Source organism: Sander vitreus, chromosome 14, assembly GCF_031162955.1.
Source record: "Sander vitreus isolate 19-12246 chromosome 14, sanVit1, whole genome shotgun sequence".
Classification (NCBI taxonomy): domain Eukaryota; kingdom Metazoa; phylum Chordata; class Actinopteri; order Perciformes; family Percidae; genus Sander; species Sander vitreus.
In genome coordinates, this window is record NC_135868.1 from 26286676 (window position 1) to 26395179 (window position 108504).

Below are 108504 nucleotides of genomic sequence, written 5' to 3' on the forward strand. Positions count from 1 at the left end.
ATGTTAGCACACTAATGCTAGCATTTAGCTCAATACACCACTGTGACCAAGTATAGTCTTACAGAGCTGCTAGCGTGGCTGTAAACTGCTTTATTAATCACTGGCTACAAACTGACACGAAACAGCAGAATTGGTATTGGCGGCTTATGAATTAGGTATTGTTTGCAGGAAATCCAATATAAGCATGGGTCAAGTTATTACATTTACAGGGCACATGGACAACGGCAGCCGGCAGGGGGCCAATTCAAATATTCAGTAACATTCAGAAGCTAAGAGCCACACAGAGACATTCACACACGCAAAGACGAGCTCAAAGCAAAAGTTGTGGAAGTCAGACTCGGAAGAAAAGTGCAATGACAAACAAAGATAGGCTGAGGTTTTGCAGCATCAGCACTCGTCACAGTGGAATACTGATAGGGGACATGTTGCTTTTGCTGCTTTGGCTGTGAGCCTCTGCTGCCCCGGCCAGCTCTGCTTCGACCGTCATCCACCTCTCTCCAGCAGCAACCGAGGGGCCACAGAGACCGGATAGGGGGGGTGGGGGGGCGAGGCGAAGGGCTGCGTAATGCATCTAAATGCAAACCAGGCGAGTCGGCCTGTCAGCCTGGAGAGCCGCCTCTCTTCCCCGGCTGACACCAGAGCAGCCCAGCCAGTTCAACACTCGTCAGCATTTATTTTCATAAGTGGAAAGCGGCGAGCTGTCATAGTCTGGGCGAGAGCACCACTCACATTTCCCCTTCTGTGTGTACAACTCACACACACAGAACCTAGGAAGTTCCTCTGAAAGTATACCACCTTTATTGTCTTGGCAAGCACACACACACACACACCTGTAAGTTTTGGAAAACTTTAACATAAAAGGCTTCAAATGTCAGATGTTCACCTCAATCATCTACAGCTCTGTCTGATTAACAGCTTCAAAGCTCTTTATTCCCAAGGAGATGGCTGACTTTTAGTCCTCCATGAGCCCCGACTAGGCTCAGCAGGAGGAGGTAAGGCCGTAGTCTTTCACCTGCCACGCCGCATCAGGTAGTTTCTAGTTTATTTTCACTGTTTTTTCCATGCACTTCCATGGGTGTAATTGCAATACGAGATGGTACTTTGAGCTGGGGCTGTTCTCATCAGCACTGAGCAATTACATATGCCTCTAGGGGTGCTGATAAAAACACACACTGAGAATGAACTCTGCAGTGCCAGGTGATTGGGGGGGCGGGGGGGGGGGAGGCTACAGCAGGCCCATATTAAACAGAAGCAGACCACAGCACGGTAGAGGTGAATACAGATCACTCCCATACAGGCCCACACAGCCCCAGACAAACCCCGGCAATCAGACAGCTCCCCAGTTCCAGACCAGGACACTGGGCTTTGTCAGTCCGCTGACCTGTGAAAGGAACCAGCCTTCATCTCCCTTGACTCATTATAGTGGCCAGCCAGGTTGATCGAATAGCATTACTAAAAATATCAGTCCCTAGTGGTAACGTGTGTGTGTGTGTGTGTGTGTGTGTTGAGGGTATTTTTATATAACACTAATGTATTCACATTCATTTTTCTTTACCATTGGAAGTCACAGATTTGAATAACTATATAGCTATTCTACTATGTATGTGTTTATATACATACATATATATAAATATACATACATACATATAAATATACATACATATATATATATATATATATATATATATATATATATATATATATATATATATATATATATATATATATAAATATACATACAAGAAAGTCAAAAGTTTAGGATCACTTAGAAATGTCCATTCCACTCCATTATAGACAGAATACCAGCTGAGATCAGTTGCAGTGTTTTTTTAACCAGGGCAGCAGTTTTCAGATTACATTATGTGCTTCCATAATTGCAAAAGGGTTCTCCAATGTTTTCTCAGTTAGCCTTTTAAAATGATATCAGATTAGTAAACAGAATATGCCTTTGGGCCATTGGATGAACGGTTGCTGATAATGGGCAATGTAGATATTGCATTAAAGATCAGCCACTTCTTTCTACGACAGTGGAGAACCCTTTTGCAATTTTCCCATTGTAAAACATTCCCATCAGCATCAGCTGTACTTTGTGTTTAGTGCTAATTAGCAAATATTAGCATGCTAACGCGCTAAACTAAGATGGTGAATAACTGGATGGTAAACATACCAGTTTAACATCTCTCTCCTAGTCTTTTCTGTTCTGTTCTGAACGATTTGCAGTTTCAGTGCACCACTTTTCCCGATAAGAATCAATACTTCACTTCATGTCTTAGAAAAGATATAAAAAAAAGTCATTTGACAAGCTATCCAGTACTCTCTATCTAACACTCACTTTGTTCATGCTGTGAAATGTTTTTTTCTCAAATCGACAGCTACCTACTGTATCCCGTTAGTAATTTAAGGGCATGCTGTGCTTCTGGGCTTCAGCCGTTTCATTTTGATGAAGCACTTCTTGTAAAACACAAAAACAAAACTAACAGTTTAGTTTTAGTAGCTAGCACCTTGCCTTGTCCAATGTGACTTTTTCTCTTCCCCCTTGACCCGCCTTCAGACCCCTTTCTGTGTTCCAGGACCTCCTGATTTACAAATGAAGCTCTGAATGTAACACATGACATTTACTAAACTGCACAGTCATGTAAAAACAATTCCCCAGTCTAGAATTTGTTAGTTCATTTTTTTTCTCCCCAACTATCTGGCGACCACCAGAATTTATCTTGCGACCCCCTTGGGGTTCCCGACCCCCAGGCTGAGAACCACTGCTGTAACTGGCCACAACACCACAACTTGAACATCAACTCTTCTTCTCCCCTTCTATCTCTCCGCTGTTTCAGCTCCTGGGACTCTCTCCTCTCGCTGCTGCTCTCGCCCCCTCAGTCCTTACAGTGTACATCCAGAATAACTGTCCATCACAACAGCACATCCAAACCACCTCTTCATGTCCTCCAGCTTTTTAAAACTCCACTTGCATAGAGTGTGCTTCATTTACTCCTGTGTGCTTCCTTTCTGCTTTATTTGGATTCACTGTAACCTGCCTGTTGTTTTTTGGAGCCTGATGTTCCCCCGCCAAGTGCTCACATTAAAAAGGTGCCGTATAGAATTGCGAAGATTAGCCAAAAAATGTGAACATCGACAACTTCTCAGTCCCTTCCCCCTTTCCACTAAAGCGCAAAACGGTCTCCTAAGCCCCTCCCCCCACAAGGGAGAATGACTGCTGTGCATGAGCAGCACACCTGCCAACATTTGGTTTTCAAAATCCAGGAGATTTGAACGGGGTCATGGCGGCGCGACTGGGGGTACTGTTAAGTGTACAGGTGTTAAGTGAGTTCAGCTTGCATCACGTTTTCTGCCTCTGTCGGTCCTTTCGTGATGAAGGATGAAATCACCTGCGTGCCTTTATGTGCCTCTTCTGCGCAATGGTGCCGCTGTGTTTTAATGTGCTGGGTAATGTCATTTTTCCCGCCGTGCGCTACATTAAAACCAATGCGACACACCTCACAAAAAGCGTGGACGTCGTCGATATGACTAGGTAAGGTGCATGTAGATTGTTGCACCCAACACTGTTGAAATGTATAGCTATATTTCGATTTCTTTGCGGGAACACCACCTTCACCTGCCACATTTAAATCGGCACGCTTTCGGGTCTGAACTTTCCACGAAGCTTGCGCAGAGATCAACTGTGCAACTGGGTTATCGGTTGCCAGGTTGAGGTGACAAACGGGTTGAAAATTGTATATGGTGTGTGGATTGTGGGAATAGGATGCGTTTCATACAAGATCTGGCAACTGGTCAACATCAGACAAACATATTGGTCCGATTATTTATAAAGGAGTTTGGGCCATGCAAATTGCGTGAGTTTCTCTGGAGAAATAACAAACCGGGAGGGGTCCGGGAGATGGGGCTAAAAAAAATGGGAGAAACCCGGGGAAAACGGGAGTGTTGGCAGGTATGATGAGCAGTGATTGACACGCAGTTAGACACCCCCCCTGGCCTTGATTGGTGCATCTGAACAGCGAGCGGTGGATTTTTAGTTATTTAGAAGTTATTCAAGGTGACGGCAGTGTTGGAAAACTATTCAGATCCTTTACTTTAGTAAAAGTAAAATGGACTGTTTTTATATAGATCTTTTCTAGTCTTTACAACTACTCAAAGAACAGGAACCATTCGCCATTCACACACATTCACACACTGTGGCCGAGGCTGCCGTACAAGGTGCCACCTGCTCATCAGATAAACACTCGCACACGATCCGATGGCGCAGCATCGGGGGGAACTCGGGGTTCAGTGTCTTGCCCAAGGGCACTTCAACATGGGACTGCAGGGCCAGGGATCGAACCACCAACCGCTCTACCACTGAGCCACAGCCGCCCCGAAAGTACTAATACCACACTGTAAAAATACTCTGTTGCAATGAAAGTCCTGCATTGAAAATGTTCCTTGAGTAAAGGTATGTTAAGTATCATCAGGAGAATTTACTTAAAGTAAAAGTACTCGATGCAGAATAATCCTCACATTTTAGAAACTGAAACCGATCAATCATTACAGTTGTACTTGTAGGCCGATACATTTTTGGGTGGTTTAATTTATAATAAAAGATTATATTTTATAAACTACATGTGTTGTGTGTGCAAAACTCTTCATTTGTAAATTAAGTAACCAGTAGTCAGATTAATATAGTGGCGTAAAAAGTACAGTATTTCTCTCTGAAATGTAGCGTAGAAGTAGAAAGTGGCATGAAAAGACAGAAAGTAAAGCACCTCAAATTTGTACTTAAGTACAGTACTTGAGTAAATGAGCTAAGATCCATTCCACCACTGGGGGAAAGAAAATGAGTATATATCTGGAGGAGTGTAGGGAAAATATAACATGCAAAGCAAGAATGGTATGGCTGAGGGAAATGATTTATGATGATGTGGCGCTGCAGCGGGTCTCTACGAGAGAGTAGCTGGCAGTCTCGCGGCAAGATAAGGGGGAGGCATATAGGATGTTTCCCTGACAGACAAGGTGACAATCCGGCCTCAGGGTGTGTAAACATGAACGCCACTATCTCTCCCTGCCCGACGATGGGGTGAACACCTCTGTCAAACTGCCGGCCTCGCGTCATCGCTCGCGGGGCCCTCCCCCTCCCTCGTCTGCTTGTCAAGGTCCCGGGAGAAGGGAAGTCGCGCCTTCTGCCGCCGGCGTGCGCCAACATGGCTGGCAGAGGGAGGAGATGGGGTGGCACATGGAGCCACAGGCTGCCAGAGTTGTATTGGTTCCCTTCACAGCCTCAGCTGCCCAAAAAAGTCAGACAAGGTCGACAATCCTCTTTGTCTGTGCTGTAAACACAGCGGTCCTCTAAGCCAGAAATCCCTTCAAGCAAGACTGAGTGGAGTGTTTGGGTTGGATTAACAGCCCACCAACAGCTCCGCTTCTTATGACAGTATAGTTTTCCTGTCAGACGGATACTGTAGGTCCCTGCTCAAACATATATTAGCATTTGATGGGGGGGGGGTACATTATTGAAAAAAGTTTGAGAACCACTGCTCTAGGACAGCCATGATCGCCAGAGGATGATCCTTTTCATTTTTTTGGACTTTGCATGACCTCTTAGGTCTTTCTTTTAATGCCACCTTTGGAACAAACTTAAATAATCTGCTTTAATGGGTATTTTTTTCATATTTGTGGCCATTGTTTGCATGAGTTTTAAGGACATCCTAGTCACTTAAAGTAACTGCTGAAGTCGCATGGCTTTCATGTGCAATGAGGAATTATTAATTTTAGTTTAATGTGGTTGAGATGATGTCGATAAACTGTTCCCGTCTCTGTCCCAGTGGATTTTAATAAAGCGATGTCAGCATGTTCTTGAAGCACAGACATTTTTACGAGTACAATGTCCTCATAACAGATAGAAATAATGGTCAAATGTACAAAGCGAACACCAATGTTGTTATTAACAGGAATTATCCTTTAACACTTACATTTAGATCCACCACTGATAAGGCTCTGAGAATAGTGAAATCTACGGTCCATTTCCTAACTCAAGGGTGTAAGGAACATTTCCCTCTTAGGGCCACTAACCTGGGCTTGTTTTTTTACTCTACAGTGGCAAAGGTTTTTACTTTTTAAATTCCACTGCCACCGGCATCACCCTGACCCTGCCCTACAGCTGCACCTAGCAACCTTGGGATCTGGCAACCCCAAGAGGCAATGAAAAACCCCTGTCGACATTTTTAATTTAATTGTGCAATGTTACATCAGCAAACTATATACTACAGGGAATGAAAGTAGAGGTGAAGATGGTCTATAAAATATTTTGGCAGCAGCCTCAGCCATCACTGCTTAATTGCCACTTCAGACTGGCAAGAAAGATTTACATTCTACTCAGTTAGGCTTTCACTATTAAAAAAAGCCTGGGTTACAATCCACAGCTCTTGTTTCCTATGTTTTAAATTAGCGCTGCAACTTATTATTATAATTCTCCATTTGTTAGAAAATAGGGAGAAATGCAGAAAAAAAACTTCCCAGAGCCCAAGGTGAAGCCTTCCAAATGTTTGTTTTAGCAGACCCACAGTCCAAAAGCCAATGCTATTTAATTAGCATTAGCATTGTCATTGTCTTGGCCACAGCCGTGGCCACACAGTCCTTTAAAAAGTTGTAACCTTGTGCACTCGCACTTTATTTTCTTTGTCTTATGCAGTTCTTTTTTTTCTTAAAGCCCCAGTGTGTAACGTTTGTAGTAGTTCATTATCAGAATCTGTATTGCCCTTCACAAACTTGTCCTTTTTTATGAATATTAACCACCACCATCAATTCCAAGTATTCCTACTAGCTTGGAATTTTACATTTTTGGCCTTTTGTACACCTTCGCTTTTTGAAACGTGAAGGCTACCATAGCTGCAATACTGCGTGGCGAGAGAGAGTTGATTGCGATATACAATCTCAACTCTACATGGGAGTAATTCTTACACAATGTAGCTTTAAGATTGGTTCATTTAATTTCTTGGACACATTATAGGCCCATGCTTTTGTTTCAAGCATTTACTTAGCTTCAAATTTACAGGAACCATGTTTTTTGTTTCAAAGTACCAAAGTATCTTTTGAAGCGCATGTTTAGTTACTTTTGTATTGTCGGTTTCTTTCTTATAACCTAAATTTCTTCGCACTTACCAGTGTTGGAGGTTCCACCTTCTGGGATGGTGCCATGCGGTCTGCTGGGCAAAATGGTGGCACCTGGAGCCAGAGCTGCTTTATAGGGGAGGTGGCCTAATTGGACCCTACCACTGCTCTCAAGTCATGGGGGAGCTTCATTCTTTCTTTAGATGTCTTACTTACTTAATTTACATTATATTAAGTATTAAGGGGTGCGTTGAACACCCTGTTGTAGTGATGGTCAAATGAAGCTTTGCAAACCACTGTCTTTATTTTCTGAGCTCACTAGATGGCGCTCTCTGTTCAACAAAGGGTTGAAAACACACTGAATTGCCATTCCTTTAACCTGTTTCTTTGAACAGAGAGCGGCATCTAGTGAGCTCAGAAAATAAAGATAGTGGTTTGCGATGCTTCATTTGACCATCGCTACCCGGTTGTATGCACAAGTGCTCTGCCTTGTTATTACAACAAGTTTACAACAAGTTTAGCTTTGTAAGACCTTAGGGTAGCTGTGATATAAATGCCGTGACGGAATTCAAACTGTAAATATACTATAGTTATGCCGAAAGTGTACCCGGGGTCTGTGACAGGTTGGGCGAGGTGAATTTAGGAACGAAATAGCAGACGAACAATGTATAACATCCAGCTCATGTAAATATTCATGAGCATACCATATTTGGAAGAAAAGCTCTCGTTCCAAATAGAGCCATTCCACAGGGATGCATTAGGCCCCATAGAACAGCACCTGGGCCATTTTCAGCCCAACCAATACCCTATAAGGAGACCTTAAGGAACAGTGTGAAATACCCTATATAATCATCTATCACCCCTTTAACAATCCCAGTTCATTAGCAGGCAAGCTTAGAGAGCATGTCAAGAATAAATATGCAGATTTATGTTAATGAAAAATGTTCGTGAAAAAAATGTAAAGAACATTATTTCAAACCAGCTCATAACTGCGTGTGTCACTTCATTTTTATTTCAAGCGTATGTGTTGAAGCTGCTGGAGTATGATGACAGAGTTTGTTTATGAGCCTGTTTTCCTCCTGCGATGCTATAGATAGAGCTCCAAGCGGTCCTCCCTGTAAGATACACTGACTATAAGATGTCACACTTGTGTATTTTCAACTAAACCTGCTGTATCTGAGGCGATACTGACAAAATGTCATCCCTGTTGGCCTCTCTTTTAACAGCCTTTCAACCCCACGGGAGTCTTTGAGGCATTTCCAACATATAACAGATGCTTCTGCTGCTCCTGTTTTCTTTGTCTTGTGCACAACGTGAAGAAAACCAATCCACGGCCTATGGAACACCTCTGTAATTTACTTGAACAGCATATCCTCTCCCCCTACACCACACAATGACCCCTGTGGTTTTGGTTTCTTAACCTCTTAGCCCTCACCTGGCCCCAGCAGCTTCACATTTAGCTGCTGATGACGGGATGATTTCCCTTTTGTATCTAGAGCAGTGATTCCCAACCAGGGGTACGTGTACCCCAGGGGGTACTTCTGCAGTTGCTAGGGGGTACGTGGAAAGATTGTAAAGTAGCTTAACTAATTTGGAAAAATTTGAAATTATGATTTGATTAACAATATAAATCCACATTACATCAAGTCGACTGTTAACACTACATGTTGCAGTTATGTTAGAGTATGTGAAAACTAGTTAGCAAGCAAGCACAGAAGTACAGGTAGCTAAAAGTAATGAATAAATGGTAGAAATAAAAAGCTAAAAGCAGTTCAAATAATTAGCTATTGAAATAGTTTGCTAAAAGTAACGTTAATGGATAAATGGTTGTTATAGTTATAGTACGTGTAGCCTGCTCATCGGCCGTAGCCGACAACGGTGAGTTATTTTAAGCGAGGAGAGGAGGTCCTTTAAGAGAGGACCGTGAGTTTGCAGTGTGTTTAGCGATTGTTGCCGTAATTCTAAGCCAACAAATTGTGTTCAGTTAGGTGGAAAGAACGGCAAGGTAGTGTTATTTTTAGGGCTGTCAAAATAACGTGTTAATTTCGATTAATTAATCTGAGAAAAAATAACGCGTTAAAAAATTAACGCAGATTAATCCATTCCATATTGACGTTTGCATACAGACGAAAATCTGGTGCCACTGATATGTCTGCTCTTCTCTCTGATGCTCTGAAACAGACGTTACAGGAAACACAAACCCCGCTGCATGTGACGCTAGTTAACACAATACTCAACAGCAGCTAACGTTAGCCTACCGCTAGCTAGTAGCTGGATTAAACACGGTTACAATGCTGACAGCTAACGCTAAACGGTGTAAAGTTTGACTGTGTTTTACTGTAGAGGATTCAACACCGGGATGTAACAATCTGCAGCTGCCGTCGGAGAAACAACACAGCCGGTGCGTTCAGTGAAACTGGTAAACTACAGCCTCGTGGTGCATTTGAAGTTATTGTAAATGTCCTTTTCCTATCTGGTGGTTGTTTTTGTCGTTCAACAGCAATTTACTAGTGAAATAAGTTATTGTTATTGTTATACATTATTATTAAATCATCTAATTTTGACCATATGGCCTTAGCAATAAACAAGCCGTTCTTTAATGTCACCAACTGTTGTTTAGTACCCTTTTTTTTTCTTTTCTTTATTTTATCCTTCTTAAAAAGTATCGGTTCAGGCACCGTTAATTATGTATGCGATTCATTTCGATTAATTAATCACAGAGTATGTAATTAATTAGATTACATTTTTTAATCGATTGACAGCCCTAGTTATTTTTAAAGGTTCCTACCGTAATTCTAAGCCGAGGAAGTGTGTCTGTCTGTCGGGTGAAGAGGACGGCAAGGTTGTTGTGTTTTAGTGGTTTCTACTGTAATTCTAAGCCGAAAAGTGTGTCTGTCAGTTGGGTACAGAGCTCTGCGTGAGCACAGGCTTTTATGACTGTCAATATAGCCAGAATCTGGCGTTAGCTACTCTGCTGTGCTGTGAAGTCTGGCTATGTGAGACAAGCGCCCAGCAACATTGTTGTGGATGCTGCGGTCTCAGCCTGGCAATCTCCGTGAACTTCGAGTCTGGGGAGGAGGGGGGCGGGGGAGACGACTCTCTCCAGTATTTTGAATTTGTACTGCAGTAACTGTTTAAAACACTAGCTGTCAGTATTACATATTGCACCTTTAAAGGATAAATGGTTGATGTAGTTAGCTAAAAGTAACGTTAATGGATAAATGGTTGATATAGTTAGCTAAAAGTAACGTTAAAGGATAAATGGTTGATATAGTTAACTAAAAGTAACGTTAAAGGATAAATGGTTGATATAGTTAACTAAAAGTAACGTTAATGGATAAATGGTTCATATAGTTAGCTAAAAGTAACGTTAAAGGATAAATGGTTGATATAGTTAGCTAAAAGTAACGTTAATGGATAAATGGTTGAAATAGCTAGCTAAAAGTAACGTTAATGGATAAATGGTTGAAATAGCTAGCTAAAAGTAACGTTAATGGATAAATGGTTGAAATAGCTAGCTAAAAGTAACGTTAATGGATAAATGGTTGAAATAGCTAGCTAAAAGTAACGTTAATAGGTAAATGGTTGATATAGTTAGCTAAAAGAATTGGTAATGGATAAATGGTTGAAACATTCAGCTTCACTCCAGTAGTAGTAGCCTAGTAGTAGTATGATTGCTGACCAACCTTAATATTGACTGTTCCAATTATAACAACATCCACCTTTATATAATAAATTATACATTTGGAACATACATTGGGAATTGATGAAAGGGGTACATGAGTTCATCTGACAGGGCTGTGGGGGGACCCCAGACCAAAAAGGTTTGGAACCACTGATCTAGGCATCCATTTCAGCCCTTTGGTTTGTGCATGTGCCTGTTTTTGTGCTTGTATAACCAAAATATTTTGCCTGTCCCCTCACACACTACAGGCTGTCTGGGAATATTTGGGGCTACAAGAAGAGGGAAATGTAATTACCAGCGAGCCCTGGTGCCCTGTCAGCACGGATCAGCCTCCAGAGAGGCCTGCCCATCACGGACAGCACCCATGACGGTGCAGATTACACTGTATACTGCAATAAGCCTGACACATGGAGGAGTCAGAGATTACAGCAGCAGACTATTTTCCACCGTATATTAATGCAGCTGTAACACTCATCTCCAGTTTCAGCCCCGTGGTGGAGTTAGCACACAGCGCTCTCTGGTGGTAAAACACTGAAACAGCCACTCACGTTTGTTTTGTTTTCTGTTTTAATCTGATATTAAAACACATTACAAAGTAAGTATGCAAATACCCTCATTTGTTAAATTAAATTATTGGAAATGCACAAGTCTTTGTTGATGGAAATTACAGCCGGGAGCATAAATTAATCCATGTTGCAACTTAAACAGAGAGGCCCGACTCTTCAGTTCGGAACCTAATAAATGACACTAAAATACAGGCATACCGAGTTTGACATTTAGGTATACATATGTTTTTTATATATATATATATATATATATATATATATATATATATATATATATATATATATAGATAGATTGACTTAAACAATCAGCCCAGTAGCTCACACTATCTATCATACTGAGAAAAAAAAACTTAGATGAACACAGTGAAAAAAAATGGAGTTTGTGAATGAAAACAGGCAATAAGAAACTACTGAGAGAATAAGTGCATAAGCGATGCAAATCCAGTGAGAGGAGAAGTTGAGTCCGTTTTCCATTTAACTATGCACATAAAAAGTCACTCAAATTCTAAAGAAATGTTTGGAGAGCAGGCATTGTTGCAAACATCTTCCTGTAGTCCTGTGAGGACGCCACACAGTGCAAAAAACATTACAGCTTGGATGCGACACTACGACACAACAGTGCAATTAATCCCAGCCTGAAGTGACAGCAACACTGTTAACTGGTAATACGTCTGATCAACAGTAGAGGGCTGGGACTTGCAGCCCGCTGCTACTGAGTCAGTGTCCATCAGCACCATTAAGACTTTACAGTTGCAGTGCATTCCCTTGTCCTCAGGTTGTTCTTGGAGGTTTGAAGGATGATCCCAGATTATTACAACAAAAGTATTTTTTTATTGTCATTTTGGCCATCGTTTCTGTTGGTTTTGATGACTTTGTACTGGCCGAGGTTATTGCTGAGATCTGGGGACACAGTGACATCTCTTCAACGAAGACACATGGGTCAAGAAACACAAGCAGGCAGAGGATCAGACAGCTTGTAAACAGAGACAGCTCTACAGATCATTTTTATATTGACAAAAGTAGTTGTGAACCACTTTTGTGACCAAAATAAAGGTTGAGAAAACTGTACAGCTCTTTTAAAAATGTTTTCTCTCCTAAATGTTAGCTAGTTTGTAGCTACAGTAATATGAGCACAGCATTCGCAGATCGAGTGATTAGATCGAGCTAAGTCGGTGTTGATCGACATATTTAAGATCAAAAGCTCTCATCAGCTCTTTTTGCCAAATCATTTTGTTTCCTTACGGCTAGGTAGTAAACAGACCTCGTACGGGTCCGGGGACCGTGTTTAGGGAAAGTATGATCCACCCCCGTTTTATTTGTAGGTAAAAGTGAAAGTTAGCACACCCAAAATGTCGGTAATAATCCAGCATTGTACAGGAAAACAGACACTTTAGGTGTGGCTAACCTGATTGTCTGACTACTCAGGTGTCTGGTCCCGTTTGACTTCTGTCAAGAAATATTGACACATTCCCACAAGTCTCAGTGTTTAACTTGGTGAGTACAAAGTTATAATTACAGCTAGAAACCAGAGCTCAAATTACACGCATTTGACCTAAGTTGTAATAAACCTAGAATCATACTTTAAATACAAAACAAACAGAAGCATACTGTAGATTCCGTGTGATGTCTTTTTGTTTCAATGAAAATCAACAAGTTCAGAGGAGCATGTACACACACACACACACACACACACACACACACACACACACACACACACACACACACACACACACCAAAAAAAAGGGAAAATGGCTAACCCTAGAGCTTGGTCTTAGGCCAAGGCAATTTGTGGATTTGGAAATTCTGTGTATTTACAGTTTCACAAGTCTGTGATCGCTCCGTACGAGTCCATACCTGCTCTGCTGGATAAAATAGGAGGTGGGTTTCATTTGACCGTGTTTTCTTCCTGAGTGTTTTCTTCTATCACCACTATCTGTACCCCTGACAACTGTCCGCTGGCGTCCAGCTGCAGCCCCTGAACCCCCCCAGTCTGTGCCTCCTGCATTTGGCACTGCGTCTCCTCCCCCGCTGCAGCCATCGTCACCTCCATCGCGCTCTGGACCATCATGGCAGCCCCGTCTCTCCCCGACTCCTCGCTCAGCTGCAGCTCCATGACCCCCACCGCCTGCTCCATGGGAGCCGGGTTGATCTCGATGACCGTGTGCTCCTGGCCGGCCTCCGCCTCGCTCTGCATCACCTCCTGCTGCACCAGCATGGCGCCGTCCATCACCTGGCCTTCTATGGGCACCATCTCGCCGCCGCCGGCCTGCTGGCTCAGGTGCAGCAGCTCTATGGGGCTCACCATGGTGCTCAGCTGGCTGGAGTCCTGCATGGCGGTGCCCACCAGTGTGAGGCCCGAGGACGGGTGCAAGGTGATGGTGTCTCCTTTTCCGTCTCCGCCGGTCACCATGTAGCGGGTGAAGAGCTGCGAGCCGGCGGGGAGCAGGGTGACCGTGTTAGAGGACTGGGCCAGGGAGGCGATGGGCAGGCCCGCCATGGTAAACGGCTGGCCCACCGAGGACAGCGAGATGGGGGAGAGCACGGTGAACTGCTGGGGCTGCAGGGCGGCCTGCTGGTTGAGGGACGAGGTCACGAGGGTGGTGGTGGAGGCGGGCCTCTGGAGACGCGGTCGCTTGGTCTGGCGCTTGGTGGGAGTTTTGTTTTTGGCGGGCTGCGGGCAGGACAGCAGAGCTCGCACCTGCTGCTGCTTCCTCTGTTCTTCCAGCTGCACCTCCAGGTCTACACAGAGCACACAACACAGGACTCAGGTCAGTTTCTTCTACAAGATTGATATTTGATATCAACATTTATCTACGATGGCGGGCATACTTAAGCCAGCAAATGTCACGTCCGATCTCAAAACATACACAACATTGACTAAATTAAAATGCCGTCCGTCCTTTTTAGTCAGTATTTTCAGTATTTAAACACTGTGGTAACATAACAAACTCACACAAACAGCTGACTACACAGGAGCCGCACACAGCTACTGGTTTAGGCTTGTTTCCCTTATTTGTATAGTGAAGTCCTGTATCGTTATTTCAGGTCATTTGCCTTTTTAATCAAAGAAGCAGATATATATAACTCAATATCGGGGGAACGACTAACTGCTAACATTTTAAAACACCAAATGTAACACAATAACACAAACTAACTAACTGATCGATGCAGATTCTGTTCTGTGAGGTTAAATTACTGTTTTTGTCAAAGGAGTCTGGTGGCTTTGAAGAGAGCATAGACGGCTTCACTTTCCCTGTCGAAAAGGGCTGTCTGACAGCGAGGTAAAGCGGTGAAAATATTCTAAATATAGCCAACACTTAAACTGATATACAGTAGATATTCTTTTGGCGGTCCTTTTTTCAGGTGGCTAAAATGTGTTTAGCTGCTGCCCACATGCACAGCAGTACGTTAGCTTAGCTTCTGTGTCATGACTCCCGCCTGGTTCTCCAAACTGGGAACGTGCCGACAGACATCTACTGTAGCTAATACACTGACTAATGGATAAGTACCTCATACAACCCCCCCCCCCCACACACACACACACACACACACTTTAAAAAATAATCCAAACTATCCCTTTTAAGAGAATCAGTGAGGCGGCTTCTGAAGTGACACCCTGCTTTCGTTCTGTACTCACTGGTGAGTGTGCTGAGGGTGTGCTCCTGGCTGGGATCCATCTGCTGCCTCGTCTTCTCCAGCGTCTTCTTGACCGAGTCGAGCAGGCCGAACACTTGGGCAAGGTTGCTGAGCACCGCCACCTCTACCAGACAGGAATCTGGGATCAGTGCGGCAATCAATCAAAGGGTCACTTGGTCAGTCAGAAAGGAGGAACAAATTCAGCTGTTGTAAACAAGGAATCATTACATTTCCAGTCAATGTTGTTACACAAAACCAACAGGAAGCTTTCTAGTGTTGGTTTTTTCCATCCATCGGCAGCTGAATTTGTTCTTTCTTTCCATTTGTTTCTGGTTCATGCACCTTGGAGCGAGCCCTAACCCCTATATAATGGTCTATTTGGATTAGAGCCGGGCGATATTAGGCATTTTCCAAACTATGGGTATCGGCATTTATAACGGACGAAACCCCCTTCAACCATGTTCTGAGTGTTGGTGTTGCATAGTTTGTCCACCAGAGGGCGCTCTACAACGTCCACTCTTTGATTTTTGTTAAATTACATGTCATGTGACACTTTTATCCAAAGCGTCTTACAATTGCTATATATGTCAGAGGTTGCACACCTCTGGAGCAACTAGGGGTTAAGCATCTTGCTCAGGGACACATTGGTTGATGTATCGCAGTGGGAATCGAACCCGGATCTCCCGCACCAAAGGCATGTGTCACATCCACTGCACCATCATGTTATTGCGTTCTTGTTTGAAGGACTTTAAGTTTCATATCTTAACTTTGTAGTTTTATACATTTTATTAATCAGAACTTTAATATATTCTGATGTTCCTCTTGTTCTGACAATAAAACAAACACGTTTATTTTTAAACTGAATTATCATATTATTTAAGCGAGGACTCATAAATAACTACAAATAACTAATGTTAGGGAAATCTGTTTATGTTTTGTTGCGCGTTTCTGGATTCGTTTTTTAAAGATATATCGGCCGATATATTGGAATATCTGATTTTTAAATCACCAAATATTTGTATGGATATCGGCCTTAAAATCGGCCTTTATCGGTCGGGCTCTAATTTGGGTTATGCTTTCGCAGCAGAAAGTGAACTTTACCTGTGTCCTGTAAGCCAGCCGGCTCCCTGCGCTGCTGCACGCCATTCAGCAGCTCCAGCAGCTCTGTGCTGATGTTGGTCACCACTTCGCCCAGCAAACCCACATCGGCGATACCCTTCCAGAAGTTCAGCGTGTCCTCTGTGGACAGAACAGACAACACACGCAAGTCTCAGTCGCCGCTGTGCCCTGTGTTTACCGGCGTATGATTTCCAGCTAAAGCTATCACTGTGCTGAAATGAACCGTCTGCGACGGGATGCGTGCGCTCTGTGACCTGAGATCTCGTTCGATTCCTTTCTGTCCGCGACCTCCAGCGAGCTTGAAATCCAGTCCATCTTCGCACTCAGAACCTCTGCTCTGTCCTCGCCCGCTGTCCCACCATTACCCAGGACCACCTGAGCTGCAATTTACACAAGAGAGCAGGCATTATGCTAGGAACACAGACCAACAAAAGAACTGTCGTGTGTGCTGGTGTAGAGCTGTAATTGGGCCCGAAAAGCCCGACAGAATTCGGCCCGAGCCCGACAAATACATTTTGATTGACAGCTTTTTAAAAGCCCAAACCCGTTTACAGCCCGACATTATTCAAATGTGCGCACGCACACAGCTCTTTTGCCCTTTTGTCAAGAATGAGTCATTTATACATTTTTTAACATAATTTATTCATGACTACCGTAGGCTATAGGCCACTTGGAAGTTGGAACAAAGAAATAAAATAAGTCCTCCAGAGGCCAGCCTCCGTTTCACCTCCTCAGCATCCATTTTCGCGCTAATCGAAACGCATCACCTGACCGCTCATTTACCGCGCCACCTGGCATCCGTTTTCACGGATGGGATCGCCCCGCTTCCCAGCATTGCACGCTAGTGGGCTCGCCACCAGTTTCTCTCCACTGCCCACAGACAAGCAAAGAAAACAGTCTTCACCCTCTTACAACTGTGATGGCTGCAGCTGATTGGACGAACGCGTCACGTGGGGCTGGCTGCTCCCGAATTTCAAAACCGACCGTAATGGTGACTCGAAAATAGTTCACCAAAACAAAAGAAATAGGCCATGCAGTTGCTGAATCTGTCTTCATTTCGGATCGACAACGGTCAGTTTAAATTAATTTGCGTCAGCTTTTGAGAGGCGGCGAGCCGAGCCGGCCGCTCCTCATTTGCATAAAGTTGAATCCAACTAACTTTATTCAAATGGGGAGAGGGCGACTCGACGCCCCGCTTCTCCAAAGTCCCCGCAGTTCTACCAGAATGCATTGCACGGCTGCTCCCATAGAGATGAACGGGAAGCGGGGAAATGACGCTGACAATGGACACATACAGTACTATTACGGGTAGGGTTGGGTACCGTTTGATTCCGATGCCGAACCGGTACTTTTAAAACGATTCCGATTCCTAAACCGATTCTTGAAAAACTGAAAAATGACATCAAAGAAAGGCTCTTTTATGGAGTTTTTTTTTTTTTTTTTTTTTGAAAATGATTTAAATTTAACAATATATTAACGTTTTAAAGTACTTAAATATATAATAAGTAAACACATAACTACAATAATTAAACAAATAACAGTTACACTATTAACAAGTAACAACAAAATAAATGTTGTTGAGTTGGTATGCCAACCAGCTTCAAACTTTAGCAGTTCTTTTGCAGAAAAATGACCATGTTTGCCTTCTCTGGCAAGATACTACACCTCTCCTGACTTATGGCATGTCCTGCACAGGAGAACCCTCTCTCAGATGGTGTCCAAGAGGCCTGTACACACAGCTTTGAGTTTAAAAGGGCAGACAATTTGGGGAGGCTGTCCCGCCTCCCCCACCACCAGGCTACAGGGTCTTGTCCTGAACGATAGACTAGCAGAGCAAGTGCAATATGTTTACTAGCGATCACGTGCAGTGAATGGTTAATATGCCTTTACGTCCGTTTTGGTGAACCCAGAGGGAAAATATGCCATTTTAAAAGTAGCCTTCATTTACGACAGCTAGCTAACAGTAGACTAATATGTTTACGTCCGTTTCAGAGCGTGTACAAAAAGCCGTCTATCAGCAGTGATTGTAGAGTGCATGTCCGAGAATAGCTTCACGCCGCGAGCGGGCACGCGCACCACTCGGCAGAAAAGGGAGAAGAAAAAAAAAAGAGCCTGCCGCTGTTCGGAGCGACAGAGGGAAAATATTTCAGTCGGAACCGAAATTTTCTTTCTAATCCGGTCCGAATACTACCGTTTGCGTAGGAACCGATCCATAGTGGAACCGGGTTTCGGTACCCAACCCTAATTACGGGGCATTCAGACCCAAAAGAAATTGCGGCAGGTGGAGTGTCAATGAAACTGTAAGTTTGAACCTACTGCACTTCTGTCTACACATCCAATTTTGCTTGCTTATAGTCTTTCTAATTACATATTTCCACAGTCTTATACTTATATAGTTTGACGACAAACTGAGAGTTATCTTTTTTTTTTTATATTTGACTCTTGCCATTCAGTACAATACATCTGCTAAAAAAAAAAACTATTTAGTTTTCTTACTCATACAATATGACATAATCTGACACAAAATTCAAAAAGCCCAAATAATGTGGCATTGGTAAAGCCCCGACTTTGGTGTGTTCTCACCTTGAGAGGATGTGGGCGTGGTCAGCCCGGAGCCGTCAGGAGGGAACCGTGTGTTGTTGATCAACAGGTCGAACTTGGTGCTGCGACATGTGTTGGTGCACAGAGTGCTGTGCTGGTAGAAGTCAAGCTGACCCGAATCCATCATTTTTCTGGTGAGCAGAAATCAAACGTAAAGTCAAAGCAAACACTAAAGCACTTTTCCTCTTCGCCCCCCGGTGTTGCTTTAAAGTTAGTAAATGGAAGAGACAAAGAACGTTTTGATTGGCCACCACTGATCCCACCAGTACTGCCAACACATCTGCATGCTTTATAATCAGGCCCAAACTGAACATAGTAATACAATCAACAATGTGGCTAGTCAAACGCTATCACGTTTCACAACAACAACAAAAAATGTTATCGAGAAAAACTATTATTTTGCACAGTACGTTTCAAGTGAACTCTTATTTTGTCATGTGAATGGAAGAAAAAAAGGGAAATGTCACAGTTCAAGGTATTTTCACTGTTGATTTGTTGAACTGTTTCACTACTTTTTAAGTTCAATGAATGCAACATCTTTCCACAAGTCAATGAGTCATCGTGTTAAATAATCGCAATTTCAATGTTGACCAAAACAAGTGTGATTATGGTTTTTTTCCCCATAATGGAGCGGCCCTATCGAACGCCTGACTAAAAAGCTGCGGCTGTAGTTGCTTTTTAAAACCATCAACAGAGGCTGCCGAAACAAGCAGCAGCAACAGAGAAAGGAGTCTCATCTCGCAGATTCGCCTAATTGATGTGATCATTTCCCCCCCCCAGAATACTCCCTATGTATTAGACACTGAACATTTCCATCAGTCAAAGAGACACGAGAGGTTTGATGAAAATCCCAGAGTCATTACAGCTCAGCAGTGATGGAATTACTCGTATAAAGCTACACACAATATTTGATCTTGTCATCGTTTTGGATATTCATTCATGTTGGACGAGTCACATCATCTCTGCTTGCAGAACATATGTAAGAGTTTGCATGCAGACTGTGATGAATTATAATGTTGTGTAGTACAAGAAAACCAGAACTCAGTTAATTGAAATATGGCCTTTGGGCTCACTAATCCAAACAGAAGTCCCCTCACCTTAGCATGACTCCACCCATTCGGATGGCTCTCTTCCAGTCTTTCAGAGTGGCTTTCCCAGACATGTGCACAAACTGCTTGGGGCTGATCAGCTGGTCTTCGTACTAGTGGAGAGAGAGATAGCATTAGTTAGGAAACCACATTGAGTGCAATGGCCTGTGGGCAGCAGAGAATGCTGATACTTTTGAAAGCAAACTAAAGACCTACCTTTTTAATCTGGCTTTTTAATTGAGCTTTATTTATTTAGCTATGTATGTATGTATGTATCTGTCTATTAATCCATGCATTTTACTTCTTGGTGTATGTGTTGGTATATACCAAGTTGGAGTTTTCATCTATTGCTAATCCTGCCTCTGGTGTTTCCTCACTGTAAAATCAGTGTTTCCTCGATATTGATTTTGTAGTGGCGGCCCGCCATGGCTAAATTTCTGCCGCCACGGTAAATAATAGGGCAGATGCACAATGTAGTCACGGTTGCCTTTTAAATGATCTGCTTGTGTTGGCTGCCGCTCACATTGCAATTTAACAAGGTTACAACTATTCAGAGGTTATTGGGCCCGTCCAGTTTAACTCCACATACTTATTGTCAAAACGTTCGCTTTCTTCCGAGTCGACTATTAAATGAACAGCTCCACCAAAAACGTCCTGTGTAGACCTGTTGTAGATGTTAAGTGCCCTATAGTTCCTCAAAAAATACAGTTCAATCACAGCTGAAAATATGCCTATATCCATCCATCCATCTTCATCCGCTTATCCGGGGTCGGGTCGCGGGGTAGCAGCTCCAGCAGGGGACCCCCAAACTTCCCTTTCCCGGGCCACATTAACCAGCTCCGACTGGGGGATCCCGAGGCGTTCCCAGGCCAGGTTAGAGATATAATCCCTCCACCTAGTCCTGGGTCTCCCCCGAGGCCTCCTCCCAGCTGGACGTGCCTGGAACACCTCCCTAGGGAGGCGCCCAGGGGCATCCTTACCAGATGCCCGAACCACCTCAACTGGCTCCTTTCGACGCAAAGGAGCAGCGGCTCTACTCCGAGCTCCTCACGGATAACTGAGCTTCTCACCCTATCTCTAAGGGAGACGCCAGCTACCCTCCTGAGGAAACCCATTTCGGCCGCTTGTACCCTGGATCTTGTTCTTTCGGTCATGACCCAGCCTTCATGACCATAGGTGAGGGTAGGAACAAAAACTGACCGGTAGATTGAGAGCTTTGCCTTCTGGCTCAGCTCTCTTTTTCAGTCATAACGGTGCGATAAATTGAATGTAATACCGCACCTGCTGTGCCGATTCTCCGACCAATCTCCCGCTCCATTGTCCCCTCACTCGCGAACAAGACCCCAAGGTACTTGAACTCCTTCACTTGGGGGTAAGGACTCATTCCCTACCTGGAGAAGGCACTCCATCGGTTTCCTGCTGAGAACCATGGCCTCCGATTTAGAGGTGCTGATCCTCATCCCAGCCGCTTCACACTCGGCTGCGAACCGATCCAGTGAGTGCTGAAGGTCACAGGCCGATGATGCCATCAGGACCACATCATCTGCAAAAAGCAGCGATGAGATCCCCAGCCCACCGAACTGCAACCCATCTCCACCCCGACTACGCCTCGATATCCTGTCCATAAATACTACAAACAGGATTGGTGACAAAGCGCAGCCCTGGCGGAGGCCAACTCTCACCTGAAACGAGTCCGACTTACTGCCGAGAACCCGGACACAGCTCTCGCTTTGGTCGTACAGAGATTGGATGGCCCTGAGAAGGGACCCCCTCACCCCGTACTCTCGCAGCACCTCCCACAGTATCTCCCGGGGCACCCGGTCATACGCCTTCTCCAGATCCACAAAACACATGTAGACTGGTTGGGCATACTCCCAGGCTCCCTCCAGGATCCTTGCGAGAGTAAAGATCTGGTCCGTTGTTCCACGACCAGGACGGAATCCGCATTGTTCCTCTTCAACCTGAGATTCGACTCATCGACCGAACCCTCCTTTCCAGCACCTTCGAGTAGACTTTACCGGGGAGGCTGAGAAGTGTGATACCCCTGTAATTGGCACACACCCTCTGGTCCCCCCTTTTTAAAAAGGGGAACCACCACCCCGGTCTGCCACTCCTTAGGCACCGTCCCAGACTTCCACGCAATGTTGAAGAGGCGTGTCAACCAAGACAACCCCTCCACACCCAGAGCTTTAAGCATTTCTGGACGATCTCATCAATTCCTGGGGCTTTGCCACTGTGGAGTTGTTTAACTACCTCAGCAACCTCCACCAGGGAAATTGATGCCAATCCCCCCTCATCCTCCAGCTCTGCCTCTACCATAGAGGGCGTATTAGTCGGATTTAGGAGTTCCTCAAAGTGCTCCTTCCACCGCCTCTATTACCTCCTCAGTTGAGGTCAACAGCGTCCCATCCTTACTGTACACAGCTTGGATGGTTCCCCGCTCCCCCTCCTGAGGTGGCGAACGGTTTTCCAGAAGCACCTTGGTGCCGACCGAAAGTCCTTCTCCATGTCTTCTCCGAACTTCTCCCACACACGCTGCTTTGCCTCTTTCACGGCAGAGGCTGCAGCCCTTCGGGCCCTTCGGTACCTTGCAACTGCCTCCGGAGTCGTCTGGGATAACATATCCCGGAAAGACTCCTTCTTCAGTCGGACGGCTTCCCTGACCACCGGTGTCCACCACGGTGTTCGTGGGTTACCGCCCCTTGAGGCACCTAAGACCCTAAGACCACAGCTCCTCACCGCAGCTTCAGCAATGGAAACTTTGAACATTGTCCACTCGGGTTCAATGCCCCCAGCCTCCACAGGGATGCACGAAAAGCTCCGCCAGAGGTGTGAGTTGAAAGTCTGTCGGACAGGGGCCTCCTCCAGACGTTCCCAATTTACCCGCACTACCCGCTTTGGGCTTACCAGGTCTGTCCAGAGTCTTCCCCCACCCCCCTGACCCAACTCACCACCAGATGGTGATCGGTTGACAGCTCCGCCCCTCTCTTCACCCGAGTGTCCAAAACATATGGCCTCAGATCAGATGAAACGATTATAAAATCGATCATTGACCTTTGGCCTAGGGTGCTCTGGTACCAAGTACACTTATGAACATCCCTATGTTCGAACATGGTGTTCGTTATAGACAATCCATGACTAGCACAGAAGTCCAACAACAAACAACCACTCTGGTTTAGATCAGGGAGGCCGTTCCTCCCAATCACGCCTCTCCATGTGTCTCCATCATTACCCACGTGCGCGTTGAAGTCCCCCAGCAGAACTATGGAGTCCCCAACTGGAGCCCCATGCAGGACTCCACTCAAGGTCTCCAAGAAGGCAGAATACTCTGAACTCTTGTTTGGTGCATATGCACAAACAACAGTCAGAGTTTTCCCCCCCACAACCCGCAGGCGTAGGGGAGGCGACCCTCTCGTCCCACCGGGTTAAACTCCAACGTAGCGGCGCTCAGCCGAGGGGCTTGTGAGTATCCCCACACCCGCCCGGCGCCTCACACCCTGGGCAACTCCGGAGAAGAAAAGAGTCCAACCCCTATCCAGGAGTATGGTTCCAGAACCAAGACTGTGCGTAGAGGTAAGCCCCCACCAGATCTAACCGGTAGCGCTCCACCTCCCGCATAAGTTCCGGCTCCTTCCCCCACAGAGAGGTGACATTCCACGTCCCCCAGAGCCAGCCTCTGCTGCCCGGGTCTGGTCCGTCGAGGCCCCTGACCTTCACTGCCACCCATATGGCAGCGCACCCGACCCCAGCGGTTCCTCCCACAGGTGGTGGGCCCATGGGATGGAGGGATGTCCGCCACGTAGCTTTTTTCGGGCTGTGCCCGACCGGGCTCCGTGGCAAACCCGGCCACCAGACGCTCGCTGACGAGCCCTCCATCTGGGCCTGGCTCCAGACGGGGGGCCCCGGGCTTCCTCCGGGCAGGGTCACTTCATCCCTTCCTCGATTTTTTCATAGGATTTTTGAACCATTCTTTGTCTGGCCCCTCACCTGAGACCACTTTGCCTTGGGAGACCCTACCAGGAGCACAAAGCTCCAGACAACACAGCCCCTCAGGTTCATAGGGACACACAAACCTCTCCACCACGATAAGGTGATGGTTCTATATTCCTATAGAGGTGAATAAATATATTTGCGTTGCAGCGAAGTGTCAGTTCCGTTTCATATGTAAAACATTTGGGGGGAGGGGGGGGGGGATTGTTGTTCAGACAGACCTGCCCCCCACTGCTAAAAAAAATCTTAAAGGAAACACTGAAAATGATGAGATTTAGCATAGCGTTTCCTCAGCTCCTGTTTTGAATTTGAGTCAATGCTGTTATTATTATTATTGAGTGTTTTATTCATTTGTGTGGTTCTTGTGAAGCACTTTGTGTTACATTTTATATGTATGAAAAGTCGGATTGATTGATTGACTGAATGTAAAGGCCACAGCAGAGATGATAAAAACAGCATACATAGTGTACTTTATATGTCTGATATTGCTTTGCTGATACTGGCCTAAAGTAACAGGCATGCTTTGGCATTTTCTTTTGAAGAAACAACTCGCTATCTTGTGTTTGAAGTGGATACCATATAAAATGCAAAAATACCACAAAACAAAATCTTAAAAAAACCAAGTGGTTTTAGTGTCTATACCGTCATAACCAACACGCTTATATTTGTCATTTGACCCTTTGTTAATGCCCTAAATACTCTTAATAAGGAAACTACTGCATGTATGCAATTGTGACACCGCCTAATATTTACTGTTGGTACTAGCAGCGCAACAGATACCGAGACCAGAAAAACATGAAAGAAAAAGGTACGGTAATAATCTGGTTTTAGCTGCTTGTTACAGGTTCAGCTTGACCAGCTATGATTTTATAACAGTAACTTGTTAAATTCAACTCATTCATAACACTTTGTTCGAAAACATTAACAAGACAATCTGCAAAAACTTTCAAAACATTAATCCTATTTCATTTTCCAGAACATTCAATTATGTAAGCACATGGCCACTTCTAGTTGCAATCAGCATCATGCTATTTGAAGAAATAAATAGGTGGTTATTCAGGGACCAGAAGTAGAACATGTTTCTTTCCAGCTGAGTGACTGACTATTGAATGACCTAGTTGCCATTTAGCTATGTACAGTAGGGCTGGGTACCGAATCCAATACTTTTTAGGCACCGACCGAATTGCCTCTAAAACAGGGGGAAAAAGTCTAATATTTTGACTGTATTATTGCATGTCTCATAAAGCTTTCTCACCTACAGTTTGGTCCACATAAAGCCCCAAAAAAGTCAGCAAAAAAGTTCCGTTAAAACAGCGGAAAAAATGCCAAAAACGTCGAAAAAAGCGCCTAAAGCATCGGAAAAAGCGATAACAACTGGGTGGGCCAAATTGCATTGTGAACCTAAATTGATATGCGGCCCGGATCAAAATCAGCGAGGGGCTGGATTTGGGCCTCAGACCTTATGTTTGATACGTGTGCTTTAAAGTATTGAAAAATGCCTTGTCATCCAATACCCAATTTAAATACCTACGGAGTAAATCTCATCAGTGTCAGTGAGCCAATGAGCATGCAGCATGCTTCTACCAAGATCTAATAATGTTTGTGATTGGCTGTCTAACGTTACACGTTGTAGAGACACGCAGGCAGAATTCTACATTACGCACACGTAGTAGGAGCTAAACAAATAAATGAAAAGACTTGTGCTGTAATGTGTAATTTCTTTTTGTTTTATAACATTGGTATTAGGAACCGGTATTTAAGTCACGGTCATGTTATCGGTACCAGTATCGAAACATTTGGAACAATTCCCAGCCCTAATGTACAGTAATGTTTAGCAACTACCATTTGTAAAGGTCTTTTTCACCATTCAATATTAGTCTATATGCCTTATACAGTAGCATATGGATGAGCATTTGAAGACCAATAGTGAAACCCTGCTGCAGTTGCCGTTTTGCTTCAATGTAGACTAAAGGGACAGTTCACCCCAAAATCAAAAATATATATTTTTTTTCTGTTAGTGCTATTTATCAATTTAGATTGCTTTGGTGTGAGTTGCCAAGTGTCGGAGATATCGGCTATTGAAATGTCTGCCTTATCTCCATTATAATGGGACTACATAATACTCAGCTTTTAGTGTTTAAAACGCCCAAAAAATAGACAAATTCATCCATGACACAGCTCAGGTTAGCTTGAGTAACCGGTCATGATTTCAGGAAAAAGACATTGCTGTTGAGTTTTTCAAATGTATGCTTTTTAGCCCATTGAGCATCACAAACCGAGATGAATCTCCAACATTGGGCAACTCACACCAAAACTAACGGTCCCTTTAAAAACCATGAAGAATACCAACCTTTACACACTTTACATTGATTCCTGGGCATACAAATTTCTTCACTAGCAACACAGCTTTACTCTCGCCACATGTTATGGGACAGCCAATTTCAACGTCCTCTCCATCAGTTTGTTCTAAAAGATTAAAAAGATACACACAACATTTACACATGAGAACGCCGGAGGAAAACATGTTTTTGTAATGTAGAGCTGCGAAGATTATTGGTTAATCGAGATATATATATATCTCTATCTATCTATCTATATAGATATAATCGTTTGAGTCCTTTATTATGAAAACAATTCTCTGATTGCAACTTCTTAAATCTGAACATTTTCTAGTTTCTTCTCTCCTCTGTGACAGTAAACTGAATATCTTTGAGCTGTGGACAAAACAATACATTTGAGGACGTCATCTTGGGCTTTGGGAAACACTGATCCACATTTTTCAGACCAAACTAGTGATCCATTAATCGAGAAAATAATCAACAGATAAATCGACAATGAAAAGAATCGTTAGTTGCAGCCCTACTGTAATGTGCAAAGTGAAAGCATCGCTAAAAGTTATTATTCTGACAATCTCTTACCTGGATGTGCTTCAACAGTCATGACAGCTGCATCTGTTTCAGCAGATTCATCTCTGTAAAGAAAGCAGTTGGCATTTTATCACATTTCTTCTTGGTAGTATAGATTATATCTATCTCGTATCAAATCTCTGCAAAATAGCCTCTGGAAGGAACTTGTTTTGGTGGAACGTGTGTACGTTTAAAAGTTGTTTTAGTCGTGCAACAGAAAACTCAGATTGGACAGATAGTCTAGCTAGCTGTCTGGATTTACCCTGCAGAGATCTGAGGAGCAGTTAACTAAGGGTGGGGGGAAAAATCGATACAGCATAGTATCGCAATATTTTCCGTGGCAATACTGTATCGATACACAGACGCCAGGTATCGATCTATTAATATATATGTGTTGGTCAGTGTGTCTGCTTGACAATCCCATTTTACAGCAATAAAATTGAAGTGAGATGAACAAACTGAGACATGTATCTTTTTAGATAAAACAGATGTTGACAAACTTTCCTTTTTGGGACATAATTTGAAATTGGGAAAAAATTGAAGTTGGAAATATATCGCAGAATATTGCAATATGTTTAAAATAAAAAAAGATGATGTTGTGCACATCCAGTTAGTTGTTGGTGCAGGACAAAAAAAGTAAATGTTCAAATAAGGTAAAGTATTTCACCTTCACTGTCTTACAATACACCTGAGGGATGCCAAATTGTGGGCTGAAACGTTGTGTGCCTTATTTGCACTATTAAAGTACTTTTTCGGAGCATTTAACTGTTGTGCGGACTTTACCTTATTTGAATATGTTTAAAAACGCAATAATATTGTATTGTGACATAAGTATTGTGATGATATTGTATCGTGAGGCCTCTGGTGATTCCCACCCCTACAGTTAACTATAGTCCTCATAAATCCACCAGTGTTTAGAATGCCAACAAAAAGAAAGTGGAAGGTGAGGGACATCCGGCCGAAATCAGGGAAATCTGGCGGAATTTCCGTCAGCACCTGAACAATCCCAGAAATGAAACATCATCGATATAAACAAGGGTACACCTGGCTTCAGCACATACCCAGTGGGGATGGGCTGGAGCTGGAGGATGACCTGAGTCTTGTTCGGGTCATCAGGGTCTCCTTCATTGTCACCCTTCACCATCACCACCTCCGCCATGGACACCGTGACCTCGTCAGTGGTCGCCATCACACTCAGAGTAGTCTACAGAGGGGTTCTGCTTTCATACAACAGCTATCAAGGAGTTTGTTCATCTGAAAAAGAATGAATACATAAAAAATATACCATGAAAGATGATATGAAGCCCATATATGTCTCAGGTTCTTGTGTGACGGTAGGCACAAGTTGCACCAGGAAATAGCTGGATTTCAGAACCCCAAATCTAGTTTTAATAGCCTAGCATTAGGATAGTTGGTAAACTTTAGCTAGTTAACTTTACGTTAGCTAAAGTTAGGCAAAGTTCTAGTTAACTGACCTTTTTAACCCAAGTGTAGACATACTATAGTTAACGTTACATGTAGCTAAGCATGTAACGGTAAGGGCAGTTGAAATAAAACGTAATACAATCTTCTGTAAGAGCTGTTAGCTAGATTTCGCTTTCCCCAACATGAAGAAAACCATAAACCAAACTTCATTCAGAAATTTGTCACTCTAATGTTATCTTCTGAGAAACAGTAGCAACCACTTGTAGAACATGGTCAATGTAACATAACTTAACGTTATATCCACTAATATGACGTTAAGTTATTTATATACCAAACATTGAGCTAACGTTAGCCTACTTGTTTCAATAACATTTTGTATTTCAGAAATGGTTCGACCCAAAATGTTTTCGCGCCTGTGGCCACTTCACAGACAATATGGGTTAACGTTATTATTATTACTATTAATAATAACATTAACTGTACAGTAAGGTTGTCATTATTAGTATTTAATCAAGTGCTTTGTGGTGTGCTAATGTTGCATTAATCACAAGACCATATCGGCAGGTAAATTATCATAAACCGTGCTCGGTTTAGTTAGCTATGCAAATTGTCAATGCAGTCACACTTTTTTTAAACTGTCAGATTGTTGAGCAAAATGTAACGGTAACGTTAGTGTGTGGTTTCCCCTCGCACATTAGGGACTAGAAACCGCAGTTTGTAGCATTTAGGAAGATGCTAACTGACGTGGCCTTAGTAGACCATTCACAGTTATACTTGAGCTAAATCCATCCGTTTGGCTGCAGATAAAAGACTCCTATGTCCCAAAGTTAAGTGGGTTATCACGACCGCCGTGGGCAGCTGACTGCTTTTCGCTGTTGAGATCCACACAGCCCTCTCAGACTATGCTCGGCGGTAGCCATTATGGCTAACGCAAGGGCGTAACTTAATATGTGGTAATCTGGACAATATTGTGAACTTTACTGTCCGAGGCGGGTAAAGCTTTGCATTTACAGTGTGACGGTTACGTGCCGCTTGTCTCTGAACCGTACGTCCATTCGTAACTCTGCATTTTAACTCTCCGCTCCCCCTCAAAATGACGTCTCCCTGTGCGGCGGCACGTACAGCAAACAACGGCACGGCGGCGGCGTTGCCCCTCCATTCTGTACGAGCCTGGCTGGCTGAACCCCATCCGCAATGTACCCAAAATCCCCGGCTAAAACTACCGCTAGTGTCGTAACATCGGCTGATATTTTACAGCCAAGTATATTTTAAATCACATAGTAAAAAAAATAGCTTGTCCTTACCGTTTTATGAAGAGAAACGCAGCCCTAGATTGAAGAGAGCTGCGGCGCATGCGCACTTCGCTGATATGGCTTGACTTCCTGCTGAATAGCGCTCGCCTTGTTTATCACGCTGTTGTAAACCCTGTCAAAATTCAACTGCAACTCACTTTACTGTGACTGAAGTTACTTTATTATATGTAAGAGAGTGAAGAGTATTTCATATTTGATGACACCATCTGTTTGTACATGCTTTATTTACTAACATATATCTCGCACGTTGTGACTATACTGCTTGTATCCGTGTCAGTGTTATCGTTGGTGAAATTCTGCCATTGTAATGTAGTGTTTGCATCGTATGACATTTTGAATACGGAAGCATAGAGCAGAGTGATTAGAGCTTCAAAGTTCCGCTAATTAAACCATAAACCTTTGGCGAGGTGCGACATTTAGGGTGCTCGTTTAAATGTGAATTATTGATGTTCATTTTCAACATCTTTTCAACAAAAGCTCGGTGGTCGTAACTGCTGAACATGGTAAGAATTAATTTAGCTCGTTTAGGAAGTTATCGTTACAGGCATTACATTACACGTTACATAGTATGTTCTGCTACAAAATTAACATTACGCTCCCTATTATTACATTTAGATACTGTAGTTTTATCTTCAACATATGGAGACGGGGCGCCAGGACCAACGATCACTAGCAGCCCCTGTTTTAAAAATTGTGCTTCCGAAATCTCTTGATAGCGATTCCGCAGGAGGAATGGATTTCCCCACCCCTCCTGTGCAAATCACAGCAGAAGCCCTTTTTAACGAGTTCTTTGAACATCCCACCTCCTAGCCAGTAGCAACATGTTCCTCACTCAGAGGTTTAGGAAATGTAAAATTACCTCCGCGTATGAGTGTTTTATGGTGTGTTGCAAAATAACTATGTTCGAAAACAATTAATAATATTTGAAATAGTCATTAGTATTGACAATTGACAATTGTGTCGTCGGAATTCAAGCACATTTGAATGTGCATGTTTGACCATCGAAGAGCATGATGGGTAAAAAAACGGGCGGGGCTACTTAAAAGTGTTCGCTCTCATTGGTTGCTTTGCGCACTTCAATCTTGTGTTGCATTGAGCTAATGTGGGAAAATCGATGAGCACCTAGAAAAACAAAAGCCTTGGAAATGTTTGCTGTGGGTTGACAGAGATTTGGCTCAAAACGAAAATGAATCCATCATGATAGAAGTTTTCTGTAAATGTGGCTGCTCTCTCTCAATCAGTCTTACATAGTTAATTCAGATAAACGATAATGGAAAAACAGATGCAGGGCTGTAGCCAGGCATTTTAAAATACTGAGGTTGTAAATTTAAATACCAAGGAGTACATTTGTGGGGAGAAATACCAAATTCCGTTATCATATTTCACATTTATTGTCAAATTTAAAGATGTTTTGTGTAAAATAATGTCAGAAATACCCTTCACAGCCCATAGACGATGTGTAATCTGTGTACATAATATACTTGACACAGGCTACACTGTCACCAGAGATATGTAACACATTTAATTTCTATAACATATACTTCTAAACTAGGGCTCCCAGCTAATAAAGACTATTTCATTTGTGTTTGTTTTCTTGTCTTCCCATTGAACCTGATTAGCAATATCTCACTATCAGCAACAATCTAATCATGGCTAATGTAACTCATGTTTTGGATAAAATGTGGCATGGTCGACTTGGCTTGGTCCCCGTAATAACATGGCCACCCATGTCCAAATTTTTATCAGCATGATTATATCAGAATAATCAATCTAGGTCATGATAATCCTGTATCAATCTGTCAGAAGAGGGCGCCAACCCCTAGTTAAAAAGAACAACAAACTTTGAGTCCAAACATTACTCATTGTACATCTATTTATTTTTTTAACCAATCAATAAAATCACATCAAATAAAAGGCATATCCCTTATACATGATGTATAAAATAACTGTATAAGCTGTGTAATGTGACCATGGGGATCAAGAGCTGAACAGTTTGGTGCTCTGTACCATCCTGCAGGTCTTACAGCTGCGGATGTTTTCTGGTACAGAAGCCCTATCAGTGGGTTGGTTTGATCATTCCTGTGGACATACATAAAAAGCACACCACCATTAAAGGCATATTTCAACATTTTGGGAAATTCACTTACCCATTTTCTTTCTGAGATATGAGGAAATGTATATACATAACATGTGTGTTATGTATGCAGCTACATGGAGTCAAGATACAGTTAGCCTAGCTAAGCATAGAGCCAGAAAATACAGTCAAACAGCTATTTGGCTCTGTAAAAAGTGCAGAAATACCAATACCAACACCTCTAAAGCTCACTACTCATTGTATCTTGTCGGTTTAACCTATACACAAACAGAACGCAGACAGAAATTGTGGTTTTACTGGGAGTTACATGCTGGAACTATTTCCTGACGAACAGTTTATCCATCCGCCCAATATTTCTGTCATATTTACTCTTCCGTAAACAAACATGATACATCGTGTTAATTCATGAGTTTTAGGGGTGTTGATGGGCGTATTTTGAAATTTAGACCGACCCAGGCTAGCTGTCCCCCCTTCTTCCAGTTTCTACGCTAAGCTAGGCTAATCGCCTCCTGGCTCCAGTTCTGTACTTACTGAGTGGTTACAATCTTCTCAGCTAATTCTCAGAAAGAAAGCAAATACATGTGTTTCCCAAAATGGTGAACTACTGCTTCAAGATTACATCAAGAGAGAGGCTGGATCTGGACTGAAGGTTGACTGTGGCCACCATTTTTGTCATGGTTGTTACACATGATGGTCACTGTTGTACATTCTATGATTAGCCCATTTTATTCAATATTTTTTAACTATAGGCTTATATCATTGCTGGATAAAGAAATGTCTAGTAACAGTTGATGATAAATAAGCAGTTTCAGTCTTTCAAAAAGCCTTTTCTTCTTGGTGTCTTTCCAGTGTTGTCCTTTAAATGTAACCAGTGCTTTCCAACGCTGGGCGGCGGCCATCTTCACACGGTGCAGTGCAACGGGCCCTTCTGATGTGCAGTACTCAGGAATGGGAATCAGGTTCACTGGAGATCAGTTTGCTAACAGCACAGTATTAACATACACATTCAAACAATATCATACACTTTAACCCTGTTCTGACAAGAGACAAAAGTGAGAAAGGTAGTTGTAGTATTAAACACAGACTGGTTGTCAAATGGTGATTTGAGATGCTGCGAGAACATTTAACCAGATTTCAAGGCATGTGGCATATGGCATGTGATGAAGTCCTCACCTGGGCCGAGCACACGAAATGTTAACATCTGATTGTCAGAAGAACAAAAATAGATACAGTGCACATACTGTAGCATACTGTATTTAAACCGGGCTATAACAGCTATAACAAGGAAGCATACAGTTTGAATCTGTAGAGAGAAGTAAAAATAAAGGGATGGTGCAGATGTATTACTGTAGAATTACTGGCTCACCCATATAGCTTCAACAAGTCATAGATAAAACAAAAAAAAGTCAATTTAGTCACATGAATGCAAAGTAAAAACTCCAGAATGCATAATCTCCTGCAGTTTACAGTGTGGGTGTGAACAGGTGTTTTTACACGATGCTGGTGAAAGATGAAGGGGGGTGTACTGTAGTCTATAGCAGTGGTTCTCCCCCCCCCCTCCCCGAGATTTATTATTACAGAAAGTGTTAACCATGACCAAGATAGTCATACATTGTGTTACTTGTGGATGGAATTATAGTTCAAATAAATGACTCCCCTTTTTGCTGGGGACCCCCTGGAACCCCCTCAAGGACCCCTCAAGGTCCCTGGACCCCACTTTGAGAACCACTGGTCTATAGTACTCTCCAGGCCTGTAAACCACAGATTAATAGCGTCTGCAGTCAAAAGCCTCGGGAGGCTTGTAAGCATACACAATCCTCTGTGTTAAAGGTAACTACTGCTATGTTTGGAAATGGTGTGGGCAGACATGGATTCATCATAAATGCAGCTCACTGACCATCACAGGCTCCATTACAACTGGGATTATTAGTGTCACAAGGCAGTAAATCCAAGTACTCTTACCCATGTAAAATCTTAAGTTATGTATGGTATGTCAACCATTCTTAGCTAACAAAGAATTTCAGCAACTTTAAGTGCAGGTTTAAAATTGAGATTTACATTAGGGTTAAAGGCCGAGTCCATGTGCATTTTTTCCCCGGATTTTTCAAATGGAAACGCCCACAGCAAAAAGCAGTGATGTAGGTTACCACAGTAATCAATTAGGTTATGAATGTGAAAGCTAGCACCAGCTGAGCCAAAGTTAGCTGTGCTAAGTTTGGAAATAACAGACAGTTGCTAAGAAATGTCTTGCTGTGGATTAGGCAGCGTTAGCGGGTGTTCCGCAAGGTTAAATTGCTGTTTTTGTCAAATAAGTCCGGGGAATTTGAAGAGAGCATAGATAACGGCTTCAGTTTCCTGTCGTAAAGCACAGTCTGGTGGCAGCAGTACATTGCTAAGCTTCCTGTCTGCTTCTCCAAAAACATGGGGCCGCCGTGCCAACTGCCACCCAACTTACTGTAATAGACTGTACTTTACTGTAGGCCTACTATACTGTACTGTACGCCTACTATACTGTACTGTACGCCTACTATACTGTACTGTACACCTATACTGTACTGTACTGTAGGCCTACTATACTGTACTGTATGCCTACTATACTGTACTGTAGGCTTACTATACTGTACTGTACGCCTACTATACTGTACTGTACTGTAGGCCTACTATACTGTACTGTAGGCTTACTATACTGTACTGTACACCTATACTGTACTGTACTGTAGGCCTACTATACTGTACTGTAGGCTTACTATACTGTACTGTAGGCTTACTATACTGTACTGTACACCTACTATACTGTACTGTACTGTAGGCCTACTATACTGTACTGAAGCAATGCTATCAGACAGAAACCACAATGGCATACGTTTTTTGAAGGGCTTGGGAAACAGTATTTTGATGCTAAAACATACTTAAAACATACTCGAAAATATGAATGTTGGATTTGAATCCATGAGGAACACTATTCGGAAGCTACAAAATGTTATTAAAACCTAAAAAATAAACAAAAAAGAACAATGGACCCTGCCCTTTAACAAAAACCCTGGCCTTGAAAGTCAATGGATGCAGGCAATCACTTCTGTCAGAGTTTTACGAGTAAGAACAGGCATTTTGATAGCTTTTAAGGACACATTTCAAGATTTTGGGAAATACTCACTTATTTGCTTCCTTTGAGAGAGTAAAATGAGAACATTGATACCCGTCTCTTGTCTAAGATGGATATCAATATTCTGATCTAACTCTCAGAAAGACAGCAAAAACGCTGCTGAACTATTCGTTTAAGGCCAGGAAATGTCCTTTGCCAAAACTCAATCCTAAACTGTAGTGGGTTTGGAGGACTGTAAGAAACATGTAAAACGATATGCTAATTAGCTTTTGCTACTTGGAAGCCTGACTTTTTTCCAGACCTGAACCAAAATGTCCTACTGACCCCACTGGAACACTGCATAAAGTATAGGCTTTTATATTATTTTTGTGAATTAAGCTTTGAACAAATTGAACAGCTGTTTGCATAAGCTACAAACAGCTGCAGATGAAATTCTAACTCCCTTTTGTTATAAGTCAAACACATCTTTGCTACCGTTGAGGACGTCATTAAAGGTCTGATGACTGAGAGGTAACCCACTTGATGTCTTGCTCCTGTTTATGCTATGATACAAATACCTAAATGGGACCACCTACCCTAAATACATTGACCTTTATTTATACACCTTAACTAGAAATAATCTATATTTCTTTACAAAAACGTATTCATCTATTTACAGAGTGATCAAAGGTTTAAGTCAGTTTGGCGCAAGTGCACATACAGCTTACAGTAGCAGGAGGAGCACATTGATTTAACATGGTGACACTTACAGTAGAGTGCACTGTGTCTTTTCACACTAGCAAGTAAAGGCAGGGTTGGTAACTATTTCCGAAATACACTTTTTTTATATATTGCTTGACATGGTCTTTATACCTCGACAGTAATAAATAACTGATGTGCTCTGGAAAAGGAGCAAAAAAGAGCTGTCATCTGTAGCTGCTGTAATCCTGTAAAAACGCCCACCAATCACTGCTTCGCGGTCCGATAGGAAAGAACCAATGAAATGCCTCCTTGCCCCGCTGCTCATACTCTACCCCTCCCGTGTACGAGCCTGAGCTCAATGCGTGTCGCCACATTGCTAACAGCAGTCATGTTTGTTTTAAACATTCGTGTGATAATATTAGCTGTTCGCTTACCGGTGAATGAGACATGAAGTAATATTGTGTTCCTTTCTCCGCTGTGCACACGCACCGCTGCTTCAGTAAGCAGCGGTGCGTGTGCACATCTGTGTGTGGGTCGGAGCCCCGAGGGCACGGGGAGGGGTTAGATGGAGCCCCGAGGGCAGGGGGAGGGGTTAAACAGAGTCCCGAGGGCAGGGGGGGAGGGGTTAGACGGAGCCCCGAGGGCAGGGGGAGGGGTTAGACGGAGCCCCGAGGGCAGGGGGAGGGGTTAGATGGAGTCCCGAGGGCAGGGGGAGGGGTTAGACGGAGTCCCGAGGACATGCTACTTTCAAACCTTGCTAGCTTTTCAACATTACCAACCCTGCCTTTAAATAGCTTACAGTAACATTTTGGCTCTCGTCACCTCGTTCAAATAGATTTCACTATTATTTACTTATATTACAGTCACAAAAGATTCAGGCAAAGCATTGCACAAACGTTGACAGGTAGAAACCCACAATAGTGCTGTATGAAATGTATCTGTATCTTCAGTGGAGTCCATTAACTCGAGGGCTCTAAGCCCCAAGACCTGATCCCCTCTGCACACTTTCTGTGTTTTTACAAACCTACCAAGGCCAAAAACAGCTCAGCTTATGCTATACACCACATGGATTTAGAGATAGGCCTACAACCTTGCCTATAAGATACGCATCAGGATGTACAATGCCCCCACCCTGTTAGAAAAGAACCCTGGTTGTAAGAAGAACCTACACAGAGAGAGGGCATGAAGCACAAGGTGAGGACGTGATGGGATGGCGATATCGCAGGGGGCTGAGCCTGAGTGACTTGGTTTCGATGGACAGCTGTGAGACGAGCGGAGCTCTCGGTGTGACGGGGGGGGGGGCAGCGTTTGGATGTGGAGAATTCACAGTCAGCAGTGGCAGCCCTTTTCAGCGACCGCCGTAGGTAGTTCCTCTTCGTCGTCGGCCGGGTAGAGGACCTTGGCAGTGAGGCCACTCTTCACGCCGTCCCAGCCGTCACGGGTGACAATCTCCCCCATCTTCATCAGCTCGTAGATGTCTCTGGTCAGCAGCTCGAAGGCCCGGTCCACGTTGCTGTTGCACTTGGCCGACGTCTCCACGTATCGGATGCCCATCTCGGCCGCCAGCTGCTCCGCCTCATCCCGGCTCACCTTGCGGTCCTTGTTGAGGTCGCTCTTGTGGCCGATGAGGATGTAGACCATGTGGTGGGGCAGGATGTGCTCACTCACCTCCTTGTGCCACTCCCTCACATGGTCAAAGGTCTTGCGATTGGTGAGATCAAAGACCAGAAGCCCGCCCACGGAGTTACGGTAGTATGATGTCGTGATGGACCTGGTGGGTGGATAGATTAACGACATGTTAGTAATTCAAGGCAAAATTATCGTGATTTAGCAACGTGTTGGGACAGCTCTGAGGAACACACAACTTTGACCTGCAAGCAAAAGGCTTTCCACTATCCCGACTGTACGTAAGATCCAGGGCTGTTTGTAAGCCTTTTGGAGAAAGTCTCAAGTCAGTTGAGACAAGTCCTTTTAAAACGATTCCGATTCCTAAACCGATTCTTGAAAAACTGAAAAATGACATCAAAGATGTAATATGTTTACTAGCGATCACATGCAGTGAATGGTTAATATGCTTTTACGTCCATTTTGGTGAGCCCAGAGGGAAAATATGGCACGGCTCAGCTCGACTAACTGTTTTGGTACAAGTACTCGTTTTGTTTTCAAAGGAGGATAGTATTGTTTGCATTGAGTACTTTTACTTTTAATACTTTAAGTACATTTTACATACATACTTTTACTTAAGTAACATTTTCAATGCAGGACGTTTACTTGTGTGAGTGTATTTTCACAGTGTGTTATTAGTACTCTCACTTAAAGGATCTGAATATTTCTTCCACCACTGCCCTGTCTATCTATTTTTATTGTTCTGGATTTTTACAAGGTCAAAACAGGCTTACATTTTTGTTGAAATCTCAAGTCAAGTCTTTAGGGAGCCAAGTCTTAAGTAAGTCAAGTCTTACAGCCCCAGAGTTTGTCACTCAAGTCCATCCCAAGCCTCCAACTCTTCATCCGTATTCTCCTTCACTGTACTTACATCAGCAAGAATTTACTCGTAATCACACTTGAGAATCATTTCATTTCCCACTGCTTTACAATTGTTAATGTTTGAATGTCCATGTTCCAAAGTAGTTCCACTTTTTGTGCATTATTTTATGCAAGTTTTCTGTGTGTATTCTGCACACTGCAGACGTAAAACAGCAGCCTCATTATATCTTACCTAACCAAAAACCAACTAGTAGGCTACTGCTATGCCGGAATATCAGGTGTGCTGTGTGTCAGTTTGCATGTGCAAATGTAAATGTATTCATGCATTTGCACTATGCATGCACACTATCGATGAAATAATAAAGGTATTGAAAGAAGATTTTGACACAGGGTGTACCTTTACAATACAGGGCCTCGTAATGTAGTAATTGCCCTGCTGGGAATGAATGAGCTAAATGTAACTGCAATTAATTAAATCACCACAAACAAGACAGAAAACATGGGATCCTTGATGCCCCCGGCCTTGCAAAGATCCATTTACACACACACAAGTCCTAATCTGTGCATGTGGTGGTTTAAAAATTGCCGATTGATTTCACAAACACTTCTCATAGTCAGTTAAGACAGAAGAGAAGAGAAGAGTGGTGAAGCCTGAAGGAAAACACCCTCTGAAGATCTGCCTTCAAAGGGGAAAGCAGATCTGAGAGTGGAGCTGCTGTCTCCACACAGAGAATTGCTTTAAAAGGAAATTATCCATGACAGCAAGGACACATTAAACACAGCAAGCAACAGGGCAGATGAATGCAAAAACTAGATTTTTGGTAAAGAGTGGACATCCTTGTGTTGCCCTGGAGATTGGGGAGTCAGTATCTCAGGGAATCCGACTGGGGCCTAAATATGAGGATGCCCATCATCCGTGAATGAATGCTATGATGCGACTCGATTTTCCGTGTTTTTCTGGAGGCCAGGGCATCATAAGATCGAGGCCTATAGCCAAGCCTATATAATCTTCTCCTGACCCTTTTCTACACGGTCTACACTCGCTTCATTACATCACAATGACAGAGGGAATGGCCTTCATTTCATTTAAGGGGTATTTCATGCATTTCACAAAAGCAGCCAAACACGACAGCGAACCAAGGGCCTCTCCGTTATTTAATGACAAGTCTACGCGGTGTAGAATGAGCGTTGCATTCAAGTCAGAGACATTTACGGTTATAGCTACACTTATTCTGTTTCGTACCTGAATCGTTCCTGGCCGGCCGTGTCCCAGAGCTGAAGCTTTATTTTCACCCCGGGCTCGATATCGAGCGAGCGGGCATAGAAATCTACCCCGACCGTGGGATCCGCAACATCACTGTAAATTCCGTCCGTGAAGCGTTTCAGCAACGACGACTTCCCCACTGTCGAATCCCCGAGTAAAATGATTCTGAACTGGTATTGCCACAAAATATCCATGGCATGACTAGATGGGAGATACCAGCGGAGTGTGTGAAACAAAGCCCTACGCGCGGCGTGTTTACATCAAGCCCCGGCGGCTGCTGCTGCTGCTGCTGCTGCTGCTGCTGCCTTGCCTTCTGCTCAGGAAGAGACGCAGCAATCATGTGATAGATTCACCTATGCTCTACTACACGGGGATATTACAACCTAGCCTATAAAAGCTTCTGCAGCCGTGAATTAGGCAACTGTAGCCTACTAGGCTTAGTTATAATGAGAGATAAGCCGTTGTGGGATTTTAAGCCGTAAGAAAATGCAGGTTTTCCCTAGCCCTGTATATTATAAACTCTAATTTAGCCATAGGCTACATCCGTTGCTTATTTTTGTAGTAGGAATTTCAACGTTAACTGACAAGCATTACTTTCAAACAGGCCCATGTGCACCGAGAGCCTTTTGTCTACATGGCGTGGAATTCTGGCAGATTATCTCAGTGTCATTTGAAATATCGCTTTGCCATGTAATATTTCGCAACTGTCCATTTGGAGGGTGACAATGCACTGTTGTTATTTCCAAACCACAAGCGTTAGATCAGTAAAAGGAGGCAGGTTGCTGTCCGTGGTTCTGAAGAAGTGGCTTTGGTTCCAGATATGGTCGGACTGTAAAGTATAAGCTATTGCTGTATTCCACAGTATATTTCCTTTAAGCGTTCTCTGTGGAAAAAAAGTACGTGTGTGAAATATTAAAATCTCTGTTTGGGTTGACATTACTGTGTCTAAGTGGCAATACATCTAAGAAACAAGCAAGGTGTCCCTAAAGTGCTTGTAAAAAAACAAAAAAAAACCAAATAGGCCTACATATCCCGTCATGCAAGGGGGTCCATGTGAGCTTCATCCTGACCAATCAGCGGGCTGCTGCTCGGCGCTAGCGTATATAAGGGCACGAGAGACTCATTTCTATCTCTTCCGCTCACTTCTTCCGCCAGGAGAAAGAAAAGCTAAGGCAGAACTTCGGTAAGGCCTCAACTATTTTTGTTTTCTTTCACCAAACTTGGTTTATAACGTCAATAACCTTGCTACTGTTAGCTTACGTGTCTAGGGCCTACTGAACATTAGGATTTATCAATGTTAAGGCCAACATATTGCCTAACCTGTGCTGTAACGTTAACGCGCCAGCGACTAAACTGTTAGCTTATGTAAATTAGCCAACGTTAAACTACTGTAGTCTCGCGGGGTCAGTAAGGTAGTATGAATGTTTTATTGCAACGTTACATAACAAAGCGGCGTCACAAATACAACGTCACCCCACAATAGGTCTTTTTTGTAATAAACCTGATGGTAGATGTTATTAGGATGTGGCTTAATTGCTTAACAATATGCTAACGTGTGAGCCACGTGGTAAGGTCCTTCACGACCCTGTGTAGAAAACCCTCCCCCCTCAAAAACTTTCCTTTACTATTTAATAACCTTTATTGTAGACAGTGCTCATATCTAGTGCCTTTTTGATTTACAATTAATACCACCAGAAAGTGTAGATACAAAACCCGAACTTCTACAGCACTGTAACGTTAACGCATGCACTGATTTGTGTAATTTGTCTCTAGGATCAACCTGAATCGTTAATAGAAGCTGTAACTTGCCTGGCCTCTCCAACCATGGATATCTGTATCGAATGCAGGTATGTTTCTATCAGAACACTCTTTGTAACGTAGTAGGCTCCTATCGAAGCCGTTCATGCTCTCCTGTAGCAGTGAACGGTCAACAGGATGCCGAGATGAAGACTTTCACCGACGGTCGCTGTTCAGTTTGAAAATAACTGCTCAAGCAACATTAAGGGGAAGGACATTCTGACTTAATCACAGGGTTAATGACTCGGCAAGCATATCGAAAAACCAAATAATCGACTAATTACTTTAAACTCTTTCTGCAGGTATTGGGTAACATTGAAGATAGAAGCAAGAAATCTGAGAATGACCAGATCATTTGCAGGTACGTTTTGAGCCACTTATTTTTTAAATATTAAAATGTAGTTTTGGCTGTGATGACAAACTTGCCCTCACTGACATTCTTGATTGAGACATTATTTTACTGAGCCACACTTGCTAAAAGGACATTTGTTTCTTTAAGTAGTAGATTATTAAGCTGACTAAACTGATCCCTTTAGGTGACCCTCATGGCTGACTCTGAAAGTGACTAGATGAGTACATCAGGTAACAAAATTCTCTTCTCTTGCACATTACAGCATGCTATCCTAAGGACCGGGGCTTGTCTGTAGCTCTAGGTTCTCCAAGTGCATGCAAGATAATGGGGTGGTCTTTGACTGTTGTGGCCCCTCATGCCGCCAGCAGCCACTCAACTATCCTACAGCTTTCCTGTATAAAAGCCCAGTCAGGAGTGATTTAACATGTCTTTCATCCCATCTTGCTTCCATTGTAGGCATCAATCAATGCAGTTCAATCTGGTATCCTTAGGCTGCATGGGCTCTGTACCTTCTTGGCAAGGTATGTAAACGCATCATGCAGTTTTTTTTTTTTTTTCCCTGATCCATGATGATTACTTAATACAAGAGGACTGTTGGATGAAGCTTGCGGATATGGGACTGAGATCAGCTATTTAAAGTTTTCAGAAACTGCTGCTGCATTGCCCTTTCTAAACATTTTTTGTTTATTCAGGTCCAGTGACATGTTGGAGCAGCCTGAAGTGTGGTGTTCAGGACCCACGACCATGTGTTTTGTGAAAGCCGCAGGCAGCCGCTGCAGAGGGATTAAATGGATGTGGCTCCAGAGATGCAGGTTGCCTACCTGTGCCTACCTTGTGGTTGATGTAGAGACTGACTGCACTACTAGGAAGGTGTTTTACATTTCCATGTTGTCAGTTGAATCAATATTGTTGAAATAAAAAGCAAGTTAATCTTTTGGGAATCTCTTTACTTGAGTTTTGCATCACATGGTTAGGAAAACAGTAAATGGTTGTAGTTCCAATAGCAGGACATTTACAATAAGGCCACAATAGTAGAAAAGTAGACAAATGTACTACTTAAGTAGGCTCAATTTCTAAGCCTCAGTGTTCACCAGTTGAGGTGTACGAAAATGTTTCAGGACATGTTGACTTGTCCTAATAGGACAAGCACAGATGTAATCAAAACCACTAATGGCTGCATTCCACTTAAAGGCCCTGGTATTGTGTGTGCTGGCTCACTGGGACATTTGATGGAATTGAGCAATTTAAGGGTAACAATTTCAGCTGACTTTCCTATTGTCAGTCTGGAATAAGGGCCATTGTAGTTTAGGCTCATGTATTAGAGCTTGTTCCTATGACATGATCAGTGACTAGTTTAAGGTGGAAAGTCATACCACTCATTGACAGTGGTCAGCCAACGGCATGTTCAGTGCCATGGTATTGAATCTGTATGAAGTGTCATCAAGACAATGAAACGTGCACTAGTGATAACTATGTAAAATGACTTATTTGACCCATGTTCTGCCCACTAACATGGAGGGGGTGGGGTTTGACATACAACAGCCAGCCAGATGTTTTGGCTTTACTTCCACAGTCTATGCAGATTGAATAATTATTGAAATAAGAACCCCAGCAATAGCAATGGGATCCCAATACCCAAACTGAAGCACCAGTGAACTTAAAATTTTCTGACATCACACAACACTGTTTGCAGGAGTGAAAAACTGGTATCATTCACCCAACTCTGGATCATGTTGGAATTGCATTTGGCTGGTAATGACAATCTGCAAATGAAAACGAACATTTTATTGTATTGTGTACCTAAGTTATTCGTTTGAGATGGAAGGAAATTTCAGTTCGGATATCTCAGAGTCTGGGCTGCTGCTGCCGCTCCGATCGCTGTATGTGTCCCTGTGTCAAAGAGAATTTTACAGTCATTCATCTGGTCTGATGAAACTGAGTCTATACTTGCAGCATATGTATGGGTGGGAACAGGAAATCTGAGGTCGCGTGTTTACCGTGGAGACAGACGGCAGCCCTTCTGTAAGTAGCTTTGCAGCTTTCCGGCTGCAGCCAGCAGCAAACCAAGATATGGGGGTGAAGGCTTCATAGGGCGGGAAGTGAACTCAGGGTGATACTGCACTCCGACAAAATATGGATGATCTGAAAACAGAAATTACATTTTTATTTTTAAGAGTACACAGAAGGTTGTAGTTGAATTGTTGACATTTAAAACCCCTGAAACACCATCAGCTGCATGCTTTAAAGTGATTCAGCGTTTCCTTTCCCGTACCATCCAGCTCTATGACTTCCATTCTTTCCCCTTCAACGTCTTGACCTACGAAGCGGAAGCCCTTCTCTTCAAAGTGACTCTTGAGCTCAGGATTGACCTGTACGAGGACAACGCAGTTAGAAAGGCAGCAGTGGTAGAAGAAGTATTCAGATTCTTTACTTTAGTAAAAGTACTAATACCACACTAAAAAAAAAATACTGTTACAAGTAAAAGTCTTGCATTGATAGGTTACTTACAAAAAAAAGTATGTAGGCATAAAGTTGGGTATTGGGTTTTTTCCAATACCGGTGCTAAAATGATACTTTTAAAAACGGTGCCTGAACCGATACTTTAAAAAAAACAACAGAGAATAGGGTATTTTACAATAACTTTGAATGCACCACAAGCCTTACTAGTTTCAAGTGAACGCAGTGTGTTTTTCCGAAAAAGGCAGCTGCACACTGCTTAACGTCCTGCTGTTGGAATCCTTTACAGTGAAATACAGACACACTTAAACAGTGCTAACGTTACCTGCTGCCAAGTGTATTATGTTAACAAGAGTCACATGCAGCGATGCTTCTGTTGCCTCTAATGTCTGTTTTGGAGCATCCGAGAGCAGCGTAAAAGGCATTATTATTATATGAATCTGCGTTGTGATTCGGTCTGGTAGATACCGGTCATTTAGGCACTGGTGCTGTATTAGCACCGGGTTTCGGTACCCAACCCTATGTAGGTATCATCAAAAAATTGTAGTTAAAGTATTACAAGTAAAAGTACTCAATGCAGAAAAATCCTCACATTTTAGAAACTGGCAACGATCCAAACAGTTATGTTATTTTTATCTGCTAATCAATTCAGCTGGACTTGTAGGATATAATATTCTTGGGTAGTTTAATTTATAATAAACAGTGCATTTTTCTGGATGTTTTGTGTGTCAAAATCTTAATTTGTACAGTAACTAAATCTGTCAGATTAATGTAGTGGAGTAAAAAGTAGAAGTAGAAAGTGTCATGAAAAGAAAAGACTCAAGCAAAGTACCTTAAATTTGTACTTAAGTAAATGTACTTAGTTACATTTCACCACTGAAAAAATAACACCTGCTGCTGGTGAACTGAGAGGTGGACATACCTCAAAGCGATGTCTGTGCCTTTCATCCACATATTCTGCATCTCCGTAAAGCTTGCCTGGAATACAGAACAGCTGTAAGCACAGGGCCGACACAACAACAACACATCGACATTGAGCTGAATGCGAACTTCAACGTTTTTCTTACGCAATATACTGTTGTTGGTCTTGAAAATGGTCCGTCTCTTCCCGAGCCTCATGGTTCCGCCCATCTGCCCGGGGTTGTGTTCGGGCATGTCGATCACCTACAGACGTTCAAAGCGCGACAATCTCAATTCAACACACTTGACTCAGGTCACATTAAAACTAGATCACCGGTGAAATAAAAAAAAATAAAAAAAACTTACCACAGGATGCTTTGATTCTGGGTCAAATTCAGTTGAGTTGGCATCTAAGTGCAAAACAGACAAAGCCATACAAGTTTGTAATCACTGGCTGCAACTACGGATCATTTATAAGGTAAACCGATACAGTAAACCAATATGGGTGTCTTAGGGCTCCTGCACACTGGATGCGTGGCGTTTCTGTTGCGTGGCAGTTGCGTGGCGTTTTCTGTCTTTGCGTACCAGAAACATGCTGCTGCTAACTTTGTCTGTACACATGTACAGTTGTGTTCAGAATAATAGCAGTGTGTTTAAAAAAAAAAAAAAAGTGAATAATGCTCAAAATCTTAACAATAGCTTTTAATTCCATAATATCAATGCATTGGGGACACTGCACATCCAATTCTACCTTTACAGAAAGTGAAGAAAAAGGAATATTAGGCTGTTCAAAAAAATAGCAGTATTTGCATTTTTCTTTACAAACTCAAACATTTACTGTATAAACTGAAAAATGTCTCAATGGTTTGCTTTACTTTGAATCACTGCACTAATATTTAGTTGCATAACCATTATTTCTGAGAACTGCTTCACGTCTGTGTTGCATGGAGTCGACCAACTTCTAGCACCTGTGAACAGGTATTCCAGCCCAGGACGATTGAACTACATTCCACAATTCCTCTGTGTTACTGGGTTTTGCCTCAGAAACAGCATTTTTGATATCACCCCACAAGTTTTCTATAGGATTGAGGTCTGGGGATTGGGCTGGCCACTCCATAACATCCATCTTGTTCATTTGGAACCAAGACTTTGCTCGCTTACTGGTGTGCTTTGGGTCATTGTCTTGTTGAAAGACTCAGTTCAAAGGCATTTCCTCTTCAGCATAAGGTAACATGACCTCTTCAAGTATTTTGATGTATTGAAACTGATCCATGATCCCTGGTATGTGATAAATAGGCCCAACAACAGTATGAGAAACATCCCCATAACATGATGTTTGCACCACCATGCTTTACTGTTTTCACAGTGTACTGTGGCTTGAATTCAGCGCATGGGGGTCGTCGGACAAACTGTCTGCGGCCCCTAAACCCAAAAAGAACAATTTTGCAGTCCCCAGAATGTTGCACAATTTCTCCTTTGGCAAATTTCAACCTATTCAGTACATGTCTTTTTTCCAGCAATGGGACTTTGCGGGGGCTTCTAGCTGATAGCTTAGCTTCACATAGCCTTCTTCTGATCGTAACAGTACTCACAGGTAACTTTAAGTCTTCTTTGATTTTCCTGGAGCTGATCATTGGTTGAGCCTTTGCCATTTTGGCTATTCTTCGATCCATTCGAATGGTAGTTGACTGTTTTTTCCCACGTCGTTCATGCTCTGGATGCCATTTCAAGGCATTTGAAATCATTTTGGCTGAGCAGCCTATAATTTTCTGCACTTCTTTATATGTTTTCCCCTCTCCAATCAACTTTTTAATCAAAGTCCGCTGTTCCTCAGAGCAATGTCTGGAACGACCCATTTTGATGAGTATTTCAGTGTGAAATGCACTATAACCAGCATGCACACCATTTGCTTCCTTCCTTCCTTAAATATGGGCCATAATTGACACCTGTTTCTTCACAGAATCAATCACCTCACTAATTGAACACAACACTGCTATTATTTTGAACATGCCCCTTTCAATTACAGATTCAATTACACAGAATGAGCAGCATACATGTCATGACTGTTGGCTCTGTTGGTTTTCTATGACTCTACAACACTTGGTAGTAAATTATTTGCCATGTAGAAATATCACTTCTACCAAAAAAAATTGATTTATGAGGTTAGTGGTGTTGGACTGCTATTATTTTGAACACAACTGTATGTTTCCCATTGATAAAATGAAATACCATATACCACATAAATATATACTGATTTGATTACAGCAAAGACAACGTCGGCAGTATTGACGGCAAAATAGGCTAGCCGCCAATACTGCCGACGTTGTCTTTCGTCTTTTCGTCCGTCCTATTTCTAGCATGCACGCGTGTCACGCAGGCAGTGTGCAAGCTCTAACCTGTTAACATGGGAGCCGAAATAAAAACGGACACGCCACGCAGCTGACACGCACACGCCACGCATCCAGCGTGCAGCCGGCCTTACATGTAACTGGATGTCACCAGGGGATAAAGTGGGCCGGAACGATCCGGAAAGGCGTTTCGGCTCCTTCGATTAATAATTTAATATAATTGGCAGTTTCATATACGAGTTTTTCTGTCCTTTAAAATAACGCCAAATGTCCATTCCAGTGTTTCCTCTATCCATTCTTAGCAGTGCACACTGTGAGTCCATAAAAGGAGGCAAGTGTCTGTGGCTAGTTCACATCTGTAATAACAGCAGGACAGTTGCGTACTGGTAAAGCCAGTTGAACAGGTGAAGATCACGTTGTCGGTAGCATACCGGTTGCTTTCGGCTATAAAACTTTCGGAGTTTTCGGCAGAGAGGATTCGGTTGAAACAGATCGGTGACACAGTTTTGCCCTCATTGTTCTCCGTTTAGACAGCTTAAAGGACAAATCCGGCGCAAAACTAACCTAGGGGTTAATAACTGATGTGTACCCACTCTGTCGCTCTCTGGGACATGTTTTCATGCTAATCGAACACGTTAGTAGCTTGAAACAAGCTAGCGCGGACCACTGATTAGCTTACAACGCTAGTATTCGGGGCACAGGGAAAGTAAAAACAAAATCGCTCTTTAATACTACTAATAAGGCTCAAAATACCACCACACTTCAACGGTAGCATAATGAGGGGCCCTAAATGTTAACCGAAGCATTGAGAACTTTGTAAGTGTACAGACAGTTAATTAAAAAGATAGTTTATAAAGACAGTCACGTTCTCGTATACAGGCAGCCGCCGTCTTGGCAGCTACCGTCTTTAGCGAGTGATTAGCGAAACACCTGAAAAGCACCGTTGTTACTCTCTGCTCCTCACCACGGGGCTTCTCAGGGGCTGCGAGGAAATCACTCCGCCCAAGTAGCAGTGCTTCGCCTTCTGAGAATATAGTTCCCAGTTTGTATATGGTTAGAAGACGGCTGTGTCTCATGTGACCTTGTTATTTGTACACGCTGTGACAACAAATCACAACATGTAAATAGGAAAATGTTGCCGTTATTTTGTCACTTATTGGGAGCAGTAGGCTAGATGGAGCCGGTTACCTCCAGGATCTGTGCTAAGCTAGGCTAGCGGTGGGGGGCGTCAGACAGAGTTACGACATGGCACGGAGATAAGAAGGGTATGTATGGACTTGTCTAACTCTGGGGGATACGGTGAATATAACAAAGTCCCAATAAGTCGGCGTGTTCCTTTAAATGAATGTAAAGCCCTTTGTAACTTTGTTCTGAAAAGCGCTTTATAAATGAAGGTTTATTATATTACCTGTCCAGCCGAGCGTGTTCCTGGCAAATTCACATACAGCCAACTGCATCCCAAGACACACACCTGCCGAAACACAGATATCAGTCAGCTAGTTTGTAATATATAATCAAAACAAACACATCTGACATGGAAATAGTTACGACAGCATTGGGTATAAGTAAGACAGTGCCATTCTGTACCTAGAAAGGGTTTTTTCTGATTCCTGGCCCAGTTGATGGCATGAATCTTTCCTTCAGTTCCCCTGACACCAAAACCTCCTGGAACCAGAACGCCACTGAGGATAGAGACGGGGACAAAAACTGTTAATGAAACTTCAAATCGAATGTCCAGGTTGTATTACTTACAAAAAGTAAAAAAGGGGTGCCTCAGCACTGCCTCAGCACTCACTCAGCACTGCAGAGTTTCTGCCATGCCTCGTGGTATTTCACCGGTTCCTCCTGCAGAGTGCTCGGCTCCAAATGCGCCGAGTCTACATACTGAGGAGAAGCGACATAAGGTTCAGGTCTGTTGCACTTGTAACCACACTCCTCATCACAGTCAGTTTGGTGTGATCACACTGCAGGAGCCACATATTGTATGTCGGGGGGGTGAGCCTGGGAGCGAACACTTTCTGTTGACCGCCGCACTAACGCACTTATTTCGACTTACAAAGTAACTTCACATTTGGTAACTGCAGTGCTAGTTGTATTTTACGTGTGGAGGAATAAATCATTGCAATACAATCTCGAACGCGTCACAGCTGTTGGACTGCTCACACACACACACGAGAAAGCCATCCAGAGATTAATCGCAGGGTTGGGAGTGTCACCTAAATGGCCCGTTCGTGTGAGGTCCTCCCAATGTGGCACAAGTGGAATTTATAATTCACAATTGCCCGTTTCCTGTCAGATTGTTTATAGATCTTGACATTTCTAACCGCACTTGAAGGTAGCTTCGTTTCATGAAGAGAAGAGACTGTGCTTTGTTGTTGCAGGAAACCGGATTCTTGGGTTAGCCAAGTGCTTTTAACCGTGGTCAAATCAATCATGCTAAAAAGAACTTGACGAGCGCGTTGAACGATGTTGTAACCTTCTAACGTTACCCACCAAGCATTAGCATTAGGTACTGGCAACCATCACATTGTAGTAACCATTGTAGTGACGCTAAGCTGGATCGATCGATAAAGAAATGCATCAATAAATATGGTCTCTGCTGTATTACTGTGTTGTCAATGACAAAATGATGCCGTGTGGCAGAAAAAAAAGAAAAAGCAGTATTACGTTTACTGAGTATAACTCTCTTTCGGACATTTCATGATTTGCAATTACTCTCCAACGTATCATCTGGGTGCCCGTGTTGTGACGGAAGTAACCCGAGGGGTCAAAAGCTATACGACGCCACTGACGGGCGACTAAACAAAACGTTCCGTGTCAGAAATAAAATCACAGATTTCTCTGGGTTTGAAAAATGTTGGAAACATTTTGGATAGTCTAAAGTACACAACTCAAAATAAATATATATATATATATATATAAAAAACATAGGAATAGTCGTTTTTAGACAAATAGCAGAAATGTTACATCTACGTCTATGTGCTTCGAGTTGCCTTGTGTACGAATTGTGCGTCACAAATAAACTTGCCTTGCCTCAATAACTGTAAAGAAAGCCAATGTGTGCATACCTTAACCTCCAATTTATGGCTGATGGCCAGGGCTGAGTGCTCCAGGGCCTTTATAACAGAAGCGTAGGAGTCGGAAAACTTGGTGTACTTCCCAACCAGTGCTATCGAGCACTGCTCTAGCAGTCTGTCTGACCTGTGAAGACGGCGGGCATTAATCAGTAAACCTTTTGAAACAAGACACAGGTCATCCAGTCACATAGAACAGAAGACGTTGTCAGCCTAGGGCTGGGCAATATATTGACACTACTGTATATCGATATCGTGATACGAGGCTAGATATGGTCTTAGATTTTGGCACATCGTGAGGTAAGTGTTCTTCCTGGTTTTGAAGGCTGCATTAGAGTAAAGTCATTTCATTTTCTGATCTTCTGAACCGACTGTTTAAAGTGCTCATATTATGCTTTTTGGCTTTTCCCCCCCCCTTTCCTTTATTGTGTTATATATCTTTTTGTGCACGTTATAGGTCTACAAAGTGAAAAAGCCCAAAGTCCACCCCAAAGGGACTTATGCTTGCCTAGCTGCTAGCGTGGCACACCCTCATACTCTGCTTCTGACTGGCTAGTAGTCCTTGCCTAGCTATTGCTCATGTGCGACTCCCAACAAAGATGGAACAGAAGTGTGAAATGAGCATAATATGAGCACTTTAAGCTTTTCTATTAATTGCATTTAACCACTTAGTCATTATATCCACATTACGGATGATAATAATTGTGAAGATATTCTGTGAGAGCACCATTGTCAACCCTACAATAGCGACATTACGGTATTTGGTCAAAAATATTGTGATATTTGATTTTTCTCCGTATCGCTCAGCCCTATGTCAGCCCCATTTCATTAATCTCATCTTTGAGGACTCACCTGTCAGACATCTCCTTCCATTTAGTCAGCATTTTCCTGGGTCGAGTCTCTATGGGCATGTTCAGTCTCCTGCTCAGGTAGCTCACCACGCCCTGTTTCTCCAGCAGTAGTGGTACTTTGTAGATGGACGACACGTCGTGCACACAGATGACCTGGGACGAGACGGGTCAAAGAGTTTAGAGCGGCCGAGAGAGTCGGGGCTCCGCTTCGTCGGAGACGACAAGACAAAAGGCGCGTCGGTGTCGGCGACGTACCTGTTCGGGTTCTACGTGGCAGAACATGGAGATCTTTTCTTTGACCGAGTTCTCCAGAGCGGCGGAACAGCGGCACATGATCTGTGGGCGCAGGTGAGATGACACTTTAATCAATTCAACTAAAAACACAACAGGGATTTCACCCAGGGAACACAAACAAGAGAGACGAGAATGCACATGTCTGCACAGGTCTGTAGGCGCTGACTGAACCGCCCCAAAAATGGATTCAACAGCCTCCTGCAGCACAATCCACTAGAATGTTTTTTTTTTTGGCTCATGGTTACCCCTCTTCCACCAAGGCAGTTTGAGGGCTGCTCCCTAATCTTAAAACCAGTACTTCACATTTCAACAGCCAAAGAACTGGCTCTCAGCCAGGAAAACTGGTTCCAACACGTTGCTGGTCTTGAACCAAGAACTGCTTTTGTAAGGGGCTGGTTTATCGTGACAAACAAGACCAACTAAAGCTTTGTGACCGCCATTTAAAAAAAATAAATAAATAACAGAGCTTTAGTATGGACGTTAATACTTTAATTCATCCGCACCGATAAAAACCAGACGCGTGCACATGACATGAGCGCACAGAACAGCATCCGTGAGCGGATAAGCGTCCTTGCGAGCAAGCATTTCTGCTCCGTGTGCACAAATGCCGTTACCTTTGCGCGGCAGCTGAATTCTCGCAAAATAAAATCGTCGGATCACACATCACGAAAATCCACCTTGCCAGGCTCACGCCTAACGCGTTTGTGTCTGAACTTACCGCACCAAGAAGCGTCCGATGAGGAGCTACGCGGCAGCTGCGCCGCGGTTTAAGTGTGCGACGGCTGCGACTGTTCGTCCAAAACAACAACGGTGGACATGATAGACAGACGGTTCATCCAATCACCTGCCAGGTAGTTTTTTTTTTTTTTAAGTGCCTGCCCTTCACTAAACCGTTTCCAATGACGGATTCTCACATGATTCTGTGTTAAACTATCTGGCTCATCAGGTTTCAGAGAACTTCAAACCTCTTGTTCAACTCGCGCTTTCCCCCCTAGGTTGACTTCCAGGCAGCGCTGCCTGGAAGGCACTAGGATTAAGCAAAGGTTAGGGTTAGGTGCCTTGAAGTCGACGGTCTCAGCGCTGCCTTGAAGTCAACGTTGGGAACTTAAATCACCATCGAGCTTAGAGAACACTTGACTGTCCTGCAGACGTGAACTAACCACAGACAGCGTCTCAGTCAGTGACTCGCGGCAGCATGTTGCTGCACTTCACGGCAGTGTTCAGCTGCAGGATGAATACACAATGGATATTGGGCGTTATGTTTGGCATTAAAAAAATAAATAGAAAAAAAAACATTCTGGCCTGGCGGGGGATTCCGTTGTACAGTTATAGGGGAAACACTGGTATCCAACTGAATTTGCAGGCATGCACACTGTAAAATACAAACATTTTAAAAAGGATGTACTGCAGATGACTCACCAGATCAGGGGACAACCCCAGTCCTCTCAGCTCTCTGACGCTGTTCTGTGTTGGTTTGGTCTTTTGCTCTCCGGTTGCGCTGGGCTGCGGAGACATTACATATATTAAACTGACAGTATAGGACTCTTTGTTTAGGTGCATCGGCAACTTCTAACGTGACACAAATGTACAAAACAGCCGCTTCGATCCAAATACAAGAAACTAAAAACATTTTTTAAAAGAAGAAGCTGACTTTGTATTTAAAAAAAAAAAAAAAAAAAGGTTCTGATGCAATCAGTAGGGTCTAATGTCACAATTAGGGAGTATGGGATTATTATTGTTGCAAACCGACCTTATTTGGTAAAGTTATTTCATGTCAGCAAGGCATTTTAAAATCACCTTTCAGTAAGTTAGTACTATTAGATCTTTTGTTCTCAAACAAACTCTACTCGAGGGCTGCAACTAACAAGTGTTTTTTTTCTTTTCAGTTTTAGTTGTTCTGCGAAGAGCGGCGGACACATTTGCCCTGAAGGCTCTCTCACCTGTGGTATCAGACTGACGTGAATGTTGCAGAAGTTCTCTCTCTTCACTTTAAACTGGAACTGCCTGAAGGCCTCGATGAAAGGCATACTCTCTATGTCTCCAACCGTGCCTCCTAACTGCAAACGTGCACAAGCATTAGCAGTGAAACTCACGGCAGCCTTTGCCTCAGCAGATACCCCTGTGCAAAAGAACGTGAATAGAAGCCAAAATTACAAATGTGACGAAGTTAACGGTTTAGCTTACCTCTATTACACAAACTTGAGGTTCTACGTCGTCGTCTTCGACCGGTACCCTGGCCTGTTTCACAACCCATTCCTGGATGGCATCAGTGATGTGCGGCACCACTGGAAAAGAGAGATGAAGGATTCTTGGTTAACCAATTTCTTTTCAGCATGGCACCCCCTACAACACAGTAATACCCCTGTTCCACCAAAATCAGCATGTATGTGCAGGTTTTTTTTTTTTTTTAAACACCGGTAAAGCTGCTAAAAATAATCATAGATGCCTTTCCCGTTGCCAGTAGACGAGTATGTCGGTCTGGTTTTTTTTTCTTTTTCTGGTGCGTCACGTTCCACATCACGAATGTGCCAGAAAACAGTGGTTTACTTTTCCTGCTACAGTGCACAAAACCGCAAACTCTGTGCTACATTCACGGGTATTTCTCAGCTCCGGCTGAGAAATACCCGTGCTTACTGCAGAGTCATTTGTCCCGGGAGTGAATGCCAATTCTAACCTTTCCCATTGCAGACAAACGCCAGATGTTAGTGGGTGTATGTGGATTTGTTTTGGCCAGTGGGGGGAAAAAGGCAGTTGTTTACCCTGCACAGTCTTGCCCAGGTAGTCTCCCCTCCTCTCTTTGTTGATGACTGACTGATAGATCTTGCCAGTGGTCAGGTTATTGTCTCTGGTCAGCCGGATGTCGAGGAAGCGTTCGTAGTTCCCCAGATCCAAGTCCACCTCACCTCCGTCATCCAGCACAAACACTTCCCCTGGACAGAGTGGACACGACACAATAGTAACACGTACGTATTCATTCTGTTGTTTCATTCTGAATGTGTTGAATGATCATTCCCTCCCAACGTACCATGCTCATAGGGTGAAAATGTGCCCGCATCAATGTTAATGTAAGGGTCGATCTTGATGGCAGTAACATGCAGGCCGCATGACTTCAGGATCGTGCCCACACTGCTCGCAATGATGCCTTTGCCGATGCCTGAGATGACTCCACCAGTTACAAGGATGTACTTCATCATTATGCTCCGGTATCTGGAGATAGATGAGAGCTTTGAATCAAACAGTAGACCATGCAAAAAGGCTGTCAGAAACATACCGTGCTTTGGGGAAATTGTTTTTGGGTCACTGTTTTTAAAAAGGTGCCGTAGGTAGGATTGTGAAGACCCAGGATTTAGCCAAAAAATGTGAACAGTCTTAACTACTGCACCTTTAAGCAGAAAAAAAATAATTCAACTATACACGTCCAGAGAATACAATACTGCTGATAAAGACCACAAAATGTAGCTGAAACCTCCAAAAGTAATCTAGTAAGTAGAATTTTAAACAAACATTATTTGCAAGTGTATAATCTTTTGCAGGGCTACTGTACTAGATTGCATTTTACTGTAAGGGTAATGTTATATTAAAGTTAGAAAACATATATTAAGAAAATGCACTTTTGAGTTGAACATTATGATTTAAATGTATTTTTATTTATTACATTTTCTGCAGCCTGCCTCTTACCTAATCAGGCTTAAGATATATGACAGGAAATATTAGCATACGGCTCGACAACATTTCTGTTGATGACAATGTAGCTGTTCAGCTAACCAAAATAAGGGCTAAATCTCCATGCTCCTGTTCTACAACGTGGACACCAGTGGCTGTTGTCAAAGGAAGGGCTATTTTGCCAATAAACAAACATTTACGGCCTCGAACCACTGGTTAAAACAAAAACTTGGTGACTAACGTATATGTAAAAGCAGAAAGCTAAAGGTTTTCCATCTTTCCTACAACACAACAGTTTCACTATATTATAGAGCATGGCACATTTGAAGCGCTCAGACACACGCCGAGCGGGTGGGAACTTCCTGATTCCCCCTTGTGCTAGAGGACTACAAGTGAGAGGACTGCCAGTCCAGGTTACCGCCATCCAAAAAAGTTAACGGGACAAAAATATCTGTCTACGAGATGTTCTTTTAGACACACAAGACCAATGACTTTGTAACTGTCTGCAGTTGAAAACTGACAATTGCAACTTTTACTGAACAAAGCACCACGGCTGTCTTTAAATACAACAGATAGCTAGCTTACATGCGCTCCATTTCTAACAACTGCGTCAAGCTAGCCAGAATTCCCTGCACTGCTTTCAAAATAAAAGCAACGGCAACGTTAGCTAGTTATTATTTCAAATAAAAAGTATGCCAACAAAACTGCGAAATAGTTATAATTGACCATCTATGGCAGTATTATAAACTCAATTTGGGTTAGGAGACTACTGATGAAATGTAACTCATGACACCTCTATCAGGGCATGGTATTTCCAACAGAATTTTATTTTGATCATTTTTACCGGAAGTCATACTTATTTATTGTGTCTAGCTTGTGACTTAACGGTGCTTGCTAGCTATCCAACAACAACCTATGTTAACAGCATCACATTTCAACTTACCACCAGCCGGAGCTTCTCTTAAAAACAAATCTTCGACGTCGAAAGCAGTTCACAAGACCTTTTGTCAGAGACAAAAAAATCGATTCAAATAGCAACGCGTTTACTTGTGCCTGTGCTCCCCTAGATACCCATCTATCCTCTAATTGACTCTACACGTGTATGGACCACGATCCCGGGCTGCAGTACATCATTCAAGCACTTACAACATTCTTCTTTTTCCTTCTTCTTCTTTAGGGTTTTACGGCAACCGCCATCCGCTGTGTTTCACTACTGCCACCTTCTGGAACTAGCTAGTCCATTACTGTGCCATCTTCATTCATCAGAATCTCTCAAGAAGTCAAACAGCCATTTTAATCCTTTTTATTTTCCTCCATACTCTAGAACAGGGGTCTTCAACGTTGTTTAGGCCAAGGACCCCTAACCTGAAAGAGAGAGGAGCAAGGACCCCCTACTGCATTTATATTGTGTAAAACTGAGTTCCATAATAAACTGGGCCTACAATAACGTCCAGAACGGCCTAAAGCCTATAGGCCTACACATTCCCTTAATGGTGGCCTACAATACTAAGCTTCTATTTACATATTCACAAATCGTCATGTTTTAATGTCAAACATACATATGGAAGGCACAGTGAATCCAGAAGCTTGACTGTATCTACCGACCTTTCCTGTAGGTCAGTAAGCGTAGCATCAATGTCGTTGAGTTTTTGTTTAGTTTTTTGGTTTTTTACAAATAGGCCGATTTATCTTTGCTAATGATATTTTGGAATCATGTTAATGTACTGTATATTTTCAGACATATTTAATTTGGGGGGGTCTCTGCTCTAGAATACTTCATATTGATATTTCTGTTAAACATGTCGGTTGACATCACGTCTCTTTCTGCCCCATACCTCCTACAGGCAGCCTACTGCCTCTGGTTGCCGGCATTGCTTGGGTTATCTGTTTGGGTGCTTCCCCAAGATGTATAGTACGTGCTGTTCAGATCTGTGTGTCCCACTCTCATTCTGGTCAACTTTACTTAAAAAAAATCTTATTGAAGATTGAACATGCTACATATTGTGACAAAAATTTGCAATCGCAAAAACATCATAAAGTGCATAGAGTCCATGATCCTGTATAAAGTGCTCCTCCCTGTGTATGTGTGTAACAAGCATGGCGCGCTGTGCATAAGCCTAGGCACATTTTGCTAATGCGCTGTTAAAATAACAATGAAATGCTGCGTTTTTGGTCAATGGAGCGATCACTTCCCGCTGTCTCAAGATAGCAATACACCAAGAAGGCATCTGAACTAGAGGATGGATACCCGAACCGAGCCCTTCGGGATCCGACTGTACCCGAAGGGCCGGGCTGGGTTCGGACAGATATTTAGTAACGATGTTCGGGTTCGGATCGGGCTCGGTCACATCAGCGCGATAAGGCATTGAACATTTTAAATTTAAAACAGCTTATTATGTAGGTGCGCGCCTTTGTTAACGTGCGCTTGTTGCCCCGTGTGCTAATGCGCTCATCTGATGCCATTTGAATGCCTTCCTACAGTTGCTTAATAAAAGCGGGCTTTCCACACAAAGAAACGTATCATTAGTATGAGAAAAAAAATGAGATTTTAACTGTGTCGGGCTCGGACATAAATATCTTAATGCCTGTCGGGCTCGGGTCGGGTTCGGTTACTGCTCTGTCAGACGCGGGCCGGGCTCGGACAGAAAAATGCGGCCCGATCCGCACTCTAATCTGAACACACCTCCCTGTAAGACCAGCATGCCTATGGAGGCACAGATGGGCGCAGGTGCATTTTCTATTTAAACGACGTTGGCGCTGTCTTAAATTAGCAAAGACACTTGCGTCTGGTCTTGCGCTGCGCTGCACCGGGTGCAAGATAGGGCCCAACATGTTGCTCTGCAGCAAAAACACACTTTGTTTGAACTGGACACCAACAGTCAAACTCCCCGGAACCGTTAGTCTCTCCAGAGTTTCACCACTCAGGGCTCCGGTTTGGTCCCAATAATCCGGTAGCTCACGGAGGGAGAAGTGGAAATGTTTGTCTGCTCTACAGCTTCTGGCCTCGGCTGCTCTCTGAGCTACGGAGGCCGAGAGGGGCGGGGATACATAGGCAGACCATGCGTTCATGGGCGTTCTATTTGTCCATTGTTTATTTCTAAAGAAACACGACAATGTATAAAAGGCTCCATTATCTTGAATCTCACGTTATGGCTCCGTAGTAGACGTTTTAGTAAAAATAGGCTAACGATTGTGTCATAACCACGGGACTTACTGTCGCATAGTAGAGGAATTACCGTATAGTACAGGAGAAGCTCTCAGGCAGTTTCGACTTACATTAGCTGTTTAAGTTTAATTACTAATGTTAACTAGCATTTTAGTTAGCAATAATTAGCCTGTGTCCATGTTATCTCCTTACATATACCTACGCTCTCCGTCTCTGCAAGATTGGGAATGGTTGAGCTTTCTCTTGGCACAGCTACCAGAAGACTTCCAACTTTCAGACAGGTTGCTCACGTCACATCTAGCCTGCGTCCAGTGTTGGGAAGGATACTTTCAAAACGTATTCCGTTACATAGTACAGAATACAAGCCCAAAAATGTAATTTGTAACATATTCCGTTACGTTACTCAATCTGAGTAACATGTTCTGAATACTTGGATTACTTCCACATTGAATTGCATTTTATAAGTAGGATTGTGGCCATCACATACAGCTTACTAAACAGACCTATTCTGGTGTGTTCTTCTGTTCCAACTGGCTGAATGTGTACTTGAACAAGCAGATAGATTTTTGTATTTGTAGTCCCGAACTGCATACTGCAAAAATCTAACCGCAGTCTAAGCTACCATGAGCTAATTGTAGCTAACGTTAGCTAACATGTCAAACGGGGCTAGTCTTTCAACGGCTCTGGGTCTAGTAAATCAGCATGTAGGAGAATGTAAAGTCGCACGTCAACTATAAAATAGCAAGATGACCAGTAAAACTACAGCAGACGACTACCCTTGGCTAAAAATAACTTACTTTAAGATGCTTCTTCAGGTTGGAGGTGGAGTAATTTGGACGCTGAAAGGAAGTTGGTTGCTGGCAAGCAGAAGTTGCACTGCAGTGCACAGTTATATTTCGTTCTCTCTTCTCTTTCTTTAATGTGAAATGCTGTTTGAATTTCCAAGATAGAAACGCATTCCTGCCCTGGCTCTGTTGTGCCGGTTCCGGCTCCATCTTTACCTCTATCAGTGATCACGCAAATAGGTAATTTTTTCGTTTTCATATGGGGGCTTCTGGGAAATGCATGGAGTTGCGAGAGTGAATAAACCCGTGAAACAGAGAAGTATCGTCATGTAATCCATTGATTTCAACAACGTAACTGTATTCTAAATACCAACTATTTAAATTGTAACTGTAACGGAATACAGTTACTCATAATTTGTATTCTGAATACGTAACGCCGGTACATGTATTCCATTACTCCCCAACACTGCCTACGTCTTCGAGCTCAGTTGGAGGCTGTGCAGTAACGCTCAGCCATCACCGGAAAAGTGCTTCTAATATCCTTCACTGGTCTCCGTCCAGAGCAACGGGATCTCTTGGTCCATTTTACATATGTCAATGCTCAATACAGGCGAAGCCTTTCAGAGATGGAGGGAAAATGTTGCTAACAGTTGAGCCTCCTGCTAACCGCCGCCTTAAATTGTGAGCTTGGCTGCTGCTGTGAGCATGTTGCTACAGTTAGAAAGATAAACTATTAGCAACATTTTCGTTCCATCTCTGAAACACTTTGCCAATATTGACATGTTTTTTTTGCATTTATTGTCAGACTCTTTTTTTTTAGAGAAGTTGCTTTGCAGTGTAGGCAGTTGTTGCTAATAGCAACTCATTCTGCAGGGTTTTCTGCATCAGTCTCTTAACGTCTGAAGGGACGTGAATGTGCATCTGCATTTGAAGAACAACCAACAAGAACGATTAACTTCCACACTCTCTGATATGACCTGTGCCAAAGTCTCCCGTGAATCAAAGTGGTTTTACACAATACGGATACCATTCACACAGACATTCATACACTGGTGGCTGCGGCTGCCATACCAGGTGCCACCTGCTCATCAGATAAACATTCACACTGGAATGTGAATTTGGGGTTCAGTGTTTTGCCCAAGGACACTTTGCCATGGGACTGCAAAGCCAGGGATCGAACCAGCGACGATGGCTCTACCATTGATTCACAGCCGCCCCATCGCAACTAGATTTTCTCGAGCATGGAAACAGAACCAAGAGGAAGTCTAGTTTTCTCTCAGACCAATTGAATAACAATAAACTCAAATATTATTAAATATTTGCCCAATGATGCCAAAAATAATCTGCCTGTCTTAGCTAAGTCTCTTTTGATCGAAAATTCAATCAGGACTGTCCTCATGCCTAATCTGTTTATTTACACACACACACACACACACACACACACACACACACACACACACACACACACACACACACACACACACACACACACACACACACTCTCTTCCCCTTTATCCCGCCTCCAACTGTCCACTCTGACGGTTAAACCAGATCAGATTTTGATCTCTTATTTCCCACTGTCAGCCTCTGTCATTTGTTGCAGTTCAACTTTAAAACTCTTACTTTCTCTGCCGCTGTCGGTTGTTATATCAGTGTCAAATCGATGCAACCCTCCTCCACCCCATTCACCTATCATGTGGATGCAACAACAGTGTTGTTGTCATTACTTAGAATTCCTCATGGGGGCACCAGAAACTACACACTATAGCTTTAAGGAAAAACTGAGGAGCAGCACAACTCATTTCACATATCTGAGGAATGTTCGGGAGACCTTGATGACTTACACAGAATAATTTAATAAACATTCAATTTAGGAAAGAATTAAGCAGGCAGTACAGTTTAACCACGATGTGTTATTATGTTGTGCCGTCCCAACTCTCAGAAGTTCCTGTCTTCCTGAAGGAGTATTTCAACTCATGCTGGAGGCGTTACGTTTAGCTGAACCTTCAATCAAAGCAAAGATATTGCGGGAGCCGTAAACACAGACGCTAAAGCCTAGTTCAGCCTAGCGCTCTCTCTGGGAAGTATGCAAAAGTGTGGCAGGCCCACCAACCTGGGGCAGTGGTGGCCTAGGGGTAAAGGAAGCAAGACCGGAAGGTCGCCGGCTCAATCCCCAGACCGGCAGGATAAAATCGTGAAGTGAAAGAGCAGCGCTTGTCCCTCCCTCATTACCACCACTGAGGTGCCCTTGAGCAAGGCCCTTGACTCCCAACCGCTCTAGTGGAGCTGCTCAGTGGCCAGCAGATCAGACTGTGGTTGTACTGGGCAGCTTCCAGGTATGAATGTGTAACTGTGTGAATGTGACAGGTTGTCGTTGCAAATGAGAAATTATTCTCAATCGACATACCTGGATATATAAAGGTTTAAAAAAGAAAAGAAAACTCCAAAAGGAGACAGTCCTAAAACCATAACATTTCTTTATCATTACTAGAAGAGCTGCTTTAAAATGGTAGCATTATTATTTTATTAATATTATTATTATAAATGGTTTCATATTAGCCTGTAGCTAAAAGCAAATGATCTATACCAGGCATTCAGAGACAGCTGAACACTGTGTGCGTGCGTGTGTGTGCGTGCTTGCGTGTGTATGTGTGTGTGTGTGCGCGTGCGTGCTTGCGTGTGTATGTGTGTGCGCGTGCGTGCTTGTGTGTGTGTGTGTGTGTGTGGGCGGTGATGATTCAGAAGTCAGATTTCTCACAGGAACAGCCACTTCACTAGAAGCAGAAGCACATTGCAGTTAGCCAGTGAGGAAAGATTTTTAGTTTTTTCTCTTTGGTAGGGATCTGAGGGATCCACAGAGAAGCGTACAAACATTAATTTTGGATATTTTATTTTCTGACTGTCACAATGTCCAGAGTTACCAATCTGTCGAAGCTGCGGCAAGAGAGAATGAGGGAGATCAACCAGCGGGTGAGTTGACATTATGTTCAGTATTGAGTGTAACATTAAATAAATTTACATCACGCAATGGCATCCGACAGACTCCAGCTTCTGCCAACCACACTGCGTTTAGTAGGACAGACACAAGATCAGATAAGTAATCTTTACTACTAAGTTGTGTACGTTTTTCTTTTCCTGTCTGTTTTTGTCATTTCCCTCCTCTGTCTCTATCACTGTGTCATTGCCTGTTCTTCCACTCTCAGCCATGAAACATTTCCTCTTTTAGATACAAGGCCTACTCATTACAACACAGCACAGGCCTCTTAGGAAATGGGCCCTGATATAGCTGCATTGGCACACCATTTCTCATTTAGATAGAATAGGCCTTCATGTATTTGTGAATGTAGGTGGTGGTGTCTATGTATGTTTGCTTGTACACTGTGTGCTAGTTCACTGGATATTAGACTATAGCAACTGTTGCCATAGAAATGGCAGTAGGTGTGTGTGATATTACTGCTTTCTTTGAGAAGGTTGTAGGCCTCAATGTGTAAAAATAAACATATACAATTTCCTAAGGCACCAGTCTTACTGTACCAGTCCTGAACTGTAGCTGTGATAATATTTGTCCATTACCTATTTTTCCTCTAAGCTTAATAAATATATAAAAAGACAAATTCCACCATTAAACTGTTCCTACTGCGCTCTACTTATGGAAGTCCCAGGAGCTGACTGTAATAAGCTTCTGGTTTAAGGTGCCTATACACAATATAGGCAATAAGAATGATCAATTCAATGTATATATCTCACTGCGAGATGGCTCTTATCGTACTGCCTGTGTCCCGACCCCCACTACAGGTCGCCAAAGCTTGACAGGGAGGACCTCTTGAATTTAAAGGTGTAATAGGTTACTTTGTCGGTTGGCGTTTGTAGACACGATAGACTGTAGAAAATATGGATGTAGTCTTTGTGACGTCACATGCTGCAGTTTTTGGCACTTCCGCATTGGCTAAATGTTTTTGCACCATATGTTGCTGCTTGGTAAACACCGGCATCAGACATCTCTGCTCCTGGCTGGAGAAAAAGCCGCTGGTGTCTGGGGCCGAGCTATCTGCCTCCCGCTGGCGCTGTGACTGCAGGTTGAATGCGGCAGCGAGAACAGATCTGGGTCCGTACACGGCTGGCTGCGCTGCCTCCTCACATAGAGGCATCTGTATTAAATTGAGAGGTTATGAGTTTAATAACCGCTGAAAAACTCCTTATAGTGTATTAACGTCACATTTAATAGTTGACATTGGTACAGTTGGTTTTCACACTGAAGTGAACCGTAACCGTTCAGTACATCTGAATAACTTTAAAAAAAATATAAGAAGCCATTGACCACAACTTCTTCTGAAATATGTGGAATACATATTTTGTTTTAAATCAATCAAAAACAAACTAAAGATAAATTACCAATACAAAATGGTTTGATCTGAAAAAAATCTCTTTGAACTTTTGTATAAGAATATTACTGTAAATATAGTGCTGTAACAGTTAGAAGAAAGGATCAAAGACTACCAAAACCCTCTAGATACAAATAACACTAAAAAGAATTACAGAGCCAGTGTCATTTTTGATTCAGACTTCACTTGTTCAGTCCTGTTTCCTCCATATCAGAACAATCTCCAAAATAAAAATAAAAAAACATCACAGCCCAACTTTGAAAAGGTAGTCCATGCCCTCATTTTCTCCAGTCTTGATTACTGCAACTCTCTTCTAACCGGCATCAACTACAACCCCCTCTCCCGCCTCCAGCTGGTCCTGAACTCAGCAGCCGGGCTTCTCACATCACTCCAATCCTAGCTTCACTTCTCTGGCTCCCCCTTCCTGTTTCAGAATTGATTTTAGGATTTTACTGATTACTTTTAGAGCTCGTCAGGATCCAGCCCCAGACTACATCCCACAGTTTCTGACGCCATACGAGCCTGTTGGCAGCCTTAGATCCTCGGGCAGGACCGTTCCAAAGTTGAGGTTAAAAACCAGAGGTGATCGTCTCCGTCAGGACGCCCTGGCTTTGGAACGGCCTGCCCGAGGAGATAAGGCTCGCTGAATCACTGACTTCTTTTAAATCACTTCTTAAAACCCATTTTATAGACTTATGTGATGCCATTGTCATTTATTTATTTTTCCTATCACCTGTAAACTTCATTTTGTTTATTGAGTAGTTTTGTTTCTGTCCTTTAAAGCTGTCCCATCTTACTTTTTTCACTATTCCCTTCAGCGTGTGTGTAGAACGCACCGGGGAGAGCAGCAGCTACACTGCGTTTGAAGATGACGTAGTATTAACAGAGACAACGGTAGAGAGTAGTATTGAAGGACGAAATTCCGCGTAGGGAGGTTGGTTGGGGTGGTGGATGGATCAAACAACACAGGACTTTCACCCAGGAGACCAGGGTTCGCTGTCGCTTTCTTCTTTTCTTAAACCCAACTGTCCGGTTCTTCTTTTCCTAAACCCAACTGTCCGGTTCTTCTTTTCCTAAACCCAACTGTCCCGTTCTCCTTTTCCTAAACCCAACTGTCCCGTTCTTCTTTTCCTAAACCCAACTGTCCCGTTCTTCTTTTCCTTAACCCAACTGTCCCGCTTCTTCTTTTCCTTAACCCAACTGTCCCATTTTTCTTTTCCTAAACCCAACTGTCCCGTTCTCTTCTTTTCTCTAAACCCAACTGTCCCGTTCTCCTTTTCCTAAACCCAACTGTCCCATTCTTCTTTTCCTTAACCCAACTGTCCCGTTTCCTCCTTTTTCCTAAACCCAACTGTCCCGTTCTCCTTTTCCTAAACCCAACTGTCCCGTTCTTCTTTTCCTAAACCCAACTGTCCCGTTCTTCTTTTCCTTAACCCAACTGTCCCGTTCTTGTCCTGTGTGTCATGTAAACGTACCTTTTATAAGCCCACCCATGATCTTTTCCTAAACCTAACTGCGTCAAAAGTGACACTAATAGTCGCAACCCAGCGCGCTTAGATAAAGCACATTTGGATATGATGCTAAAGGAGACTTTAGCGTCAATAACAACACCAAAGGCACCTGACCAAGCGTCCGTGTTTTACGTGATGGGAGTGAGAATGTGTTGTATGGGTATGTGTATCAATTTGCATGTGCTTTTGTTCCCTCTTTTAAAGCACTTGTAAGCAATTGTTTTTAAAAGGTGCTATACAAATAAAGTTATTATTATTATTACTATTATTATTATTATTATTATTATTATTAGTATTAATAAAACACAGTAGCCCTACACTGCTGGCAGCTCTCCACAAGCTGTTCAACCTTGTTCTGGAGTATGGATATATCCATGAGATCTGGAACCATCACCCCTATTTTCAAAAATGGTGACAGATTGGACCCTAATAATTACCCAGGCATTTGTGAGAACAATAGTCTTGGGAAGCTTTTTTGCAGTATTATTAATGCCCGAATACTGTCCTTCCTTTCAAGCACGTCTTAAGTAAAAATCAAATTTGGCTTTTTACCGAAATATTGCACTTCAGACCACATTTACAGTCTACACACCCTTATTCAAAACTACGCCAAAATTAAAAATGGGAAAATATTTGCATGTTTCATAGACTTTAAACAAGCATTTAATTCAATATGGCATGAAAGACTTCTTTATAAACTTATTAAAAGCGGTGTAGGGGGTAAAGTTTATGACATTATTAAATCACTGTACATGGAAAATAAATGTGCAATAAAATTGTCTTCAAAAGAACAGAATTCTTTAAAACAGGGGCATGGAGTGAGACAGCCTGCAGTTTGAGTCCAGCACTGTTTAACATTTACATCAATGAACTAGCAGGATGTTGGAACCATGTGGGAACAATCTGCAGCCCCAGGTCTCACACTTCATGATACAAACATCAAGTTCCTGCTCTATGCCGATGATCTAGTTCTGTAGAGGGTTAACAACAGAACCTGTCCATCCTAGAGCAGTACAGTCAGAAATGGGCACTGACAGTCAATCTGAAAAAGAACAGTGTTACGGTATTCAGAGGAGAGCCAGATCTCAGGGAAATAGTCAGAGTTACAACTTCACTCTGGGCAACACCAGGCTAGAACAAAAGGATTCATATACTTACTTAGGGGTTGAATTTAGTGCATCAGGCAATTTAAACCTGGCCATAAATGCTCTCTGTAATAAAGCTCAAAGAGCTTTATATGCAATCAAATGCAAATTGGGAAAAAAAATTCCCCACAAGAATTTGGTTAAAAATCTACAGTTTTTTGATAACACCAATAATGCTTTATGGAAGCGAAGTCTGGGGTCCAATTTCAAAACCAGAATTTCAAAACTGGGATAAAACTTCCCCTGAAAAATTACAATTGGAATTCTGTAAAATCATTTTAAAAATTTGCCCAAACACCCTGTACACAGCTGGCTGAGATGCCCTTTGATATAAAGGCATCAGTATTAAATAGGGACGGTTTCATAACCGATTAAAAATAAATCTTCAACCATTAGAATCTGGCTCGAAATATTACAATCTTTAATAAAACCTATGTTACTGTATGGCAGTAAAGTATGGGGTCCTCTTGTAAATCAAGACTTTGAAAATTGGGACAAACACCCAATCGAAACTCTACACACTGAGATTTGCAAGAGCATTCTTAGAGTCCGCAGGAACATCCCCAACAAAGGATGCAGAGCTGAACTAGGCCAATTTCCCCTTTTAATAAGGATAAAAAAGCAATTGAATTCTACAAACACCTAAAATCAAGTGACCCTGTGGCCGGGTTGGCTCAGTGGGTAGAGCAGGCGCACATATACCAAGAGGCTTATGCCTCGACGCAGAGGTCCATGGTTTGAGTCCAACCTGTGACGATTTCCTGCATGTCTTCCCCTTCTCTCTCCCCTTTCTCACCTAACTGTCCTATCAATTAAAAGCGGAAAAGCACACAAAAAAAAAGCAAGTGACCCTGACTCCTACCACTACAAAGCCCTCCATTGTCAACAGCAGAACATAGAGAAGAGTCACCTCAGCCTGCTGATCATAAGCCCCCCCCACCTCTAACAGGACAGCCCTCACACAATCTGGCCCAACCATATCATAGCTAAAGAAAAGCAAAAGAACATTGACTATTGGACATCTACCACAAAAACTCTAAACAAACTTGCTGTTTGGCTCTAAACAGAGGCACAGTGGCAAACTATCTAAGCACTGTGACGTATCAGAAGCTGAGAAAGACATTAACTACGTACAGACTTAGTGATCACAGAGTGGCCATAGAGACTGGCCCACACAGACAGACCTGGCTGCCTAGAGAAGACAGGCTGCGTCAGCTCTGTCCACAGAGACAGGTCAGGAGACAGAGCAATACTTCTTGCTACAATCTAGCACATATAAAGATATTAGAACACAGTTCTTTACGAAAATTAAATATAAACTCACAGATTTTGACTCACTATCTGACTAGACAAAAACTGAACATCTACTTGGAGAAAATAGTGTCTGTAGAAGCAGCGAGATATGTGAGTGCATGTCACAGACTGAGAGACAACCAGCACACAACACATAACATCACAGTTTACTGTGCCTTCTCATTCACTCCTCTACTTCATGTTTCTTTTTTTCCTTACATCTATTTTTTCAACCGGTTGATTATATTGATATACTGTTGTTGTTTCTTTACTGTAGTGACCGTAAATTATTAATTACCACACACACACACACACACACACACACACACACACACACACACACACACACACACACACACTGTTATTGGCTGAGGGTTACACACCCACGTGGGGCACAAAGGCTCTTTCTTACTGCCCAGAAAGAAAAGAGAATGCCGTTCCATATTATACCTTTAAGCTAGTACAAAAATAAATTACAAAATGAAGGCAGTTCCAGTGCCTTTTTTATGTCATATTGCTGCGCTTACATACAAAATGTGTATGAGTGTGCATTTATTTATGTGTTTTATTCCTGTCGTGTCAGTATATTATGTGTAGCATTGACAGTATTATGTGTGGTCTGGCTATCACCAGACCAAACTCAATCTTTTAAGACGAAATCAAATCGGTGGCAGATCGGGCTGGGTTTACCCAGTCTATATTATGTCGGTCAGGAAGGCTAAACTTACATTACCCAGGGTGCTATGCTGCCCCTTAGGATTCAATCTGGGTTACTCCTTTCAGCCCATTTCTGGATGTAGTGCAGTTTGCCAAAGACTACTGCAGAAATCAAGTCTGGATGTGATAAGGCGATGGATCAGTCGGACAACATTTTCAGATGGGAAAAAGCACTATGGACTTTTTTTGCATAGATAGATGGATAGATGGATGGATGGATGGATGGATGGATAGATAGATGGATAGATGATAGATGGACTTTATTAATCCCAAATTGGGAAATTAGCCTGTTACAAGCAGCAAGTTACCATGGACAAAAATGCCAGAACAACTACTGAAAAATATACTTAAAGGAATGAAAAAGAATGTACATGTATATACAAGTGTAGAATAAAATGTACAACCTACATACATACTGTAGATATGCTATAAATATGCTATTTTTATTTAATTAAAATCCAGATTGAAATCCTTCAGATCATTGGAGAAGACATTGGTAGTAAGTTTGACAGAAAGCAGAGATACAATATCATATGTTATCAAGAATGTCTTGGTTATGTCAGAGAGAACCAGGATCTGGATTCATTAAGCATCTCAAAATAGGAAATGAACCTGGCAGAAAAAACACATTTGGTCTTACTTTCAGGCCTAGGAGTACAAAAATGGCTCATCTCCAACGGTGATCTAACTTTGTGAGAGCATGGGTGTATAGTCAGACTTGAATACAGCCTTGGAGGCGGAGCCCCATTCATTGCTATAATGGTTGCTCAGTGGCGCCTGAATCCATAACAGTTCAACTTGACTATAAAATGACCCGGATGATCAACGCTAACTATTATTAGTTAGTTAGAAAACTAAACCTGTCTTCACAATTTTACCCCTTTTTGCAACAGAAAAAATTTGGCGGTCATGAATCAAACTCTTGGACTTATCTATGGACCGTTCTCTGGGATTTGTTTTCATGCTAATCGAATGTGACCAGTTTTAGCTCAAACCGCTAATTAGCTTATAAAGCTAGTCGTCGGAGCACAGGTAAAGTAAAAAGAAATAGCCACTAACAAGGCTCAAAATAGCACCACACGTCCACGGTAGCATAATGAGGGTTCCTACATGTAAACCAAAGCATTGAGAACTTTGTAAGTGTACAGACAGTTTATTAAAAAGATAGTTTATAAAGACAGTACCGTTCGTGTATAGAGCCATCTTGGGAAAACAGTCACGACCAGTCGAACGACGAATGCCGTGCTTGAGCTATGATACTGGTTACACGGCGTTCGTCGTTCGACTGGTCGTGACTGTTTTCCTAAGATGGCGCCTCGAACGGTCGACTCAGTTATCATGTGTTATTAACCCCTAGGTTCGTTTTGCGCCGGATTTCTCCTTTAAGGGCCATTCACACCAAAAAAAGTGATCTGGTGATTCTCCGCAGGGAATCAGGACGATTCATAGACCCCCCCCGGTCTATGAAACGGGTCATTTGTGTGACGTCGTTTTGTTCTTAAACCTTCCATTTTGTCTGTTTCTTTTCCAGAATAAAGAGAGAGAGCACATGAGGGAGCGAGAGAAGGTGGCAAGGGAGAGGGAGGCACGTTACAGCAATGGTCACCTCTTCACCTCATTGACAGTGTCAGGAACCACACTATGTTCAGCATGCAACAAGAGTATTACTGCCAAGGAGGCGCTCAGCTGCCCTAGTAAGTAACATAGTTACTGCACATTTTACAGACTAGTACATGGGTTTGTACCAGCTTATTTGGTGGTGCACTTGGCTTCTCGGGATAGGAAATTGCTCCAAAAAGAAGATACAGAATAACGTGTCCGTGTTCTATATGTCTTTATTTTTTCCAGCATGCAATGTCACTATCCACAACCGCTGTCGAGACACTTTGCCAAACTGTGCCAAAATGAAACAGAGGGTAAGACACAGGCTACACCACAAATCATCACACCTCTAATTATTGACAGAAGGTATTAACATATTAAGGGTTTCCTCTCGGTCCTCATATTCATTCCTTCCAAAGGCCCTTTTGTGCCTTTTGGGCTGTCTAATTAATCATGAAAAAAACATTTCAATCTTTGGTCATTTATCACAATGGTCCTAGGTTGCACTGTGAGACACTTCCCCCAAAGAACCATTTGGAGCTTAGGCAAAATCCTGAAAGAGTCACACAGTTAGGACCAAATTCTCCCAATGTGACCAAAATGATGGTGGGTAAATCAGAGTGGCATAGATGCTCTTACATAAAAAACATTTCAATTAAATTTACCTCGCATTCATCACACAATCTAACAGCCTCAAACTGATCTCCAACAGTCTGACACAAATTATGAAAAAGTAAATATAAAACACACAAACCTTTTACAGTATATCAAATAAAGACTATAAACCATGAGAGAGGAAGAATATGAATAGCAAGTAGTCACACAAAGTGATCACACAAAGTAGTCACACAAAGATTACACAAAACAGAGGATGTCTGTTAACGCCAACCCTTATTTCATTTATCATATTTCATGTAGAGCATGCCTGCTGTTGGAGCCATAATGTGACATTTATATAGCACGTTGGTGACATGAATGTACGGTATATGCAGATTTGTGTTTGATCACTGGGTGGAGCATTGGCACCGGAAAAGCATATAGGTACAGGTGTGTGGCAAAGGGGAAAGCATACAGCTTTTAACCGTGTCAGCGTGGCGTAAAAGGTTATTTTGAGTCTTTCATTCAGACCTACATTAGGCCAATGCGGTGCGAGAAAGGGAGAACATGTTCAGACATGTGTTCTGGGCTGCCAGTAACCAATGTCCAATACATTAAATAACTTTGAGTGCGGTGACACCTCTCCCCCCCTACACGAGACAGTGAGTTCCCTCAGCAGCACACTGCTGCACCTCAGTGAGCACTACGGCATGTCCTTCATTCCAGCAGCAGTCAGACTCTGTAAAGGTGCAGTAGGTAAGACTTATAAAACTAACTTTCTGTCATAATTCCTGAAACTGTCCCTATGTTCGAGTAGAACTACATGAAGCAGGTCATTTTGTAGGCACCACCTACAGCCTGTAGTGCGATTTGCAAAAATCCCCAGCTCTCTGTTCAGATGCACCAATTAGGGCCGGGGGGGTGTCTAACTGCGTGTCAATTACTGCTCATGCACATGCATTCATTCTCCCTTGTGGGGGGAGGGGCTTAGGAGACCGTTTTGGGCTTTAGCGGAAAGGGGGGAGGGACTGAGAAGTTGTCGATGTTCAAGTCCTGGATCTTCGCAATCCTACCTACGGCCATTCCTTTAATACAACATTATAATGTAGCACTACTAGCTGATACATGCAATATGAGCCATCACTGGACAATATTCTGCACTATGCATATTTATTCATTTATTACTCTGTGTCACCTTTGCTGTGCAATATGTCATTTCTATACATGAGTGACGCCGAGATCGAAAAGTGGCTGATGGTCAGCCACTGTGGTACATAGGCATATGCCGATCCCCTGGCGGTATATGCCGCTTACTACAGTGGCATTTGCCGATGGCTGATGGCATATGCCACTTTGACAACGGCATAAACCGATGCCCTGGCGGTACTGGCCGCTCACTACACTGACCTGTGCCGGCTGTATCCACCGGCACACCGTTTAACGGCAGGTGGACATGTTAATGTTAGGCAACGGTCAGTGACAAACAGTTAAGTAATTTTAAATATTATATGCAGATGTACCAAAGTATTAGAGCTTAAATGAGCTAACATGGCTATTGTTGGTTTTGCTGCCGTAACCGAGGGTTTCTTCTCTCCCTGTCTTGCAGGATTAGGGGTTTGTAAATATTGTACATTTGTATATGGTTCCTTTGTAGCATTGGCCCATCGGGTTGGTGTTTGGTTTTTGGATTCTGTGACTACTCCACTTCTTTACGACATGTTTTACAGAGCCCCCATACAGTATGGAATATGGAGCTGGGTGGAGAGATAGTTTCAATACCCCATCACATTTCCAAAACACATTTACAACAACCCAGAGCAGAGGGATTACTGCTGGGCCTGTAGTGCGAGGGTGAGGGTGTTCCGACTGAACTTCTATTCTTCTGAGGGGCTTATAAGGTGGTAGCATTAGCAAAAACACCTTATCTGCTATTGACCGAACACACATATTGCTATTCAACAGTTCTACTCTTAGCAATACACTTTGAATCTTCCAGCAGATCAGGGGGCTATGATGATGGATGACATAAAAAACACTGTTTTAACTTCACACAGTATTTAAGGTGCTTTAAGGTGATACAACAAAAGACAAAAACTGACTGTTGTTACTATGGAAAATATGGAAAACAACTTTATTGAATGAATAAATCAATGCATGGCTTAAGATGCAAGGCTTTTTAAAAACAAAATGCTTCTGTACATGTTACATACTGATTTGTGTCCTTGATTAACACAGCAGCAGAAGACTGCCCCAATGCGGAATAACTCCTTGCAGAATGTTACACTGCGCACAAAAAGTAAGAGCCACATACACACATACGCAAACACAAACTTTCAGTCTCTTCCTAGCTCAAGTAATTCTCCTTTTGCAATTCCTATTTTGTCTGTTCTTTCTCCCTCTCTGCTTGTTATTCTCATTTTCCTTCATAAATTGCATGTTGTTCTGTTCTTTATTATCAAACTCATTTTCCCCTCCTACTCCTGTTTGCTTTATCTTCCTCCTAAACATGCTGTTATGGCTGTCATTATATTCCTCTTCTTCGTTCTACATCTCTATACCTTGTCGTTCTCCCTCGTGTTGTTCTACCTCCTCTACCTGCAACTTATTTCATTCCATAGCTCCAGGAATGCGTGAGCGTCCAAGTTCAGCCATCTACCCTTCGGACAGCTTCCGACAGACCCTACTGGGATCTCGCCGTGGTCGCTCCAGCCTATCCCTGTCCAAGAGTGTCTCCACAAACAACATTACAGGGTGAGCCTCATTTTCATTAGCCAGCAGCTACAATAAAATGTGCATTTCTTAAAGTGCTCATATTATGCCTTTTGGCTTTTTCCCTTTCCTTTATTGTGTTATATATCTTTTTGTGAATGTTATAGGTTTACAAAGTGAAAAATCCCAAGGTCCACCCCAAAGGGACTTACCATCTCCAACAAAAAACACAAACAACTGCTCCAAACAGCTCTATTGTAGTCCAGCCTTTACTTCCGTGACGAACGAGCGTCACTTTGTAACACGTTATAATGCTCGCCTAGCTGCTAGCGTGGCACGCCCTCATACTCTGCTTCTGACTGGCTAGTAGTCCTTACCTAGCTACTGAGCATGTGCGACTCCCAACAAAGATGGAACAGAAGTGAGATGCCTCACTCTGTAGCTAAAACAGAGAGCTCAACACACAGGGTGAAAAGAGGAGCTGCAGCAATGTGCAGTACAACAAATATATGGTGTTTTCTGAAAATTAAACCACATAAACCTATTCTGGTACAACCTCTAAATACAATTATGAACCTAAAAAAATTAGCATAATTGTAACGCTAGCATAGGCACAGGCACCCAAGGATATGGTCTTGCCTCGCCTCACTGTAGGTCTTGTCCACAAGGACAATCATTGTAGATCTTATCCTGCGATTTGGCATTCTCATTTCAAGATGTACAGATGAAGCCATCTAAAATTTACGCTCCCTCTGTGCTGGGGCCATGGCAGGTCCGTGACGGGTCCCTGGTGGGGCCGTGGATGGAAAAAAATCCACCGTGATGACATAGTGTGCACAGGGCGGACTGGTACCACCGGTAAGCTCTGTGTGTAAAAAAACAGTTGCAGTGGTTTATCTATTCACCAAAGGGAGCAGTGATTTTGGACACCAAAGCCGTTTACTGACCTGAGAAATCAATTGATGTGTCGCCTACTGTACTGTACAGAATGAGGGAGTGTGTCTGCTACACAGAGCATACGTTCAGTGGTGCCAGCAAAATTCTATTTACACCGTAGATTCACCTACATAGAGCTACATTTGTCATATAAGTATCCCCAGGTCATATAAATACTGTATGCTGAAGCACTTTGTAAAAGGCTTCAGCTTAACCCTCGTGTTGTCCTTCGGGTCACTGGGACCCGTCCAGTTTATTTGACGTTTTGTATTGGCCTGGTGTTGAGCTTTGGGGTCCCCCCCCCCCCCGGGGACCCTCGCGTACTACGTGATGTCAATTCACATGAACCGGGGGAGGGGGGGGGGACCCCGAAGCTCAATGCCAGGCCAATACAGAACGTCAAATAAATGTATAGTTAACCCTTATGTTGTCCTTCGGGTCACCAGGACCACAATGGTTAAAAGCCAACACTGACAAAATTTGATGTACAGCAGCCTCATGCCTGGAATATTAATGTCCATATAAACAATCACGAACAACATGCAAGCTCTGTGGATTGAGCGATAACAGCCTGCAGCAACCAACTGCGGTTTATCCGTAAATTGAGTCAAACAAATGGACATTCTGATTAATAGTGGATGGTTAGAGGTGAAATAAACTTGGCATATTATCAGTGAAAAAAATATTAGGATACTGTGATGACAGCGCTGCTGTCAGCTGGAGTTGCATTTATCATTAGGTTACTTGTTGCAATGTCTCACAGAAAAAAAACGTCTGCGATTACAGCTAGATCACATCTGCTTTATTTTACGTTTCATTTTTGCTTATAGGAATCAAGTTGCTGCTGATGAAGACCCAACATTTCATGATTTTGCCACTCCATATTAAGAGCTTTTGAATAACAAAAATAATGGGGGGCTTTTATTGTGGAGAATTCATAGGAAAGTTACCCATTCCTCAACAGCTGCTTTGACTTAATTTTATGGCTTTATTCAACTTTATTGCAGACACAGGTCCATATTAGCAGGGTGTGCTTCATGAAAAGGCAGAGGGGTTGAGGTTTTCTGATCATGAAACAAAACAAAACATGAACGCCCCTGAAAGCCTGTAGCCGGCTCACAGTCACCTGTGTGCGGCTAAACAGCTGCCGCTGGTATCCGGCATCCCAGAACTCTGTAGCGGCTAAATACAACCAGCAATTGCTGCTTGGATTGTATCCTTCTATGGCACTATGTGTTCACATTACAGAGCTTTACTTAGTTTAAAATACTTCTAAATATAATATATGGGAAATGAACCATGGGGTCACTGAATACACACCAACAATTCCACAGGCTGTTATGATGCTGGGGGCCGGCCCCCCAGAAAATTGCTCTACAACCCCCACAGCTACACGTCCACACCCCCCACCACGCTTCTCCTTCAAACCCAATCCTGACAGCTGATGTGTTGAGAGAGTTGCAAAATCTGGACCCATACAAATCAGCTGGGTTAGACAACCTGGACCACAACTTCCAAAAATGATCTGCAGATATTATTGCTTCCCCCATTACCAACCTGTTTAACCTGTCTCTCGCATCTTAAGAAATTCCTGGAGATTGGAAATCTGCCGCAGTCATCCCTCTCTTCAAAGGGGGAGACACCCTTGACCCAAACTGCTATAAACCCATATCCATCTTACCCTGTCTTTCGAAAGTCTTCGAAAGCTTGGTCAATAAACAGATTACCAACCATTGCGAATCCCATTGTGTCCTTTCCGTTATGCAATCTGGCTTCCGTGCTGGTCAAGGCTGTACCACAGCCACCCTCAAGGTCATAAACGACATCACAGCAGCCATTGACAAAAAGCATTACTGTGCAGCCATCTACATTTAGCTGTCCAAGGCCTTTGACTCTGTTAACCATCGTATTCTTATTGACAGACCTTGGGTTCTCTCACGACTGCCTCACGTGGTTCAATAACTATTTTTCTGATAGGGTCCAGTGCGTTAAATATGAGGGCCTGTTGTCTGGACCTATGGATGTCACTATGGGGGTGCCACAAGGTTCGATTCTTGGGCTGACTCTTTTCTCCATATACATCAATGATGTGGCTCTTCCTGTTGGGAACTCTCAAACCCACCTCTATGCAGACAACACAATCCTGTACACATCCGGCCCCTCATTGGATACTGTGCTATCAACCTCCAGGAGAGCTTCAATGCCATTCAGCAATCCTTCCGAAACCTCCATTTACTACTAAACTCTGGCAAAACCAAGTTCTTGCTTTTCAATCGATCGCTACCCACCCCTGCCTATCCGATTAGCATTTCCACGCTCGATGGGTTGGAATTAGAAAATGTGGCGGTGTACAAATACTTAGGTGTCTGGTTAGACAGTTCCCTCTCCTTCCAGCAACACATAAACCACCTTCAATCTAAAGTTAAGTCTAGGATCGGTTTCCTATTCCACAACAGGACCTCATTCACTAATGCTGCCAAACTCGCTTTGGTGAAAATGACCCTTATCCCACTAACTGCCTTCAAAGTACGTCTGTCTGAGCTCCTGTCCGATCACTGTACGTGCTAACTGTTCCCCATCTTTCATCCACTGTTTTGCACACCCTTGTCATCTCTGTCATGCCCCATTGCATAGTTGCACAGATGCACATCTTCACCTGCATTGCTATCATACCTGTTTACGCTCTTTTGCACTATTCATCTGCCCTGGTATGCTCAACTGTTATTCTTCCCACCTTTGTTGTCACACAATTTTTGTACATCTACTGATCTACATCACGATCTAGACCACAATCTGCACTGTACATTGACTCTTTACTACATCTCAGCATTTATATAGACGGTCTATTCATGCATATTGTGTTATTACTGATCTACATCACTACCTAGACCACTATTTACACTAACTGTATATTGACTCTTTACTACATTCAGCATTTATATAGACTGTCTATTCATGTTTATTGTGTTATTACTGATCTACATCACTTCCTAGACCACTATTTGCACTAACTGTATTGACTCTTCACTACATTCAGCGTTTATATAGACATGAGGTAGACATAGATAGATATGTCTATTCACGTATATTGTGTTTTTACCATATCACTTTTGCATATCCATCAACTTACTTACACCTCACTTTGCGCCGGCTTTGTGATGCCTACTTAATCTGCACTTTATGTAGCATATTGTATTCTGTATTCTTGTATTGTATTGAATGTGAAACTGTATGTTGTCTTGCATGCTTATGCTTTTCTTGGCCAGGTCACCTACCTGGTTAAATAAAGGTTAAATAAAAATAAAATGACAACCAAGTGTCAGCCTCCAGAAGAATGTTCCGATACAAAGTCAGTCTGTAGACTTCTCTCAGTATGTGTGCAGTGTGAGCAGTGACTTTATTTAACAATGAAATGCTTGTTTTGGACAGACGACTTAATTACAAGATACTTCTCCCGACTCTTTAGCGCCAATCTAAATGGTTGCCACTATCTAGCTCGCCTATACCTAAAGACACCTCTGACTGCGTTGCATTTTAAGACTTTGCATTGCATTAGATGGCTTAAACTATTGTCAGACCCTGTGTGACTTGATATTTCTGTTCCTTTTCTGTAAACACCTTCCAATGGGCTTTTCTCACAGTACAGTAGACATTTCTTATAGCATGAAAGCTCTGTTGTTTTCAAGTGTTCCAGTGAGTGACTGTGAACCAATATGCACGATACATGAATCTGAAATCAAAAGCAGGTAATTGTCATTCACTCATCAGTCCTCTCATTATTTACACCTATTTTAGGCCTAATATACTTGACATATACTGAACATTTGCTGCTCTTTGATAGTCTCCATTCTCTTAGGATCAGAATATTTACTGACACCTGTGCTATTTCAAATACTTTCTACAAACTGCAGAATCAAAATACACCACCAGAGGGGGTCAAACACTGATCAGAAACTAATGACTTGTTCCTTAGCCCAGCCCTTCACTTTAGATCTTTGAAATATATTTTAAAAACCTGTTAACATCCTTGTAAAATACATACAGGACCGAAAAATATTACTGATTTGTTTACTTTAGCTGGGGTAATATTTTTTAAATTGATTTTACAGTTTTATTTATCGCTTGGGTACTATTAATGCAACTATGTGTTACAATTTCACAACTCTTAGTACAAAACTCCAAACTCATAACATTTGTAACAGATGCAGAACTTTCCATTGTGCATTCATTTGGATTGTAAACCTCTCACCACACAACCGTTGATTCAAAATATTGTTTTGTTTTTTGTGAAATGTCATCAGAACATATGGTTTAACCACCAACACCCACCATAATGATATGTTTTTAGTTTAGTCATTTAACTACCAGTGAATCCAGTAACAAATGCAAGATACATGTTTCAAATCACAGTTAGAAGTGCTGAAAGTAACATGCTACAGTAGTGTAAAAGACAGATTACAGTTTTCACATTACGTAATACACTTACATTACCCTCAGGTCTCTCTGTTGGGGCCCATGCCCACCTCTGGCCTCTCTGTTGGGGCCCATGCCCACCTCTCAGGCCTCTCTGTTGGGGCCCATGCCCACCTCTGGCCTCTCTTTTGGGGCCCATGCCCACCTCTGGCCTCTCTATTGGTGGCCATGCCCACCTCTGTGACAGATCCCTTGTCCACAAGCTCTTCCTATTCCTTGCTGTCTATCCTGCTCCATGTGATTTACATGTTCATACAGACACATTTTTTAAAGATGACAAACCAATTCAAAATCTATGTCTATGTGCAGAAGAGAAGCATATCAAAAGTATTGTGAGCATTGCATTGTGGAAGACAATTACTTCATATGAAAGGTATTGTCCTTAGCAACACACTGATTAGATGTGGTAAAAAGTTACTGTGTGTTTTACTAAGTGAATTGCACATTTGATTACGTGTGTGTGTGTGTGTGTGTGTGTGTGTGTGTGTGTGTGTGTGTGTGTGTGTTGTAGGACCCTGAATGATGACACTCCCCTGGGGCTGCGCAGGATCCTTTCCCAGTCCACAGACTCCCTGAGCTTCAGGACCAGAGCTATGTCAGTGGAGTCTCTCAATGATGACGGTATCAGAACATTTAAAATATACATCATAAATGAAATGGCTGGGGGGAGATGGGGGTGTGAAGTTGATAAGTTGTATAGTGCAGCAGCAGGATAGTGTAGGGTTAAGAACTAATGTTTGAATCATTATCTGTACACCTCCACTGAATCATTCGAGACTCTTGCAACTACTTGCGACCATAACATTGACAGATCCTCTCTTAAAAGGGCACTATGCAGTTTTGGCAATTTCTTCGCTTTTTGCTCGCAGGTTTCTCTATAGAGCTCCCCCTACAGGTTCGGAATGGATATTTGGCAACGCTGTGTAAAAACTTGCTCGGTCAGTCTTCCGTTTCCTCTTTCTCTGTTCCTCCGACAATGCTTTCCTAGCTTTCTGCTTCTTTTTTGCCGGCTCAGCCATGACGATAGTGTGAAAAACTCCATCGCTACCTTGTTCTTGTTAGCCGGTTCCTGAATGGGGGCGTGTATGTGTGCAGTGCCGTGAAGCAATTTGTTACATCGCGAGACCTGATATCACGCGATACTTCCTGACGCTGAGGCCGATGGTTTAATGATAAGTTTTGGAAAGGGACTTAGGTTTTATATTTAGTGAAAAGTTAAATATTCAATTCTATTTAAAGGGCTTTGTTGGCTTACTTTAAAAGTTTCAAGAAAATATATACAGTCAGGTCCATAAATATTGGGACATCGACACAATTCTAATCTTTTTGGCTCTATACACCACCACAATGGAGTTGAAATGAAACGAACAAGATGTGCTTTAACTGCAGACTTTCAGCTTTAATTTGAGGGTATTTACATCCAAATCAGGTGAACGGTGTAGGAATTACAACAGTTTGTATATGTGCCTCCCACTTTTTAAGGGACCAAAAGTAATGGGACAATTGGCTGCTCAGCTGTTCCATGGCCAGGTGTGTGTTATTCCCTCATTATCCCATTTACAAGGAGCAGATAAAAGGTCCAGAGTTCATTTGAAGTGTGCTATTTAAATTTGGAATATGTTGCTGTCAACTCTCAATATGAGATCCAAAGAGCTGTCACTATCAGTAAAGCAAGCCATCATTAGGCTGAAAAATCTAAACAAACCCATCAGAGAGATAGCAAAAACATTAGGTGTGGCCAAATCAAGTGTTTGGAACATTCTTAAAAAGCTCAGCAACACCCGGAAGACCACGGGAAACAACTGTGGTGGATGACCGAAGAATACTTTCCCTGGTGAAGAAAACACCCTTCACAACAGTTGGCCAGATCAAGAACCCTCTCCAGGAGGTAGGTGTATGTGTGTCAAAGTCAACAATCAAGAGAAGACTTCACCAGAGTGAATACAGAGGGTTCACTACAAGATGTAAACCATTGGTGAGCCTCAAAAACAGGAAGGCCAGATTAGAGTTTGCCAAACAACATCTAAAAAAGCCTTCACATTTCTGGAACAACATCCTATGGACAGATGAGACAAAGATCAACTTGTACCAGAGTGATGGGAAGAGAAGAGTATGGAGAAGGAAAGGAACTGCTCATGATCCAAAGCATACCACCTCATCAGTGAAGTATGGTGGTGGTAGTGTCATGGCGTGGGCATGTATGGCTGCCAATAGAACTGGTTCTCTTGTATTTGCATGCAGGATGAATTCTGAAGTGTTTCGGGCAATATTATCTGCTCATATTCAGCCAAATGCTTCAGAACTCATTGGACGGCGCTTCACAGTGCAGATGGACAATGACCTGAAGCATACTGCGAAAGCAACCAAAGAGTCTTTTAAGGGAAAGAAGTGGAATGTTATGCAATGGCCAAGTCAATCACCTGACCTGAATCCGATTGAGCATGCATTTCACTTGCTGAAGACAAAACTGAAGGGAAAATGCCCCAAGAACAAGCAGGAACTGAAGACAGTTGCAGTAGAGGCCTGGCAGAGCATCACCAGGGATAAAACCCAGCGTCTGGTGATGTCTATGCGTTCCAGACTTCAGGCTGGAATTGAATGCAAAGGATTTGCAACCAAGTATTAAAAAGTGAAAGTTTGATTTATGATTGTTAATCTGTCCCATTACTTTTGGTCCCTTAAAAAGTGGGAGGCACATATACAAACTGTTGTAATTCCTACACCGTTCACCTGATTTGGATGTAAATACCCTCAAATTAAAGCTGAAAGTCTGCAGTTAAAGCACATCTTGTTCGTTTCATTTCAACTCCATTGTGGTGGTTTATAGAGCCAAAAAGATTAGAATTGTGTCGATGTCCCAATATTTATGGACCTGACTGTATACTGTATTTCTCCTAGACATGTAGACATTACAGACATGTAGTAGGCATGACATGTAGAAGTATAAAGTTTTAAAAATGATAGTGAGTTAATGTACTTAGTCACATTCCATCACTGGACTCCTGCCAGCTAAACTTGCAATCAAACATGTACACTGGCCAACCCACTCACAGGATTAGAGGCTAACATAGCATCAGTTGTATCTCTAAAGACATTTGTATTTTTTAAAGTATTACATTTAATATCCACTTTACCAGGATTTTGACTGCAAAGGGTGTGATTAATTGTGATTTCAGTTGGACTTACGGTGCGACCTGCTGACCTTGGTTCTCATTCCAACCTGCTACAGGATCTTAACAATAACTTCTTGGTAGTTTAGTATAGAGATCTAACATCATTTGTCAGCCTGAAATCTTTGATGCTGATGGGTTTCTCTTATTTAGGAGACAACTACTACACTTCAGTATTGGAGGAGTTGGAACTTGAGGGCCAGGACTTCAAGGCTGACTCATGGAGTATGGCTGTGGACAACAATTACTTGCAGACACACCGCAAAAACGTCATCAAGAGGCAGGATGTCATCTATGGTGACAGTAGTAGTTGATCGACCCTAAAGTTTCTCCCCCATAGTACAGACATTCAGTGTTTTGACTGCTACGGTCCGTTACGTGACTTTGATGTGTGTGTGTGTGTGTGTGTGTGTGTGTGTGTGTGTGTGTGTGTGTGTGTCCGTGTGTGCATGCTTGTATATGTGTAATGTGGCCATGTGTCCTTCTTAGAGCTGATTCAGACTGAGCTGCACCACATGCGAACGCTGCGTATCATGGAAAGGGTGTTCCGGCAAGGCATGCTGGATGAGCTTCAGCTAGACCCGTGCACCGTGCATGCCATGTTCCCCTGCCTGGACCAGCTGATCAGGATACATTCCCATTTCCTGGCACAGCTTCTCCTGCGGCACAACAGCAGCCTGCAGTCTGGATCCAGCCGCAACTTCACCATTCACCAGCTGGGGGACATACTGCTGGAGCAGGTGACTGCCATGCCAACAGACTCACACTGTGACACACCAACAGACTCACACTGACACACCAACAGACTCACACTGACACACCAACACACTGAAGCTAGGTTTATAGTCACTGTTGTGTTCCTAGCGCAAGCCATAAAATGACATCACCATGGCGACTGGCCGAGCAGGTTTACCTCTACAAACATCTGTATGATTCTTCATGTGCAGACCACAGGGAGTCAAACAGCCTTAAATACAGTATGTGATCAGAAAGAGACACCAAATAGGTTATAATAATAAGAGGAAACACTCCATTGGGTAGCCAATACAACATCTGTGCCAAGTCGCCGCCATTTTGGACTGAACTCAAAGTGTTGCACGAGATACGTAAAATAAGCCATCCCTACTCACGAGAAGGGATTAATCTGTTTAAAACCGCCAGTAAACAACAAACATGGCAGTCATGTAATCTTAACACCTTCCCCTCCCATTTTTTAACCTGTTTGTAGTCATACTTCTTCTGTCTCAGTCACATGCATATGTTCTTCTGCCAGTTTTCAGGCCAGTGTGCGGACGACATGCGAAAGACCTATGCTGAGTTCTGCAGCCGCCACTTGAAGGCTGTCAAATTGTACAAAGAACTGCTGGCCAGAGACAAAAAGTTCCAGTGCTTCATACGGGTGAGACAGACACAAAACACAGTAAAACACATGGAAATACACAGCATGCATTACATTACAAAGGAAAAAAGAGAGCTCATAATAAGTGAATGTAAAGTTTATACTGTATGGGTTGTATACAGCTTTCGTCAAATATATAATATATGGTTGCAGAAGAATATAAAGCACATCTTTTTACATGTGCACATGCATATACGAGTTTGTATAGTGTGTGACTTAGTCCATGTGCATATCTGTGTGTGTGTGTGTGTGTGTGTGTGTGTGTGTGTGTGTGTCTACCTGCAAACACCCTTTGTTTAACTTTATGGATCAAGGTGTCAATTCAGGGGATAGATGCCGTCGTCATGCGCTATTCACATTGAAATGGACCCTGGTATACCCTGATCTAACCCACCTGGTGACCTGGGTCGCGAAGCACAGTAGATCGAGGAGGGTTAACCCATTCAAACAGACAGTCAATATAAACAATTGACAATCTTTAAACACTTCAGATGTAAAGTTATTCGCTGTCAAAGTGACGTCAAAATGAATGGCAGTCAATGGAATGCTAATGTTGGGTGATCGTTTGGTAGCATCAAAATGGCGCCATAGGAGGTTCGAGCTCTGAAGCGAAGCTTACTCCCTTGGAAACGACATGCAAAGGGAAATCCGAAAAACAGGCAATGGTCAAAAATCCAAGGGGAAACAGGAACTCAGGAATACAGGACACAAGGAAAACCGCTCGAAGGCTGCACACAAGAAAAACAGACGATCTCGCACAGGACTAAAGGAAAGACTGAACTTAAATACACAAGACAGGGGAGACAATGAGACACAGGTGCAACACATAGGGGCGGGGACAGGTAATCACACAGGCGGGTAAGTAGAAGATAGGAAGTAAAACAAGACAACACATGGGAGAACAGAGAGACTACAAAATAAAACAGGAAATGGAACTAAAAACAGAAACTTGACACAGGGACGAGACATGACAATAAGAAATATATACGAATAAAGAAATAATATGTACAAATAAGATAAAGAAAGATAAGTAATATTTACAATACAATAATAAATGGTAAATAGTGCCAATGTAAGACAAAATCAAACAGTACAGAAAACTAAAGCTACTTCTAGAGGGGTTTGTGCTGCTGCTGACTCCACCCAGATCCTAGATGGTTGGGCGTCAGAAGATGGCTGCTGCCTCAGGAACTCTTCCGTCGGCGTCCTCGCCGGGGAAGACCTGCTCTTCCTTTGTTGTAGTAGTTCAGTTTTTAAAAGGTGTATTTACAAAAGTTTGTGTTGTGGGAAAGAAGAATGTCTCTATAGAGTAGTGTTCTTCATCTGGTCTCCAGCCCGTCAGCATGAGCCCACTGCTTCCAGCCCAGGGCTGCACCATTAATCGAGATCGCAATGTGAAAATTGTGCGATTTAAGTTAAACAATAAGATGTGTGATAACCAGTGATCAGTCAGTGTGCTGAGGCAGTAGTGTGTGTCACGTATGGTCAAGTACCAGAAGTGTGGAGGGGTTCAGAGCATGCCGACTTTAAGAAGAGGTTGTACAAAGTATATTTTGTAACTTCACTAATTATTATATAACACCCATCTTAAATGTCATTGTTTATAAGGGCATACAAAATGTATTATTTTAATGAGAATTTTTAATTAAGTAAAATATTTTAAAAAAAAGTATTGCACGGTTTTGTTTATGTATTTCTTCTTATAAGCGTTTAACTTTGTATTTTCAAGTAAAAAAAAAGAAACATTTCTAAAATTTAGTAGCCAATTTTCTGCATTTTTCTTGATAATCAAGTAAACTCATGATACCATTATATCGCAATCAAAATCGCAGTATTGGAAATCGCAATATGCAATCAATCAATCCCTCACATCAAAACCTGCCACGTTTGCTATATCAGATCACACAAACCCCCCCCCCCCAACCCCCCACCCCCTTCATGTGACATGTCAGTGCTTGCCCTATCAAACGGCTACTCAAAAGAGGGGAGTTAGGGTGCTTGGCTGTCAATATGTTTTAAAGGTTCTTATGATCAGTCCACATTAGGGTTGCATGATATATCTTCTCAATATCGTTATCGCAATATTACGTTGCGCAATATTATATCGAAAGTAAGTAAATAAGTATGCAATATTTAGTTTATTTGGTGGAGCGCTGCGTCCCGTCCGTTGGCTGTGTGGCTTAGTTGTGTTTGATTTAGAGCCCGCTTGAAACGCTATAATCATGTTTCATTGGCCAGTTACCGTGCCACCTGCACAGGTTAGTACACGTCAGCGCACGGGTCCACTACATGACAAACCCTATGGAGCGTACAGAGTGACAGTAAGTGAAGAAATAGATAGAGACAACTAAACGGAACGAATCAGAGAAGCGAAAGAAAAGTTGTGTCCTGTTCTCTTTATTTATTTATTTTATACTGTCCAACCAGTAAAACATGTCCTGTTCTCTTTATTTATTTATTTTATACTGTCCAACCAGTAAAACATGTCCTGTTCTCTTTATTTATTTATTTTATACTGTCCAACCAGTAAAACGTCCTGTTCTGTAGACCTGGTCCTTATTTACATATTCATGTTGGACCAGTCCAATATTACCGTCAGTTGAAATAAACCTTGCGTTGTATCTATTTTGATGCGTTTTCCCATAACTTTAGTAATTTTACATGTGTTTAAAAATGTCGAAATTAATATCGATATCGCAATATTCATAATCGATATCGCAATATCACATTTTGTCCAAATCGTGCAACCCTAGTCCACATCGGGAAAGGCTGCTCTGCTTCCTCCAGCCATTGTCAATGCAATTGAATCGTTTTTGAATAAGTATTTGCCTAAAATGTTCTTAGAATGTTTTGTAAATAAATATTAAATGTGTGGATGAATTTGTGGACCAGGTGTTGTTCTCCTGTACGATAATTGATTATCAAATACTAATCAGCATCTTTTGGTAGGACCCTAGCTGATGAAGGAGGAGACTGCAGTTCATGAGTGTAATGGTGGACAAGAATGTAAACAAGTGTGGAGAGCTACTGGGCCCATAGTTAAAGGGGCATAGCCTGTGCAGGAGTTTACTTTAGTTATTTCATGGTTTTCCTTTTGGTAAATATTTTTTCCTCTTGAGTTAATTTATATATTTTTTTGAGGCCAGGCTAGCAATGTAAATATGGCTGCACGAGACTGACATTACCATCCTGTGAATAAATACATCTGGAATGCGAACTGGGTCTTCCTCTCAGTTTTTGTGCCTCCGTCTTGGCCAACCTTACACCCCCCATTAAGAAGGGAGATAATGTCGGCACGATGTTTCCACTTCATTTGCCTTATTTACCTGTCTTTTACTAAACAGTGGTCTTTTTTCTTATCCTCAAAGTTGCCTTTTAAACAAATAAATGTCAGCCAGGATCATTTTGTCAGTGTGTGTCTCTCTGTCTGTGGGCAGCGGATGAGTCGTGGACCCTTGCTACGTTGCCATGGTGTTCAGGAGTGCATCTTGTTGGTGACTCAGCGGATCTCCAAGTATCCTGTCATTGTTCAGCGCATTCTGGACAATACCACTGGTAAATCACCCCAGTCACAATGGCTTCATCGTCAATGTCAGTGTCAAATCGGAAATCTATAGACCTATGCACAGAAAACAGGACATAACAGGACATTCAGTTTAGCCACAAACTAGCATTCAATAGCTCTTGGAACTTTTCACCTTTCAGACAAAAACTCTGTTTTCCTACATGGAGAAGCCATTTGCCTCCTGCACCACTCCTGCATGAACTTCCATCCTCTTGTAAGGTTATAGTGCCCCTGTTGGCAGGGTTAGGGTTAGTGTGTCCATTTTTACACTTGAGGTCCCTGCAGGGTTCTGGACCACTCCTGAAAATTGCACATAGTGCTGCTATACCTATCTGAACGTTACTGCAGTTAGATTTTTGTTTATGAGAAACTGTCACCAACCGAAATCATTCACAAATGATGGATAATGGTGGCTACATAATATTCTGTGTAGATTGATTCTGTTTAGGTTTTTTTTTCTTTAGGTTCTTGTATGCCAATAATAATGCTGTTTGTTTCTCTTCCAGATGATGGAGAAGAAGCCTCCTTTCTTGCCCAGGCTCTCTCCATGGTCAGAGAACTTCTTAGTTCAATAGATCAACAGGTACTTTTTTAGCTCCTCATCAAGACCGTCTGTAACATATGTGATTTCTTTTTATATTTTTTCCATTGTTGCAAGACCAAAGACAGAAACAAAACAATGAATACAGGATAATTACAAAAGTCTACTCATAGATCAAACGGATATAAGTTGTTGTTGTGTGTGCGTACGTGCATGTGTGCATGCTTGCACGTGTATGTGTGTGAGTGTGTGTGCGTGTCTGTGTGTGCGCGTGTGTGTATGTGTGTGTGTGTGTGTGTGTGTGTGAATGGGTACGTGCATGTGTGCGTGCTTGTGTGTGTGCGTGTGAGAGAGAGAGAGAGAAAGGGAGGTGGCGAGCTAATATAAAGCACGACAAATAAATGAATAACTATGCGCTAATGCTGATGATACTTTTTGCCACCACTGACAATAATAATGCAATAATAATACATAATACCACTACTACCAGTTATTATTAGTAATAATATTTAAAGCTGCAAACAGCAATGAATGGGCCCTTGCACCAGCCCGACTGGGTGGGATTGGCAGCCGTGGGGTTGGTTGATTGGTGTTGACAGCTCTAGACTCATGTCCCGTTGGCAGATGGAGGACCTGGAACAAACACAGCGGCTGCAAGAGATCCAGGCCAAGCTGGACCAGCGGTCTGAGGCCAAAGTAAGGGATGGAGGACTGTTCAAGCCTGGAGAGTTGTCCCGCCGGAGACTTGTCCATGAAGGGACCCTTTTCTGGAAAACCCCAGGATCCCGGCTCAAAGGTACACTATGCTGTGAAAACATTAATCTGAGTGTAAAGTAAGCGACTAAATCTGCACATCAAGGTCAACACTGTGGATGTGTAACGGCACGGCACTTCAGCATGGCCCTCAGATTGGAGGCTGAATATGTATCAATATATGTGCTGCTGTCAGATGGCTGCTAGCACTAAATTAACGGCAGAAGCTGCTTTTGTTGGTCATTGGGCCACTATTAACTGACTACATTGACTTTTGTAGAAGTACTTGACATATTATTTCACATGTCCTTCTGTACATAATATCATGCCGCTGTAGTTTAGAGAGACTATATATAGTTTTACATCATGCTGGGGTTGATGCAGAAGTGTCTTTCTATGGTGAATAACATATCACTGAATGTGAAAAAAGACATTTTTATGATTGTCTTTCCCTTAAGGTGTAAGTATTGCAGAGAACAGTAGCTAAACTAAGAGACACTTGCACAATGCTCCTAAAAAAGGTGTGAAAGGATTTACTGAGAATAGTTTTAGCAGAGACTAAAACGAGGGATTGACAACGTGCGTGTAAAAGCATGGCGAGGTATGTACAAACAGGCCGCACTGAGGTAAAAGAGCAGACTGCCTGTCGCGGGAACTGAAAATGGCAAGTTTTTCGACTCAGCGTTGTTAAACTCCTCGCTACATTACAAATATTGGCATCAGGATAATTTCAAACATAGCCATAGTCATAGCATCAGCAGTGGGAATATGGCAGTCTGCACTCAGCCGTATCATAGCAGTACTTAATGCTTTGCTACAGCGCAATTTACGGTATAGTGGGCGGAGAAAGGCGCTGATTACCCGATGAACTGCAGGTTTGGGAAATATGACGTAAGCTGAAGTATCACAGCGTGCGCTTTCCGCGGGTTGGACATGGCGCTGATAACGCCACATTCGCAAATGTACGTACATCTGGCCCTCAGACTCTGTGGCCCAAGTCGTCCAAGGCTAGAGCAAACCCTGGCAGTCTGTACTGGAGGAGAGCGTCTCAGCCTGCCAAAGCATACAAATAGATGTCAACCTAGCTGTTTAAGTGAATAGTGAAGAGGCAGACAGGAAAAGAAAATTATGACAAAATAAGCATTTTCGAACTTTAAGGAAGGCAGATTTACATGTTCAAATTTGTGCTTGATGGAAAAACAACTTGACTGTGTGTGCTTGCATACTGTGTCTTTGTGTGTGTGTGTGTGTGTGTGTGTGTGTGTGTGTGTGTGTGTGTGTGTGTAGATACACAGGTCTTATTGATGACAGACATCCTGGTGTTTCTGCAGGAGAAAGACCAGAGATACATCTTTCCATGTCTGGTAAGAAAATGTACTCACACACACAAATACAGAATTTACCAATGGATTTCTTGTTACACGTATTACTTCTTTTAAACAATCTTTTCCTGCGTGATTCAGGACAAGTCTCCAGTACTGTCCCTTCAGAACCTGATAGTGAGGGACATAGCCAATCAGGAGCGTGGTATGTTCCTCATCAGCGACTCCTCTCCTCCTGAGATGTACGAGTTCCATGCTGCCTCCAAGGAGGAGAAGAATATCTGGATACGCCACATCCAGCGCACCGTCAGCAGGTGGGAAAATGCACCAACACGTAAACATACAACTTTTAATTTTAAGTTTCACATTTTTAGGTTCGACATTCTTTTTGAGAGTGGGATTGAAAAATCTATATCAATTCCATGTCTGGCTGTTAAAGTGATCATATTATGCTCATTTTCCAGTTCATAATTGTATTTTGAGGTTGTACCAGAATAGGTTTACATGGTTTAATTTTCAAAAAACACCATATCTTTGTTGTACTACACATTGCTGCGGTTCCTCTTTTCACCCTGTGTTCAGGTCTCTGTTTTAGCTACAGAGTGAGACCTCTCACTGCTGTAACATCTTTGTTGGGAGTCGCACATGAGCAGTAGCTAGGTAAGATCACATCATCTAGCTAGCTGTTTCTCTAACTTCAGTCAGTACAAGGCAGGATTAGCCGGGAGACTTCTTCTAAACGAGGGTGCACTTCCAACTTTGCGTGGAATACCTGCAGAACAGGGACATGGAAGTAGTTCTTTTGTAGATTATGGTGAACTAGTGTGTGTTGTAGCAGTGTTTTGCCATTGAGAACGAGGGGTCTAACCGCTAGCTTGCTAACTCTCGTTTTGGCTAGTGACGTAGAAAGCCCTGCAGATTTTGAACAGCTTCCCGGTGACTGAAGGCAGGTTACATCCATAGCACCCCATAACGCCAGGAACACACAGCCGGCAGAGCACTGGAAAGCATAGATTTGTGCCGGATCGAACGCCTGGCTGTTCCTGATCGCAGCAGGTGTGAACTGACAGATTGGATAACATGAAATTAAAATGTCTCGGCTTCGCGGTGCTGCACGGCATTTATGCGGACCCCAGTGTATTTTTGGCATAACGCACGCCATGGTTCGGATAAAGTTACTTTGATCTTGAAATTTGGTGGGAACATGAGAGCAGGTGTCTGCATGACCACAGCAACAGGCTCCTGGCTATTTCTAATAGCCGGGCTGAGCACACATCGCCCTGACGGTTGATGTACGCCGCCGCTGTCATGTTGTCTGTTCTCATCACTACATGAGTCACCATCTAAGCAAAGTGTTTCAGCACTTTCAGCAACATTGTCTGCTCCATGCAATTTATGTGAAGAGATGGGATATCTTTCCATCTCCCTCCCACAACCTGTGATTCACACATGCCCCCACCCCCGCAGCCAACGAGAGAAGCATCTGTGTACACTGTTATGTGTGACGTCACCCTCCCCAGGAGAAACCTGACGATAGAGCACAGGGATTTTTCCAGTAGGCAAGGTCTGACTGCAGAGAGGGAGGAATGGTCAGCATGCATCTCTTGTGCCGTATTGCGGCGAGGCGCAGGCTCCGAACCATCTCTAAATTTTCCTTAATGTGGAGAAGTCCCAGAGGGATATCCAGTACCAACCGTAGACAGGATATTGCAAGCTGTGCAAGGAGCAAAGATATAAGTCCCACAAAGCCCTGCTTATTGCTGTCATTTAGTCTTAGTAATGTTCCCGTGTGTTAAATGTTACTGCCATTGTATGTAATGTTGTATATGCCACTAGTTACCCATCTGTTGTGTTGTGCCATATTTTGTTCATCAAAAAAACTAAACAAAAAACATTACCAATAGAAGTGATTATCAAAGCTATGGAAGTGAAACCCAAGTTGTGATGACCCTTTAACTCTTCCGCATGACAGGATCTGTGGTTGTCATCAGTGTTGCTCTATCTCTGCTTCTTGTATCTGTAAATGATAAGTTATAACTTATATAAATGTAGGAAAAACTGACACATAAACATCCATGTCCATTACAGGATATCAGGATTTGTATGGTGTGTGTTTTTGTGTGTTCAGGTGCCCATCGAGAGAGGAGTTCCCCCTCATAGAGACTGAACACAAGGCTCATCTTAGGAGACTCAAAGGTCAGGAGACAAACATGAATGACACAATAAAAGGAGCATTTACAGTCCTACTCATTTAACCATGTGTATATATATGAGTCGCTGTGATTTATTCTTTCTGTTCTATGAATTCCTGTTTCATCTGAAAAGAAATACTGAAGAAAAAAACACAGCAACTGGGATTGCCTCCACACGCCTCTAAATAACCTATGTTTTGTCACAGCCATATGCAATCACATGCAATCACATGCAATCACATGCACATGCAGCCGGACAGCTATCAAAACAAAGAAAAGGGAAGTTTGGATTCCAACACACATACAGAGGGAGTGTGTGTTCATTACTCTGCTATATATATATATATATATATATATATATAAAGAGTGACAGTTAGTAGCAGTTCACTTTTAACGCTCATCGTGTAAATCGGAAAAATATGTTAATTTGAAAATTGTCACATCTGGAAGTTGATTTACAACAAGCTCCAAGTTTCTCCATTTAGTTTGAAAGGATTGTGTTGTGCATCTCTCTGCGGATCCGTGGAGGGGCATTAGAGGTCTGGCTTCAACAAAAGCTATTTTATAGTGCCTTGCTTTGGCTGTCAAAGCACTTTGTAAACGCTGTTTTTAAAGGTGCTCCATAAATGAAGTTGTTCTATATACTAGAGGTGTTGCTGGAGGTTTGACCTCTTTAGAAGTTTTAAAAGGTTGGTTGGGGGCGGTGGATGAGTCAAACACAGGACTTTCACCCAGGAGACCGGGGATCGTGTCCTGCGTCTCACGTTTCCTAAACCCAACCGTAACCGTCCCGTTCTTCTTTTCCTAAACCCAACCGTCCCGTTGTTGTCCCATGTGTCATGGAAACGTAAGCCCACCTACAACCTTTTCCTTAACTTAAGGGGCCGTTTTCCGAAATTTTCCGTGTTCATTTCACGGAATTCTTCCGTGGGCCCATCACAGATTTCTTTGCGATTCCGGGAAACTGCCACAGATTTTGAGTTAAGGGGCCGTGTTCATTTCACGGAATTCTGTGAGATCAGGTTGGTACACAGTGTGTGTTAATTGTGTGTATGTATGTTGTCTGGTGGCAGTACATGGGTGTTAGATGTTAGATGTGAGCCTTGGATGTGTTGTCATGTGTTGGATGCCCCCTCCCCCTCACAGCTGAGCTGCAGCAGAAGGACCGGGAGATGCTGGAGCTCCTGCAGGAGAGGGTGACTCTGTTCTGTGATCTGGCAGAGGTGACGAGTGGTCACGAGGGCCTACAACCTCCCATCACTCGCTATCTGTTCAGGGCAGACACCGCCCAAGCTCCGCGCGCAGAGAAACTGCTGCTGGACGCCACCACCGAGGGTAACACATCGCCTTCATGTCAGCTAGAAAGATTTGTCATTTGTTAGTTTGCAAATAAGGTTAAAAAAAAGCACAACCCACCGTGTGTGTGTGTGTGTGTGTGTGTGTGCATGCATGCATGTGTGTGTGTGCGTGTGTCTGTGTGTGTGTGTGTGTGTGCGCGCGCGCGTGTGTGCATGCGTGCGTGTGTGTGTGCGCATGCGTGTGTGTGTGTGTGTGTGTGCATGCATGCATGTGTGAGTGTTTGTGTGTGTGTGCTCATGCGTGTGTGTGTGCATGCATGTGTGTGCTTGTGTGTGTGTGCGTGCATGCGTGTGTGTGTGTGTGTGTGTGTGTGCGTGCATGCATGCGTGTGTGCGTGTTTGTGTGGGTGCATGCATGAGTGTGAGTGTGTGTGTGCGCGCATGCATGAGTGTGTGTGTGTGTGCGCATGCATGTGTGTGCGTGTGTGTGTGCGCGTGTGTGTGTGTGTGTGTGTGTGTGTGTATGTGTGTGTGTGTGTGTGTGTGTGTGTGTGTGTGTGTGTGTGTCCACAGTGGACAGGTTGAGTGAGCTCCTGCTGGGTTCCAGCGTGGACATCCCTCTCCCATGGCAGCACAACCACATGGAGGTGGTAGAAACCAGTGAGTCATACACACAGAACACTTCTACACAACACACTCATCTTATTATCATGAGCCAAATAACGCCTTTGCACTCAGAAAATGAAAACAACTGATTTAGACTGAATATTATAATTGTAAATAGCTAGCCCAAAGAGTGCAGTTACTAGCCTCAGGCCACTTCACATTTCATTGACCATCAAGTTTACAGTGCCTTGCAAAAGTATTCACCCCCCTTGGCATTTTTTTGTGTTTTGTTGCCTCACAACCTGGAATCAACATGTATTGTTTGAGGATTTGTATCATTTAATTTACAGAACATGCCCACAACTTTTTTATTGTGAAGCAAACAACAAATAGGACAAAATAACAGAAAAAGTCAATGTGCATAACTATTCACCCCCCTAAAGTCAATACTTTGTAGAGCCACCTTTTGCTGCAATCACAGCTCCAAGTGGCTTTAGATAAGTCTCTATGAGCTTGCCACATCTTACCACTGGGATGTTTGCCCATTCCTCCTTGCAAAACTGTTCCAGCTCCAAGTTGGATGGTTTGCGGTTGATGATTTGCGCTTGTGAACAGCAATCTTTAAGTCTGACCACAGATTTTCTATTGGATTGAGGTCTTAGGCCATTCCAACACATATACATGTTTCCCCTTAAACCACTCAAGTGTTGCTTGAGCAGTGTGTTTGGGGTCATTGTCCTGCCGGAAGGTGAACCTCCGTCCTAGCCTCAAATCACACGCAGAGTGGTACAGGTTTTGCTCAAGAATATCCCTGTATTTGGCACCATCCATCTTTCCCTCAACTCTGACCAGTTTCCCAGTCCCGGCTGCTGAAAAACATCCCCACAGCATGATGCTGCCACCACCATGTTTCACTGTGGGGATGGTGTTCTTTGGGTGACGTGATGTGTTGGGTTTGCGTCAGACATAGCGTTTTCTTTGATGGCCTAAAAGTTCAATTTTAGTCTCATCAGACCAGAGCACCGTCCTCCATACATTTTGGGAGTCTCCCACATTCCACATTCGCAAACTCAAAACGTGCCATTTAGTTTTTTGCTGAAAGTAATGGCTTTCTTCTGGCCACTGTGCCATAAAGCCCAACTCTATGGAGCGTATGGCTTATTGCCGTCCTATGTACAGATACTCCAGTCTCTGCTGTGGAACTCTGCAGCTCCTCCAGGGTTACCTTAAGTCTCTGTGCTGCCTCTCTGAATTAATGCCCTCCTTGCCCGGTCCGTGACTTTTGGTGGGCGGCCGTCTCTTGGCAGGTTTGCGGTTGTGCCATGTTCTTTCCATTTGGTTATGATAGATTTGATGGTGCTCCTGGGGATCCTCAAAGATTTGGATATTTTTTTTATAATCTAACCCTGACTTGTACTTCTCAACAACATTGTCCCTTACTTGTTTGGAGAGTTCCTTGGTCTTCATGGCAGTGTTTGGTTAGTGGTACTTCTTGCTTAGGTGTTGCAGCCTCTGGGGCCTTTCCAAAAAGGTGTGTATATGTAACGACAGATCATGTGACACTTAGATTGCACACAGGTGGACATCATTTCACTAATTATGTGACTTCTGAAGGTAATTGGTTGCACCAGAGCTTTTTATGGGCTTCATAACAAAGGGGGTGAATACATACGCGCATGCCAATTTTCAGTTTTTTATTTCTAAATAATAGTTTTATGTATATATTTTTCCTCATTTCACTTCACCAACTTAGACTATTGTGTTCTGATCCATCACATACAATTCAGATTAAAAAAAAACATTGCACTAAAGGCTGTAATGTAACAAAATAGGTAAAAAGCCAAGGGGGGGGTGAATACTTTTGCAAGGCACCGTATATTTAGGTTTAATAAAGATAAAACCATACCTCCCTGTCCCATCAAATTGTCAGGCATTCATTATAATAACTGTGTGTGGATATATACCTGGAGTGATACTGAGTGACTGCTGTGCTTGTCTCTGCTGCTCAGGTGATCAGGATCTGTCGCTCAATGGAGCACAGGATTTCTTTGCAGCAAAGGTGAGCTGGGATGTGTGTGTGTGTGTGTGTGTGTGTGTGTGTGTGTGTGTGTGTGTGTGAATACTTTGCCATTATTTTTTAAAATGATACATACCATGACACATATCATACACAACAAAACAAAATTATTCATCTCAAATCATCTTAAAGTGACCAAGTGGCAGTAATAAACGTGATGCATGCATCATGGAAGTCCATCAAAACTATTTTGATGGATTGAAATCCTTAACGCAGGAACAATACGTTAATTAATGCATCAATTAAGGCATATGAATCATCATGACTTCACATTTATTAATGATGTTCATGTCTTCTTCTTCTTCAAAAAACAGACCAGTCACAGCAGTGTACATATAATCTGAAGAATTGTAGTGTTGTAATCATTGTTAACTAAACATTACTTCTTCATTACTTTATCACATTTTTGGCCCTTCTAATAAAGTGCTGACCTGCTCCATCTTTAACATTGATAAATAAGATATGAATAATGGTGGCATAAAATGAAATGTATTAAAGGTGCCCTGCCACACGTATTTCATTACTTTGTGGTAATGTCTGAAGTTCTGCCATGGACTCTGTAACATTTTTTGTGTGGAAAAAATGCAGTAGTATTACAGTAGTAGCTAATTATTGTATTTTGTTCAAAAGTAACATCATTGTAACGTCAAACACTCCTCTGTTTTGATTGTGAAATATGGGTTTCCCTTCTAAAGGTTAGCATGAGGAGTCCCGCAGTATGTGGTTAAAGGTTTCACAAAGTGTGTGTGTGTGTGTGTGTGTGTGTGTGTGTGTGTGTGTGTGTGTGTGTTTGACAGAAGATCTATCAGAGGCTGGTGAATCTCAGTGTTTATCTCCATGCACTTCAGGTGAGTAGGTTTCGCTACATCTTTAACCCGCTAGAGTCATAACAGTATATAGCAAACCACATGTTATGCTACACACAGTGTAGTATCGCAAATATTGGATGATTCATATTGTTTGGAGACTACATTAAGTGTAACTACACTCAAGAAATATTGAGTCTTTTTAGAAGTAAATCATTTATCATATTTATGACTTTTACAGACAAAGTCACAAAGTGCTTCACATGATAAAAAAAATTAAAAAAATAAGACCTTTTAACAGTAAAATGGGCAAGCAGAAAGAAATACAATACCAATGTAAATAAAAATATAAGAACTTAAAAAAAAAATACACAAACATGAGACAGAGGCAAGTTTAAACAGGTGAGTCTGAAGCGTCACCTTTAGTTTTTAGTTGAGCGTGTGGGACAGCCAGCAATCCCTGTTCAGAGGACCTGAGTGTACAGGTGATACATGGATGATGAGACATACACAGGTGCCTGACCATGCAAGGCTCTATATGTCACAACAAGAACTTTAAAAGGAATCCGGAATTTGAAGATTAAGATTAAGACATACTTTATTGATCCCGCAAGGAGAATTACATTTTACTCTGTTGTTAGTTATTACACACAGGCCCGACATACACACACATGCCCTGGACCTATACATGTACTGAGATGTCAGAGTGAGAGGTGCCCATGACAGGCCAGAGGTTCCCAAGCCAAGTCCCTACTGACTGAGCTACTGCCACCCCCAACAACCCTTGGATAACCCTGAGTTTAGTCTTGGTTAATCATGTTCAGTCAGTAGATAATTGTATAATAGTCCGTCCTACCGAGTAAGGGAATTTAATGTAACTTTCCAACAGGTACACCTCTGTTTCAGCCTGTATATCCATTTTCAGCCTGTACAGTTTCTGAAACTGGATTCCCTATCATATCCTGCAGGGTGCTGTCATCAAACAAGACTCCATTTTAGAGCTGCTACTGCAGCCACAGGATACCGTGGCACCATCTGCAGGAGGAGTATGGCGCCCTTTCTGGAGAGATGGTGGAAATCGGGAGGCCAATCCAGGGTCGACCATCGGGGAGCTGGCTCTTTTGCAGAGACAACACAGCCTGTTGCAGGAGGAGCTGCTGAGGCTGCGGGATGCCGAGAGCCGGTTCAAGGACAGTGAGCGAGCCAGGGCAAAGCTAGAAAAGCATGTCCGACACATGAAGGTCTGCAGCGGGAACACGCCTGCTTCCCAGCAGCTAGGGGAACAGGATTCTCAAGTAAGGACATTTGTATTGCAATTCCATCAATTTAGGGAACTCACAAGAGAAAGATTTTAAAACAAAAGATCAGTGTGTGTGTGTGTGTGTGTGTGTGTGTGTGTGTGTGTGTGTGTGTGTGGGGTGGCTTAGATTAGAATCAGGTTTATTGCCAAGTAAGTTTTCACATATAAAACAAATTCCCTTGATGTTTTGGTGCATAACAGTAAACATAAGAGGTAAATACAAACAAAAGCAAGTACTGCAAAAGTAAAGAAACTAAATATAGCATAGAAAGATTGACAAAACAATATAAAAACATATTATAAAGAATATGGTAAAATAGATGTGTTTTAAAGACCCCCTCCAATGAAAATCAAGTTTTTAATTATTAGGGACTGTTTATTATTTATTTAAGGGGCCACCGGAGGAGTTTTGGGATCTTTAGTCAAAATAGACCTGACCCTCCCTTCGCCAACAATACATTTTCTATGACCCTCCAAAATAGTTGTGAAAAGAGACATGATCCTTAACAACATTTTATTGATGCCTTCTGTACTGGTTTGCAATTAGCAAACATTTTTACACCTATCACCATTTCTAGCCCCTGGGCTAGCCCCCACCATAGGCAGGCTGGGGGAACTCACATTAATGTTAAAAAACCTCATAAAGTCAACTTTTCATGCCGTGGGACCTTTAAAACCAAGACCGCCATCTAGTTGGCTCAGAAAATAAAGAAAATGGTTCACGAAGCTTCATTTGGCCATCACTAGTGTACAGGGAGGAGAGCAGAGGGGAAAGGACGCAGCCTTGAGGGGAACCGGTGCTGATGGTCAGAGAGTCAGAGACGTGTTTCTCCAGCTTCACGTGCTGCTTCCTGTTAGACAGGAAGTCTGTGGTCCACCTGCAGGTGGAGTCAGGCACACACAGCTGGGTCAGTTTGTCCTGTAACAGAAAGGATGGTGTTGAAGGCAGAGCTGAAGTCCACAAACAGGATCCTGGTGTAGGATCCTGAGGAGTCCAGGTGCCGGAGGATGAAATGAAGAGCCATGTTGACTGCGTCGTCTACAGACCTGTTGGCTCTATAGGCAAACTGCAGGGGGTCCAGGACTGGGTCAGTGAGGGTTTTGAGGTGAGCCAGAACAAGGGGCTCAAAAGACTTCATAACCACAGAGGTCAGGGCGACGGGTCCGTAGTCATTCAGTCCTGTGATCCTTGTTTTTATTGGGGACAGGGATGATGCAGGCATGTCTCCAGTGAGGTGTTAAAGATGTCTGTGAACACCGGAGAGACAGCTGATCAGAACAGTGCTTCAGGGTGGAGGGAGAGACAGAGTCTGGTCCGGCTGCGGGGATCTGTCACTTGAAAAGCCTGTTAACGTGCCTCTTCAGGGTGGAGAGAGTCGTCACTGTGGTGGCGGATATCCTAACTATTAGTCCTAGTATCAGTCAAGTTCCAAAACACTGGAAACCTACACATCCCAAAATGCGAATCGGTACCATCTTTTTACTAGACACATTCTGCCTGGTAAAAAAACGACTTGTATGTAGGCTTTCTGTAAGGACTTGTAGTCTCAATCCCAAACTGAGAGAACCCCCTGATGGTGTCATAATAATGTCATCATGCCTGTTATTCTGTCAGACAAATTCCTCCAGAATCATACAACAGCTCATACAACCAGGAGGAGTAAACTGATTGGTGTTCACTGGGTATTTACAGTCCTCTTTTCTTGCTGTTGTAGCCTGCATCTCTGCAGCCAGGAAAGGAGGTCTCAACCGGAGCTGACACCCTGTGGGCCAGCCAGCAACCAGCCCACCAATCAGATGGCCTTCAGGACGGCAGTGATGTGGAGGTAGACATGACGTCAGATGATGACGATGGGACAGCATCTGAAAGCTCCAAAGGTCAGAGACATAACGCACAATGACTGTGACTGTTACATGCCATATTTTTGGAATGTGGAATAGTGTTTTTTAAGGATGAAAAGAATACTATTACTATTTGAGTAAAAGTAATATTCCTACAGAAAGTTGGCCTCGAATAAAAGTGAAAAGTAGGTCAGTTAAAATATACTCTGAGTAACATATACACTGAGTAAATTCCACACTGTTACATTTTGAGAGAACTGATGAACTAAAGTATTTCAAAATAAGGTGCATGTCAGTGTATACACATCATAAAAACCAACAATACAACCTTCTATAGATAGACATTTGCAGCCTGTGCAACTGATTATCAATTATAAATACATGTATACAACCAGGACTTTCACTCAGGAGACCAGGGTTCTTGTGTATGTTAGGGTTAGGGGTTAGGGTGTCTATATCCTTGACGTTCCACTTCCGGGATTGCTCCGGTGCCGCAGGAATTTCCGCCGGATGCATGTATGTCCGTCACCTTTCTCTTTCTTTGTGTTGGCGTTCTAACCTCCGGTGGATTAATGAGGACTATGGTTAACTGCTCCTCAGATCTCTGCAGGGTAAATCCAGACAGCTAGCTAGACTATCTGTCCAATCTGAGTTTTCTGGTGCACGACTAAAACTACCTTTGAACGTACACACGTTCCACCAAAACAAGTTCCTTCCAGAGGCTATTTAGCAGAGGGGCCTGGCTCCGTCCGGCGATTAGCGCCACCCATGACGATTGTGATTGGTGTAAATAAATGCCAATAAACCAGAGCATGTTTTTCTCCCATCCAGGAATGCTGTGTGGACTAGCCAGACCCTCCTCCGCTCCACAGCGTGTGGGTGGTCTGGCAAAGCGAGACTGGGGCGCACTGTACTTTAGGGCTGTTAATCGGTTCCAATTTTTATTCGTGATTAATCCCATGAGTGTTCTAGTTAACTCACAATTACTTGCAAATTAATCACACATTTTTTTATCTGCTCCAAATGTACTTTAAAAGGGATATGTTTTACATTTGTGATGCTCCAGTGGTGTTTGAGACTGGATCTACTCCAGTGGTAACTCACATCAACAGTATATGCAGATAACTTTAGTCTCTCCCAAAAACTCAAGACTAGATAAATCACAGGAACCTTAATCTCACTAAAGCTCACTCAATGCTATTCACACAATTTTAAAAAAAAGCAGACAAAAGACAGATTCAAGACATTAATTAGACTTATAATTCAATACATTTCATGAAATTTCACATTTCACACTGCACATGTCTGTCTCGTACGGCAAAGTACACGTTTCAAATATCTCTCCCCACATGACGTCATACCGGAATATTGGGTTATAACTTGAATGTGTCAGGTTATAGAATGAAGACACCACCGAAATGTCATTTTCTTATACTTTTAGGGAAACTGTGAGCTGAATTATGATTTGTTCTTTCTTTTTCAGATCTTCAAGATATTCCAGAGGAGATCTGATCCTCAGCATGTTTCACAGTGCTACTGAGCCTACAGCTATAGCCATGGGCCTTTTATGAGGGTCTCACATACTTTCAAATTATTAGTCCCCCCCCCACACACACACACACACACACACACACACACACACACGTTTTGTCGATAATGCATCAAGAGCATCGATCTTTCCACTTGCACTCTAAATCTAGACTTCATTATCAAATCCATTCTGCTTGCTAATTGTGAGAATGCACAAATCAATGAAACTGGGAATGCACCCAGGACGCATTCAAGACACATTGAGATCCCATCACTCAGACTCTAGGCCACATGTGTTCTTATAGCAGTGAGAACTAGAATGTGTCCGGGGCCACATTAAGGACAGCTGACTCAACTGTGAGCGAAACTACGTACTCTTTCAAAGTATTTCTCATGTTACAGAAACCACTGAGAGTGAGTTGTGTTATTATCAGAATGTTGGGGATGTGTGGCTGTTTTTGTTCCTCTGCTGCCTGCTCTCATATCCCCGGCTGTCTGGAGCTCTGTGCAGTGCGGTTGTCTAGAAAAGGCAGCCATTACAAAAACCCTATTTTAAGCTTCATAAAACTTTATAAAATTCACCTATATGTAGGACATAACAACAGACACTCCATTCTTACATTGTCTCCTTTTGGCGATTATCCTTGAAATGAATGTCGTTGATCCAGACTAGCAGGAACGTACCACGTTATAATAGTTATAATATAGAAACAGACTGTGCTTTTCCATTAGTCATCGCATGCTTGTAATGTGAGAGAAACAACTGCCATTTACAAACACACACACACACACACACACACACACACACACACACACACACACACAACCAGCCTATAGGACCAACACATTCTCACTCCCAGAGCATCAAAAAGTGATGGTTGGTCAGGTATCTTTGGCATTTATTATTTATGCAAAAAGTCTCCTTTAGCGTCATATTTAAATGCACTTGGCCAGGACTCTTGGCATCACTTTTTCACACTCTGGGTCGGGACATACATTTCAGTGACACCCGGGACAAGAACAGGACATGAACCCCGGTCTCCTGGGTGAAAGTCCTACGTCATCTTACAGCACCACGGTGGAACCACTGCTCTGCCCACTGCGTCCCATACAGACGCTAAAGGGGACGCTATCTGACGCTGAGAGACAGACAGACAGACAGACAGACACACAAACAGACAGGGGGATTTGTGTGTCGGATCTGACGCTGAGAGCCAATGCAAAGGGGTCGACTGCAAGAGTAACATTAACACTCTGGCACCTAACAGTAAGCACCCAGATATTATAAACATTCACTCACTACAGAACTATCTCACCTATTCTCCTACCAAATGTAGTCTGCCCATCATTCTTTTCATGCTAATATAGCCAGAGAAAAGTACCAAACCACCTGTTAAAGGCACCACAATACAGGAAGTGACATCTGCTCCGTCAGAACCTTTCCGCCCATGGCTATAGTTGATTCTGATATGAAGTGATTGACTCCGATGTGCATGTCTATTCTATTCTGCTGGTCTTAATATTTATTGGCTGCTTTGCTTCTGAGTAGATAACCTTTAACAGCAAGCTGTTTTATTTCTACGTTATGCTTTGGATTGATGAATTCATTCCATCAGGGGTGTGGAAGACTGATGGATATGCTAATATGTAACTCTGTTACAGTAAATCTTAAGATTTGACAAAATTATCATTAGGACTGACGGTAAGATCACACTGTTTTTTTTCATTTTTATGTTAAAAAATAACTGAAATTAAATGAATGTAAAACAAGTCATGGTGATTTTCTCCCAAAATATCAGGGAATGTTAGTTCTTTATTGAAAAATAACAATACTATAATAATAATACGGAAATTAAATAAAAAAACCTTTATAGTTTGCATATTGGTGTCATTCAATCCCCTTTGACAGACAAAGTAGTAGTGTAGTCCTTTACTGTAAACGGGGGTTGGACAGCATGAAGCAGCACTTTAAGCCATGCTTCTCCTCTTTCAAATTCATAAAAAGTTTCTATTCTATAAAACAACCTGTACTAAGATACCTGAAACATACATAACAGGCACAATATACTACAATAAATCCTATTGCTACAATACTCATCATCAGCAGCACTTGAAAGGACAAGGTGAAACTACTAAAAAACATTGTGACAGCTGTGTCAGTCAGAAGTCTAAAACGATTCCTAAGTTCTTTGTCCTGAAATATTTTACACTAAACAAGAATAAAAGCATTGCTGAGGTCTGGATTCCTCCATCACTATGGCCTAATCGCAGTCTGTCAGGCATGAACCCCGCTCTCCTGGGTCCCCAACCTGCCTCCATACCAGGACTCTTCTACTTCCTCACCTTATTTCCTGCTTTGCTACAGTCATAACTACTACAGCCACTAGAGGGCACCGTCACTCGAAATGTTAAATGAGTCGTAAATGTCGGTATGCGATCTGTGCTGCCTGCACGATCCGATATACGCATGCGCATAAATACGTAGTAGAAAACGTGACGATTTCCCTACACTATTTGTATCACGCATGTGTTGAAACACTTGACGGCCAGGCGGCACAACTGGTGGCATATTTTTTGTAGGCTACATGTTATGTTATTCATTATGATGTTCAAGGCAGGTCTGTTTTATAAAGATATTTAAATTAAGTACTTATTGTCACTGATCCAAAACTGCATATCGTACCTGCATTACGAGGTATTTACGTGGTTGCCAATCCAAAATAATAAAGGAGTTGTTACATGTTACATGAACATACACCATTTTGGTTACATGTGGAATGAAGTCTGAGTCTTTCTGTCACTGCAAACCTTCAGTTTCCTCCACACTCTCGCTGTGCAAAGGTGTGCAAGCGTGGAACAGATCGTGCAGTCGTAAAACAGGATTATCATCTGCGCATTCGCGAACATCTTGCGCATGCGCATGTCGGATCGTGCAGGCAGCACAGATCGCGTGCCCACAGTAATTGCTGCCTGAAAAAAAGACTTATGTGGGCGTTTTTCAGGAGAGGGCAGTGTCGCAGAAATATATCCTGAACAGAGTTCTGGGAAATCGTAAGCATCGTATAGGGACTTTAAAGTTTTGGTTAAGAATCAGTAGTCTGTTTGGTTGTTTTGCATGTTTTCAAACCTACCCTCTCCTTTTTCTTACTTCTTTAATAGAAACAAGCTTTAAGGTTTATTGTGTTTTTATTATATTTAACTCTTTATGGTGTGTTAGGACTGGCTGATTGCAGTCTGTACCACCAAGAAGGTTGTAACAAACATACACTCGTCTGCCAAATGAATGTCATATTATCTTCAGGATATAGCATGAATGTGAACTTTCAACATCATCATATTAGAGTGTTTTAACTGTATGTATTCTTTTCTGCTAAACATATTTTAGGCTACAATCTCAAAAAAAAAAAACTTTGATGGCAAATATTGTTCAAAGGCAACATAGTTATGAGATGTATAAGGTATTATATATTCAGCAGATGCTGTGTTTGTCAGTGCAGCGTAAGGCCGAACATAAACAGGGACTCAACTTATTTTTAAAAACACCTTTTTGTCATTCATGTGAATTGTATTACTACATAAAATAATAAAACATGTAATGCAAAACTTATTTGTGTTGGTGTGAAAATTCAAAGTACAGTATGTATTTCCTAGTTGAAGACAAGTGAAAGAGGCCAATGGATGAATGAATGATTGAATGAATAAATGGATGAATGAATGACTGATGACTATACCATTGGTGCAGTTATGTTAATTGACTGCATTTAGAAATGACTGACATACAAATATGTGGCTATGCACCTCACAGCCACTCTGTCTAATCGATGTGCACAAATTAACAATATTTTAATACACAACCATAAGAGCAGCATGGTGGTGAAGTGGTTAGCACTGTGGCTTCACTGGCAGCATGGCTTTCCTCCCACAGCCCAAAGACCTGCACGTTTGGTTCATTGGAGACTCCAGATTGTCCGTGATGAATGGTTGTGTGTCTATATGTGACAGACTGTATATATGTGACACACTGTATATATGTAACAATGTATATATGTGACAGACTGTATATATGTGACAGACTGTATATATGTGACAGACTGTATACATGTGACAGACTGTCTGTATGTGATAGACTGTCTGTATGTGACAGACTGTATATATGTGACAGACTGTATATGTGTGGCAGACTGTCTATATGTGACAGACTGTATATATGTGACAGACTGTATATGTGTGACAGACTGTATATGTGTGACAGACTGTATATATGTGACAGACTGTATATATGTGACAGACTGTATATGTGTGACAGACTGTATATATGTGACAGACTGTATATATGTGACAGACTGTATATGTGTGACAGACTGTCTATATGTGACAGACTGTCTATATGTGACAGACTGTCTATATCTGACAGACTGTCTATATGTGACAGACTGTCTATGTGTGACAGACTGTCTATATGTGACAGACTGTATATATGTGACAGACTGTATATGTGTGACAGACTGTCTATATGTGACAGACTGTATATATGTGACAGACTGTATATATGTGACAGACTGTATACATGTGACAGACTGTCTGTATGTGACAGACTGTCTGTATGTGACAGACTGTATATGTGTGACAGACTGTATATGTGTGACAGACTGTCTATATGTGACAGACTGTATATGTGTGACAGACTGTCTATATCTGACAGACTGTCTATATGTGACAGACTGTATATGTGTGACAGACTGTCTATGTGTGACAGACTGTATATATGTGACAGACTGTCTATGTGTGACAGACTGTATATATGTGACAGACTGTATATGTGTGACAGACTGTCTATATGTGACAGACTGTATATATGTGACAGACTGTATATGTGTGACAGACTGTATATATGTGACAGACTGTATATATGTGACAGACTGTATATATATGACAGACTGTATATGTGTGACAGACTGTCTATATGTGACAGACTGTATATATGTGACAGACTGTATATATGTGACAGACTGTCTATATCTGACAGACTGTCTATATGTGACAGACTGTATATGTGTGACAGACTGTCTATATCTGACAGACTGTCTATATGTGACAGACTGTATATGTGTGACAGACTGTCTATATCTGACAGACTGTCTATATGTGACAGACTGTATGTATGTGACAGACTCTATATCTGACAGACTGTCTATATGTGACAGACTGTATATGTGTGACAGACTGTATATATGTGACAGACTGTATATGTGTGACAGACTGTATATATATGACAGACTGTATATGTGTGACAGATTGTCTATATGTGACAGACTGTATATATGTGACAGACTGTATATATGTGACAGACTGTATAGATATGACAGACTGTCTATATGTGACAGACTGTATATATGTGACAGATTGTCTATATGTGACAGACTGTATATATGTGACAGACTGTACATGTGTGACAGACTGTATATATATGACAGACTGTATATGTGTGACAGACTGTCTATATGTGACAGACTGTATATATGTGACAGACTGTATAGATATGACAGACTGTCTATATGTGACAGACTGTCTATATGTGACAGACTGTATATATGTGGATGGATGGAGAATCAGAATTACATTATTATGCCAACAGAGTGTCAACTTAACTTAAAAATATGGATGGGGTAAATTGTCCAGGAACTTCCAGGAAGAACCTGAACCATGTGACCTCTCTTTAACAAAGACCTGGACAGACGACCCAAAGGTCCACAGCAGCATTCACACTGAGGGGAGGCTAGTCCCCCACAGGCAGACTTAAACTCTTAAATTAAAATATGTCATGAATGAAAATCTCCAAACACTGCAGACTGTGAAACAATGCAGATTTCCTGATGGGAACGCAAAAGCAACTATCTCCATAGTTGTTGAAACATTATTCAGAATGAAGCCGTCTGTGAAGATGAACTGTTTCAAATTGAACTTTCAAACAATGAAAGTAAAACAACTCGCAGAATGATACGTAGGGTTAATGCTCGACTTGAGCCCTGTCCTCATATCAAGTATATGAGCAACGTAAGGACACACGGGCCACTCCCTGTAATAGAAAAGGTCAGTGTCCAACACACTAACCTACAGACACACAGAGGAGAAACTGATCGCAACCTTTCCATCGGAGTGTTAGTTCGATGGCAAATAAACGTGTTGTCCAGAGTTCAGCTAGTCATTCACAAACACGCTATCAAACTTCACCAGTAATTCGGTTCCTTTTTCTCCGCGTTCATGTCTGCCTATTTGTGTGCACAGCTAGTCTCTTATTCTAATCCTCTGGACAATGTCAGCCAAAAGATGTTTATTAATAACTAACTGGGGCCTAGAGAGGGGGATAGCTGACATAGTCACCCCGTCGCTCCGGTACTCTGTCCATCCTCAGGAGAAATCCAATTATAGGCATTACAGGCCAGGTGATGGAATAGAGTTACAGGACAGGCATTCCTCCCTGGTGTCAGTTTGTATTGTGTTTGTTCTAACTCACAACCACTCACCCACATCACCGAGACGTTTTATATTAATAAACGCTCGAGAGACTCTTTAAACTTAAAGAAGTGTGGTTTTAGTCATCAATTTAAGCATATTTCTTTCAGACACAGCCTGTTGCCTTGAAGTCATCGGCAATGTCCAGTGAACAGAAATCTCAACCATTCAAGGTCACTCCTAAAATGTGAAGAGGAATGATGAAGAATGCCTTCTGTTGTGAAATATATGAAATGACTACATCCGTCTGTGATTACAAGCTGAAAAACACTGAAAACATTGAGCAGAACATCCTTCAAAACTGGACCCAAATCTGCACTAATGAATGTGTTCTGGACTCCCCTTTTATCGTCTTTCATTTTACTGTTTTTGTACTGTTTGGTTCAGTCATCTTAACGTGAACACATGATCTAAACAGCTTTTTTGTATACATTTCTATTTATTATTTATTTCACATTAATGTTTAATATGTTTGTTTGGTCATGTAGGCAAGAATCACCAAATTCCTCGTAAGTGCAACTTACTGTGGCAATAAACCCTTTTCTGATTCAGATTCTGATCAACTTAATAAAGAATAACGTCCTTTCATCAGAAAAAATTTAACATATGTCTAGTATGTCTAACTTTTTACATGAGTGCTTTGATTCTTGATTCAAAACCATGCTTAGACATCTATAGGATTTACATGATATACACTAATACTCTTTTTTCAGTCCTATTGCACTTCTAACTCAGCTAGTACATTAAGGTCACTGAGCTTTTATGATTTCAAAAACAATCATTAATGCCCACAGCAATCACAAACATTGTCTTTCCTTTCAGTGCTGGATCAGGTGATATTATCAAAAGAGCAGAACAGCTCTTAAATGGACCTTTCCCATATATTTATATATATATATATATATATATATATATATATATATATATATATATATATATATATATTAACTGTTCCTTGCACGATATATTCCATGTGTTGTGATAGAAGCCCACCCAGCTCTACATGGCATGTCTTTGACTGTAAACTGGCTGTCAGATGGATATGAGATGGATGGAACAGTGCTATGTTCTCTTAATGGCAGCAACAGCTGTAGTTTAACTGCATGGGGGCAACAGCAGGAGTAGAATCAAATATGGAAACCTGCTACAACGTGCTTCTTTATCAAGTCCGTTCTGAAGAAAATGAGTAGTAGAAGAGGAAGAATCAAAGTACCCTGAACCATTTTAAAGATAACATGTATAACTGAAGTCAAAAGCAAAGCCACAACTGAGCGCTACCAACATCTGACCTTTGTCTGCTCTGTCATCTGAGCAGTGTGTGTGTCAGACGGAAAAAGACAAAAGCATTTCCTTTGTCATGTCTTCTTTATAGGTCTTTATTTCATATTGATCCCATGCAGGGAAATGAAAGTTACATTATCTTTCTGTTCTTTTCTTCACGTTAGAACCCACATCACAAGGAACAGGCCAGACAGTAGATATTT

At 42.5% G+C, this 108504-nt stretch overlaps 4 protein-coding genes, 1 long non-coding RNA gene and 4 other non-coding genes across 10 annotated transcripts; 5 read left to right on the forward strand and 4 right to left on the reverse strand.

Annotated features, from left to right (window-relative positions):
• Positions 1-11315: 11315 nt before the first annotated feature.
• Positions 11316-29576, reverse strand: gmeb1 (glucocorticoid modulatory element binding protein 1). The gene is made up of 10 exons (XM_078267684.1): positions 29416-29576; positions 27748-27940; positions 26699-26751; positions 26131-26246; positions 19800-19903; positions 18685-18833; positions 16356-16481; positions 16084-16221; positions 14984-15121; positions 11316-14085 (listed from the first exon to the last, which is right to left on the reverse strand). The coding sequence occupies exons 2-10, from the start codon at positions 27873-27875 to the stop codon at positions 13232-13234; spliced, it is 1806 nt and encodes a 601-aa protein (XP_078123810.1). The 5' UTR covers positions 27876-27940; positions 29416-29576; the 3' UTR covers positions 11316-13231.
• Positions 29577-30070: 494 nt separating this feature from the next.
• Positions 30071-30204, reverse strand: LOC144529500 (U11 spliceosomal RNA). The gene has a single exon (XR_013503006.1). It is a non-coding gene; the product is annotated as a U11 spliceosomal RNA (small nuclear RNA).
• Positions 30205-35809: 5605 nt separating this feature from the next.
• Positions 35810-39365, reverse strand: rab42a (RAB42, member RAS oncogene family a). Its single transcript, XM_078267758.1, has 2 exons — positions 39034-39365; positions 35810-37074 (listed from the first exon to the last, which is right to left on the reverse strand). Exons 1-2 carry the CDS (start codon positions 39246-39248, stop codon positions 36633-36635), a joined length of 657 nt encoding a protein of 218 aa, XP_078123884.1. The 5' UTR covers positions 39249-39365; the 3' UTR covers positions 35810-36632.
• An 801-nt stretch (positions 39366-40166) lies between these two features.
• LOC144528726 (uncharacterized) lies at positions 40167-42123 on the forward strand. Its single transcript, XR_013502929.1, has 6 exons — positions 40167-40237; positions 40828-40901; positions 41154-41212; positions 41388-41433; positions 41660-41724; positions 41896-42123. It is a non-coding gene; the product is annotated as an uncharacterized LOC144528726 (long non-coding RNA).
• On the forward strand, positions 40935-41071 carry LOC144529504 (small nucleolar RNA SNORA16B/SNORA16A family). The gene has a single exon (XR_013503010.1). It is a non-coding gene; the product is annotated as a small nucleolar RNA SNORA16B/SNORA16A family (small nucleolar RNA).
• On the forward strand, positions 41463-41592 carry LOC144529493 (small nucleolar RNA SNORA44). The gene has a single exon (XR_013503000.1). It is a non-coding gene; the product is annotated as a small nucleolar RNA SNORA44 (small nucleolar RNA).
• Positions 41762-41834, forward strand: LOC144529503 (small nucleolar RNA SNORD99). Its single transcript, XR_013503009.1, has one exon. It is a non-coding gene; the product is annotated as a small nucleolar RNA SNORD99 (small nucleolar RNA).
• Positions 42124-42973: 850 nt separating the features above from the next.
• ctps1a (CTP synthase 1a) lies at positions 42974-55936 on the reverse strand. The gene is made up of 18 exons (XM_078267961.1): positions 55734-55936; positions 54153-54334; positions 53887-54057; positions 53312-53412; positions 53068-53184; positions 52547-52630; positions 51089-51169; positions 50835-50986; positions 49977-50109; positions 48704-48792; positions 48496-48590; positions 48317-48379; positions 44927-44970; positions 44728-44824; positions 44583-44638; positions 43476-43572; positions 43201-43345; positions 42974-43093 (listed from the first exon to the last, which is right to left on the reverse strand). The coding sequence occupies exons 2-18, from the start codon at positions 54319-54321 to the stop codon at positions 43009-43011; spliced, it is 1779 nt and encodes a 592-aa protein (XP_078124087.1). The 5' UTR covers positions 54322-54334; positions 55734-55936; the 3' UTR covers positions 42974-43008.
• Positions 55937-61502: 5566 nt separating this feature from the next.
• Positions 61503-102511, forward strand: arhgef2a (Rho guanine nucleotide exchange factor (GEF) 2a). Of its 2 annotated transcripts, none has more exons than XM_078267669.1 (22): positions 61503-61711; positions 69321-69483; positions 69638-69705; positions 72224-72284; positions 72607-72739; positions 78618-78727; positions 81430-81573; positions 81766-82016; positions 82550-82675; positions 86113-86230; positions 86747-86823; positions 87406-87577; positions 88822-88898; positions 88998-89170; positions 90985-91052; positions 92195-92383; positions 92920-93006; positions 94962-95011; positions 95827-95877; positions 96804-97130; positions 98851-99013; positions 100461-102511. In XM_078267669.1, exons 1-22 carry the CDS (start codon positions 61649-61651, stop codon positions 100487-100489), a joined length of 2700 nt encoding a protein of 899 aa, XP_078123795.1. In that variant the 5' UTR covers positions 61503-61648; the 3' UTR covers positions 100490-102511. The 2 variants fall into 2 exon arrangements, with proteins under 2 accessions (XP_078123795.1, XP_078123796.1); XM_078267670.1 differs by having other exon boundaries at positions 72227-72284.
• Positions 102512-108504: the final 5993 nt, after the last annotated feature.

Excerpts from the sequence above, each read along its gene's own strand:
- gmeb1 (XM_078267684.1), bottom strand. The coding sequence starts at position 27,875 with ATGGCGACCACTGACGAGGTCACGGTGTCCATGGCGGAGGTGGTGATG. Across the intron at positions 19,904-26,130 it reads TCAATGTAAAGTGTGTAAAG|TACGAAGACCAGCTGATCAG; the intron begins GTTGGTATTCTT and ends TCTCTCCACTAG. Across the intron at positions 16,222-16,355 it reads GGAATCGAACGAGATCTCAG|AGGACACGCTGAACTTCTGG; the intron begins GTCACAGAGCGC and ends TTCTGTCCACAG.
- rab42a (XM_078267758.1), bottom strand. The coding sequence starts at position 39,248 with ATGGATATTTTGTGGCAATACCAGTTCAGAATCATTTTACTCGGGGAT. Across the intron at positions 37,075-39,033 it reads GCCGGCCAGGAACGATTCAG|GTCCATCACGACATCATACT; the intron begins GTACGAAACAGA and ends TCCACCCACCAG.
- ctps1a (XM_078267961.1), bottom strand. The coding sequence starts at position 54,321 with ATGATGAAGTACATCCTTGTAACTGGTGGAGTCATCTCAGGCATCGGC. Across the intron at positions 48,591-48,703 it reads CAGAAACTCTGCAGTGCTGA|TGGCGTTCTGGTTCCAGGAG; the intron begins GTGAGTGCTGAG and ends CTCTATCCTCAG. Across the intron at positions 44,971-48,316 it reads GAACACGCTCGGCTGGACAG|ATGCCAACTCAACTGAATTT; the intron begins GTAATATAATAA and ends TTTTGCACTTAG.
- arhgef2a (XM_078267669.1), top strand. The coding sequence starts at position 61,649 with ATGTCCAGAGTTACCAATCTGTCGAAGCTGCGGCAAGAGAGAATGAGG. Across the intron at positions 81,574-81,765 it reads GAGGCAGGATGTCATCTATG|AGCTGATTCAGACTGAGCTG; the intron begins GTGACAGTAGTA and ends TGTCCTTCTTAG. Across the intron at positions 93,007-94,961 it reads CATGGAGGTGGTAGAAACCA|GTGATCAGGATCTGTCGCTC; the intron begins GTGAGTCATACA and ends TCTGCTGCTCAG.